This window comes from Myotis daubentonii, chromosome 12 (genome assembly GCF_963259705.1).
Source record: "Myotis daubentonii chromosome 12, mMyoDau2.1, whole genome shotgun sequence".
In the NCBI taxonomy this organism is placed as follows: domain Eukaryota; kingdom Metazoa; phylum Chordata; class Mammalia; order Chiroptera; family Vespertilionidae; genus Myotis; species Myotis daubentonii.
This window is the reverse complement of record NC_081851.1, coordinates 39,337,871-39,482,049: the sequence shown is the minus strand read 5'-3', so window position 1 is coordinate 39,482,049 and position 144,179 is coordinate 39,337,871. Positions and strand designations below refer to the sequence as shown.

General features: G+C 42.2%; 3 protein-coding genes and 1 pseudogene across 7 annotated transcripts; 2 read left to right on the top strand and 2 right to left on the bottom strand.

Annotated features, from left to right (window-relative positions):
- Positions 1–2,204: 2,204 nt before the first annotated feature.
- Positions 2,205–6,595, bottom strand: LOC132213270 (F-box only protein 48-like). Of its 3 annotated transcripts, none has more exons than XM_059659587.1 (5): positions 6,534–6,595; positions 5,690–5,794; positions 4,001–4,334; positions 3,379–3,429; positions 2,205–2,962 (listed from the first exon to the last, which is right to left on the bottom strand). In XM_059659587.1, exons 3-5 carry the CDS (start codon positions 4,220–4,222, stop codon positions 2,741–2,743), a joined length of 495 nt encoding a protein of 164 aa, XP_059515570.1. In that variant the 5' UTR covers positions 4,223–4,334; positions 5,690–5,794; positions 6,534–6,595; the 3' UTR covers positions 2,205–2,740. The 3 variants fall into 3 exon arrangements, 2 of the variants coding, with proteins under 2 accessions (XP_059515570.1, XP_059515571.1); XM_059659588.1 differs by lacking the exon at positions 6,534–6,595 and adding an exon at positions 6,187–6,499; XR_009447933.1 differs by lacking the exon at positions 3,379–3,429 and having other exon boundaries at positions 2,826–3,055.
- Positions 6,596–27,194: 20,599 nt separating this feature from the next.
- On the bottom strand, positions 27,195–35,328 carry LOC132213965 (F-box only protein 48-like; annotated as a pseudogene).
- Positions 35,329–38,110: 2,782 nt separating this feature from the next.
- On the top strand, positions 38,111–102,617 carry APLF (aprataxin and PNKP like factor). 2 transcript variants are annotated; one of them, XM_059659584.1, is made up of 10 exons: positions 38,111–38,429; positions 53,926–53,997; positions 66,861–67,033; positions 70,273–70,420; positions 70,671–70,800; positions 76,766–76,947; positions 86,387–86,739; positions 88,819–88,944; positions 97,626–97,672; positions 100,786–101,292. In XM_059659584.1, exons 1-10 carry the CDS (start codon positions 38,334–38,336, stop codon positions 101,085–101,087), a joined length of 1,629 nt encoding a protein of 542 aa, XP_059515567.1. In that variant the 5' UTR covers positions 38,111–38,333; the 3' UTR covers positions 101,088–101,292. The 2 variants fall into 2 exon arrangements, with proteins under 2 accessions (XP_059515567.1, XP_059515569.1); XM_059659586.1 differs by lacking the exon at positions 100,786–101,292 and adding an exon at positions 101,322–102,617 and having other exon boundaries at positions 38,114–38,429.
- Positions 102,618–125,282: 22,665 nt separating this feature from the next.
- PROKR1 (prokineticin receptor 1) lies at positions 125,283–140,511 on the top strand. 2 transcript variants are annotated; one of them, XM_059659583.1, is made up of 3 exons: positions 125,283–125,470; positions 128,281–128,918; positions 137,258–140,511. In XM_059659583.1, the coding sequence occupies exons 2-3, from the start codon at positions 128,434–128,436 to the stop codon at positions 137,952–137,954; spliced, it is 1,182 nt and encodes a 393-aa protein (XP_059515566.1). In that variant the 5' UTR covers positions 125,283–125,470; positions 128,281–128,433; the 3' UTR covers positions 137,955–140,511. The 2 variants fall into 2 exon arrangements, with proteins under 2 accessions (XP_059515566.1, XP_059515565.1); XM_059659582.1 differs by lacking the exon at positions 125,283–125,470 and adding an exon at positions 125,485–126,045.
- Positions 140,512–144,179: the final 3,668 nt, after the last annotated feature.

The following is a 144,179-nucleotide window of genomic DNA, read 5'->3' as shown; positions in this document are numbered from 1 at the left end:
ATCACTTTGAATATTTCTTGCCACTCCCTTCTGGCCTGCATAGTTTCTATTGAGAAATCAGCTGACAGTCATATGGGTACTGTCTTGTAGGTAACTGACTGTTTTTCTCTTGCTGCATTTAAGATTCTCTCTTTGTCTTTTGCTCTTGGCATTTTAATTATGATGTGTCTTGGTGTGGTCCTCTTTGGATTCCTTTTCTTTGGGGTTCTCTGAGGTTCCTGGATTTGTAAGTCTATTTCTTTCACCAGGTAGGGGAGATTTTCTGTCATTATTTCTTCAAATAGGTTTTCAATATCTTGCTCTCTCTCTTCTTCTGGCACCCCTATAATTCGGATGTTGGTACACTTGAAGCTGTCCCAGAGGCTCCTTACACTATCTTCATATTTTTGCATTCTTTTTTCATTTTGCTTTTCTGGTTGGGTATTTTTTGCTTCTTCGTATTTCAAATCGTTGAGTTGATTCTTGCAATCCTCTAGTCTGCAGTTGGGAGTCTGTATAATATTCTTTATTTCAGTCAGTGTATACTTAATTTCTAGCTGGTCCTTTATCACAACCTCGAGGGTCTCATTAGATTTCTTGTAGGTCTCATTAAGTTTATCAGCAGTTTCTAGAAAATTCTTGAAAAACCTTAAAAGTGTGGTTTTGAACTCCTTATCCAGTAGTTTGCTTTCCTCCATTTCTGTCATTTGTCTCCTTTTTCTTTGTCTCAGCATTTTTTATGCTTCCCTGTGTTGATAAAGTGATTTTCTGTGCTGAGTGTCCTCTAGGGCCCAGTGTCTCAGCCTCCCCAGATACCTGAGGAGGACACTCTTGGTGCATCCCCTTGTGGTCTTTGTGCACAGTCTTGTTGTATTTAAGCCTTGGTTGTTGTAGTTATCACTAGGAGGAATTGACCTCCAGGCCAATTGGCTGTGAGAATCAGCTGTGTCTGAAGTGGGAGAAATTCTGTGCTGAAGACACCCCTCTGGGGCAAGACTTTCTTCAATGGGGCTTTGGTGCTCACTGAGGCTGCCCCCTGAGTGTGTCCTTTATGGTTCCACGGAGCTTCAAACTGGATGGTCCCACTCTGACCTCTGGGTTTCCTGGCTCCTGGATCTCTAGGGAGGTGCTAATCTAGCTTTTGCCTGAGGCTATCCAGCAAAAGCCTCCCTGCAGGGCTTGGGCGGGGCAGGTCCCAGGGGATCAACAGGGTGGGGCTAGCAGTTATGGCTGCTCTCAGTCTTGCCCTCAGAGGCTCTGCTTCTCAGTATCCTGGTAATCACTGCAAGCCCCTCGGCAAGAAAGCTGCCCTAGGGTTCTGACTGATGCCAGACAGTCCTGCTTCTCCCGTATGAGTCTGGGTCCCTAGAGACTCACCTGGAACTGGAACTCAGAGCCTGAGACTCCCTCCAGATTGAAAACGACAACCACGCCCTCAGCCGCCAGCCCGCTCCGCATGCACCTCCGCACCTTAGTATTTTACTTCAGCACTGCGCCTTCTCTGAATCTCGGTATGCTTTTCTCTTTCCTTCGAGTTGTAGAATTTCCACTCAGCCAGCCTTCCTGTGGTTCTGGATGATGTCCTTTCCATCTTTTTGTTATATTTTTGAAGTGGTTGTTCGAGGCAGCAAACTCCGGTGTTTACCTATGCCACCATCTTGGTTTCTCTCTAAATATATTTTTATTGATTTCAGAGGGAAGCGAGAGATAGAAAGACCCTATACTAATAAAAGACAGTAATGCAAATTGACCGTACCTTTGCTACACCTTAAGCCATGCCCACCAGCCAATCAGAGCGACTATATGCAAATTAACCCAACCAAGATGGTGGCCAGCAGCCACGGAGCTGGAGCAAGCAGGACGTTTGCTTGCTCCAGTGATGGAGGAAGCCAAGCTTCCCCACCTGAGCTCCACTGAAAACAACACAATTTCAATTCTAGAAGGTAAATAAACTCCAGATGCCTACTTTCCGCCAGCTGTGGCCACGGAGCTGGAGCGAGCAGGAATGGGTTGCCCCTGTCGATGGGGGAATCCAAGCTTTCCGCAGGCCTCTGCTAAAGGCAAGAAAGTTTCAATTATAGAAGGTAAAGAAATCCCAGAATAAAAGAAGAAAAAGAGAAAAGGAGACGCTGGGAGCTTACGTCACCAGGATGCTTGGCCAGCCTGAAAACGGCCCTCAGCCCCTGACCCAGACTGGCTAGGCACCCCAGTGGGGACCTCCCCCTGACCCTAAAGGGGGTGTGGCCAGCCTGTAAACAGCCATCAGCCCCTCACCCAGGCTGGCCAAAACTTCATGGGGTGAGGGTCCCCACTCGGGTGGACATCCTCCGAGGGGTCCCACACTGCAAGAGGGGGTTGGCTGGGCTGAGGGACCCCCCCGAGTGCACAAAATTTTGTGCACTGGACCTCTAGTCAATGATGAGAGAGAATCACTGATCAGCTACCACCTGCACACCCCATACTGGGGATCGAGCCTGCAACCCACGCATGTGCCCTTGACTGGAATCAAACCCAAGACCCAAGGGTTGCATACCATCTTTCTGATTGGTAGTTTGGTATTCTTAGCATATATTCACAGAAGGTCCCTGTAGCCCGGGGGCGTAGCTTGGTGCAGCGGTCTTGCCTCCCTAGGCACTTGACACCTGCATATGCAAATTAACCTGCCATCTTTATCAGCTTAATTTGCATACTCACTCCTGATTGGCTGGTGAGTGTAGCGGAGGGATTGTCAATTTACATGTTTCCCTTTTCTTATATAGGATCATTCCAGTTTGTTCTTGTTAGTGTCGCATCCACTTACTCTGCTGTCATTTTTAATCTCTGATCTATTCAGTTCTGCTTCTAAAATTTCACCCCAGGTTTCTTTATCCATTGGGCACATGGTTGTTTCTGACAGGAGAGTAGACAAATCTATGTTGCTGTATCTGCCACTTAGCCAAGAATGTTTTACTTGACTCTTCTTGTAATTCCTCAGTAGTGTGTCCTGAAAGAGGTAAACCAGCATCGTCACAAAAGGTAGTATGTTGCTGCCTGGTGAGTTGAGTTTGTTTTAAACCAGAAAAGCTGATTGACAGGGCTGAATATAAGATTAAGTTTTTACATTGATCTACACATATACTACTAAATTTGTGTGTGTGTTTGTGTGTATGTATAGATATACATGTATATGTGTACATATACAGTGTGAACAATGGAGTTTGCTGGGGTATTGGATAATGTGAAGTTAAAAGAAGTAGTCATTTTCCTTCTGGTTAACAGAAGAAAATGCCCAAATTTAAGATTGAAAAAATGTTGAAGGATGGATGGGAGATAGTGTGGTTTGCAGGAAAAGAATAATAATTCAACTTTAAGTTCAAAAGTCAACACACTCTATATGTCATTCTCTATAGGAAATCTTACCTCCTCCAAGCAGAAAGTAGAGTTTGGTTCACACCTACCACCATATCCTACCTAATAAAGAGGGAATATGCTAATTGACGCTCAAACTGTTGCAAAGATGGTGGCACCCGCAGCCAATAAGGAAGAAATATGCTAATTGACTGCCCCTCCCTCAAAGATGGCGTACCCATAGCCAATAAGGAGGGAATATGCTAATTGATTTCCCACCCTCAAAGGTGGTGCTGTCCACAGCCAATAAGGAGGGAATATGCTAATTGACTGGCCCGCCCTCAAAGATGGTGGTGCCCACAGCCACAAGATGGTGGTGCCCAGTCCTCTCAGTCCCCAGCTGCCCAGGGCCGTCCCGAGTCATAGGCAAGCCTTGGATGGTGGCTGCCCAGGGCCACCTGGTGCTCAGGTAACCAGGGCGGGCCGAGGCTTGAGCTGTTGAGAATGGCAGCAGTAGAGGTGTGATGGGCGTTGCCTTATCCTGATCTCCGGGTTGCCTCCCGCCCCTGAGGGCTCCCGGATGTGAGAGGGAGTAGGCTGGGCTGAGGGCCCCCCCCCCTCTCCAGTGCATGAATTTTCATGTACCGGGCCTCTAGTTGTTAATAACACTGCAGACCACAATAATTAAACTTACCCTCCAGGAATAACCACTTTTTCGATCATCATCTACTTCTCGTTCACACACAGCTCGTAGAGCCAAGCAATGAGGTTTCCATAAGAAATCATTGTTTCTTATTGTGTCATTCCAGCTCCTGCATGTCAATGAAGCCCTGCACAAACTCTGAATGTCCAGCTGACTGAAAATCTGTAAAGTAACTTCTTCAGGCAGCGACATAAAAATGTTATTTTGATTCATTTTTCCCCCTCAGTATTCACAGAGTTCAATTCTATATCAGAAACTCTTGAATTATGGTCCTTTTAGAGTTATTCTGCTTAGCCTGATGTTTTATGTAATCTTCACAGGTAACCTAAAAGGCAGAGTTTAAAGTTAGTCTCTTCAAATCAGACTATGGGTCCCACTTTGAGCCAGATAACTTTTTAGGAATTACTTTAAAAACTTTAACTTTCTTGACTTGAGCTTTTCAATCTGTAAAATGGGGCCAATAATGCTCCTCACGTGTATGTTCTTGCTAGGATTAACAGGGATACATGTGAATCATTCTAGCCTCACTTCTGCAGTGCACGTTGGAGACACTCGACAACTGTTACTTTTCTTCTTCTTTTTAATATTGTTAATAAATGGGTTTGTTAGTAAACATCTGTCTTTCTGCTTGCTCTCAAAACACATGGTCTTAAAAAAAAGGAAGTGATTCTTCACAGATTATGATTTATTCAGTTTAGTAGAAATGCCTATTGTGAGAACACATTCCAACTATTTATTGAAAGTACCTTTAAAAATACGTGGGATTCAATTCTATTAAGCTCCTGAATACTCAACTGTCTGTGGGAACTGATGCCTTGTCATTAAGGTCTTCACCTACAATTTGCAACCTCATCATAAACCTGATGGACATTTATAGTTTATATAATAATTGTTTACCAACTTGTGCCTAATGGGCAGGTACTCACATTTGACACAAATACTATCTGAAATGAATAAGAGGGTTACAATGACACAAAGACTCAAATATTCAATTTCAAGATGAGTATTTTAGAAATGGTCTCTTGAAGTTATCCTACTTGCACAATTAATTATCAAGCAAGGATAATAGTCACTGAGGCTATCAAGCAACAGTGACCAACCACTATAAACAATGTTTATAATTCAGCTAGGTACAGTTAACTAACAGTTGGGGTGGTGAACACACAATACAATATACAGATGATATATTATAGAATTGTAGAATTGTACCCCTCAAACCTATGTAATTTTATTGACCAGTGTCACCACAATAAATTCAATAAAATGTTAAAAACAAGTAAACAGAAAACTAATCTTGTACCTTTACTTCTATCACCAGTTACTATATTGAAAGTGTTTTGTGTACAAGTAATTATAAGTTAAAATAATGAATATAGGTGTTTTTTTTCCTAACTGAAAAAAAAGTCCAGTTTCAGCTCATTTTCCTGAAGTGTATGGTATAGGCTTCCAAAATCAGTTGAAAGCATGCAGCTATTTTTTTTTTTTATTTATTTTTTTTTTTTGCATATAAAGACAGCTTATACTTAAAATTGGTTTATTTCATTTTGCACTTTCTTCTATAGTAGAGAGTGATGGTGTTAGAGAAGGGGTTTGAAATACAGCTAAATACTTCTTTTAACTTAGCTCGTGACAATTCCCCATTTCCAAATGAACTATTCACCCACAAGTTTTTGGATTTACCAAGGCCACAGTTGCTCCCGTTCAGTTGGTTGTTTATGATCCAAAGTAACTGGTGGTCAGAATTTTAGTGCCTGTATTCATGCAACAGAGGACTTTCTCTTGAGGCTTTGGGAAAGTGAAAAACCAAAGAGGTAAAAACAAGTTTTATGAGTCATCCCCAAGTTTTTGTGATGCACCTCCCCGTCTCATCATCAAAACAAACCAAAGCCAAACCACCATATTCTTGAAAAGAATCTCATATTAGGAGAACATTGCTATTTGTTTCCACTTCCAGGATCTCACTGGGGAATAAAATGCGCCTTCTCATTACTTACTCCACAGGAGGCAGAAGAAGGCTTTTGAATTTAACAGTGGTGTGTGTGTGTGGGGGGGGGGGGTACATTGGTGACGGTCCTAAAATCCCACTAGACATCTTTCTTCTAAGTCTAGTTTTGCCTGGATGCCTAGAAACCTATCCCCTTTCTGCCTATTCTTTACGAACCAAACTGCCGAATTACCTCTCGAGTTAGGGAGGGCTCGCCCCCTTTCAGGTGTCACTTAGATCGAGATGGAACCGGAGGCAGGACAGACCTGGCCGCGGGCGCCTCCCGGCGCTCGGGGAGCCCCCACCCTGTCCAGACCCCGAAAGTCCGAAGAAGTGACCCCGCGACCCATCTGAGCCCCCCTTCTTGCGTTCCCCACGCAGGCTGCAGTTGACAACTCAAAGAACACAATTGATAGTAACAACTCTGAGCACCGGCTGTCACTTCAGCTCTGCGGCGCTGAGCGGAGGCAGCGCTGGCTCAGGGATCCGCCCCCGAGACAGCCGGCTGGACGCGGGCTGGACGGGAAGGAATGACCTTACCTGCTGGAAGGTGCCGGCTTCTCTGGCAATTTGAATCCTCTGGCCACTGAATCCCAGCACCCCGCCACGAGTCCCCCTTCCCCCGCCCACTCTAGCCCCACTCTGCCATCTGATTTCGCCTTGGCGTGGAGAGGAGCGCCCATTGCCTTTTGGGATCGGCAGTTTTACTAGGGCGTCTCCGCTGGGCCAGGCAGGAGAAGGACAGCGCGACGGACTACAAGGTCCGGCGTCCTCCCAGCCAGGTGGGCGGTGGGAGGGGAATGGGGACCGGCTCTCCCGCGAGTTTTAAAGGTAGTTGGAGTACTTGCGTAGAGGGAATCCTCGATTGCGTCACTGGTCCAATTGGGGAGGCGGGACTCGGGATGCGTCACTCGGGCCCCAGCTGCGGGAGAACTTGACACACCCCGGCCAATTCCAGCTCCCACCCTGTGTTTTCCCGGGGCGCGGGGGTTGGGGGCTGGGGGCTGTCCAGGCTCCGCGCGTGTCCCTGGAAGGCGGGAACGGCTGCGGGGACCGACTCCGTTTGGAGGGGCCTGATCCTCGCTGCCATGTCCGGGGGCTTTGAGCTGCAGCCGCGGGACGGCGGCCCCCGGGTGGCCCTGGCGCCCGGGGAGACGGTGATCGGCCGCGGGCCGCTGCTGGGAGTAAGTGTGCGAGGGCTCGGCCGGACAGAGAGTCGTGCAGCGAACGATCTCGCTCGCTTCTGCGGCCCTTCCCCTCCTGAACCTGTTCCCCACCACGCCGGCCATGTCTGGATTTTAAGTTTGGGGGCAGCACGTTTTTCACTCAACTTGAATTCACTCACACACGTTTCCCTTATGTTGCCTTTAAAAAGCACCGACTTGAGTTATCATTATCATCTCATCCGGTGGTCGAAAAACTGTGGCCCTGGGTCCAAATCCAGCGTGTTTTGGAATGGGCCCGCGTCCTAAGAACTTTAAGTTTTAAAGTGGAAAATGTAATCAAAGAACCTGTTAGTCTTTCTGGGGGAAGAATTGCTTCAAATGCTGTGGATATTGCCTCTTGACTTGACAAACCACAATATTTGCACTAGTATCTGGCTCATTATAGAAAAAAAGTTTGCCAACCCCTGAATTTATCTTTTCTAGAATAATTTCTTTTACGTTTTTGGCCTCTTTTGTGTGACTGATGGCCTCACTTTTATCGGAATAGTCTTTCAGTAGCTAACCCTTATGGGGTGTGTAGTGTTGCAGGCATTCCAAGTTCTTTAATCCGTTCAAAACCATGGGAGTTAGTGCTCTTTTTATCCTTATTGTTCAGATGAGAAAATTGAGTTGTAGATCGGTTATTTAAAGGCCACAGGTAAGGTTTTGGACACAAAGTGGCACTAAGCTGTTTAATCTCCACCCTCTCTGGGATGTTTAAGAATTAGAAAAGTGGTCTGTTGCATTCTGAAATTTTGTAGCTCTCCTTCTAAATATGTACATGCATGTTTTCTTAATCGTCAACATTTCTTTTTTAGTGCCCACTTTGTGCAACACATTTTGTAGACTCTAGCACTGTGGGGCATCCAAATATGAGACATGGGTTGATGCCCTCTAGTTTTCTCTTGGACGGTGGAGACAAACCTGTGCCCGTGGGGTAATGCCAGGGAGTAATGGGTGTGGACTGTTATCCTGGTTAACCTCCAGTGTCTAAATGGAACCCTTGGTATTAGCCCTAGACCCCTTCTCCAAGCAGGAAAAGTGAGAAGGAAGTCAGTCCTAAAGGTGTGTGTGTGTGTGGGGGGGGGGGTGTGCGTATGTAGTAAGATTAAGTAAGAAAGTTGAAATTCACCTGTTGTTTATTTTTTTACCTGGCAAGTAATTACTTAAATGTTTAAATAACATTGATAGAGGAAGAGGGAGAGAGAAAAAGATAGAGGGAGAGATAGAAATAGGGAAGAAAGAAGAGAGAAAAGGGACAGTAGAGGACAAACCTCCCAGGCAGTTCCTTCAATTACCTGTACAGCTTAATACTCTTAAATGAAAACTACTGGTTTATTTATTTACTTGTTTGTTTTGGAATGGGCCCGCGTCCTAAGAACTTTAAGTTTTAAAGTGGAAAATGTAATCAAAGAACCTGACTCTGACTCTTCCCTCTGAGGTTTAATGGTCTGTTCGATGCTTCTATGTCTCTCTCTCTCTCTCTCTCTCTCTTTTTTTTTTTTTGACATGTTAATTCCTTTATTTTCTTAACCACTCAGGCTGCCTGTGTCCCTGGCAGATGGAGGCAAGTCTATGTCTCTTGATCTACTATTGGTCATCAGTTAAAGTATATTTTTACTAGTGGCCTGGTGCACAATATTTGTGCAGGGGGGGGGTGGTGTCCCTCTGCCTGGCCTGCACCCTCTCCAATTTGGCACACCCCTTGGGGGATGTCCGACTCCCGATCCCTGTGGGTTCAGGCATAAACCAGCAGTCGGACATCCCTCTCGCAATCCGGGACCGCTGGCTCCTAACCGTTCACCTGCCTGCCTGCCTGATTACCTCTAACCACTCTGCCTCCTGGCCTGATTGCCCCCAACTGCGCCCCCCCACCCCGCCAACCTGCTAGTCCCCAACTGCCCCCTCCACGCGCCAGCCTGCTTGCCTCCAACTGCCCCTGCCTGCCGGCCTGCTTGCCCCCACTGCCTCCCCTGCTCCAGTTGGCCTGACCTCCCTTAACCACCCCTGCCTCAGCCCCGCCACTATGGCTTTGTCCGAAAGGAGGTCCAGTCTCCTGGAAGGTCTCCCGGTCCAATTGGGATATTACCCTTTTATTAGTATAGATTGGTTTCAGAGAAGACACGAGAGGGAGAGAGAAATAGAAACATCAATGATGAGAGTGAATCATTGATCAGCTGTCTCCTGCATGCCCCACACTGAGGATCCAGCTCACAACCTGGGCATGTGCTCTGACCAGGAATTGAACCATGACCTCATAGTTCATAGGTTTACACCTAACCACTGAGCCATGCCAGCTGGGCAAAACTACTGTTTTTTATTTCATAATTTTCTTATTCTGTTTTGACAGCAGGAATTAGATGACATTCCTTTTTGATCTATTTTCCTCCAGGGAACTAGGACAGCACCAGATATCTATCTAGTGAGAGTCCCTACAGTAATTGAATCTACTGCTTTAATGAAAAAGAGAAGAGGTCCCCAGTTGGGGTGGGGGGTCATGGACTTTAGTGTGAACCCTTCAAGTGGCATCAGTTTACCACTTGTAAGAATGCTGTAAGTGTCCCACAAAGTTTCTGCAAAGTAACTGCTCCTCATTCTGGCAACTCTGTACTGTTCCTGCGTGTGCAGAATCTCACTGGCTCTCTCGGAATGCTAGTCCTAACCTTGTCCAACAAGGTTTATCCCAAGGGGGTGTGCCAAGCATTCCTAGCTGCTAGGTTTCGCTCCTTCCTTCCTTAATTATTGAGCCCAATACATGTCTGGCACATGATCTTGTCCTTCCTGTTCTGTGTCTCAACCCCTCACTCTTCCAGTCCTCAAAAAAGAGTCTATTTGTACTTTAGGGTAAAAAGGATATAGAGTTTGGAAGTCATTTTAATAAAGAAGCAGTGCTACCCATTGTTAAAGCTTAAGGAGCAACATTCATGTGTTAACATTCTTCCTATTTAGTTGACTAATATTTTAGTAACCTCAGAAAATAGTTCATGAATATATACTAGAGTCAGATGGGAGGGATAAAAGAGTGACAAGTCTTTACTCTCAAGAAACGTAAAGTTTAATAGGTATGAGAGACATAGAAGGAAGTAACTAAATAAGTCACAACCTCAAGTGGGACTGGAGCCAGTCAGGCAACCTGAGTGAGTGAACAGGAAGGAAGGAAGACTTCCTCAATATGTCAGTGATTATGAAGTGTTAGAATAGGTAGAATTTTGGTCGGTGGAGAGTGGGTGGTAGGGAGGGAAGGTCCCTTTCAGACTAAAAGAATGTACCATTTCAGCCTCTAAGGTTTAAAAGTGTAGGCATATTGGATAATCAGATAAGTGCTGACTAGACTTGTGGGATAATCATTACAACAATGGTCCCATTGAACTTCTTACAGACAATATTTTTATAGCACTTGTTAGTTAGCAGTTTTAGGCAGAATTGAGTTGAAAGTACAGAGTCCCATCTACCTCTGCCCCTCACCCCCATCTGCAGCCTCCCCCACTATCAACATCCTGTACGACAGTGGTATGTTCTATAAACTTATATTGACATGTCATTATCGCCCAAAGTCCATAGTTTACAGTGGAGTTCAGTCTTTGTGTACATTCTGTGGGTTTTGACAAATGTGTAATGACATGTATCCACCATTGTAGTACCACACAGAATAGTTTCACTGTCTGGAGAATCCTCTGTGTTCTGTCTATTCACCCTTCCTTTCTCTCCCAGCCCCTGGCAACTACTGAACTCTTCACTGTCTCTACAGTTGTACCTTTTGCAGAATATCATATATTGGAATCATGCAGTATGCATATGTAGACTTATCAGATTGGCTTCTTTTACTTAGTAATATGTACGTAAGGTTCCATAGCTTTTCATGGCTTTTTAATGAGGAGTAATATTCCATTGTCTGGATATCTATAGTTTATCCATTTACCTACTGAAGGACATCTTGGTTATTTCCAAATTTGACAGTTATGACGAAGGCTGTTTTAAACACCTATGCACAGGATTGTATGGTAAGAATGTATTTAGTTTTGTAAGAAACTGCCAACTGTCTTCTAAAGTGACTGTACCATTTTGCATTTCTACCAGCGATGAATGAGAGTTCCCGTCCCAAATCTTCATCAGAGTTTGGTATTGTCAGTGTTTTGGCTTTGGGCTGTCTAGTAGGTGTGTAGTGAATTACTTTTCTTATGTATGTAAAAATTATCATCTGCCTATTTTTTCATATGCCTTCATACTTCTGTACGAGATCCTTTCTCTGGTAACTTGATTCCGTAGGTGGTTTCTGGATAACTGTTTTTAAAAAGCTTTGAAGATAATTCTGTTATGAAACCAGAGTTCAACACCACTTCCAGACACACTATGAAGGATGCTAGACACAGAATAGGTCTTTAAGGAAGGTCTGCTGAACTGAACTAAATAAGTAACAATTAAGAAACTTTAATTTACTAAAGTCTCAAATGAGGATTTAAATGCAGTTTTGTCCTCCTAAGCTTTTCTTATGCATTTACTCACTATGTTGTCTCTGTCATAATATATTGATGATGAAGATGATGTTCTCACACTTGTATAGCATTCACTCTGCAAGCTGCATTGCAAGCCGAACAGGTTAGGTGAGTTGAAATTTCAACAGCAGCAAGTCAGCACAGGTCCATCATATTGGCCAACAATTCAGCAACCTTGAATTAGGAGATCAGAAAGTATTGGATTTTACTTTTAAAATCTACATAATCCACATTTCATCAGTATTGTGGATTAAGTAGGTATTTGTGAGATAACCTGATAACCTTACCATTTACCCTGCTATTCTTATGGAAAAGTATATTCACAAATTTGAAAAAACTACTTCACCTCCAGTATAATAATAACCTTTGTAAGCTTATTTGTAAATTGGAGTCTGCCTAGAGAGCTTATGGCCAAAATCAAGTATATTTTTTCAAAGTTGTCCTTTAGTTTTTTTAAAATATATATATTTCTGTTGATTTCAGAGAGGAAGGGAGAGGGAGAAAGAGATAGAAACATCCGTTATCGGCACTTCCTGCACGCCCCCTATTGGGGATTGTGCCTGCAACCTGCATGTTCCCTGACTGGGAATCGAACTAGGACCTCCTGGTTCATAGGTGGATACTCAACCACTGAGCCACACCGATCAGGCCAAAGTTGTCTTTTCTTAATATCAGAAATTGGACTTGGGTAAATTCCAAGTGAAATAATAAGCATCTTATGTCAATTAACTTTTGCTCTTATGAGGAATAAGATAAACTAATGTAAAGTTATGATTGAGTCTCAGTGTTGGTGATTGAGCTTTGGAGTGTATGCTGGACCCGATACTGGGTCGCTCTCTAGATAAGAAAACTTTATGGCTTGAAGACTGCTTTATAGTAGCCAGCCTGTTCAATTCAGGTCTTAATTTTGGATTTTATTGACTTTACACATACAAACACGCACACACACACACACACACACACAGAGGAATTTTATGCAAATCATGACTAAAATAGATCTTGTGTTTCTTTGGGTCTGTGCATTTTCCCATAACACAAACTCAGATCTCAGGTGGTTTTCTATTTTTCTCTACCATGAAAGTTTGAATTGGTCTATTTTTTATTAGTTGTCGATAGAGCAAACTAGATAATCTTGTGTGAAAGCACTGAAAACTATGAAGTACTGTACAAGGAAATTTTTATTCTCTCCAGGGGTGGGCAAACTTTTTGACTCAAGGGCCACAATGGGTTCTTAAACTGGACCGGAGGGACGGAACAAAAGCATGGATGGAGTGTTTGTGTGAACTAATATAAATTCAAAGTAAACATCATTACATAAAAGGGTACAGTCTTTTTTTTTTTTTAGTTTTATTCATTTCAAACGGGCCGGATCCGGCCCGCGGGCCGTAGTTTGCCCATGGCTGTCTTAGACCTTAGTGGGCTATGTAATTCATACTCAAAAAACAACACACAAATTTTACCTCTTTTCTGTTCTTACATATATAGGAAGCATGCTATATGGGAACATTGAATTATTGAGTTATATTTGTCTATGATATTCAGAAATTGCTCTGGGAAAATATCTTAAGAAAAATTAACTGGTGTTGTTTTTTCTGTAAATACATATAGGCAAAAATGAAATGAGTGGTACCATTCTATTCTATCTATTTCAGGGCCCAGTAGCTATTCTGCTTGAACTCTATTTGGATTTATTTTTAGGATTTTGGAAATAATAAACAAATAGGCTAGAGACCTTGATTCAAAACATCTAAGCATTTCCCCTGGTAGCATAAGAAAATCTTCATTTTGTTTGACTCCAATAAATGCCAAAAATGAATGTGTGGCAAACAAATCACAAACAGTTCCTTTATGTCTTTATGTCTCTCTCTTTTCTTCTGGCACAAACTTTTGATCATAATGCATGAAACATTTAATTCAAAACCAGAAAATAAAAGATAAGGGAACCACTTTGTATCAATACAAAAGTCATATAAAAAGATATCCGTGCCCCCAGTCAAGAAACAACGTGAAGAATTTTAGTAAGAGGTATTTTTTTAAATTAAATCTTTATTGTTCAGATTATTACAGTTGTTCCTCTCCCCCCCCCCCCCCATAACTCCCCTCCACCCGGTTCCCAACCTACCCTCTGCTCTTACCCTCCCCCCCACTGTCCTCATCCATAGGTGTATGATTTTTGTCCAATCTCTTCCTGCATCCCCCCCTTCCCCCCCCCCCCAGAATAGTCAGTCCACTCCCTTTCTATGCCCCTGATTCTATTCACCAGTTTACTTTGTTCATCAGATTATTTATTCACTTGATTTTTAGATTCACTTGTTGACAGATGTGTACTTGTTGTTCATAATTTGTATCTTTACCTTTTTCTTCTTCTTCCTCTTCTTAAAGGATACCTTTCAGCATTTCATATAGTACTGGTTTGGTGGTGATGAACTCCTTTAGCTTTTTCTTATCTGTGAAGATCTTTATTTGACCTTCAATTCTGAATGATAGCTTTGCCGGGTAAAGTAATCTTGGTTGTAGGTTCTTGCTATTCATCACTTTGAATATTTCTTGCCACTCCCTTCTGGCCTGCAAAGTTTCTGTTGAGAAATCAGCTGACAATCTTATGGGTACTCCCTTGTCGGTAACTGTCTTTTTTTCTTTTGCTGCTTTTAAGATTCTCTCCTTGTCTTTTGCTCTTGGCATTTTAATTATGATGTATCTTGGTGTGGTGCTCTTTGGATTCCTTTTGTTTGGGGTTCTCTCCCCTGCTGGACTTGTAAGTCTATTTCTTTCAGCAGGTAGGAGAAGTTTTCTGTCATTATTTCTTCAAATAGGTTTTCAATATCTTGCTCTCTCTCTTCTTCTGGCACCCCTATAATTCAGATGTTGGTACGTTTGAAGTTGTCCCAGAGGCTCCTTACACTATCTTCATATTTTTGGATTCTTTTTTCTTTTTGCTTTTCCAGTTGGGTGTTTTCTGCTTCTTCATATTTCAAATCTTTGACTTGATTCTTGCGATCCTCTAGTCTGCTGTTGGGAGTCTGTATAATACTCTTTATTTCAGTCAGTGTATGCTTAATTTCTAGTTGGTCCTTTTTCATAACCTTGAGGGTCTCACTAGATTTCTTGAGGGTCTCACTAAGTTTATCGGCAGTCTCACTAGATTTATTGAGGGTCTTACTAAATTTATCAGCAATTTCTAGAAAATTCTTGAAAAACCTTATAACCGTGGTTTTGAACTCTATATCCTATAGTTTCCTTTCCTCCATTTCTGTCATTTGTGACCTATTTCTTTGTCTCTGCATTTTTTATGCTTCCCTGTGTTGATAGAGTGGTTTTGTGTGCTAGGTGTCCTATAGGGCCTAGTGGCTCAGCCTCCCCAATTACCTGAGGTGGACACTCTTGGTGCAACCTTTGTGGGCTTTGTGCACAGTCTTGTTGTAGTTAAGCCTTGATTGTTGTAGGATCACTGGGAGGAATTGACCTCCAGGCCAGTTGGCTGTGAGAATCAGCTGTGCCTGCAGTGGGAGAACTTCTGTGCTGGAGACACCCTTCTGGGTCAAGACCTGCTTCAGTGGGGCTTTAGTGCTCACTGAGTCTGCCCCCTGAGTGTGTCCCTTATGGATCTGAGGAGTTGTAATCTGGATGGTCCCACTCTGACCACTGGGTACACTGGCTCTTGGATCTCTAAGGAGGTGCTAATTTAGCCTCTGCCTGAGGTTACCCAGCAGGAGCCCAGCTGTGAAGTAATGCAAGCTGCTGTGGGACCTTGGGCCTTCTTTTGGATGTTCTGGCTTTCTCTGACCCAGCTGCAGTTTGTTAGGTAATTTTAGATTGCAAAGGGTATGGAAAAGCCTTTCATATGCAAAAGCCTCTGCGCACAGCTTGGGTGGGGTGGGGTCTCAGGGAATCAACAGGGTGGAGCATGCAGCTATGGCTGATCCTCAGTCCTACCCTAAGAGGCCCCACGTCTCAGTGTCCCGGTAATCGCTGCAAGCACCTCTGAGAGAAAGCCGTCCTGGAGTTCCGACCGATGCCAGACAGCCCAGTTTCTCCCCGTATGAGTCTGGGTCCCCAGAGACTTGCCTGGAACTGGAGTTCAGAGCAGTCGGGAGCTTGAGAGTCTCTCCTGATTGAGAAAGATGACCGCGTATTCAGTTGCCAGCCCTTTCCACGTGCGCAGCATCCTCAGCTGTGAGCCCTTTCCGCGCGAATCTGTACCTCTGCACTTTACTTCTGCACCTACTCTGAGGCTCAGTGTGCTTTTCTCTTTCCTTCTAGTTGTAGAATTTCCACTCAGCCAGCCTTCCTGTGGTTCCCAATGCTGTTCGTTTTGTCTTTTAATTGTATTTTTGAAGTGGTTTTGCGAGGCAGCAATTTCAGGTGTTTATCTATGCCACCATTTTGGTTTCGAGGCTTCCAGTAAGAGGTATTTTTATAGTACCTGAAGAAAACTGCTGTCACTTTAGTGCTGCTCATGGAGGAGAGGAGTGACTTCAGCATTAGCCTTCAGCCTGGGTATCCATCAGGGTTTCTGTTCTGAGTTCCTGCCACATGATACCCAATTCTTTTAATAATAAAGTTCTTGTTCTGGAGTACTCAGTCTAATTAGTTTTTCTGTTTCTTAATATTCTTTCTCTAAATGGCTGAGCATAAATGAATTTGTTATTAGATGTCTAGTATCAACATAACAGTTGCTAAAGTAATGGGTATTAATCATAATTGCTCTTGGCAGTGAGTAACACAAAAGTGTAGATGGCAGCTTAATCAAATAGGTTTTTCTTCTGTAATAGAGAATCACAGGGGCAGTCCATCAGGGCTGGTGCAGCTACTCCAGGAATGGGCTCTTCTGTGCTCCTTGCTCAGCCTTTGCATATGGTTTTCATGTCTGTAGTCTTGGATGGCTGCTGTACTTTGAGGAGTCAGATTTAAGCAGGAAGAAAGAAAGGCAGAGGGCAAAAGGTGCATGCCAGTTGAGCCAGGCCCTTTTGATCAGGAAGACAATCTTTCCAGAAGCTCTACTCTGTTTTAAAATATAGATTTTATGGTTTTAATCAGGTATGGTGAGGCCAACTGATCAGGAGATGATTCATTGGGAAGACAATTTATTACTCACAGTTCCCAAGGCAAAGAAGGGCACACCATGGAGGGTCACACCAGAGAACCCTAGGTCAGTGGAAGGCAGAAGGTGGAGAGAGCTAGGGAAACTGGAGAAGAAAGCCTTTATTGTGGCTTTCTCCTGAATGAATGGGCAAGGCAAGGAAGCAGGTTTAGGATGGACTGGTTTGAATAATTTTATTGAGCTGAGGTCCCTTAGGGCTGCCCTTAGTTGTCTGATGCCTAGCCCTGTGCTGATTAGGGCAGTGTAAGAGCCAGGTAAAGCCAGGGGATTGGGGGTAAGGTTTTGGATTGGTTAGTTTGCATATGAAATGTGCACTTACAGGTGAGTCTTTCATTTATTATCTCTAAGAATCCTATAACCCTGGGAGGGGTAGTTCTTTCCTTGTCAGTAATGTCCTAGGTATCAAAGCAGAAGATTCAGAAGCTAGAAAATGTGGTTAAAACACAGTTCCTATTATATCTTTTGCTAGAACTGTGTTTCTTTGCCATCCATCACTATAAAGAATTCTAGACATTTGGACATGTTTAACTGGGCACATTGTTACCTGAATAAATTGGAGTACTATTAGTACTGAAGAAGAAATGAGTAGATATTGATTAAGCAACTAGTAGCATTTGGTACACAGTGTCACATGGGAAGAATTAGCATCTAAAAAGTATAGGTGTAGTTTAAATTGTGAGTTGCAAATTCAAATGCCACCAGAGGCCAGGTATGCCATGAAGGGTAAGTGGGCTTAGTGGAAGATTACAGGGAGTGCTGGTGAGATGGAGGGTGCGTATACTCTGCAAAGTAAAAATGAAAAAACAATGTGATTTGTGGTCTATTAGCTATCAGTTTGTGGTGCCTAGTTAAATTAGATGTAATAGAAAGATGCTTATTAATTTTACTGTAGAGACTATAAATAGAAATATACTTTATTTATCATGTTATTTAGCAATCATGTCCACTCCATTTTCTAGTTAACTTGATGGTAACTCTTAAGTACCAACATTTTTGAAATAGTAGTTATTTTTCCCTGAACTTTTCATTTTGAAAGACTTCAGACCTACAGAAAAGTTGTAAAGAATAGTACAATGAACACACATATATTCTTAGGTTAACTAATAGTTAACATATTGCCTTATTTACTTTGTCGTTGTCTTTCTTTGTCTTGAACCCGTTGAAAGTATACTACATGTATTATGGCACTTTACCCCTAAGTATGTCAACACGTTTTACCTAAGAACAAGGATGTTTCTACATAAATAGAAAATAAACACACACATTCGAGAAATTTGTAACTGTAATAAATTTTAATATTCCACAATCAGTTTTATCCAACTTTTCCAATAATGTCTTTTTTAGAATTTAAAAGAATTTAGGATCCAATCAAATATTATCTGGTCCTAGCTGGTTTGTTTTAGTGGATAGAGTGTCGGCCGGCAGACTGAAGGGTTCCGGATTTTATTCTGGTCAAGGGCAGGTACCTCAGTTACAGGCTTGATCCCTGGTCCTGGTCAGGACACATGCAGGAGGCAGCCAATTGATGTGTCTCTCTCACATAGATGTTTCTCTCTCTCTGTCTCTTCACCTCCCTAACACTCTCTAAAAATAATGAAAAAATATCCTTGGGTGAGGATTCACAACAACATATATATAATCTGTAATCTAGACCTGTTCTGTCTTTCATAGCACTAATGCTTTAGGAGTCCAGGCCAGTCTCATTTCATAGAATGCCCACAAGTTTGATTTGAATGATAGTTTCCACATGGTTAGACTCAGGCTAAGCATTCTGGGTAAGAGAATTCCATAGGTGATGTGAACTGGGCGCAGCATGTCAGGAGGCCCAGCTCTTGGTTGTTCTGTTCGCCCTGTTGTTATTAGTGTGATGAGTTGGGGAAGGTGGTGCCAGACTTCTCCCAGTGAAGAGGACATATTTCATCAGTTTTTTAAACATATTTCTATTGATTTCAGAGAGGAAGGGAGAGGGAGAGAGAGATAGAACCATCAATGATGAGAGAGAATCATTGATTGGCTGCCTCTGGCATGCCCCCTACTGGGGATTGAGCCTGTAACCCAGGCATGTGCCTTTAACCAGAATCGAACCCAGGACCCTTTAGTCCACAGGCCAGTGCTCTATCCACTGAGCCAAACCAGCTAGGGCTCATATAGATTTTATTGATGAGTATGTCCTGGTCTAAGATTGGGTTATAAACTAGAAGCAATTAAAGAAAGGTTTCTAAATTTATTTTTTAAAATTGTAGATATTGAATTGATTAAATATTTAAAAACACTGGAAATTCCAATAGCCTTGCCTCTTTTACAAACTGTGTATGCTTAACATGTTATTTTTTCTCTAAGAGCACTCCTCTCACATTACTTTACCCACTCATGTTTTCAAATGCCAATGGCTTCTTCTGATAAATGTACACTTCATTCTAAGCCCATAAAAATTATCTTTGAGGTCCAAAACTTCCCTTTCAGTGTAGACTGTGATCATAGCTCATAACTATTATACAAAGAATTACTTAAATGCAATAATACTACAAAACCCAAAAACTTAAAATCAATTGGGGTGACCCAATAATTAAAAGTAATAAGTGATACATTTGGGTGAAGTGTATTTTCAAGTGTTTATTTAAAAAATAAAGCAAAATATTTCTACTTTTTTATTTTTCTCTTACAGCTTTTGAGAAGACTAAAGCAATTATTCATATACTAGAGCAGTGGTTCTCAACCTTCCTAATGCCGCGACCCTTTAATACAGTTCCTCATGTTGTGGTGACCCCCAACCATAAAATTATTTTCGTTGCTACTTCATAACTGTAATTTTGCTACTGTTATGAATCGTAATGTAAATATCTGAAATGTAGGATGTATTTTCATTGTTACAAATTGAACATAATTAAAGCATAGTGATTAATAACAAAAACAATATGTAATTGTATATGTGTTTTCCGATGGTCTTAGGTGACCCCTGTGAAAGGGCCGTTCGACCCCCAAAGGGGTCGCGACCCACAGGTTGAGAACTGCTGTACTAGAGGCCCAGTGCATGAAATACATGCACGGGTGAGGTTCCTAGGCCTGACGGGCGATCAGGGCTGATCACGGCCACGACAATTGGGGCCCAAAGGCCCTAGTGGGGTCGGGAGAAGGAGGTGACTGTCTCTGGGCTGGGCGCAGAAGGAATAGACACCAGATGCCAATGCCGCCCTTGGCGCCCCACCACCCTGCGGTTCCCTGCCTCCTCCCACCCTCCTTCCCTTGGTGCTGCGCCACCACTGGGGACCTGGTGGCGGGGGGATGGGGCAGGGGGTGAGGGGGGAAGAGCCTGGGAGGTTTCAATCCCGTTTGGAATGTGCAGAAGGCAGCCAATCAATGATTCTCTATCATCATTGATATTTCTATCTCTATTTCCCTCTCTAAAATCAATCAAATATATATTTTTAAAATGCAAGGTTTTTAGAGGAAGAAAGGTCAGGCAAGGGAGCTATTGACAGGAACACTGAGATCTTGCTCACATTTCAAATAGGATAACATAAGGTGGTCCTCAGGGGGTGACAGGTGAGGAGTGGCAGTGGGTGGAACAGGGCACTGTGGGCTGAGGAAAGGGCTGTAATGACTGGGAATGTCTGTGACAGTGACACCGAGCATGTGTTGGGGCCATCACTGGGATCATTCATCCCCAAGAGGTTTTGATTTTGGATGGGAGGAGAAACACGGAGATCAGTGGGCCTTTCTTAGCCTAGAAGGTGTGGCGGGCGGCAGGAGTGGGCTGCCCTGCTTCCCTACAAATGTAAGCACACAGTGTCATTGCACATGGCCGTCAGCCGCCAAATCAATGCCCAGCCAGCCCTGGTGTCTATGTCCTGCCATTCTCTGGCTGTGCTGCGGCGCTATTGGCTGGGGAGGCCGAAGCCACGCCCCCAAGCCCATGTAGTATACCAAGTGGCCCGCAGGAAGTCACAAGCTGTAAGTAGGATCTGAGGCAGCCTCGCAGCGCAGCGCTGCGTCCACCATGGAGCTGGACGGGGAGCAGCTCTTGGTGCAACTGGCTTTGGAGTTGGAGGGGCTGCGCTTCCTGCATGTCACCCGTGAGTCCCCCTGAGCCCGCAGCACGCCAGCCAGGCCTGGAGCCATTCTTCTCAAGGTGGTGGCGTGGCCTCCCCTCCCCTTTTTTTTCTCAGTTTACTTTTTTTATTGGAAAGCAAGCTCTGGGCTTGCAGTTCCTGGGATCCCTGGGCCATAGTGTGCACCTCCAGGCCTCACTGCGCCCTCCTCCCCTTCCTCCTGCATTGAGCGTCTGACCCCTGGTGGTCAGTAAGCATCATAGCGACTGGTCGACCAGTGGTTCTGGTAATTCTGCCATAATGGTCGCTGGGCTTTTATTATATAGATTAGCATTAATATGAAGCATACCATATATCTTGTGAGTTTTACATTGCATTTTAATACTTGTCTACTTACCTAGTAAATTATTTTTAATTATATATTCTGGGTAGAATTAAAATAAATAATACTAAAATAATTTAATATTTTTTATGGAATACCTATGTTCCAGGTTTTGGGAACACAAAAATAAATAAATGGTCCCAGCCATCAAAAAGCTCACAATTTAAAGGGGGAGACAGACAGATAATCAGACAAATTTAATGTAGCGTGGCAGCCTTGAGAATGGCATGCACAAAGAACTATGGGGAACCTTCAGAGGGCCACTTAATCCAGAATGGTAGAAGTTAGGGATGGCTTTCAGATCAAGATGATAAGTTTTACAAAAGAGGTTGCCAAGAAAAGAATGATGGGTGATAGGATGAACATTCCTAAAGAGGGGATAGTCTTAGAGATTGGACTGCCTGATCTTTAAGGCCCCTTCAAACTCTAAGAAGGTCATAAGAGACAAGCACTCATTCCCTGCTTGATTCAACAAAGAGAATTTGTAGAGAATGAGGGATCTTTCTCATATTTGCCTATTTGTTAAACATTGGTTTTCTGGATTCTTATTTTTCATGCTATAGAGCACAGTGTAAGAAGAAAACCCCATTCTAACTAAAATCTATTGTAAACACCTTCTACTATGGTGCTGGCCACAGACGGATTCAGAATGAACAATCTGGTATAGCGCATACTATATCATGTACTTTTAAGAAAAAAAAATGAAATTAAATGTTACTGGAAAGCTGTAAACTTTAACAAAGTATGGTATTTAGGGTTCTCTGAAACAATATTTTTCTTTTAAATGTGGAGAAAACAAAAAGTTGGCCTTTGTTTTGGTTATCTGTGAGTAAAACACTACTGGTGATATAAGGCTGTCAGAAAGAGAGGTTTGCTAGGAAAAATAGTATGGCAGTTTTGGTGGTAGTTAAGTGTTCTGAAAACTTTCCATAACTTTTCAGTCCCTGAGAACAATTCCAGGTCTGCAGGCAACTAATAGGGAACTTAATCTCACAAGTTTTAGCCCCATGATAAGATTAATTTGAAACTAAGCCACAAGTTTAGCACATTTTAAAAATGGTTTCAGCCCTGGCCGGCTTGACTCAATGGATAGAGGGTTGGCCTGTGAACTAAAGGGTCCCAGGTTCAATTCCGGTCAAGGGCACATGCCCGGGTTGTGGCTTAATCCCCAGTGGGGGACTTATAGGAGGCAACCGATCCATGATTCTCTCTCATCATGGATGTTTCTATCTCTTTCTCCCTCTTCCTTCCTCTCTGAAATCAATAAAAATATATTTTAGAAAAGTGGTTTCAGTGTTTGACAATTCAATCTGATTTCACTGAAATGAAAAAAATTTAAAGTTATTAAAATATACATTTATTTTATATTTATCCCCATTGACCCCCTCCAGCTCACCCCTGCACCCCACTCCAGACCTTCACCACCCTATTGTCTGTGTCCATGGGTTATGCATATATGCATACAAGGTCTTTGGTTGATTACTTCCCACTCATCCAACCTCCCTTGCCTTCCCTCTGTGATTCCGCACTCTGTTGCATGCTGCCATGTCACTGGATCCACTCAGTTCATTAGTTTATTTTGTTACTTAGACTCCACATATGAGTGAGATCATGTGATACTTGTCTTTCTCTGACTGACTTATTTCACTTAGCATGATACTCCCCAGGTCCCTCCATGCTATCTCAAAGGGTAAGATATTCTTTTTTTTATTACAGCATAGAATTCCATGCTATAAATGTACCATAACTTTTATCCACTTATCTGCTGATGGGCATTTGGGCTGTTTCCAGATCTTAGCTATTGTAAATTGTGCTACTATGAACATAATTTTAAATATATTTTTATTGATTTCAGAGGGAAGGGGAGAAAAAGATAGAAACATCAATGATGAGAGAGAATTATTGATCAGCTGCCACCTGCACACACACCCAGCTCCCCTCCCCCCCACCCCCCGCCCTACTGAGCCTGCAACCCAGGCATGTGCCCTGACTAGAATCAAACCCAAGACTGTGGCGAGCCTGCACGGCCATGGCATACTCAGCCCCAGGGCACCTTATGTGCCATGCCAGCTCAGCCTGGTTCAGTGACCCTGAGAGGGGGTGGTGAAGGATGGGGAAAAGACAGACAAGAGAATCAGCTGGGTCTGGATGGGATGCTGCTCCACTGATGGAGAGACAGCGCCAATGCCCACAAGCCGTGTCTTTATTTTATAGCAGATGCCACGAGGCAAAGTAAGGGCCTGATCAAGATGTTTACAACATTCTTGTGGGTGTTTTTTTTTTCTTTCTGTTCATCAGATTATTTATTCACTTGATTTTTAGATTCACTTGTTGATAGATGCATATTTGTTGTTCATAATTTGTATCTTTACCTTTTTCTTCTTCCTCCTCTTCTTAAAGGATACCTTTCAGCATTTCATATAATACTGGTTTGGTGGTGATGAACTCCTTTAGCTTTTCCTTATCTGTGAAGCTCTTTATCTGACCTTCCGTTCTGAATGATAGCTTTGCTGGATAAAGTAATCTTGGTTGTAGGTTCTTGGTATTCATCACTTTGAATATTTCTTGCCATTCCCTTCTGGCCTGCAAAGTTTCTGTTGAGAAATCAGCTGACAGTCGTATGGGTACTCCCTTGTAGGTAACTGACTGTCTTTCTCTTGCTGCTTTTAAGATTCTCTCTTTGTCTTTCGCTCTTGGCATTTTAATGATGATGTGTCTTGGTGTGGTCCTCTTTGGATTCCTTTTGTTTGGGGTTCTCTGTGCTTCCTGGACTTGTAAGTCTATTTCTTTCACCAGGTAAGGGAAGTTTTCTGTCATTATTTATTCAAATAGGTTTTCAATATCTTGCTCTCTCTCATCTTCTGGCACCCCTATAATTCAGATGTTGGCACGCTTGAAGCTGTCCCAGAGGCTCCTTACACTATCTTCGTATTTTTGGATTCTTTTTTCATTTTGCTTTTCTAGTTGGGTGTTTTTTTGCTTCTTCGCATTTCAAATCTTTAACTTGATTCTTGCGCTCCTCTGGTCTGCTTTTGGGAGTCTGTATAATATTCTTTATTTCAGTCAGTGTATGCTTAATTTCTAGTTGGTCCTTTATCACAACATCTTGAGGAGCTCACTATATTATCGGCGGTCTCACCAGTCTTTTCAAGGGCCTTACTAAGTTTATTGGTGGTCTCACCAGTCTTTTTGATGGCCTTACTAAATTTATCAGCGGCTTCTAGACAGTTCTTGAGAGACCTTAAAAGTGTGGTTTTGAGCTCTATATCCAGCATTTTGCCTTCCTCCATTTCTGTCCTGTTTCTTTGTCTCCACATTTTTTATGCTTTCTTGGTGCACCCCCTAGTGGTGTTTGTGCGTTGTCTCGTAGTTAAGCCTTGATTGTTGTAGGTAACACTGGGGGGGATTTGACCTCCAGGCTAACTGGCTGTATCTCTCGTGGGTTTCAATCCTACTCAACTACATGCACCTGAACTCTATCAAGCCCATATTACTCAGGCACATGGGGACACATGTTCAGACCATAGGTTCAAGCTTACAACTATAGCTGTTGGCTATAATTGTGCTGGGAGGGCACTGCCCACCAAGCTGGACTTGCATATGACAATGAGAGGACTGTGTCCTCTCATCAGTCCAAGGCTTGAACCTATCCAAAACACTGTAGCTGCTCCCCACACAAAACCCTTCAGTCCACAGGCCAACGCTCTATCCACTGAGCCAAACCAGCTAGGGCATCAGTTTATTTTGTTACTTAGGTTCCACATATGAATGAGATCATGTGATACTTGTATTTCTCTCACTGACTTATTTCACTTAGCATGATATTCTCCAGGACCATCCTTGCTGTCTCAAGGGTAAGAGGTTCTTCTTTTTTACTGCTGTACAGTACTCCATGGTGTAAATGTACCATGGCCTTTTAGCCACTCACCTACTAATGGGCACTTGGGCTGTTTCCAGATCTTAGCTATTGTAAATTGTGCTGCTATGAACACAATTTTAAATATATTTTTATTGATTTCAGAGGGAAGGGAGAGAGAGAGAAAGATAGAAACATCAATGATGAGAGAGAATGATTGATCAGCTACCACCTGAACACCCCCCACTGGAGATCGAGCCTGCAACCCAGGCATGTGCCCTTTACTGGAATCAAACCCAAGACCCAAGGGGTGCATACTTTCTTTTTGATTGGTATTTTAGTGTTCTTAGGATATATTCATAGAAGTGGGATCACTGGGTCAAATGGCAATTCCATATTTAATTTTTTGAGGAAACTCCATAGTGTTTTCCATAATGGCTGCACCAGTCTGCATTTCCACCAATGTACTAGGCTGGGGGCAATTGCTTCTGCCTGGAGGCTAATTGTTATTCTCAGCCTCTTAATGGGTCTCAGAAACTCCACACCTTGGGGCAAGGTGTTTTCCAATATGGTGGATCTACTGTCTTTCTCCCCCCTACCCCCCAGGCAAGATCCCTGGATTTTAATTGTCTGCATGAGAAAGAAGTCCTCTGCAGCATGAGGGAATGACTCAGCACAGGAAACTGAGGTGTCTGCCTTCTGAGCTCTAACCCTAGAGCCCCCAACCCTGACTTCTGCTCACACAGCTCCAGTACACTCTGCCTTCCCTCTGCTGGAGCACAAGGTAAGTGGCTACACATGGAATTTTGTGAGTTGGCCCTTTAAGAGGGTGCAGACAGCAACCCTGCTGCTTTTCACAGCCAGATGTTATGTGAACACCTTTCTCTGCTCTGGTGCTCTCTGCTGGGGGGCCCAGCTTGGGGATTAGACCCCAGAGTTCTCAGTGGCAACCCCACAGATGAAATATCTCTTCAGCTGGTGTCTGTGGGAGCCTGTCTAGCCCTTTTGCACCTCTGCCCTTCCTATCACTCTCTATGCAGTCTTCACTTTCGTCCTTGGTTATCAGGGTTCTCTCCAGCTAGTCTGCAGTTGATTATTCAAGATGTTCTTTTATTTTAGTAACTAGTGGCCCAGAGCACGAAATTCGTGCACATTGAAAGGGAATTAATTAGAGGAACATAATTTGGACTCACTATCTAATATCAATAATATCTGAGCGTGAGGCAGTCCACATTGCTGAAATTCAATGATATGAATTTTAGCTATTACTTTGCCAAATAAGTGGAATTTACAGACATCATTTAAAAGATCATTCAGTTTAATATTAAAAACTCTGGCTACCAAGTCAGGTCTATTTTCAACTTTTTGCAAGCGTTGTAAATTGTTTGCAATATCTGCCCATTTGGGATTGCATGCCATGCTATGAATAAATCAGCCTTGCCATACTTCGTCACAATTGCCATAGCATCTTGATATCGCTACTGCATATTTCTGAGACTACCCTTTATTTTAGACTACCCTTAAAAGATGATGAAAGTATTATCATTTTACCAATCGGCACATTGTCATTTTCAGGTCTAGATTTGAGATAATCCATCAAACCACTATATTTTTCAACTCTCAACTTAGATTGGTTTGCTTTGATGAAATTTATCCGATTGGCCTCCATTTTTGAATATGAATCCACCATAAACTGTTAATTTTCCTGCATTTAAAATAGGATTGAACATGTCCCACACAGAGAGATGAAATCCAAAATACTGCATTTGTGTGACTCCTGTCCTTACATTTTGTCTAGTACTGTTGTCGATTACACTGTTGTCTCTGAGTCTTATGCAATATCTGTTCCACAGCCTTTCCACCATGTGGAAAAAGAATATGTCATTGCATTTAATATAGGAAACAGGATACTGATTTGTTTCATTTTAGTGGCATTTGGATTATTGGGATCTGGTTTACAATGAATGAGCAAGTCCCTTTCAAAAGGAGGTTCTCCATGTTCGTTTCTGAATATGACAGCAACCTTGGTTACACAGGAAGAATTATATCTACTTGGGTCACTGTTACGATCGTATTTAATTACCATTGTTACTTCTGTCTCCTGGGGCAGCGAAGGTCCCCGGAGCCCGGGGGCGTGGCTGGGCGCAGTGGCCTTGCCTCCCGGGGCCTGCAAAGGTCCCGGGAGCCCATAGGCATGGTTTGGCGCAGTCGACCTCGCTTCCCAGGGCGCTTGACACCTGCATATGCAAATTAAACCACCATCTTTATCAGCTTAATTTGCATACCCACTCCTGATTGTCTGGTGAGTGTACCAGAGGGATGGTCAATTTACATGTTTCTCTTTTCTTATATAGGATCATTCCAGTTTGTTCCTGGGTGTGTAGCATCCACTTACTCTGCCGTCATTTTTAATCTCTGATCTATTCAGTTCTGCTTCTAAAATTTCCCCCCAGGTTTCCGCATCCATTGGGCACATGGTTGTTTCTGACAGGAGAGTAGACAAATCTATGTTTCTGAATCTGCCACTTAGCCAAGAATGTTTTACTTGACTCTTCTGGTAATTCCTCAGTAGTGTGTCCTGAAAGGTAAATCAGCATCATCACAGAAGGTAGTAGGTTGCTGCCTGGTGAGTTGAGTTTGTTTTAAACCAGAAAAGCTGATTGACAGGGCTGAATATAAGATTAAGTTTTTACACTGATATACACATATACTACTAAATTTGTGTGTGTGTGTGTGTATAGATATACATGTATATGTGTATATACACAGTGTGAACAATGGAGTTTGCTGGGGTATTGGATAATGTGAAGTTAAAAGAAGTAGTCACTTTCCTTCTGGTTAACAGAGGAAAATGCCCAAATTTAAGATTGAAAAAATGTTGAAGGATGGATGGGAGAAAGTGTGGTTTGCAGGAAAAGAATAATAATTCAACTTTAAGTTCAAAAGTCAACACACTCTGTACGTCATTCTCTATAGAAATCTTACCTCCTCCAAGCAGAAAGTAGAGTTTGGTTCACACCTACTTCAATATCCTACCTAATAAAGAGGGAATATGCTAATTGACCCTCACACTGTTGCAAAGATGGCATGCCCACAGGCAATAAGGAGGGAATATGCTAACTGACTTCCTGCCCTCAAAGATGGTGGTGCCCACAGCCACAAGATGGTGGCGCCCAGTCCCCGCAGACCCCCAGCCGCCCAGGGCCATCCTGAGTCATAGGCAAGCCTCAGATGGTGGCTGCCCAGGGCCACCTGATGCTCAGGTAACCAGGGCGGGCTGAGGCTTGCGCTGTTGCCAATGGCAGTAGTAGAGGTGTGATGGGCGTTGCCTTCTCCTGATCCCCAGGTTGCTTTCCGCCCCTGAGGGCTCCCGGACTGTGAGGGGGGTAGGCTGGGCGATGCATGAATTTTCAATGCTCCAGTGCATGAATTTTCATGTATCGGGCCTCTAGTTGTTAATAACACTGCAGACCACAATAATTAAACTTACCCTCCGGGAATAACCGGTTTTTCAATCATCATCTACTTCTCGTTTGCACACAGCTTGTATAGCCAAGCAATGAGGTTTCCATAAGTGGTCATTGTTTCTTATTGTGTCATTCCAGCTCCTGCATGTCATTGAAGCCCTGCACAAACTCTGAATGTCCAGCTGACTGAAAATTTGTGAAGTAACTTCTTCAGGCAGCAACTTAAAAAAGTTATTTTGATTCATTTCCCCCCCTCAGTATTCACAGAGTTCAATTCTATATCAGAAACTCTTGAATTATGGTCCTTTTGGAGTTATTCTGCTTAGCTTGATGTTTTATGTAATCTTCACAGGTAACCTAAAAGGCAGAGTTTAAAGTTAGTCTCTTCAGATCAGACTATGGGTCCCACTTTGAGCCAGATAACTTTTTAGGAATTATTTTAAAAACTTTAACTTTCTTGACTTGAGCTTTTCAATCTGTAAAATGGGGCCAATAATGCTCCTCACGTGTATGTTCTTGCTAGGATTAACAGGGATACATGTGAATCATCTAGCCTCACTTCTGAATTGCATGTTGGAGACACTCAACAACCGTTACTTTTCTTCTTTTTAATATTGTTAGTAAATGGGTTTGTTAGTAAACAGCTGTCTTTCTGCTTGCTCCCAAAACACAGGGTCTTAAAAAAAAAGAAGCAATTATTCACAGATTATGATTTATTTATTTATTTATTTATTTTTTAATTAAATCTTTATTGTTCAGATTATTACATTTGTTCCTTTTTTTTCCCCCCCATAACTCCCCTCCTCCCAGTTCCCGCCCCACCCTCCGCCCTCACTCCCCACCCACTGTCCTCATCCATAGGTGCACGATTTTTGTCCAGTCTCTTCCCACATCTCCCACACCCCTTTCCCCCCCAGGAATAGTCAGTCCATTCCCTTTCTATGTCCCTGATTCTATTATAATCAACAGTTCATTCTGATCATCAGATTATTTATTCACTTGATTCTTAGATTCACTTGTTGATAGATGCATATTTGTTGTTCATAATTTGTATCTTTACCTTTTTCTTCCTCTTCCTCTTCTTAAAGGATACCTTTCAGCATTTCATATAATCCTGGTTTGGTGGTGATGAACTCCTTTAGCTTTTCCTTATCTGTGAAGCTCTTTATCTGACCTTCAATTCTGAATGATAGCTTTGCTGGATAAAGTAATCTTGGTTGTAGGTTCTTGGTATTCATCACTTTGAATATTTCTTGCCACTTCCTTCTGGCCTGCAAAGTTTCTGTTGAGAAATCAGCTGACAGTCGTATGGGTATTCCCTTGTAGGTAACTGAGTTTCTTTCTCTTGCTGTTTTTAAGATTCTCTCTTTATCTTTTGCTCTTGGCATTTTAATTATGATGTGTCTTGGTGTGGTCCTCTTTGGATTCCTTTTGTTTGGGGTTCTCCGCGCTTCTTGCACCTGTAAGTCCATTTCTTTCACCAGGTGGGGGAAGTTTTCTGTCATTATTTCTTCAAATAGGTTTTCAATATCTTGCTCTCTCTCATCTTCTGGCACCCCTATAATTCTGATGTTGGTACGCTTGAAGCTGTCCCAGAGGCTCCTTACACTATCCTCGCATTTTTGGATTCTTTTTTCATTTTGCTTTTCCGGTTGGATGTTTTTTGCTTCCTCGCATTTCAAATCATTGACTTGATTCTTGCGCTCCTCTGGTCTGCTGTCGGGCGTCTGTATAGTATTCGTTATTTCAGTCCGTGTGTGCTTAATTTCTAGTTGGTTCCCCAATATAAGATCGAGGGTCTTATTAGTTTTCGTGTAGATCTCATTAAGTTTATCGGCAGCTTCTAAACAGTTCTTGAGAGACCTTAAAAGTGTGGTTCTGAACTCTGTTTCTTCCATTGACAATTTTGTCCTGTTTCTTTGTCTCCGCATTTTGTTATGCTTCCTTGGTGCACCCCCTAGTGGTCTTTGTTCGCAGTCTTATAGATAAATCTTGATTGTTGTAGCTAATTCCAGGGAGGGTTTGACCTCCAGGCCAAGTGGCTATGAGAGTCAGCTATGAGTGTCAGCAGTGAGAGAACTTCTGTCCTCTAGGGAGGTGCTAATCTAGCCTTTGCCTGAGGCTATCCGGCAAATGCCTCTGTGCAGGGCTTGGGCGGGGTGGGTCGCACAGGATCAACAGGGTGGGCCGGAGAGAGCAGTTATGGCGGCTCTCAGTCCTGTCCCCAGGGGCTCTGCCTCTCTGAGTCCCAGCACCCGCTGCAAAGCTCGGAGAGAAAGCTGCACTGGCTCTGACCGAAGCCAGACAGTCCCGCTTCTCCCGTTTGAGTCTGGGTCCCTAAAGACTCGCCCGGATCTGGTGCTCAGAGTCTGCGACTCCCTCCCGATTGAAAACAACAACCGCGCCCTCCGCCGCCAGCCCGCTCCGCGCACTCCGCACCTCAGAATTTGACTTCAGCACTGCACCTCCTCTGAGTGTCCGTATGCGTTTCTCTTTCCTCCTAGTTGTAGGACTTCCACTCAGCCAGCGTTCCTGTGGTTCTGGGTGATGTCCCTTCCATTTTTTGGTTTCACTTTTGAAGTAGTTGTTCAAAGCAGCAAACTCCGGCGTTAACCTATGCCGCCATCTTGGTTCTCCCGATTATGATTTATTGAGTTTAGTAGAAATGCCTATTATGAGAACACATTCCAACTACTTATTGAAAATACCTTTTAAAATATCTGGGAATCAATTCTATTAAGCTCCTGAATACTCACTGTCTGTGAGAACTGATGCCTTGTCATTAAGGTCTTCACCTACAATTTGCAACCTCATCATAAAACTGATGGACATTTATAGTTTATACTAGAGGCCCGGTGCACAAAAATTTGTGCACTCGGGGGCGGGGGGGGGGGGGTTCCTCAGCCAGGCCTGTGCCCTCTCGCAGTCTGGGACCCCTCGGGAGATAACGACCTGCTGGCTTAGGCCTGCTCCCAGGAGGCAGAGGCAGGCCCAATCCCTAGGTGCAGCCCCTGGTCAGGCTCAGAGCAGGGCCGATTGGGGAGTTGGGGTGCCGCCCCGTCATGCACAGAGCAGGGCGGATCAGGAGGTTGTGATGCCACCCTCAGTCACGCTCAGGGTAGGGCTGATTGGGGGGTTGGGACACCGCCCCCTGTCACACTCAAGGCAGGGTCGATGGGGAGGTTGTGGCGCCACCCCCTGTCATGCACAGAGCAGGGCCAATCAGGGGGTTGAGGAGCTCCCCCCTGTCACTCAAAGAGTAGGGCCGATCAGGGGGTTGGGGCACCGCCCTCTATCACCCACAGAGCAGGGCCGATCAGGGGGTTGGGGTGCCGCCACTCTCACACTCAGGGCAGGGCTGATGGGGAGGTATGGCTCTACCCTGTCACACACAGAGCAGGGCCCGTGGGGAGGGGGGGTGGGGTTGGGGCGCTGCATCCTGTCACACAAAGACCAGGGCCGATCAGGAGGTTGGGGCGCCGCACCCTGTCACACACAGAGCCGCAGGGCGACCAGGGGGTTGGGGAGCTCCCCCCTATCAGGCACAGAGCAGGGCTGATCAGGGGGTTGGGGCGCTTTCCCCTGTCACGAACAGAGCAGGGCCGATAGGGAGGTTGTGGCCCCACCCCCTGTCACACACAGAGCCGCAGAGCGATCAGGGGGTTTGGGCGCTGCCCCCTGTCACGCTGATCCCGGTGCCGGGAGGCCTCGCAGCTCCGCTGATCCCGGTGCTGGGAGGCATATTACCCTTTTACTATATAGGATAGAGGCCTGGTGCACGTGTGGGGGCCGGCTGGTTTGCCCTGGTGTCCTGGATCAGGGTGGGGGTCCCCACTGGGGTGCCTGGCCAGCCTGGGTGAGGGGCTGATGGCTGTTTGCAGCTGGTCACACACCCTTCAGGGTGGGGGTCCCTACTGGGGTGCCTGGCCAGTCTGGGTGAGGGGCTGAGGGCTGTTTTCAGGCTGGCGGGTTACAGAAGCTCCCAACTGCTCCTTTTTTTCTTTTTCTTTTTTTTTTTTATTCTGGGCCAGCTTTAGCTCTGAGGCTCCAGCTCTGAGGCCTCAGCTGCTGAAAGCTGGTTTCTGGTTTGTTTCGGTTCTATAATAAAAACAATGTATAACTCTAGCTCTGAGATCCTGGCTTGCTGAAAGCAGGTTTCTGGGTTTTTTTTTAGCTTCTATATTTGTTACAATGTTTCTTAAACTGCAAGCTCAGAGGCCGGCAAGGCAGGCAGGGAACGTTGGAGTCCTCCGTCACTGAAGCAAGCAAGCCTCATGTTAGTTTCAAGTTGCCTGGTTGCCAGCCGCCATCTTGGCTGGCACTTAATTTGCATATCTCGCTGATTAGCCAATGGGAAGGGTAGCGGTCATATGCTAATTACCATGTTTCTCTTTTATTAGATAGGACTAGTGGCCCGGTGCACAAAAATTTGTGCACTCGGGGGGCATCCCTCAGCCCATCCTGCCCCCTCTAACAGTCTGGGAGCCCTCACAGGATGTCCTACTGATGTCCCTGTGGGGAGTGAGCCTAAGCCACAGTCTGGCCTCCCTCTGTGGAAGGCAACTGGCCGATCAGGCATATAGATACTTTCTGAAGGCAGCACAGACTCCTTCCTTATTTCTTTCCTCTGTGGTTGGAGAATAGGGTACTGAAAGGTGGAAACAGAACTGTGGCTGGGCCTGGGGCTCTTGTAGGCAGAAGAAAGAAGGAGAGGACTGGGGAAAGTCTAGACATTGTTTTCTTCAATTGTCCTCCCTTCCTCCGGGCCCCTCACTCTGTTCTTTCCTTGTCATGGTGGACGCTTGGGCCTCGGACTGACAGGAGCCCAGCGGTGGTTGAGTTCAGCCCTCTCACTTCTCAGCTGAACATATAACCGCCTCACATTCCAAGTGGAGCTGCTTTCAAGTGGCTAAAGCGCTGGCAATTCATGCCTCCTGGCCTTTCCCCTCTGGGGCTTCCTCCATGGGTCAATTGCAAACTTCACCGAGACACTCTGCCCTGGTAGTTCTGCACCGGCCCCTGCACTCTTCCTTGAGGTCTCTGGGTCCACAGTCTGAGCTCAGGGAGGTCACCCAGAGCCCATTGCCCCAGACAGGTGGGGCAGGGGGGCTAGCTTGAAGAGCTGGAGGAAGATGGCAGAGTAAGAGTTGGTATGAACCAGTGCCTGCTTAGCCAGACTTCTTAAACTCCCCACTGGGCCCAGGCCGGGCCCCTTCCCCACACCAGGAGGATCCCAGCTGAGGTCCCCTCCCTGCACCGAGCACTCTCCTCCCTGTTCTACCACTGGGGGAAGGGAGCAGCTCACCTGCTCTGGACCCTGCCAATGTGGCAGGCTGAGGCACAGGAGGTGCAGCCTAGGGTGCTGGTGGCTGCGAGCCTTCTCCCCCACCCTGAAGCGTGGGGCGGGGTTGCAGCAGCTCACAGCCATCCCTGGGCACCATGCATGGAGAAACCGCTCTCCACTGGGCCACCATCCACCTGAGACCTGTGGGGGTTAGGGTGGCCTCAACGGGCTCCCACTGGCCCCACTGAAGCCAGTCTCGGCTTGGCCGGCCACCCCCTGCACATGCCCCACGGGCCTCATCGCCCTCATGAATCGCCGTGGTGTCCCATCCCAGGAAGTGGCCATCCTGATCACCATGGCTCACTCCCCAGTGCAGTTGGGCCTGCCCAGCAAGCATGTAGGCAGGAGCTGGGCCTCTGAGGGGAAGGAGGATGCATGCCCGGCCAGGGTAGAAGTGGGGAACTTGGCGGTGTAAACACAGCTCACCCCCACGTTGTGCCAGCCCCTCGTGCTGCATTCCCTAACCCCTGGGTGCCCCTACCCAGCACTGGGCTCTCGGGCCTGGGGTGGGGGTGAGGGACGTGGAGCACCGTCCTGAAGGCAGCCCTTGCTGGCTTGGAATCACAGTGTTCAATCAGGGAGGGATGCAGGATGCAAAATTCCGCCTCTGCCTCTCTCTCTCTCTCTCTCTCTCTCTCTCTCTCTCTCTCTCTCTCTCTCTCTCTCTCAGAGTGGGCCCCGTGTCTCCGGTGGGCGGGCGAGGGCTCCGGCGAGGCAATCTGCACTGCTTGCCTTCGCCCCACCCCCGGGGCATTGGGACGTGTCTCTGGTGGGCGGGCAAGGGCTCTGGAGGCAATGGGCACCGCTTGCCTTGCCCCAGCCCCCGCCCGCCCCCAGATCTCTTTGGGACGTGTCTCGGTGGGCGGGTTTGGGCTCCAGCGATGCATCTGCACCAGTTGCATTCACCCCAGTCCCCGACCGACCCCGGATCGCATTGGGACATGTCTCCGGTGGGCAGGCGAGGGCTCTGGCGAGGCATCTGCACAGATTGCATTGCCCCGGCCCCCGCCCGCCCCCGGATCGCATTGGGACATGTCTCCAGTGGGCAGGCAGGGCTCCTGCGAGGCAATGGGCACCGCTTGCATTTGCCCCAGCCCCCGCCCGCCCCCAGATCGCATTAGGTTGGGTCTCCAGTGGGCAGCTGAGGGCTCCCGCTAGGCGATCCGCATTGCTTGCCTTCGCCCCAGCCCACACGCATTGGCACGTGTCTCTGGTGGGCGGGCGAGGGCTCTGGCGAGGCAATGGGCACTGCTTGCCTTGCCCCAGCCCCCCCCTCCCCCCCCCCCCAGATTGCATTGGGATGTGTTTCCGGTGGGCAGGCGAGGGTTCGGGCGAGGTATCTGCACCGCTTGCCTTGCCCCAGCACCTGCCTGCCCCCAGATCGCATTGGGATGGGTTTCCGGTGGGCAGGCTTGGGCCTGGGCGAGTTGATCCGCATCTCTTGCCTTCGACCCAGCCCACTGGCATTGGGACGTGTCTCCGTGTCTCCGTTGGGTGGGCTTGGGCTGGGCGAGGCAATCCGCACCGCTTGCCTTCGTCCCAGCCTAGGAGCATTGGGATGTGTCTCTGGTGGGTGGGCAAGGGCTCTGGCGAGGCAATGGGCACTGCTTGCCTTGCCCCAGCCCCCGCCCGCCCCCAGATGGCATTGGGATGGGTCTCCGGTGGGCGGGCTTGGGCTCAGGCTAGTCCAACTGCACCGCCCCGCTTGCCTTCGCCCCAGCCCCGGCCCGCAGATGGCACAAGGAGTGGGCCCCCTGTCTCTGGTAGGCAGGCCAAGCGATTGGCACCGCTTGCCTTGGCCCCAGCCCCCACCCCTCCAGTGGCCGGGGAGGGCTAGGGTGCAGTGATCAGCACCACTTGCCTTGGCCCCAGCCCCCAGCAGCCCCCATGGCAAACAGGGCCTGGATGGTGGCTTATGCTGTCCTACCCTGCCTTCAGTATGCAAATTAGCCGCCATCTTGGCTGGTAGTTAATTTGCATATCACCCTGATTAGCCAATGGGAAGGGTAGCGGTCGTATGCTAATTACCATGTTTCTCTTTTATTAGATAGGATAATAATTGTTTACCAACTTGTGCCTAATGGGCAGGTACTCACATTTGACACAAATACTATCCAAAATGAATAAGAGGGTTACAATGACACAAAGACTTTAATATTCAATTTCATGATGAGTATTTTAGAAATGGTCTCTTGAAGTTATCCTGCTTGCACAATTAATTATGAAGCAAGGATAATAGTCACTGAGGCTATCAAGCAACAGTGACTAACCACTATAAACAATGTTTATAATTCAGCTAAGTACAGCAGTTAACTAACAATTGGGGTGGTGAACACACAATACAATATACAGATGATATATTATAGAATTGTAGAATTGTACCCCCCAAACCTATATAATTTTATTGATCAATGTCACCCCAATAAATTCAATAAAATGTTAAAAACAAGCAAACAGAAAACTAATCTTGTACCTTTACTTCTATCACCAGTTACTATATTGAACGTGTTTTGTATACAAGTAATTATAAGTTGAAATAATGAATAAAGGTTTTTTTTTTTCCTAACTGAAAAAAAAGTTCAGTTTCAGCGAATTTCCCTGAGGTGTATGGTGTAGGCTTCCAAAATCAGTTGAAAGCATGCAGCTATTTTTTGCATATAAAGACAGCTTATACTTACTTAAAATTGGTTTATTTCATTTTGCACTTCCTTCTATAGTAGAGAGTGATGGTGTTAGAGGAGGGGTTTGAAATACAGCTAAATACTTCTTTTAACTTAGCTCATGACAATTTCCCTTTCTAGATGAGCTACTGACCTACAAGTTTCTGGATTTACCAAGGCCACAGCTGCTCCCGTTTATTTGGTTGTATATGATCCAAAGTAACTGGTGGTCAGAATTTTAGTGCCTGTATTCATGCAACAGAGGACTTTCTCTTGAGGCTTTGGGGAAGTAAAAAACCAAAGAGGTAAAAACAAGTTTTATGAGTCTTCCCCAAGTTTTTGTGATGCACCTTCCCGTCTCATCATCAAAACAAACCAAAGCCAAACCACCATATTCTTGAAAAGAATCTCATATTAGGAGAACATTGCTACTTGTTACTACTTCCAGGATCTCACTGGGGAATAAAATGCGCCTTCTCATTAGTTACTCCACAAAAGACAGAAGAAGGCTTTTGAATTTAACAGTGGGGGGGTACCTTGGTGAGGGTTCTAAAATCCCACTAGACATCTTTCTTACGAGTCCAGTTTTGCCTGGATGCCTAGAAAACTATCCTCTTTCTGCCTTTTCTTTACGAACCAAACTGTCGAATTACCTCTGGAGTTAGGGAAGGGCTCGCCCCCTTTCAGGTGTCACTCGGACAGAGATGGATCCGGAGGCAGGACAGACCTGGCCGCGGGCGCCTCCCGGCTCTCGGGGAGCCCCACCCTGTCCAGATCCCGCAAGTCGGAAGAAGTGACCCCGCGTCCCCTCTGAGCCCCCCTTTTTGCGTGCCCCACGCAGGCTGCAGCTGACAGCTCAAAGAACACAGATGACAATAACAACTCTGAGCACCGGCTGTCACTTCAGCTCTGCGGCGTTGAGCGGAGGCAACCCTGGCTCAGGGACCCGGCGCCGAGACAGCCGGCTGGACGGCTGGACGGCTGGACGGCTGGACGCGGGCAGGAAGGGAAGGAATGAACTTACCCGCTGGAAGGTGCCGGCTTCTCTGGCAATTTAAGTCCTCTGGCCACTGAATCCCATGCCCCCGAGCCCCCTGGCCCCGCCCACTCTAGCCCCGCCTTGCCGACTCTGATTTCGCGTTGGCGCAAAGAGGAGCGCACCGCCCACTCTGATTTCGCATTTGCTCAAAGAGGAGCGCGCCAATTTGGCCTTGGCATGGAGAGGAGCGCGCGCTGATTTTGATTTTGCATTGGCGCGAAGAGGAGCGAGCCAATGACTTTGATTTCGCGTTGGCATGGAGAGGAGCGCGCGCTGACTCTGATTTCGCGTTGCCATGGAGAGGAGCGCGCGCTGACTGATTTCGCGTTGGCGTAGAGAGGAGCGCGCATTGCCTTTTGGGATCGGTAGTTTTACTAGGGCGCCTCCGCTGGGCCAGGCAGGAGAAGGACGGCTCTACGGACTACAAGGTCCGGCGTCCTCCCAGCCAGATGGGCGGTGGGAAGGGAAGGGGACGGGCTCAGCCGGGGTTTTAAACTGTAGTTGGCGTGCTGGCAAAGGGGGAAATCCTCACTTGCGTCACTGGTCCAAGTGGAGAGGCGGGACTCGAGACGCGTCACTTGGGCCCCAGCTGCGGGAGAACTTGACACACCCCGGCCAATTCCAGCTCCCCCCCTGTGTTTTCCCGGGGGACGGAGGGGCCTGTCCAGGCTCCGCGCCTGTCCTTGGAAGGCGGAAACGGCTGCGGGGACCGTCTCCTGGCGGAGGGGCCTGATCCTCGCTGCCATGTCCGGGGGCTTTGAGCTGCAGCCGCGGGACGGCGGCCCCCGGGTGGCCCTGGCGCCCGGGGAGACGGTGATCGGCCGCGGGCCGCTGCTGGGAGTAAGTGTGCGAGGGCTCGGCCGAACCCGAGAGCCGTGCAGCGAACGATCTCGCTCGCTTCTGCGGCCCTTTCCCCTCCTGAACCTGTTCCCCACCACGCCGGCCATGTCGGGATTTTAAGTTTGGGGGCAGCACGTTTTTCACTCAACTTGAATTCACTCACACACGTTTCCCTTATGTTGCCTTTAAAAAGCACCGACTTGAATTATCATTATCATCTCATCCGGTGGTCGGAAAACTGTGGCCCTGGGTCCAAATCCAGCCTGTTTTGGAATGGGCCCGCGTCCTAAGAACTTTAAGTTTTAAAGTGGAAAATGTAAACAAAGAACCTGTTAGTTAGCCTTTCAGGGGAATAATTGCTCCAAGGGCTGTGGATATTGTCTCTTGACTTGACAAACCACAATATTTACACTAGTTTCTGGCTCTTTATAGAAAAAAAGTTTGCCAACCCCTGAATTTATCTTTTCTAGAATAATTTCTTTTACGTTTTTGGCCTCTTTTGTGTGACTGATGGCCTCACTTTTATCGGAATAGTCTTTCAGTAGCTAACCCTTATGGGGTGTGTAGTGTTGCAGGCATACCGAGTTCTTTAATACTTTCAAAACCATGGGAGTTAGTGCTCTTTTTATCCTTATTGTTCAGATGAGAAAATTGAGTTGTAGATCGGTTATTTAAAGGCCACAGGTAAGGTTTTGGACACAAAGTGGCACTAAGCTGTTTAATTTCCACCCTCTCTGGGATGTTTAAGAATTAGAAAAGTGGTCTGTTGCATTCTGAAATTTTGTAGCTCTCCTTCTAACTGCGAGTACTTGCATGTTTTCTTAATCGTCAACATTTCTTTTTTAGTGCCCACTTTGTGCAACACATTTTGTAGACTCTAGCACTGTGGGGCATCCAAATATGAGACATGGGTTGATGCCCTCTAGTTTTCTCTTGGACGGTGGAGACAAACCTGTGCCCGTGGGGTAATGCCAGGGAGTAATGGGTGTGGACTGTTATCCTGGTTAACCTCCAGTGTCTAAATGGAACCCTTGGTATTAGCCCTAGACCCCTTCTCCAAGCAGGAAAAGTGAGAAGGAAGTCAGTCCTAAAGGAGTGTGTGTGTGTGTTTAGTAAGATTAAGTAAGAAAGTTGAAATTCACCTGTTGTTTATTTTTTTTTTACCTGGCAAGTAATTACTTAAATGTTTAAATAACATTGATAGAGGAAGAGGGAGAGAGAAAAAGATAGAGGGAGAGATAGAAATAGGGAAGAAAGAAGAGAGAAAAGGGGCGGTAGAGGACAAACCTCCCAGGCAGTTCCTTCAAATGTTTGTACAGCTTAATACTCTTAAATGAAAACTACTGGCTTATTTATTAGTTTTTAATTTAAATTCTTTATTGTTGAAAGTATTACATATGTCTCCTTTTCCCACTATTTACCTTTCCCTGGAGGCTCCTACCCCCCAACACATGCCCCCCCTCGGTCCCCGTGCCTGTGTCCATTGGTTATGCTTGCATGCATACAAGTCCTTTGGTTGATCACTTACTTGCCACCCCACCCCCCTCCACCCTTCCCTCTGAGGTTTAATGGTCTGTTCCATGTTTCTAGTCTTTTGATCTACTTTTGTTCATCAGTTAAAAAATATTTTTACTGGTGGTCCAGTGCACGATATTTTTGCGGGTGGTGGGGGGTGTCCCTTCACCCGGCCTGCACCCTTTCCAATCTGGGACCCCTTGGGGGATGTCCGACTCCCGATCCCTGTGGGATCGTTTCTAAACCAGCAGTCGGACATCCCACCCGCAATCTGGGACCGCTGGCTCCTAACCGTTCACCTGCCTGCCTGCCTGATTGCCCCTACCACTCTGTCTCCTGGCCTGATCGCCCCCAACTGCCCTCCGTTCCAGTCTGATCACCCCTAATTGCCCCCCCCCCCCGCTGGCCTGATCACCCCCAACTCCCCCCTGGCCAACCTGCTCGCCCCCAACTGCCCCCCCCCCCGCCACCAGCCTGCTCACCCCCAACTGCCCCCCCCTGCCGTCCTGCTTGCCCCCACTGCCCCCTCCTTCCCCCCCAGCTGACCTGATCTCCCCTAACTGCCTCTGCCTCAGCCCCGCCACCATGGCTTTGTCCGAAAGGACGTCTGGTCTCCCGGTCTAACTGGGATATTACCCTTTTATTAGTATAGATTGGTTTCAGAGAAGACAGGAGAAGGAGCGAGAAATAGAAACGTCAGTGATGAGAGAGAATCATTGATCGGCTGCCTCCTGCATGCCTCGCACTGAGGATCGAGCTCACAACCTGGGCATGTGCCCTGACCAGGAATCGAACCATGACCTCATAGTTCATAGGTTGACGCTTAACCACTGAGCTATGCCAGCTGGGCAAAACTACTGTTGTTGTTTTTTAAAAATATATATTTTATTGATTTTTTTACAGAGAGGAAGGGAAAGGGATAGAGAGAAACATCAATGAGAGAGAAACATCCATCAGCTGCCTTCTGCACGCCCCCTACTGGGGATGTTCCCGCAACCAAGGCACATGCCTTTGACCAAATCGAACCTGGGACCCTTCAGTCCGAAGGCCGATGCTCTATCCACTGAACCAAACCGGTCAGGGCTAAAACTACTGTTTTTGATTTCAAAATTTTCTTATTCTGTTTTGACAGCAGGAATTAGATGACATTCCTTTTTGATCTATTTTCCTCCAGGGAAATAGGACAGCACCAGATATCTATCTAGTGAGATTCCCTACAGTAATTGAATCTATTGCTTTAATGAAAAAGAGAAGAGGTCCCCAGTTGGGGGTGGGGGAGTCATGGACTTTAGTGTGGACTCTTCAAGTGGCATCAGTTTACCACTTGTAAGAATGCTGTAAGTGTCCCACAAAGTTTCTGCAAAGTAACTGCTCCTCATTCTGGCAACTCTGTACTGTTCCTGCGTGTGCAGAATCTCACTGGCTCTCTCGGAATGCTAGTCCTAACCTTGTCCAACAAGGTTTATCCCAAGGGTGTGTGCCAAGCATTCCTAGCTGCTAGGTTTCGCTCCTTCCTTCCTTAATTATTGAGCCCAATACATGTCTGGCACATGATCTTGTCCTTCCTGTTCTGTGTCTCAACCCCTCACTCTTCCAGTCCTCAAAAAAGAGTCTATTTGTACTTTAGGGTAAAAAGGATATAGAGTTTGCTTTTGGAAGTGCATTTTAACAAAGAAACAGTGCTACCCATTGTTAAAGCTAAAGGAGCAACATTCGTGGTCTTAACATTCTTCCTATTTAGTTGACTAATATTTTAGTAACCTCAGAAAATAGTTGATGAATATATACTAGAGTCAGATGGGAGGGATAAAAGAGACACAAATCTTTACTCTCAAGAAACATAAAGTTTAATAGGTATGAGAGACATAGAAGGAAGTAACTAAATAAGTCACAACCTCAAGTGGGACTGGAGCCAGTCAGGCAACCTGAGTGAGTGAACAGGAAGGAAGGAAGACTTCCTCAATATGTCAGTGATTATGAAGTGTTAGAATAGGTAGAATTTTGGTCGGTGGAGAGTGGGTGGTAGGGAGGGAAGGTCCCTTTCAGACTAAAAGAATGTACCATTTCAGCCTCTAAGGTTTAAAAGTGTAGGCATATTGGATAATCAGATAAGTGCTGACTAGACTTGTGGGATAATCATTACAACAATGGTCCCATTGAACTTCTTACAGACAATATTTTTATAGCACTTGTTAGTTAGCAGTTTTAGGCAGAATTGAGTTGAAAGTACAGAGTCCCATCTACCTCTGCCCCCCACCCCCATCTGCAGCCTCCCCCACTATCAACATCCTGTACGACAGTGGTATGTTCTATAAACTTATATTGACATGTCATTATCGCCCAAAGTCCATAGTTTACAGTGGAGTTCAGTCTTTGTGTACATTCTATGGGTTTTGACAAATGTGTAATGACATGTATCCACCATTGTAGTACCACACAGAATAGTTTCACTGTCTGGAGAATTCTCTGTGCTCTGTCTATTCATCCTTCCTTTCCCTCCAGCCCCTGGCAACTACTGAACTGTTCCGTCTCTATAGTTTACCTTTTGCAGAATATCCTATCATTGGAATCATGCAGTATGCATATGTGGACTTTTCAGATTGGCTTCTTTTACTTAGTAATATGTACTTAAGGTTCCATAGCTTTTCATGGCTTTTTAATGATGAGTAATATTCCATTGTCTGGATATCTTTAGTTTATCCATTTACCTACTGAAGGACATCTTGGTTACTTCCAAGTTTGACAGTTATGACGAAGGCTGTTTTAAACATCTATGCACAGGATTGTATGGTAAGAATGTATTTAGTTTTGTAAGAAACGGCCAACTGTCTTCCCAAGTGACTGTACCATTTTGCATTTCTACCAGCGATGAATGAGAGTTCCTGTCCCAAATCTTCATCAGAGTTTGGTATTGTCAGTGCTTTGGCTTTGGGCCTTCTGGTAGGTGTGTAGTGAATTACTTTTCTTATGTATATAAAAATTACCATCTGCCTTTTTTTCATATGCCTTCATATTTCTGTATGAGCTCCTTTCTCTGGTAACTTGATTCTGTAGGTGGTTTCTGGATATCTATGTGTTTTTTAAGCTTTGAAGATGATTCTGTTATGAAACCGCAGTTCAACACCACTTCTAGACACACTCTGAAGGATGCTTGGCACAGAATAGGTCTTTAAGAAAGGTCTGCTGAACTGAACTAAATAAGTAACAATTAAGAAACTTTAATTTACTAAAGTCTCAAATGAGGATTTAAATGCAGTTTTGTCCTCCTAAGCTTTTCTTATGCATTTACTCACTATGTTGTCTCTGTCATAATATATTGCTGATGAAGATGATGTTCTCACACTTGTATAGCATTCACTCTGCAAGCTGCATTGCAAGCCGAATAGGTTAGGTGAGTTGAAATTTCAACAGCAGCAAGTCAGCACAGGTCCATCATATTGGCTAACAATTCAGCAACCTTGAATTAGGAGATCAGAAAGTATTGGATTTTATTTTTAAAATCTACATGATCCACATTTCATCAGCATTGTGGATTAAGTAGGTATTTGTGAGATAGCCTGATAACCTTACCATTTACCCTGCTATTCTTATGGAAAAGTATATTCACAAATTTCAAAAAACTACTTCACCTCCAGTATACTAATACCCTTTGTCAGCTTATTTGTAAATTGGAGTCTGCCTAGAGAACTTACGGCCAAAATCAAGTATATTTTCTCGAAGTTGTCCTTTTTTTTTTTTATAATATATATTTCCATTGATTTCAGAGAGGAAGGGAGAGGGAGAAGAAGGGAGAGGGATAAAGAGATAGGAACATCAGTTATTGGCGCCTCCTGCATGCCCCCTATTGGGGATTGTGCCTGCAACCTGCATGTTCCCTGACTGGGAATCGAACCAGGACCTCCTGGTTCATAGGTGGATACTCAACCACTGAGCCACACCGATCAGGCCAAAGTTGTCTTTTCTTAATATCAGAAATTGGACTTGGGTAAATTCCAAGTGAAATAATAAGCATCTTATGTCAATTAACTTTTGCTCTTATGAGGAATAAGATAAACTAATGTAAAGTTATGATTGAGTCTCAGTGTTGGTGATTGAGCTTTGGAGTGTATGCTGGACCCGATACTGGGTCGCTCTCTAGATAAGAAAACTTTATGGCTTGAAGACTGCTTTATAGTAGCCAGCCTGTTCAATTCAGGTCTTAATTTTGGATTTTATTGACTTTACACATGCAAACACACACACACACACACACACACACACACACAGTTTGAGGAATTTTATGCAAATCATGCCTAAAATAGATCTTGTGCTTCTTTGAGTTTGTGTATTTTCCCATAACACAAATTCAGATCTCAGGTGGTTTTCTATTTTCTCTACCATGAAAGTTTGAATTGGTGTTTTTTTTTTTATTAATTGTTGATAGAGCAAACTAGATAATCTTATGTGAAAACACTGAAAATTATAAAGTACTGTACAAGGAAATTTTTATTCTCTTAGGCCTTAGTGGGCTATGTAATTTATACTGGAAAAACAACAACACACAAACAAACAAATTTTACCTCTTTTCTGTTCTTACATTTATAGAAAGCATGCTAAATGAGAACATTGAATTATTGAGTTATATTTGTCTATGATATTCAGAAATTTCTCTGGGAAAATATCTTAAGAAAAATTAACTGGTGTTGGTTTTTCTGTAAATACATAAAGGCAAAAATGAAATGAGTGGTACCATTCTATTCTATCTATTTCAGGGCCCAGTAGCTATTCTGCTTTTACTTTATTTGGGTTTATTTTTAGGATTTTGGAAATAATAAACAAATAGGCTAGAGACCTTGATTCAAAACATCTAAGCATTTCTCCTGGTAGCATAAGAAAATTGTTTGACTCCAATAAATGCCAAAAATGAATATGTGGCAAACAAGTCACAAACAGTTCCTTTATGTCTTTATGTCTCTCTCTTTTCTTCTGGCACAAACTTTGGATCATAATGCATGAAACGTTTAATTCAAAACCAGAAAATCAAAGATAAGGGAACCACTTTGTATCAATTCAGAGGTTATATAAAAACAGAGAGCCATGCCCCCAGTCAAGAAACAGCGTGAAGAATTTTAGTAAGAGATATTTTTATAGTACCTGAAGAAAACTGCTGTCACTTTAGTGCTGCTCATGGAGGAGAGGAGTGACTTCAGCATTAGCCTTCAGCCTGGGTATCCATCAGGGTTTCTGTTCTGAGTTCCTGCCACATGATACCCAATTCTTTTAATAATAAAGTTCTTGTTCTGGAGTACTCAGTTTAGTTAGCTTTTCTGTTTCTTAATATTCTTTCTCTAAATGGCTGAGCATAAATGAATTTGTTATTAGATGCCTAGTATCAACATAACAGTTGCTAAAGTAATGGGTATTAGTCATAATTGCTCTTGGCGGTAGGTAACACAAAAGTGTAGATGACAGCTTAATCAAATAGGTTTTTCTTCTGTAATAGAGAATCACAGGGGCAGTCCATCAGGGCTGGTGCAGCTACTCCAGGAATGGGCTCTTCTGTGCTCCTTGCTCAGCCTTTGCATATGGTTTTCATGTCTGTAGTCGTAGGTGGCTGCTGTACTTTGAGGAGTCAGATTTAAGCAGGAAGAAAGAAAGGCAGAGGGCAAAAGGTGCATGCCAGTTGAGCCAGGTCCTTTTTATTGGGAAGACAATCTTTCCAGAAGCTCTACTTTGTTTTAAAATATAGATTTTATGGTTTTAATCAGGTATGGTGAGGCCAACTGAACAGGAGATGGTTGCCATTGAAAAGACAATTTATTACTCACAGTTCCCAAGGCAAAGAAGGGCACACCGTGAAGGGCCATACCAGGGAACCCTAGGTCAGTGGAAGGCAGAAGGTGGAGAGAGCTAGAGAAACTGGAGGGGAAAGCCTTTATTGTGGCTTTCTCCTGAATGAATGGGCAAGGCAAGGAAGCAGGTTTAGGATGGACTGGTTTGAATAATTTTATTGAGCTGAGGTCCCTTGGGGCTGCCCTTAGTTGTCTGATGCCTAGCCCTGTGCTGATTAGGGCAGTGTAAGAGCCAGGTAAAGCCAGGGGATTGGGGGTAAGGTTTTGGATTGGTTAGTTTGCATATGAAATGTGCACTTACGGGCGAGTCATTCCTTTATTATCTCTAAGAATCCCATAACCCTGGGAGGGGTAGTTCTTTCCTTGTCAGTAATGTCCTAGGTATCAAAGCAGAAGATTCAGAAGCTAGAAAATGTGGTTAAAGCACAATCCCTCTTATAGCCTTTGCTAGAACTATTTTTGTTGTCCATCCGTCACTACAAAGAATTCTGGGCACATTGTTACCCGAATAAATTGGAGTACTATTAGTACTGAAGAAGAAATGAGTAGATATTGATTAAGCAACTAGTAGCATTTGGTACACAGTGTCACATGGGAAGAATTAGCATCTAAAAAGTATAGGTGTAGTTTAAATTGTGAGTTGCAAATTCAAATGCCACCAGAGGCCAGGTATGCCATGAAGGGTAAGTGGGCTTAGTGGAAGATTATAGGGAGTGCTGGTGAGATGGAGGGTGCATATAGTCTTCAAAGGAAAAATGAAAAAACAATGTGATTTGTGGCCTATTAGCTATCAGTTGTGGTGCCTACTTAAAGTACATGTAATAGAAAGATGCTTATTAATTTTACTGAGGAGACTATAAATAGAAATGTACTATATTTATCATGTTATTTAGCAATCATGTACTCTACATTTTCTAGTTAACTTGATGGTAACTCTTAAGTACCAACATTTTTGAAATATTAGTTATTTTTTCCTGAACTTTTCATTTTGAAAGACTTCAGACCTACAGAAAAGTTGGAAAGAATAGTACAATGAACACACATATATCCTAACTTATGTTAACTAACAGTTAACATATTGTTGTATTTACTTTGTCTTTTTCTTTCTCTTGAACCCATTTGAAAGTATACTACATGTGTTATGGCACTTTATCCGTAAGTATGTCAACACGTTTTACCTAAGAACAAGGATGTTTCTACATAAATAGAAAATAAATACACACATTCGAGAAATTTGTAACTGTAATAACTTTTAATATTCCACATTGAGTTTTATCCTACTTTTCCAATAATGTCTTTTTTTATCATTTAAAACAATTTTGGATCCAATAAAATATTATCTGGTCCTAGCTGGTTTGGTTCAGTGGCTAGAGTGTCGGACGGCAGACTGAAGGGTTCCGGATTTTATTCTGATCAAGGGCACATACCTCAGTTGCAGGCTTGATCCCTGGCCCTGGTCGGGACACATGCAGGAGGCAGCCAATTGATGTGTCTCTCTCACATCGATGTTTCTCTCTCTCTGTCTCTTCACCTCCCTAACACTCTCTAAAAATCAATGAAAAAATATCCTTGGGTGAGGATTCACAACAACATATATATAATCTGTAATCTAGACCTGTTCTGTCTTTCATAGCACTAATGCTTTAGGAGTCCAGGCCAGTCATTTCATAGAATGCCCACAAGTTTGATTTGAATGATAGTTTCCACATGGTTAGACTCAGGCTAAGCATTCTGGGTAAGAGAATTCCATAGGTGATGTGAACTGCGAGCAGCATGTCAGGAGGCCCAGCTCTTGGTTGTTCTGTTTGCCGTGATGTTATTAGTGTGATGAGTTGGGGAAGGTGGTGCCGGACTTCTCCCAGTGAAGAGGACATTCCCTTTGTGAGTAAACTGTGGAGTCATGCCTTGATACTTCATGAATATTGTTTCCCATCAAGCTTTCACCTGAAAATTAACATGCATTGATCCTTTACTGAGTCAGCTCATACTTTGGTGGTTACAAAATAGTGATTTTTGGGGTCCTTTTTTTTCTTCTACATTAGCAGGCATTGTTTTATAAAGAAAGGCTTTTCCTGCCAGACCTAGCCCCAGCCCCTTTCTTGAGTTCAGTATGAATTCATGGATTATTTTTGTATTGTTTGTGTTATATTCCATTATAATCATTATTCATATTGATCCCCGAGTTAGTCCCAGTTTTTCTGGCCGTCTGAACTGCTGTATGTGAGATGTGTTTTCAGCATTTCCCACTCAAGGTGTGACTTCTCTTCTGGGGGTGATACTATCTGTGACTCACTGTCCTCTCTTCTGTTTTTCTTTTCCTCCCAGTTGCCACCTGTCAGTTGCAGCATAAATCTTGAAGCTTAATCTTCTGCATTTGATGTCTCTTTCCCTGCTTACATGTAAATTAAAGTTTGTGGTGATGTCTGTCTCCTAGTACTTTAGATGTGTGATATAGTTGGTTTTATTTGCTTTATTTATTGATCTTAGATTTGGTGGGAGGTATGTGGTATGATTAGGATTTTTATGTGGCTACAGTTATTCTATATGAAACTGGAATTCCGTGATTTTAACTATTTTTATGGCTAAGATACCAAAATGTCTGACTTTCAAACGAAGTTTTCATTTATTGATGACTCCTATAATCAATAAGCAAAATTGGGTAAGACTTTAGTACTTTTTGAAGGATGTTATGTCATTTGTCCCTACTCTCAATAGCTTCTAGCCAGCATATTCTTTTTGAATCCTGGGGTTTCTTTGCTTTTCTATAGTCTTTCTCTTTCCACTTGCAGACCAACATTAGTCATTTCTCCTATCCCCACCCCATTGTCAGTGCTTTGCTTACTAAACCATGTCTACTCTATTCTGTACTGTGAATAGAGAATTGGGAATTTAGATAACACATGTTGTTAGACTTGGGTATGACCGTTAGAATAAACAGGACCAAGTGAGAAATGAGGCCTCTTGGAGCTTTATTTAGAGCTTAAATTTTCTCAGAAGGTCTACTTGCTGTTTAAATAGCTATTCTGCTTTATTTCCAGTTTTGTTCGTATATTGTAGTAAATAATCTAAAAAATAATGTTTAACCTAATGATGATGAGGACAGTACAGTGTTAAGAGCAAAGGTATCTCTAGAATCAGATTCTGTGAGTTCAATCCTGGTTCCACTGCTCAATGGCTACATAACTTCACATAGTTGCTTAATCTCTCTGTACCGCCATTTCTCATCTATAAAGATGAAGATAATAGTATCTTCTTCACAGATTTTGTGAAGATTACAAAGGATAATACATGATATGTATAGTGTTCTTGATATCTGATTGCTGTTACAGTTAATATATATATATATATATTTTTTTTTTTTAAATATATTTTATTGATTTTTTACAGAGAGAAAGGGAGAGAGATAGAGAGTTAGAAACATCGATGAAAGAGAAACATCGATCAGCTGCCTCCTGCACATCTCCTACTGGGGATGTGCCCGCAACCCAGGTACATGCCCTTGACCGGAATCGAACCTGGGACCTTTCAGTCCGCAGGCCGATGCTCTATCCACTGAGCCAAACCGGTTTCGGCAATATATATTAATATCAATGTGTGGATATTCATTCTGCACAAGGAGCAGTGATCAACTGTTAAAGTAAGTAGGTCCTAAGATATTTAGGATAATTTATTTGTGACCTACCACCTACCCTTCTCACCCCATCCTGAAATTAAAATAAGCTTTAATGATAATTTATTAAACCTTTAAGCTTTCCATTGAGAAAACATAATATTTTTAAAACTTACTCATTTGTTAGAGGTATGGTTTAAAAGGGACGATTATAGCTAAATGCCTGAGGGATGTTAATTTCAAAGACTTTAAAGCACTTTTTGGTTCTTTATAGAGATGCATATCTAGCAATGAAATTACATTGTGTGGAGTCATATGACCACTAGAGGTCATATTATACTTTTATATTATTTAAAAATCTTTCTTGCTGGTGTCTGTCAGTGAAGCCTACTTCAGACAGATAGGAAGAGTCTATTATTGCTTCCTGCAAAAATATAGATTGGAAAAAAAGAAACCTAAGCTGGACAATTACAAGAACCATCATTATGTGTCATGGTTTTATGTTTGACAGTTTATTACTCTACTAGAGGCCTGGTGTATGAAATTCATGCATGGGAGGGGGGATCCCTCAGCCCAGCCTGTATCCTCTCACAATCAGGGACCTTTCGGGGGATGTCCAACTGCTGGTTTAGGCCTGATCCCGGAGGAATCCCTGTGGAACGGGCCTAAACTGACAGTTGAACATCCCTCTTACAATCCGGGACTGCTGGCTCCTAACTGCTCGCCTGCCTGCCTGATCATCCCTAACCACCTTTGCTTGCCTCTCTGATCTCCCCTAACCACTCGCCTGCCTGATCGCCCCTAACCACCTCTGCCTGCCTGCCTGATTGCCCCAACTACTCTGCCTGCCTAATCTCCCCTAACCACTCACCTGCCTGATTGTCCCTAACTGCCTTTGCCTGCCTGCCTGATTGCCCCTATCCACTCTGCCTGCCTGCCTGATCATCCCTAACCACCTCTGCTTGCCTGCCCGATCGCCCCTAACCACTCGCCTGCCTGATCATCCCTAACCACCTCTGCTTGCCTGCCTGATTGCCCCTAACCACTTGCCTGCCTGCCTGATCACACCTAACCACTCATCTGCCTGATCGCCCCTAACCACCTCTGCCTGCCTGCCTGCCTGATTGCCCCTAACTACTCTGCCTGCCTGATCTCCCCTAACCACTCCCCTGCCTGCCTGATCGCCCCTATCCACTCTGCCTGCCTGCCTGATCTCCCCTAACCACTCGGCTGCCTGTCTGATTGTCCCTAACCACTTCTGTTTGCCTACCTACCTGATCATCCCTAACCACCTCTGCTTGACTGCCTCATCACCCCTAACCACCTCTGCCTGCCTGTCTGATCTCCCCTAACCACTCGCCTGCCTGCCTGATCATCCCTAACCACCTTTGCTTGCCTCTCTGATCTCCCCTAACCACTCGCCTGCCTGATTGCCCCTAACCACCTCTGCCTGCCTGCCTGATTGCCCCAACTACTCTGCCTGCCTAATCTCCCCTAACCACTCACCTGCCTGATTGTCCCTAACTGCCTTTGCCTGCCTGCCTGATTGCCCCTATCCACTCTGCCTGCCTGCCTGATCATCCCTAACCACCTCTGCTTGCCTGCCCGATCGCCCCAACCACTCGCCTGCCTGATCATCCCTAACCACCTCTGCTTGCCTGCCTGATTGCCCCTAACCACTCGCCTGCCTGCCTGATCACACCTAACCACTCATCTGCCTGATCGCCCCTAACCACCTCTGCCTGCCTGCCTGCCTGATTGCCCCTAACTACTCTGCCTGCCTGATCTCCCCTAACCACTCCCCTGCCTGCCTGATCGCCCCTATCCACTCTGCCTGCCTGCCTGATCTCCCCTAACCACTCGGCTGCCTGTCTGATTGTCCCTAACCACTTCTGTTTGCCTACCTACCTGATCATCCCTAACCACCTCTGCTTGACTGCCTCATCACCCCTAACCACCTCTGCCTGCCTGTCTGATCTCCCCTAACCACTTGCCTGCCTGCCTGATCACCTCTAACTGCTCACTGGGGTGTGGGGCCAGCCAGGGCGAGGGGCTGTGGTCGTTCTGGTCGTCCTGCCATTTCGGTCGCTGGGCTCTTATTATATAGGATAGTATTGGTTAGCAAATTGACTTGTATTATTGAACTTAACAATGAGATCTTAATATTCGAGTTAGAAATATAAACTTCTTACTCTCAGCCACAGAATAATTTGCATTTATTGAAACTATGTCTGAATGATTACATGTAGATGTAGAATCACATGAATATTTTCCTCACATATTTTTATTAATAACAGTATGAATTTGGAGGATTACCTACTCAAAAATGACCTACAGAAGTTACTTAAATTCTCTAAGCTTTCAATTTCCAAATATGTAAAATGTGAATAATAGCTATGACAGTATTGAGTACTGTTTATAGTGAATCTCAACACTTAAGTGAAAGCTGTATGCAAATGGTAAAGTGGGTTACCAGATAACTGCTGTTGATTTTGGCCCACTAAGGTACATTATTGGGAAGATTATAGGAACTTCTCAATTTCTATCCTTTCTTTTCTGGTAGGATACGTTATAGTTTATATTTACTTTTCTGAAATAACCATGGTGGCTAATAGTGGCTAATTTTAATAGGGCTGTCTTTAAGATACTTAGTTCAATGAAGGCCTGAGACGGGGCAGGAGTGAGGAGGAGGGGAGACAGTGGGGGAAAGAGAGGGCATCTGTAATATTTTCAACAATAAAAAAGATACTTTATTTTAGAAAATATTCTAAATATTAACTTGCAGCTGTGTGGACAATTTCTGGATGTGGCATTCATTCTGTTGTGATGCTTGATGTTACTACTTTTCAGTTATTGTCTTAAGTGTGGAACTGCTCTCTGGCTTAAAAAAATGGGTATTGATTCCTGGTAGTTTCACATTTTGCCAGGTTTTGCAAATCTAATGGATTTAATTGAATTTAGGCATTGCTGTAGTCTGCTTTTACCTATAATTTTGGTTTTGATGTGGGTAAATGATAGATACCAAGGTAACCATAAGATGGACCAAATAATTATCCTAAATTGTTGCTTGAAATGTTGTCATATGAATCAGCCACAAATGACAAAGGTAAGCTGAACTGTTGTGTTTATAGCCATGCAGCCAGGGCTTGATTGGCAATTTTAGCATTTAAAGTGCAAACAGTTTTTAAACTTTTGTATGCAGAAATGATTGTGAGCATAAGTGGAGCACTATTGGTTCAAACACAGAAAGCAGATTTATATATTAGATGATAGTCTCGTCTTCACTGTAAACATTTGATTGTCACTACTCCCTCTCCTACCTTCCTGTTGTCTTAAGTAGTGTTGATGGCTCCAGAGCTCAAACGCAGGTCTGCTTGACCCCAAAGCCTATAGCCTTACCTTTTTTACACGTAGGAGACTGCTGCTTTAAAAAGCTGTTGGTCATCATAACCTACACTACATTTCCTGTATTTGAAATATTTTCTAATAAGTACTGCCGGGGTCCAACCCCAGCAGGTCCAGGGGTTCCCAAAGGCGTAGACGAAGTCGGCGAAGAAGGAAGGACACGGAGACAGTGTTCAGTTGATCAGCAGCCTAGCCAGGATCTCTAGCCAGGATCTCCAGCCAAGTTCTGGTCTGGATCTCCAGAGAGGTTCTGCTTCAGATCTCCAGAGAGGTTCTGTCCAGGTTCTCCAGTCAGGTTCAGTCACCAGGTTCTAGTCAGGCTCTCCTGCCAATCTCCGCAGTCAGGTTCAGTCCAGGATCCCCTGCCATGCTCTCTCGCCAGGCTTTGCCTCCAAGCTCCGAGGCCAGTCCCTGTCCAGGATCCTCCGGCATGCTCTCGCCAGCGAAGTTCTTCTGTCTCTAGAGAACGTTCTGTGTAGGTTCTGTGTTCTGAATTCTGTCTGTTGTTGTCTTGTTGCATCTGTATTTATACCAGTTGATTCTAATCCTGTCAATTTCTATTACAAAGGTTAGGGCGTTTCTTATCTCCATTCCAGGGAGTAAAGATTATGTAGCTTAAGCATGATTGTTTGTAGTTAAATTGATTAACTACCCGCCTGGCACTTAGTTAAGGAGTTTCATCCCCTCCCTAACTTCAGGGGAAAATCCCTACCTGGGGATTCAACCTTTCTCGGAGAGGTGACCTTGGTTAAAACACAGCGCCAAGAAGGTGAGCAAACATATTAAGAACCGTATGCCATATATGCCAGGTCCCTTGAAACAGCAAGGATTGGCCGGCTCCCGGCAAAGTACATATTATATAGATTTTTTTCTCATTTTATGAATATTATTGATAAGAATCCCTACTAAATGCCTGCCTTGAATGGAAACCATCATTTAGGTTTTGGGATCTGTTAGATTGCAAGCTTGAGTCTCTGCTTAGCCATTTATTCTTCTCTGAATTTGGGCAGGTCTCTTACTCTCTGAGTTGTTTTGTTTTTTTGTTCAATGAGAACAATCATGGTTTGTTGTGGTTGTTGTTGTTGTTTTCTGGGGAGGTGGCTGTATTTGAAATTTTTATTTTTTCCCACTTTAGATAACAGACAAGAGAGTGTCCAGAAGACATGCAATTCTTGAGGTGGTGGGTGGTCAGCTTCGAATCAAACCGGTAAATATGTTAATGATACATTTTAACGTTTTGTCTCTCAGTTTTTCCCAGCTTCGGATCAGAGGGGCTTATTTTTTAAGTTATGGAAATAGGACATTAATGTCAAAACATATCCTTCTTATTGCCAGGAGATAATTGGGAGATAAAGATCAGACTATTTACTTTCTTTCCTATAGGGCAGTGTTACATTTACACAGAATTTAATGAAAGATGACTACCAGTTCACATGTACATACATGATTATTGTGTTCATGACTGGGTATTACAAATAAGATCCTATAAAAAAAAGCTCATAACTAAGGGGGTGGGGTAGTGACCAAAGTCACTTTAAGTGTTATAGAGTTATATTTTAATAGATTTCTATACCTCTATGTGTAGAGTTGACTATTTCTAAAATTTAGACCTTATTCAACTTTAGGATTTTAAAAATAATTGTAATTTGAAAGATCCTATTAAGGGCTAGAATTTTAATTACTTGCTTTTAGTTTAAGCACTGATATGTTGTAGGGAAAGCAGGTTCTGAGAATATACTATGTGATCATTCCTTTTCATTTGCAGAATCTATTGTATAGGAGAATGAAATATGTGTATGAGGGTCCATTTATTTTAGACTTGATGTTGGTGTGTTAAAATTATTAATATGCAATGAATTTCATTAATTTTTAATATTTAAAAACCTACATGTATGTTCATCTTAATATGTATAACTTCCTGTTGTTTTATTAGTTCTTTTTTTTTTATACAGATAGTACTTTTATTATCCTATATTGAACTATCCCCAAATTTGAGAAATATCCTTTTAATTCTAGTATTGGGAAAATTTTTGAATACCAATGAATTCACACCACCTCAACCTTAAATAAATACTTTTAAAGAAAATTTGTATCTCATTCTACATTGTCTTAGTGTCTTGAAAAGTGCTAATATCTGTAGTCGGCATTCTTGGGGTGGCCCCTTTATTTACCATCAGTTATTTGTCTTTGAGTCCAACTATCTTATTCATCATAGTGAGACTTACTAGACCATAAGCTTGTTGAATATAGGAACACTGACTAAATCTTCATATCTCTAGAATCTAGCATAATAGTTAATATTTATTCAGTTCATGAGTAAATGCTGCAGTGAGAACTATATGTGGCATTTCTAGGAGTGGGGATATCATGGATTTTTATAAAAGTACTAGAGGCCTGGTATACAAGATTCATGCACTCGGGGGAGGGGGGGAGGGACCCTCAGCGCAGCCTGCGCCTTCTCTCAGTCCAGGACCCCTCAGGGGACATCCCCGGAGGGGTCCATAGAGCTGTCGCAGAGGCAGGAGAAGTTCCTGCCACTGCCGCTATGCTCGCCAGCTGTGAGCCCAGCTTCTGGCTGAGCGGTGCTCCCCCTGTGGGAGCGTACTGACCACCAAGGCAGCTCCTGCATTAAGCATCTGCCTCCTGGTGGTCAATGTGCATCATAGTGACCGGTTGTTCCACTGTTCAGTCGATTTGCATATTATCTTTTTATTATATAGGAGGACTAGAGGCCCAGGGCACAAAATTTGTGCCTGGATAGGGTCCCTAGGCCTGGCCTGCGGTCAGGACTGATCTTCCCTGGCTGCCAGCAGCGAGCCTCCCCCCTCAGCTGCCACCAGTCGCCCTCTGTGTGTGGGGTGATTGGTGGGGCAATCGGGGCCCTGGCACCGCCTGCGTTTGCCTCCACCCACCCCTGGTTTCCCATTCCCGATCGGGCGATTGGAGCCTGCTGGCCGGGGGAAGGAACCAAGAGGTTGGCTGGCAGGCTCCTAGGCCTGTGGGCTGGGGCAGCTCCTGAATTGAGCGCCTGCCCCCTGGTGGTCACTGCACGTCATAGCGACTGGTTGTTCTGCCATTCGGTCGATTTGCATATTAGCCTTTTATTATATAGAACTAGAGGCCTGGTGCACAAAAATTTGTGCACTCGGGGGGGACTGGGGGTCCCTCAGCCCAGCCTGTGCCCTCTCGCAGCCTGGGACCCCTCGGGAAATAACGACCTGCTGGCTTAGGCCTGCTCCCAGGTATCAGAGGGCAGGCCCAATCCCTAGGTGCAGCCCCTGGTTGGGCTCAGAGCAGGGCCGATTGGGGAGTTGGGGCGCCGCCCCCTGTCATGCACAGAGCCGGGCAGATCGGGAGGTTGGGATGCCACCCTCAGTCACACTCAGGGTAGGGCCGATTGGGGGGTTGGGACACTGCCCCCAGTCACACTCAAGGCAGGGTCGATGGGGAGGTTGCGGCGCCACCCCCTGTCACACACAGAGCAGGGCCAATCAGGGGGGTTGGGGCTCCGTACCCTGTCACGCACAGAGCAGGGTCGATCAGGGGGTTGGGGAGCTCCCCCCTGTCATGCACAGAGCAGGCCCATCAGAGGGTTGGGGAGCACCCCCTGTCACGCACAGACCTGGGCCCATCAGGAGGTTGGGGAGCTCCCCCCTGTCACTCACAGAGTAGGGCCGATAGGGGAGTTGGGGCACCGCCCCCTGTCACACACAGAGCAGGGCGGATCAAGGGGTTGGGGCACCACACCCTGTCACACTCAGGGCAGGGCCAATGGGGAGGTTATGGCTCTACCCCGTCACCCACAGAGCAGGGCCCATGGGGAGGGGGGGGTTGGGTCACCGCCCTCTATCACCCACACAGCAGGGCCGATCAGGGGGTTGGGGCGCCGCCACTGTCACACTCAGGGCAGGGCTGATGGGGAGGTTATGGCTCTACCCCGTCACACACAGAGCAGGGTCAGTGGTGGTGGGGGGGTTGGGGTGCCGCACCCTGTCACACACAGAGCAGGGCTGATCATGGTGTTGGGGCACCGCACCCTGTCACACACAGAGCCGCAGGGCGATCAGGGGGTTGGGGAGCTCCCCCCTATCAGGCACAGAGCAGGGCTGATCAGGGGTTGGGGCGCCTTCCCCTGTCACGAACAGAGCAGGGCAGATAGGGAGGTTGTGGCCCCGCCCCCTGTCACACACAGAGCCGCAGGGCAATCAGGGGGTTTGGGCGCTGCCCCCTGTCACGCTGATCCCGGTGCTGGGAGGCCTCGTGGCTTCGCTGATCCTGGTGCTGGGAGGCATATTACCCTTTTACTATATAGGATAGAGGCTGGTGCACGGGTGGGGGCCGGCTGGTTTGCCCCGAAGGGTGTCCTATATCAGGGTGGGGGTCCCCACTGGGGTGCCTGGCCAGCCTGGGTGAGGGGATGATGGCTGTTTTCAGGCTGGCGGGTGACTGAAGCTCCCAACTGCTCCTTTTTTTCTTTTTTCTTTTTTATTCTGGGCCAGCTTTAGCTCTGAGGCTTGGCTCCAGCTCTTAGGCCTCGGCTGCAGAAAGCAGGTATCTGGTTTGTTTGGGTTCTATAATCGAAACACTGTTTCAACTCCAGCTCTGAGATCCCGGCTGGCTGAAAGCAGGGATCTGCGTTTGTTCTATAATTGAAACAATGTTGCGGTCCTGCTGGCTGAAACCCGGCTGGCTGAAAGCAGGTTTCTGGGGTTTTGTTTAGCTTCTATATTTGTAACACTGTTTCAAACTGCAAGCTCAGAGGCCGGCAGTGGCAGGCGGGGAATGTTGGAGTTCTCCGTCACTAAAGCAAGCAAGCCTCATGTTCGCTTCAAGCTGCCTGGCTGCCGGCCGCCATCTTGGCTGGCAGTTAATTTGCATATCACCCTGATTAGCCAATGGGAAGGGTAGCAGAGTGACACCATTTGCATATTTCTCTTTTATTAGTGTAGATAGTTTCAATAAAATTCCTATTCCCTTGAAATAGATTTATTTATTTATTCATTTACTTATGGTAGCTGCACCTACAAGGTGCAATTTAGAGAAATACTAGTATAGAAAAATTCTGAAACTGACTTTTTTTGTCTTTTTAAAAATTGACTTTGTTAATAGAAGTTTTAGAGATCTTGAAAGTAATGAGAATAAGGTGAACAAGTGATTTCTAGTTCATTTATTTTAATGTACACTACATATTTTTATTTGATATGCTAAAGCAATTTAAACATACAAGTGTAATAAAGAGTTGAGAGATAAATTTTAGCTTAAAACATTATAAAATTATGTAAATGAATATAGCAAATTTTTTATTATGAAGTTCCCTTCTGTATACTGTGTGCTTCAAATTATGTTTAAGTGATTAAATATATTTTCTGCTCTTCTTCAATTTAGAAAGCTAATCTAATAAAAAGTAGCTTTGACTATGATAAATGAATGCAGTTAAGCAATTACTAATTTGTACTTTTAAATTTGTCTTTTTTCTCTCTAATATTTTCCTCTAAAAGTCTCTACTGTTAGTAGTTCTTGGAAGTAGTGCATGAGGAAATAATGTTAGCTCATGAGAAGATAATTATTCTTTTTTCAAGTTTAAGCTAATCTGATATCAGCAGGGAGAAAATACATCATAAAGGCCAAATGATAATATTCTCTATAAATGACTTTATCACCTATGGTTTGTTACGTCCTCAGGGTGAACTCATGGCTGTCAATGCTTTTATTTTAATTTTATAGAATCTTACTCTTTTTGGTTCTTGGTGATCCAGAGAGGTTACATAGATATATAAAAATTGTAAGATATATTTTTGTCTTCATTTGGTATCGATCCTCAAAATATACATATTTGGGTGATTGTGTTTTTTCTATTGCGTAATAAAATTCTTGAATTGTGATTGTTTTTCTTCCCATAAAATTTTGAGTGTACTTATAAAATAGCTATACAATACTGCAGTAGCTTTTCCACAACTTTTGCAAAAGAGAGAGAATTATTTCTAAATTAAAAATAATAACAACACGCCAAAACCGGTTTGGCTCAGTGGATAGAGCATCGGCTTGCGGACTGAAGGGTCCCAGGTTCGATTCCGGTCAAGGGCATGTACCTGGGTTGTGGGCACATCCCCAGTAGGAGATGTGCAGGAGGCAGCTGATCGATGTTTCTCTCTCATCGATGTTTCTAACTCTCTATCTCTCTCCCTTCCTCTCTGTAAAAAATCAATAAAATATATTTAAAAAAAAATAACAACACTGAAAATGAGAAGAACCTATTTTTTGGGGTACAAAGCAATCTTTCATTAATATTTGATGATAACTCCAAGAGTAAGCTATAGAAAATTGATTATATTTTAATTCCATTTATTCAAGGATAATGTATCTTTTGCACCAATTCTACAATAATAACATCTCTTTAGGTTCACCTTTTTAATCCCAGGGATATGTTAAAAGGCACACAACAATGATATGATTCTGATATGGCAGTTCATATCTTTCATTCACTGTGGGCTTGGGCTTGCCTGCCCTTGCCTGCCCGAGGAATTAAAGTTAAACTAACCCCATTGAAGGAATTTGAGAGACTTCCATCTTTTTTAGTCTTGGAAGAGTTTGAATATTCAAAAATTCTTTAAAACTTGGGTCTGGTTTTCAGAGGGATTCGAAAGATTTTTAATTGTTAATTGTATTTTTAAAATATTATAGGTCAAATTCAATCATCTTTTCTTTTTATAGTTACTTTTAAACAAGCCACCCCCCCACACACACACATAAACATCCATTTTTAAAAGTGTTGTTTATATTCTTAAAGACAATTGTCAATTTTGGTGCAAACCTAGTGGCACAAAGTATTTATATAGTATTTTATTGTTGTCCACGATTTCCTTTATATGTAGTTATGTCGTTGTTTTTCTCCAATTTTTTTGTATATACATGTGTATGTCTTCTCTCTCTGTGTTTATTAATATTGTTAGATTTTTAAAAAACTATCTGTTGAACTTCATGTGTGGCTTTTTAGTTGGAGTGTATATAGTTTAACATTGATTTTAAAAACATTCAATAAATTATATTGATTTAGGTATAAGTTATAGGATCAAACATTAAAGTTCTTGGAATATTATTTTTTGCTCTTAGTTCTGGGATTCCCCGTATGAATAGTTTTAGGAAAAGAAAAAGGATGATCATGGACCACACATACTGGTCTGCTTTTTTTGTGGCTGAATTTGCTAAATGCTTGATATTTAACCTCCTAAAATTTAAATAAGCACTTTCACATAAGGAAATAAATACTCAAACTGAATGTTTTCTTAACTTTGGGTTTGTGATGCATTTTTTTAAAAAAATTATTTTTATTGTTGAAAGTATTACAGATGTCTCCCCATTTCCCCCTTTTGACCTATCTATCCCCCCACTCAACCCCCAGCTAAATGTAATTAATTTCCTTTTAAGAGTATTTTATGTTTTCTACTCTTAGAATTTTATACCTTGTATTTAATGTCTTAGCCTTTTTAAATTTAGGACTATACCATTATTTAATGTTTAGAGATTCATCTCAGTTTCTAAAATACTCCTGAATAACAACGTAATCATATCTTGTAAGAGGCAAACCTCACTGAACGAATGTTCAGTGTTCTAGAAGAAACTAATGTACATTCCTGCTTTGACTATTGTCCCTCCTGTTACCCAATATTCCTGACTCTGATGACCGTGGCATACTCAAGGAAGGGGAGGCTTCCCTTAAAAGGAGTGATTTTCAAGGAGTAATAGGGAGTGATTCCAAGCCCAGCAGTGTGCACAAGCTCAGAATCTGGTGGCTTGTCATGCCTTGTTGCGCTCAAAATCTCTGGCCAGAGAGCCACTTTGGGAGGTAAATTAGGGGTGACTGCTAGCATAATGAAAGCCTTCTAAACATTAAGTTTAAATTAGAACTTGATTTAAAAAATGAAACATTCACTTTTTTTAGGAATATGGCACATCACTGCATCTCCATTCCTATGTAGTCTTGTGCATGGTTTGCAAAATGATCCTGATCAATAAAATAATTGCCTACCGCCCTAACTGGTTTGGCTCAGTGGATAGAGCATCAGCCTGTGGACTGAAAGGTCCCAGGTTCGATTCCGGTCAAGGGCATGTACCTTGGTTGCGGGCACATCCCCAGTAGGAGATGTGCAGGAGGCAGCTGATCGATGTTTCTCTCCCATCGATGTTTCTAACTCTCTATCCCTCTCCCTTCCTCTCTGTAAAAAAAAATCAATAAAATATATATATTAAAAAAAATAATAATAATTGCCTACCTAATTTATATAGCCTCTGTTTTAAATTTCTCCTCTATCCCTAATCTCTAAATTTAACTTTACTGCTTGCTTTTAACACAGATTTAAAGAAAACATAAATGTTTTCAATTGCAGGTTCTCCTAGGACAGTGATGGCGAACCTTTTGAGCTCGGCTTGTCAGCATTTTGAAAAACCCTGACTTAACTCTGGTGTCTTGTCACATATAGAAATTTTTTGATATTTGCAAGCATAGTAAAACAAAGATTTATATTTTTGATATTTATTTTATATACCTAAATGCCATTTAACAAAGAAAAATCAACCCAAAAAAATGAGTTCTTGTGTCATAGGTTCGCCATCACTGACCTAAGAGGTCTGATGGCCAAATCCTCATTAAAGTAAATTGCCAGGACTAGGTAGATTACATTCATTCTAAATTTCAACATTGTCTTTTTTTTTCTTAAATAAAATTTGGGCATATAGGTAACAATGCTTAGTATTTTCCAATAACAGCTTTGGTTGCATTGCTCCCTGTTCTATATTAGTATCTCCCCCGCCCCCAGCTTGGTTAAACATACTGTTTGGACAGTTCAGCTTTTTTTCTTTACAAGTTGAGCTAAATAGTTTCTAGGTTTCTTTCCCCAAATTCATGGTTCTGTGGTTAGTTTAAAAGTATAATGTCATGATATTTGATGAAGTTATGTAGAGTGAGAAAGTTACTTGGGGGGTTTTGAAAGCCAGGAAGCTTATGTGCCTAGCTGCTTGCTATTGGGGGCATTTTAGAAGATGAAAGTGATTATTGTTTAAAAATTTACCTATGGAGAATGGAATTGAAATGATTTTAGTGGTGAATCTATTTAAGTGACTCAACAGGTAGCATTTTTAGTAAATACATTAGATTTTAAGCATCACTTCTTATAGTAAACTCTTTGGAACCATTCCTGATATTATTCACTAATGAATGATAGTTGAAATATTGATTCTTCCTGCTATTAGAAACTTCTGTGGTAGGTACAGTTATATGCAGCCATGGACCTGACAGTCTAGTGGTGATTTATCAGATGATTATAGGTAACCTTTGAACTTATAGGGACTAATTCAAACAATTCATGCAGAGAGGTATGATGGGATAAGACATCTCAGGCTATAGTAAATCAAAGAGCATTTTGAGTAGATATCCATGATTGGGTCAAAGATTCTGTGTGTGAATATTTGGGCATATGAAGGTGGGAGATGAGTTTGGAAACCACTGAGGTTTATGAAGAGCCTTCACTGCTGTGCTGTGTTGATATTGGGGAGTTATCAGAGGCTTTCACAGAGAAATGTAAAAGAATAACTTGGAATGCAATGAGGTGAATGAAGACAGGAGACTTGATGTGATGTTAGCCCAAGTGAGAAATGTGAGCAGTGGTTGTGAACTTGCACTAGGGAGTGACTGTGTAAATGGCAACGAAAAATGGATTCAAGAGATAGTTCAGAGGTAAATGATCTAGGATTTGACATTTGGATGGAGTGGGAAAACATTGTAAGATGTTCAGTAAGTGTTTGTGGATATTTTGGTGTGTTTTAATATATAACAGAAATTAAAATCAGAATATATCACATTTACCTCTGAAAGACCCTATTCATATTCTGGAGAAATAGGTTTTTAAAAAAATAAAAGACACTGAAAAATAAGTTATAATGCAAGTGGCCTACCAAAATTAATGATATTATTTGCTTCATGTTTTATCACAACATTCTAGACTTGTTTATATTTTTCTTAGTTTATATTTTATACAGGCTTAACATTTTTAACAAAATGAAAGTGAGTATCTACACTAATAAAAGAAAGATGCTAATTGACCGTATCTTTGCTATCCCCCAAGCCATGCCCACCAGCCAATCAGAGCGACTATATGCAAATTAACCCAACCAAGATGGCGGCCGGCAGCCATGGAGCTGGAGCAAGCAGGAGGCTTGGTTGCCCGGGCGATGGAGGAAGCCAAGCTTCCCGCCTGCCCTGAGTCGGCTGTGGTCTCCGCACATGGCAACAAAGTTTCAATTATAGAAGATAAACAAACCCCAGATACTGCTTCCAGCCAGCCTCCACTGGGAGCTTGGGTGTGGGGACCGTGGCCAGCCTTCAAACAGCCATCAGCCCCTCACTCAGGATGGCCTCACCCTCATGGGGTGAGGGTCCCTGCTGGGGGGCTTAGCCAGCCTGAAAACAGCCCTCAGCCCCTCACCCAGGATGGCCAGGCACCCCAGTGGGGACCCCCACACTGAAGGGGCTGTGGCCAGCCTGCAAACAGCCATCAGCCCCTCACCCAGGCTGGCCAGGCACTCCTATAAAATAAAAGGGTAATATGCAAATTGACCCTAACAACAGAACGACTGGGAATGACTGGCCACTATGACACACACTGACCACCAGCGGGCAGATGCTCAATGCAGGAGCTGCCCCCTGGTGGTCAGTGAGCTCCCACATGGGGGAGCTCTGCTCAGCCACAAGCCAGGCTGACTGTTGCCAGTACAGCGGTGGTGGTGGGAGCCTCTCCCGCCTCCTCAGCAGCGCTAAGGATGTCCAACCGCAGCTTAGGCCTGCTCCCTGCTGGCAAGTGGACATCCCCCAAGGGTTGCCGGGCTGCCAGAGGGATGTCTGACTGCCAGCTGAGGCCCAATCCCCCAGGGAGCAGGCCTAAGCCAGCAGGTGGTTATCCCCTGAGGGGTTCCAGACTGCGAGAGGGCACAGGCAGAGCTGAGGGACCCTCCCAAGTGCACACATTTTTGTGCACTGGGCCTCTAGTATTTAATAAAAATTTTAACCAAGTTTACCAATGGGGGAAAAAATTTGTTGTGGAGTAAAAAGAAAAGGAAAAGATAAATTTCTAGAATTTCAAAATACATTAAAAATAGGCCTATTATAAACTTTCTTAATATTCCCATAATGAATATATTTTATAATAGGAACAGAAGTTTTTACCTACTGTATTTATACTGAATTCTAATCTGTTCAAATTCAGTATGAATAAAAGATACCTTAACACCTTCAGATGTTTTAAATGGTTGGGATCAGGAAAGGTTTTAATGTATGAAAATATAGTTTTATCTCAAGATACTTGAATAAAATATAAATAGAAAAACTGGAAATGTTCAGCCCAATCCCAGGGTGGTAATTACCTTGTTATACTGGAGAGGTTGTTGATGTCTCTAGAAAGTCTCACTTAAATCGATGAAGCAGATGGATGGATGGATGGGTGGATAGATGGTAAGGGGAGTTGCTTTATCTAAAATTCTATTAAAAAAAAATAACAGGAGAGAAACCAAGATGGCGGCATAGGTAAACACCTGAAATTGCTGTCTCACACAACCACTTCAAAAATACAACTAAAAGACAAAACAGACATCATCCAGAACCACAGGAGGGATGGCTGAGTGGAAATGATACAACTAGAAGGAAAGAGAAAAGCACATTGAGACTCAGAGGAGGTGCAGTGTGGAAGTAAAGTGCAGAGGCGTGGAGGCGCATGCGGAGAGGGCTGGCAACTAAGGACGCGGCTGTCTTTGTCAATCAGGAGGGAGACACAAGCTCCTAACTGCTCTGAACACCACTTCCTGGCGAGTCTCTGGGGACCCAGACTCATATGAGGAGAAACTGGACTGTCTGGCATCAGGCAGAACTTGAGGGCGGCTTTCTCTCAGAGGTGCTTGCAGCGATTACCAGGACACTAACAACCGGGACCTCTTAGGGTAGGGCTGACGATCAGCCATAGCTGTTTGCTCTGCCCTGTTGATTCCCTGAGACCCCACCCCACCCTAGCTGTGGGCAGAGGCTTTTGCATATGAATGCCCTGGCCCTTTGCAATCTAAAATTACCTAACTAACTGCAGGTGGGTCAGAGAGACCCAGAACATACAAAAGAAGCCCTAATATGAAGATAGTGTAAGGAGCCTCTGGGACAACTTTAAGCGTACCAACATCTGAATTATGGGGGTGCCAGAAGAAGAGAGAGAGCAAGATTTTGAAAACCTATTTGAAGAAATAATGACAGAAAATCTCCCCTACCTGGTGAAAGAAATAGACTTACAAATCCAGGAAGCGCAGAGAACCCCAAACTAAAGGAATCCAAAGAGGACCACACCAAGACACATCATAATTAATTAAAATGCCAACGGGAAAAGACAAAGAGAGAATCTTAAAAGCAGCAAGAGAAAAACAGCCAGTTACCTACAAGGGAGTACCCATATGACTGTCAACTGATTTCTCAATAGAAACTATGCAGGCCAGAAGGGAGTGGCAAGAAATATTCAAAGTGATGAATAGCAAGAACCTACAACCAAGATTACTTTACCCAGCAAAGCTATCATTCAGAATTGAAGGTCAGATAAAGAGCTTCACAGATAAGGAAAAGCTAAAGGAGTTCATCACCACCAAACCAGTATTATATGAAATGCTGAAAGGTATCCTTTAAGAAGAAGAAGAACAAGAAGAAGAGGAAGAAGAAGGAGGAGGAGGAGGAGGAGGTGGAGGAGGAGGAGGAGGAGGAGGAGGAGGAGGAGGAGGAGGAGGAGGAGGAGGGAGAAGAAGAAGAAGAAGAAGAAGAAGAAGAAGAAGAAGAAGAAGAAGAAGAAGAAGAAGAAGAAGAAGAAGAAGGAGAAGAAGAAGGTAAAGATACAAATTATGAACAACAAATACATATCTATCAACAAGTGAATCTAAAAATCAAGTGAATAAATAATTTGATGAACAGAATAAACTGGTGAATATAATAGAATCAGGGGCCTAGAAAGGGAGTGGACTGACAATTCTTAGGGGGGAAGGGTTGTGGGGGGTGCATGAAGAGACTGGACAAAAATCGTACACCTATGGATGAGGACAGTGAGGGGGTAAGGGCAGAGGGTAGGGTGGGAACTGGGTGGAGGGGAGCTATGGAGGGAAAAAAGAGGAACAACTGTAATAATCTGAACAATGAAGATTTAATTAAAAACAAAACAAAACCCAAAGATCTGCATTAATGTAGATTGCTTTGTTATACACTAAAACTTATTTATTTTAAAAGCTTCATCATATTGATGACAAAAAGGCTATTTGCCCTTTGGAAATAGCCACTTTCAGCTTGATTCTAGTTGGAATTTTTAAGGTGTCTTTCAATAGGTCTTAGTTTTGAAGGGAACTTCATTATCTTTAACATGGAAGCTTTTGGTGGCAAACATAATTCAAAGTAGTGGATATTGTAATAGTTTTGACATTGAGATATATTTACTTGTTACAATTTGAATATGGATGATAATCTCATGGTGGGATTTTATTCAAACAAATAAGATTCCTCCATGAGAAGCTTAAAAAACCCACAAAAAAAATTATGCTCTTTGCTTGAGAGATAGGATCAGAATTTCCCTTCTCATAGTTTCTAATCTTTTAATCATAGTAAGAAATTATTAAGGGAAAATAAGTGGAAAAGAAGCAAGCCATTTCCAGGGGATTGGTGAATTTTGGATCTCAAAGTAAAAGGAGTCAGTTTCCATACTGGAGAAATTTTTTTCAAGTTTCTCTTTTCAATTTCAAATTACTCAAGCAAAACAGAGTATCTTTTAACCAGTCAATTGATAACTTTGTTTTTTTAAAATTATTCTTAGAGAAATGAGAGGTATATTACAGCTTTTTTTGTATGAATGGATAAAAATTATGGTATTTATAAGTTCCAGATTTATTAGAATTTTAAGTTTCTTAAACACATAACTTATTATGATATTAAAATTTTGTATCAGTTAATATTAAGTTGTATTTTTTTCATAATTTGGAGTTACAAAATCACTGTGTTCTTTCTTTCTTTGTTAGATACACACAAGTCCATGTTTTTATCAGTCTTCTGAGAAGAGCCAGCTCTTACCATTGAAGACAAATCTATGGCACTGGTTGAACCCTGGAGATAGTTTTTCTTTGTTTGTTGACAAATACATTTTCCGTGTTTTCTCTACGTATTCTGAAACAGAATTGGACTGTACTTTAAGGTAAGATTGCTGATGAAATGACATTAGGTAATGGTATTTGTAACCTAATTCCTCAGCCATCCGCAAATGCCTCAGGAGAAACTATTCTAGTATTAAACTGTATTGGCAATATAGGAGTTACATGGTGTGTGTATGTGTTTCCAGAAAACATTTGGAAACTAATGCCTCAATAGTGATTGTTCTCATATGTGGTGTCTTTTACCATTGTGTTCAGAATGTATTTTCCATCTAACAGTAACCAGGATAGTTAATTTGAAACTCACTATATTTTCTTAATCTTTTTGTTCAGTTTTAAGTTTTTATTTTATTATGTTGGATGTTGAAAGTATTACAGATGCCCCCCTTTCTTTATTAAGATATTAATCTTTGACTTAGACTAAAGTTGCATAACTTTTATTTCTTATAAAAATAACAGAAAATATAGAATAGGGAAACTGAAGAAATGAGGTATTATAATAAACATCTGGTGTAAAATTAAATTATAGAATACATAAACAGGATCTATAAAAGTAGAATTATATACTTCAAAAATCAGAAAAATGTACATTTCTATTTTAAGCAAAGTATGGCCATTGCTTGATAACTCATATACATTATTATATGTCAATTTTAATTTTTATGTCTATTCAAATTAGCTTGTCCCCTTGGTGTGAAAGATCAGTGTTGTGCCTTCAGTCAGATTGTGAATTTTAAATTGTTTTGGTATTGATAAAACTGAAAATAGAACCCACTTTAAGAACACTCTATTTTTTCAGGCTGTTATGAAGAGTATTATCTTGTATGTTATTGCTATCAAGCCAAATGTGTTGAAAGAGGTAGTAAATATTTTTTATGTGTTTTGGTAATTATGTGCTTAATTTAGGGTAACCAAATTAATTGTGTTTTTATATTAAAAATTAAGTGTTCTGGTTTTAGTCTGCTCTTGTAAAATTTCCTTCAGGGTGTTGATTTCACTCTTAGCTTTTTTTCCATTTGTCATTTGGAGTTTTCAAATATTCCCATCTATATATATAAAAGGGTAATATGCAAAGTGTCCCCTTGGGAGTTTGACCAGGAGACCGGGAGTTCAATTGCTCGCTATGGTGTGCACTGACTATCAGGGAGCAGCACGAAATGAAGTAAGGCCCCGGCTGGCAGTGGGGAAGGAAGGCCCGGGCCAGCAGCCACAGGCCCCAATTGGCCCTGATCGCAGGCCAGACCTAGGGACCCTACCTGTGTAGGAATTTCGTGCACTGGGCCTCTAGTGATGATATAATGATTTCTGATGTGCAGTAATGATTTTCATTTTTTCACTTTGATCCCCATTATGTAGTAACAATAGTTGAAAGACCATTTGCTTAAAGTTAACTATAATTTCTATTTTTAATTAAAAGTATTTATCACATATGCATCATTCAGTATATGATTCAAAGCACATAGCCCTCCCTTTTGAGCCTTTTGGCAATATTTGATTCATTTCAGAATGTTTTTGATGTCATTGGTTAAACATTTAACATTTGAACAGGCAGAATAAAGGTGAACCCAAAATACTGAATACTTTCTCAAAAGGGGCTATGTCCAGAAGCAACCATAGACAGTATGTAAACAGACATCCATGGCTATGTTTCAGTAGCACGTTGTTTACAAAAACAGGTAGCAGGTTGGATTTGGACTAAGTGTTGCAGCTTGCTGATTCCTTTATTAGAGTAAAAGCTAAGTTGCTTAAAAAAAAATGACCTCCAAATGCAGTGCTTAAACAAGATAGAACAATTTTCTGTCACACAATGATCCAGAGTTATAGGCGTGCTCTCCTTCATAATATAATTCATGTTCTCCAGCTAAGGGAGAAACTCTGTCATCCTCAATATATATCTTTTAAATTAGTTTCGTTGTTGGTGTTGCCAGTTGGTAAGGTAAGAAGGAAATGAGGAAGAGAATCCAGGACAGGGTCTTACACATATCATTTCCATTTACACCCCTAGTTCCCAAAATTAGGCACATGGCTATACAGAATTGCAAGGAAAGTGGAAAAATGTGGTCTCCAGCTAGGTGGACAGACATTGTTACAGATGCTTACTGACCAGTGCCATTCCAACTTTGCTGTCTGTTATGCCAGTAACATCCACTTAGCCTCTGATGTTTAATGCTAACCACAGGGCCTGCGCAATTCTAAAATCCTGTCATCTCCATTGATACTATGGAGCCCTGTTTTTTCGCAGCCTCCCCTACCACCAAAACTGACCTGTAGAGGCAGCTACCATTGAGCTACTCAACACTGTCTCACTACTGTGTACCTTATTGCTTAGTGTTCTGGGTCCTTCCAGGGAACATAGCCAGCTGGTGGATTCTCTAGTCTTATGTAAGAAATCCATTTTAGCATGCTCTTTGGGATAGCATTCAACTGTCTGTATTAGTCCCACTCCTCCACCCCTAGCCCCTGGCAGCCACTGACCTGATTTCTGTCCCTATAGCTTTACCTCTTCAGAATGTCATAAATAGCTCGTTTAACCTAGCAAAATTCTTTGAGATGCATTCATGTTTTGTACATACCAGCATTTCATTCCTTTTTATTTCTGAGTAGCATTTCTATTTACATTTTCAAATTTTCAAAAAGATAAATTTGTTGGATCATCTCTATGCATACATAAGTGATAATGATGCAACAACTTTGGATGATCTTATCACATTTGCAGCAAGTAGGAAGTAATTGGTTCTACTAGTATGTTCCACAGGTGACCATGTGTCGGAACATTTAGCTTTCAGTCAGGCTGCATGTTTGGGGAGATTTCACAAGTGGCTATACTGGCCAGAACCCCAGTAACAGTTATAGGATTTTTTAAAATTTTTTCTCCAAGGGCCTAACTAACTTAGCTGATATATTTGCAATTTGCATTTTCTCTTTGGATTCTGCGTGGTGATCTTAACTTTTATGGACTATCTGGACAAATACTAAATAAGTAGCTCTTAAGCCTTGAGAGAGATGATTGATCCCCATCTGATAAATAGTTGTGGTTTTTAGGCCCAGGATTTGGAAAGTTAAATGTATTTTATGGTGATCCTGTGGTCAGAAGACAAAGAACATGTTCTAGTTTAAATATTTTATTCTATTATAGTATAATCTGCTTTTTTGTTCTTCTAAGTCTGAGAAAAGTAGCATAACTCATTATTTAGATGTACTTGAGAGACTTACATTTATAATAACAAATAACAGCAGTTTTAAATTCAAATGATAAGTAAATGATTTTGATTTTATTTTCTAGAAATAGTCAAATGCTTGATGAAGATGAAATATTGAATGAAACACCAGCATCATCCTTGGTTAATTTGCCTGATGAGACGACTGGTGCCCCACAGCTGGAAGGAAGCACAGGAATAGCGACGACCCAGAATTCTACCACAAATAGTGTGGTGAGAAATTTAAGATCTCATCCATTTATAACCTGTCCCTTAAATTATTTTGAGGAGAGAAAAGACAACTGAAATTAGGCACAACACTTCACCTAGTAGAGATCATGAATGTCTTTGAGAAATTTGACAATTCAGTCCATAATTGCAGATGGGTATTTTTATGGTAGCTTTCTACAAAGTAAAAAAATTTACAACTTCATTAAGGGAGCATGCTTATTTTTGGTAATTAATAAGATAGGTGATTTTTTAGTCTTTCACAGGTGAATGCTCAGGCATCAGTAAGCAGCAGTCCAACCCCGCCCAGAGGAAGAGAATCCTTCCAGCGTGGATGTTAACAGATCTGGGTGATCAAAACCTCCCAGCACCAGTGACCAGTGGAAGTAGGTTTTGTTTCAAGCAAACATTAGCAGAATTTGAAAGTTTTTATGAACAAATGAAGAGGTGAATAACATAGCTTAACATTTTTTTAGATGTGTACATGAACTCTAATTTAAAACACTAGCTATTATGCTATTTATCAAACATCCTGTTGATTATTTTTTGATTTAACATATGCTAGACTTACCACATTAACAGATTTTTAAACAAACCTGTGCTGTCATGTCTAAGATAAAAGGCCAGCACAGTAAGGGCTTTATAAATTAATATAATTTTTAAAAAGTGCTAGGCACACGATGTTATGTGCTGGAGGATTTAAAGAAGAGGTGACCTCTGTCCTAGTATAGCTTACTGTCCTGGCAGATATTACAATGATTTATGTCATCTGCTGGGTATTCCCATTGATTTAAGATTATTAAAAATGTTTCTGCATTGTCTTATTTAGTCAACATTTTATTTGCAACTTTTCATTCATCCCAGGTTCAGTTTCTTTTGACTGCTTGTTTTCCTTTTATTCTCAGCTAGTGACTTTCTGTTGGAAATTGGAAATTATAAATGATGTAGAGCTTTTGATTTTATGTTCCTCTGAATAGATATTTTTGTTCTAATAGACAATTAATTTGGTCTGATAGGCTATTTTCTTTGAATAGGCAGTTAATTCAAGCCCTAAATTCTGTTTTCCCCTGTGTGGACAGCAGTTACATCTCTGCTTAGTTTTCTCAGCTTCCAGCTGCTGCTTCCCCCAGGCCATGTAGTGAGCTATGGGTTGATTCTATGCATTGATTTTGGTTTTGGTTCTCTGTGAGTTTCTTTCTTTTAGGATTTTATCCCTAGATTTCTACCTGCTCCACAAGCCTCTAACTCTGTCTTATGAACAGGTAAGCCAGTAAGGCTGCAGCTTTCTGCTACTTGTGAATTGGGAGATGCTCTCAGGAAAGAGCCGAAGTTTACAAACCTCACAGGTTGTAGTGAGTTTTCCAAGCTGAGATTCTTCTCTACTTTTGCCTTTTGGTCACTCTCCAGTATCTTCAGATAGTGGCTTTTATATATTTTGTCCAAAATGTTTAATGGTTTTGTTTGAGATGATTAGTTCATGCAAGCTACTCTTACATTTTACCATGAACATCTTTTATAAAATAACTAGAGGCCCAGTGCACAAAAATTTGTGCACTCAGGGGTGGGGGGGTCCTCAGCCCGGCCTGTGCCCTCTCGCAGTCTGGCACCCCTCGAGGGATGACCACCTGCTGGCTTAGGCCTGCTCCCGGGGCATTGGGCCTAAGATGGCAATCAGATATCCCTCTGGCAGCCCGGCACCCCTCAGGGGATGTCCACTTGCCAGTGGGGAGCAGGCCTAAGCTGCAGTCAGACATCCTTAGCGCTGCTGAGGAGGCAGGAGAGGCTCCCACCACCAACGCTGTACTGGCAGCCATCAACCTGGCTTGTGGCTGAGCAGAGCTCCCCTGTGGGAGCACTCTGACCACCAGAGGGCAGCTCCTGCATTGAGCATCTGCCCCGTGGTGGTCAGTGTGTGTCAAAGTGACCAGTCATTCCCAGTCTTTCTGCTGTTAGGGTCAGTTTGCATATTACCCTTTTACTATATAGGATAGAGGCCTGGTGCATGGGTGGGGGCTGGCTGGTTTGCCCTGAGGGGTGTCCCGGATCAGGGTGGGGGTCCCGCTGGGGTGCCTGGCCAGTCTGAGTGAGGGGCTGAGGGCCGTTTTCAGGCTGGCCAGCGACTGAAGCTCCCAGCCTCTCCTTTTTTTATTTATTTTTTATTCTGAGATTTATTTACCTTCTGTAATTGAAACATTGTTGCCGTCACTGGTACTCCCAGCTCTGAGGCCATGGCAGGCTGAAAGCACGTATCTGGGGTTTGTTTAGCTTCTATAATTGGAACATTGTTGCTTCTGGAGCTCAGAGCCGGGCCGCGGCAGGTGGGGAACCTTGGCTTCCTCCATCACTGGAGCAAGCAAGCCTCATGTTTGCTTCAGCTGCGTGGCTGCCGGCTGCCATCTTTGTTGGCAGTTAATTTGCATATCACCCTGATTAGCCAATGGGAAGCATAGCGGAGGTACAGTTAATTACCCTTTTTGTCTTTTATTAGATTAGATAGCACAATTGTATATTTATTTTAGTTGATATTACTACTATTACTATTTTTAATATTTAGCATAGTGGTCACAGAAGTCTTCTAAAGTCTTTGATCAAGTATGTTGTGGACAGCATAATGCTAGTTTGGATTGTAGGAGGATCAGAAGAATGATAATGCAATAATTAATAAATAATAATCCTATATAATAAAGAGCTAATATGCTAATTAGACCGAACAGCAAAATGACTGTCTGGATGACCTCCAGATGACTGTCTGGACGATCTTCTGGACGAAGCCAGGGCTGCAAGGGCCGAGCACCTTGCACGAATTTCATCCATCAGGCCTCTAGTACAATAATAAACTCTTTGTTTTTGTACTCACAAATGTAAACCTACTTTTGCCCCATCCTGTATTTATTTTATTTTCAGCAATATTGCTAAATGATCTAATTAATTATAATAGTTTTTTTTAGCCTCTTGGATTTTCCAGCTGTGTAATCATATTTATAGAATTATGACATTTTGGCTCTTTTATTTTAAAAAAAATATGTTTATTGTTGTAAGTATTACAGATATCCCTCTTTCCCCCCCATTGACCTCCTCAATTCCACAACCACCCCAACCTAGGCCTCCATTGCAATTTTCTGTGTGCATGGGTTATACATATAAGTTTTTTGGTTAATCTCTTCCCACTCCACTCACCTTTCCTCTGAGATTCATGAGTCTGTTTCATGCTTCTATGACACTTCTGGCTCTTTTGATCTACCTACTGCTTCTTAAATTTTTCTGACCTTATTTCATATGCTAGAACCTGTACATTTTAAATAAAAATGGGTAAAATTGGTACCTGTTTCTTATTCTGATTTTAATAGGAATACTATTAGTTTTTAAGCATTTAATAGGATTGGGATTGATTCTGGTACTCTTATGTTTAGGATGTGTGTTTTTTTTCCCCCCCAGAATAATTGTTGAAATCTCTGGATATTTTTTTAGTATAGACAGTCTTGCATTTTCATATGTTAATGTAATTAATGATATTGGTAGATTTCCTAATGTTGTATCATGCTGTGTTCCTGGAATAAGTTCAGTTTATCATAATGGCTTATTATTTTTATACTCTGTTAGATTAGATTTGCTAATATTTAGTTTAGAACATTTGTATCTATACTCACAAGTATGGTTTGTATTTTTTTCCCACGTGTGCCAACTATGTTAGATTTTGGTGGTAGAGCTTTATCGGTGTTGTATAAAATGAATTGGAATCTTTTCTATATGTGCTCAAGGACAGTTTGAGTAACAGAAATATCTGTTTCTTTTTTTGAAATTTGATTTTAGAAAGAGGAAGGGAGAGGGAGAGAGAGATAGAAGCATCAATGATGAGAGAGAGGAAGGGAGAGAGAAAGAGGAAAAGAAAATTGACCTGTTGCTCCATCCATCTATGCATTCATTGGTTGACTCTTGTATGTGCCCTGACTAGGGATCGAATCTACAATATTGACATGTAGGAATGATGCTCTAACAACTGAGCACCCAGTCAGGGCTAAATATAGATATTTTTAAATTTAGAATTTTATATACATTCTAGGGCCCGTTGCATTAATTCATGCACCAGTGGGGTCCCTTGGCCTGGCCTGTGGGATTGGGCTGAAACCAGCTTTCCAACATTCCCTGAGGGGTCCCGGAATGCGAGAGAGCACAGGCCAGGCTGAGGGGCCCCATCAGTGCACGACGGGGGCCAGAGAGGGACGCGGGAAGTTGGCCAGTTGGGGAGAGACCACGGGAGGGCTCTAGGGCGTGTCCAGCCCATCTTGCTCAGTCCCGATTGGCTGGACCCCAGCAGCAAGCTAACCTACCGGTCAGAATGTCTGGTGATCATTGCACATCATAGCGAGTGGTTGAGCGGCCTTAGCATATCATTAGCATATTATGCTTTCATTGGTTGAACGGCCGACTGGCCAACCAGACACTTAGCATATTAGGCTTTTATTATATAAGATTGCCACTTACAATGTGATACACTGCCATTTAGGCAGAAGCTGTGTCTTATTTAATTTGCATTTTTTAGTTTTTAGCATAGTAAACAATATCATAGTTGGCTATTTTCCTTGGTTTGACTAATTCATAACTGTTATAGCACTTGATCATTTGTTTCACCAAGCTGTATGGTTCTATTTAGTCTTATTTCTGACAGTTTCTAAAATGATGTGGAATGTCTCCTAATTTAGATTCAAAACAATATTTAAATAATTATGTAAAGTTTAAAGTTATTAGTTTATCCATGTTTCCTTTAATAAATGCATTATTTTTATGTTGGCTCGGGTGGTTTTCCTGTTTAGTAATATGAACAATAGATATTCTATTAGTATTTTTCCTCTGAATTTAATGGAGTTGTTTTTTCAGATTACTTGACTATCCTTTAGAATAGCTCTGAGCAAATTATAGCTCCTGAGCCAAATCCAATCCACTGCCTGCTTTTGTAAATAAAGTTTTATTGGAATATAGCCAGGCCCATGTATGTATGTATTCTCTATGGTTGCTTTCACACTACAAAGGCAGAGTTAGGTAGCTGTGACAGATGCTATATGGGCCACAGAGCTTAAAATATTCAATTTCTGACTTTTTACAGAAAAAGTTTGCTAACCCTTACATTACAACTTTAGAATAGTGATTACAGATTGCCTTACATGCCTATATCCAGGCTCTCAAGGGAATCTTTGGACAAATTCTGTTTTTGTTCACAAGTCATGTAGTCAGCATATTGAGTCACAGTTCTAGGTACTGGAGACACATGGGGGAAACAGTGGACAAGGCACATATAGTCTCTGTCCTCGTGAAGCTATCATTTAAGTGTAGAGGGAATAGACAACTAACCATGAAGACTTTCCTCTTAAAATATGTAAATCTTTCTTCCTTTCTGATGAGATAATTCACGAATTTGTTAACAAAATATTATACTGACATAAATTTCCTAGTTATAGTGAATCTTGGGAAATATAACATGGGATTTAGTGTCCATTGTTATTGAGACTTATTTTCTTCTTCGTTGAAATTTGCAGAGGTCACTCTCCCTTTTGGGTTATTTGGGTTCTTAATCTGTAAGGTAACCTAAGTTGAATTCCTCACTGTGGCCATTGGGGCTCAATAAATATATATAAAATTCATGTCAGATTTTTTTGTTAGAGAAATTCAATGCTAAAATTGAAAAAAAATGATAGCTAACATAGTTCAGGTACTCTCCTAGATAGTTTACATATCTTACCTCATTTACTCCTCTTAATAATGCCATGAGCTATTTATTATAATTTCCTTTTTCCAGATGATGAAAGCTTTGTTGAGAGAGGTGAGGTGAAATAGTTAAGGATGGAGTCTGCCCTCATTAGCATCTTAACCTTGCTGACTCCAGGGCTGGAGCTCTTGGTTATTGTTTGCTTAATACTTTTTGAGATTTGCAAATAAATGTTTTCAAGGTGACATCACCATAATGGAACTTTAATTTTACTAGCCCTTCCTTCCTTCCTTCCTTCCTTCCTTCCTTCCTTCCTTCCTTCCTTCCTTCCTTCCTTCCTTCCTTCCTTCCTTCCTCTCCTCCTCCTCCTCCTCCTCCTCCTCCTCCTCCTCCTCCTCCTCCTCCTCCTCCTCCTCCTCCTCCTCCTCCTCCTCCTCCTCCTTCTTCTTCTTCTTCTTCTTCTTCTTCTCTCTCTCTCTCTCTCTCTCTCTCTCTCTCTCTCTCTCTCTCTCTCTTCTTTCTTTCTTTCTTGTTATTGTTTTGTTTTTTTTTGTGTGTTTTGGGGGGGCATTGATTATTGACATTGGTAGATATAGGAGATAATTTTCTCCTCCTTTTTCTTTGTGCATGTGTACTTATGTGTGTTTAAGATAATGTAAACCAGAAAAGTGGAAGAGAAGGAATCTGCAAAAATAAAACCCAAGAAAACATAACACAGCAAGGAAGAAAGCGATTGATTTCACCAAGAAACTCACGAAGTACATCTGCAGAGCAAGACACAGGAAAAAAGTGCAGAAATGCTGATCAGGAAGAGTCTGTCATTTCACCCAAGGTGATTTTAAAAAATAATTATTTGATTGTTTTCTTAATCAAATATTCTAGATAGCAATTAATTATATGTTGTATGCAGCAAGGAAAAAACAAAATTGCTTTTTATTAATGACTTTATGAAGTTTACAAAAAGAAAAATTAGCTCATATTTTGCTGACTTTCAGACACTAACCTTTAATATAGTATTTGCATTGTAGGAAACAAGGTTATTTAGAAATTTTCAGACTGGGGAAAAGGTAAAGACCACCTGACTGTGGTTATTGGAGCCTCCATTATTAAAAACTGGCCTCTTCTTATTATATTGGTTATTCTCAAATGGCATGTAACCACTTTTTCCTTTTCTTTTTCTTTTTTTGTTTGTTAATCCTCACCCAAGGATATTTTTCCATTGATTTTTAGAGAGAGTGGAAGGGAAAGGGAGAAACAGAGAGAGAAATGTTGGTGTGAGAGAGATGCACCAATTGGTTGCCTCCCACACATGCCCCGACCAGGGCCCAGGATCCAGCCTGCAACTGAGGTACATGCCCTTGACCGGAATCTAACCAGGACCGTTCAGTCTGAGGGCCAACACTTTATTCACTGAGCCAAACGGGCTAGGGCAAACCACCTTTTTCTTGATGAGTATTCAGAGAGCAACTAATGGGCTAATTCTTACTAGCCTGTTGCAGGATTACTTCTGGGCTAACTTTTAGAATATGTAAACCTTCTCTTTCAGTTTCTGCTAACTTACTAAAATAGTTTGGATGACCTATGCATTCTTTAGCACTGAGTACTTAAAGAAAATTAGGCCTATACTGAATGCATAAAACAGGAGAGGAAAAAAAGATATCCCTGGGGCGGAAAGGTCAGATAGTCTTCCTCTTGGTAGAGGGGTGGCTTCAGATGCAGTTTTCATGATCCTGTAGACCTATGGCTGAACTCTGTGGTCCTCATCTTTTTAGTCTCCACAAGAGCCAAAGGAGTAGGACTGGTTTTAGGATAGTGTGCACTGGAGTGATTGAAAGGCCAGTAGCCTTCCTGAGGGTCAGGTCTTTTGTAATGCTCCCCTCACTTCTGCCTCCTCTCCACCAGAGCAGATCCAGCTTCTCACTGGATCCTTCTTTCAACTAGAGAGGTGGGGTCTAATAACTATAGCCTGAATCCCTTGCTTGCTTTTGGAGTCAAGTTTAAGAAGTGAAAACAAAGTGTTTTCTAACTCATTGTATTGCCCATAAAAGCTTATAAGGTAAAACTTATTTACTTTGAGACCTAACATGCTCTACTATCTGAACATATTATTATGACTGCCTTTATTTTCCAAGAAGAGAAGTTTATTATTTTCAGAATAAAATCTATAGTACATGTGTGTACAACTTTCACAAACACCTTCTTAACTGATGGATTTTAGAGAGGTGCAGTAAACAGGGCCAAAATATTTGAGGTATTTGTGAGCTTTTGATGACATCAAGGTAGTATTCAGCCAGGTCCCAGGAATGCCTGAGCTCTACTTGGCCAATTTTGTTTCCTTATCTTAGGGTTTCTGAGGGAGAGTCAGCTCTCATAGCACAGGAGAAACAGGGCTCAAGGTTTCAGTACCTTTTCATAACCTTTTATGCAGGGCTTTCTGATAAAGCTGGGCCAGAGATGAGGACTTAGACTGAGACCCAAGAAGACCTTTCTAAGCCTCACCCTCCGTCCTTACCCAATTTCACTCTTAACTGGCTTGCAGCTGGTCCTGAATGGATATCTGCAGTGCAGGAGCAGGTGAGAGGGAAAGTTACAAGAGTGAAAACAGGAGGTTGGGGCTGCCTATTTATACTGTAATGGCATGAGGTTGCCAATTATAAGGGACTAAGAACAGTTTGGCCAGGCCTGCAGAGTAGACTTGGGTCAGTTCACTTGGAAAGAATCAGTCACATTTTCCTGGGAAAGAGAAAGAAAGGAGGTGGAGAGAAGGGGCAGAAATCACCTTCCCTCACTGGGCCCTACTTCTGAGATTCTGATTCAGTTGTTCTGTGCACATCAGTATTATTTTAAATAAACATTTTCAATTTTAATGTGTACACAGGGTTGAGAGCTACTGATGTACCATCATTCAACACCTTGGAGGTAACTGGGCCCAAGAGCACATTGCTAGAGACCTTGGGCTCCAACATAGGTCTTTTCATTTTGAATATAATGGATTTCTCTACCATACATATGAGACTGTCTGCAAGAGTTTTGTGGCTCTATAACTGCTGATAATGCAGTGAATTGCTCTGAAATAGTTCATTTTTCATCAGTTTCCTTATGTCACCCCTTACCAGTTATGTAATTATCTAATTGGGGAGTGAAAGGAGGGTGCTTGAATTTATGAACTTTAACAGAAATAATGGTATGTCCTGTACACAGTCTAATTAGGACTGGGTTGTAAATGACAGGAAGCCTGATTCAATGTAAGCAAAATGAAGTGTATCAGCTGTCTATTGCTGGGAAACAAGCTACCCCAGCACTTAGTTGCTTAGCAGAACAATGATTTATTATCTCTTATAATTCTGTGGATTGGTTCAGCTCAGCTAGGCAATGCTTTTATGACACAATTTTGGTGTCAGCTTGACTGCATTCAGCTGGGAGCTCAGCTGAGGCTAGAGTATCCATGGTGGCTTCACTCTCAGGAATGGTGCCCCAGCAAGGATTGATGGGATGACTGGGGGCTGGCTGGGCCTCCCTCCTTCCACTTAACTATTAAGTAGTCTAAACTGAGAATCTGTGCCTGACAGAGTGAAAGAAGAAGCTTTCAGGTCTCTGAAGGCCTAGAACTGGTACATGATCATTCTGCAGCATTCTTTTGGTCAGAAGAAATTACCACTTAGATTCAGGGGAAGAGGATTAGACTCCACTTGTCCAGTGGAATGATTTATATAGAAGGTATAGGTGGGATTATTGGCAGCCATCTTTGATGACTGAATCTCACACAAAGATATAGGAATAATTCAATTTCCAGAATGGAAAGAAAAACAGCAGGAACTATAGATCATAGGAACCAGCCAGAGACTTGATCAAATCAGGTTGGTCTATGGTTTTCTTATTTTTGCTTCTTGAATTATTCTTCACTGCTATTGACAGGCTTTATTCACATGGTCTACAACATGGTCATGGGTAGCTTTAGGCTCATGCCATCCAAGTTTTTAAGTTAAGAGAAAAAAAATCCACAAGAGTGTCTTGTTTCTGTGGTTGCTTTAGTGTTAAATTCTAGGAACTTGGATAATGGAATATCCATTTTGACCATTCATAGTGGTCAGAAAGATGAGGCAGTATTACCCCTTTCTCAGTTATTTGATAATGGAGGAAAGAGGTCTAGGAAGAAATGAACGATATACATTATACTTTTTAAAAACACTATAGTTAGATTTGGATAAATTCAGAGAGCAGGAAAACAACTGGTAGTTTGCTTAGGATGGTTGAGATCAACCTAACAAATGAGGAGACTGGAAATGGTTGGGAACATTGGGGTACACCCTAGGCAGGGGCAGGAAAGACTAAGTTAACCTCTTTTGAAGGAGGTATTTGAGTTAGGTGTTGAAAGATGGCTGGCCTGTTAGCAAGTTTGTTTGGTGAGGAGGAGTAATGTCAGTGAAAGGCATCGTTGCTGAGCAGAGGTGCAGATGCAGGGAAGTATGTGGTCCATTGATGTCTATCACACTGCAGTGTCTTGTGTGTGTGTGCATGGATGTGTGTGTGGATATGCATGGGCAAGAGCTGAGGAGGAAGCTACAGAACAAATCAGAGTGAAAGCCAGATTAAGTAAGAAATCAGGACTGTATTTTATGGCTTCAGATACTTTTTGAAGTGTTTTGAGTGAGAGTTATGTGGTTAGGAGTGTGTAGCAGTGATATGTAAGATGGAGGCGGGACCAGCCTAAGAATCTGCCACAGGCGGCCACAGGGAATGAAAGCCTGGACTGGAATGGTGCCATTGGGACCAGAGAGAAGTAGAGAAATGTGAGAGACATTTTGGAGATAGAATGTGAACAAACCTGATGACTAACAGAATTTCGAGGAAGAGATTGAAAATGTTCTTAACAGAGCAGTAGACATGGCAGTTGGGGAAGAGATGGGAGGACTTTCTTGGTTTGAGGCAGTGGCGATGAATCTGTGAAAGCCATCTAATAGAAATGAAAGTCTGTCTCATAGGAGAGAAAAAAAATCAGAGCTAAAGAGTTCTGTTATGCCATAATATTTGGGAGCAACTTGCAAATACACCTGTATTTCGTTCAGAGCAAATGGAGTATATGTGGAGGAGGATGCTTTGGTGATAAGAACCATTTCTAGATATACTTCCTGCTCTGTCCTCTCTATGCAGCTTCCCTCTGTGATAATAATTGCTGAAACAAATAAGCTGGCTGTTAAGTATCTCATTTCTCTATAGATAGATGTCTGCTGTGGAGTCTTAACTCATTTTTCTTTAGGGAAATGGCAGGGGAGATAAAGCCTATAATGCTTACTTACACAGCTATTTCTTAGGAAAGGCTGAATTCCCCAGAGCTCCTAAGTATTGGTTTATTAAATCAAGGAATCTTATACCCTTTGCTCCTGATTGGTCATTTGGGTTAGTACCATTTATAGCATAGTTCTGATCAGTCCCATAGAAACATCTTTTCATTTATCATTCATTCACTCATGCACTCAATAAGCATTCATTAATAGTAGTAATGTAGTGGCATTAATTATGCTATTAACAATAACAAATGAAAACAAAAAACTACAACCATTTAGTGAGCTCTTATTCTGGGCTAGACCCAGCACTAAGATATTATTTCATTTAATTTTTAGAAAATCCTGGAAAGTAGGTTGATTATATATCTGGTTTATAGATTATGAGACCTGAGGTTCTGAGAGTTTAAATCAACTTGTTTAAAGTCAAAGGTTAAGAAATGGCAAAGCTGATATTCAAAATCCAATTTTTTTACTTCAAAGATTATTCTAATAATCATTATACTAAGCAGTTATATGCAAGGCAGTACACTAGAATTTGGGATTAAAAGATGAATAATATGGAGTTAATAAGGAACCCTAGGGACATGATTCGAATCATAAAATAATGTGACCATACATTGATTTTTATGGGAGCTTTGAGGAGGACTACCCAAGCCAGCTGGAGGATTCCTAGGGAAGGGTTCCTAAAAAACCCTAGGGACATGATTCGAATCATAAAATAATGTGACCATACATTGATTTTTATGGGAGCTTTGAGGAGGACTACCCAAGCCAGCTGGAGGATTCCTAGGGAAGGGTTCCTAAAATAAATGATGGAGCTGAATCTTAACAAAAGAGCAGTAGGTACAGCCCAGGTGTAGAAGAGGTAGAGGTAGGAATCTATCCCAGGTAGATGGGGCAGCAGGTATATGAGCAGGGGAATACAAATGATATGTTGGGAGTTCTTAGTGCAAAGTAGGTGGCAGTGTGAGATGAGAGTGAAGTCAGAAGTGGGGACTAGTTCATAGAGGGAAGACCTTGAGATGTTTTCAGCCACAGAGATAATCCTGGCAGCTCTGCAGAGGAGAGATAGGAAGATAGGGGAAGAGGGAGATTAGGGAATTAACACAATCAAGAAATAAAGAGAATGGGACCCAGGGCAGTAACTTTAAGGATGAAGCAAAGGCATTGAATTAGAGTAATGTATAGGAAGCAGAACTGTAGGACTTGTTGCTTGGATCTGGGGAAAGTGGAGGAAAGGAGGGAAAGATACACTTCCAAGGTTCTGGCTGGAATGAGTGGATAAGTTATGTTGGCATAGCTATGGTACAGAATACAGAGGGAGGGTTTCAATTTTGACATTTTGAGTTTGAGGTGCTTTGGATATTGGAGAAGAAATGTCTAGCTAGTGATTGAATAAATATATGAGTTTGAAGCTCAAGAGTGAACGTGGGGCTAGAGTTTAGGATTTTTTAGTCTCTAGCATGCGGGTGTTAATGGGATGGATGTAGGACTTTTAAAGTAACTTATGAGCACAGACATTCTTTCCAAGAGCAGCTTGGAAACAACGATGAATTACCTCATTGAACTAGTATTAGGAGGAAGTTTTTATTCTGTCCCTTTTAGTACATGAAAACTTCAGATGGTTGAGGGATGGAAAGGGCAAGTTAATGGACTATTTTAATAGCCTTAATAATGCAGCCCAGCTGCCTCCAAGCACCAAGGTCACCTTCCATGAGCTCAATGCTCCTCCATCCCTGAGGTTTCTAGCATGTATTTTTATGGTATACGGGATCCGTCCTCTATAATGAATCTCTAGCCTCCCATACTTCATTCTTCATATTCTCATCCAATCTAAGAAAGAAGCAGTGTAGGTATTTATAAAATATGGAACTCTCTGCCTTTGCCCTATTTCTTCCAAGTACAGAGCACCTTCCATTTTTCCTCTTCCCTTAGTTGCCAGTTCACTTGCTCTGGCTCATGAGCTTTGTAATTGGCGCAGTGCAAATTTATGTCTCAGCAAACTTACAAATTACTGCATGTAATGGATTTTGGGGATCATTTATAAATAATTGAAACCATGATTGTTAAATTCTTGAATGCCAAGGGTCTACTGAATATTAATATTTCATGGAGTTCCATAAAGAACATTATGAATTCTAGCTTCTGTGACTCTTAAAATTGTATATTTGAGAACCCCTGACCCATAGAATTGATATCTGTGACTTTATAATTTCTTTCTCTTTTAGAATAAATTAATGTATTAAATATATTTCTTGTGAAGATATTTTTTATTTTATTTTTTTTAAAATTTATTATTATTTTTTATTTATTTTTTTGTGTGAAGATATTTTTTAAAAAAACAAATCCTTCCTTATATTTCATGGAAGCAGAGGGAGTTGAAATATGATGCTAAACATTTCATGCCTTATATTTTATTTAATTTTCTTTTATTTGTTTTTCATATTTAAATATATTTTATTGATGTTTTACAGAGAGGAAGGGAGAGGGATAGAGAGTTAGAAACATTGATGAGAGAGAAACATCGATCAGCTGCCTCCTGCACACCTCCTATTGGGGATGTGCCTGCAACCAAGGTACATGCCCTTGACCGGAATCTAACCTGGGATCTTTCAGTCCGCAGGCTGATGCTCTATCCACTGAACCAGACCGGTTAGGGCTGTTTTTCATATTTAAATGGCAAAATAATACATGCTTGTTGTGAAAAAACAATACCAACACAGAGTATTCAGAAGCATATAGAATAAAACATATATATCTTGAATTGCCTTATCCTTCAGTCCCATTGTCTTACAAGTATTTTGATTTGTATCCTAAACCATTTCATTTGGATTTATACAAGTAAGTACACACATAGCTATATAGGGATTTTTTTTTTTTTTAAAGCTAAATGGGATCATGGTACTATGTATATTGTTATTGTTTAATTAAAAAAAAATAGCCGTGGCCTGGTAGCTTAGTTGGTTAGAGTATCATCCCCATATGCCAAGATTTCAGGTTTGATCCCCAGTCAGGGCACATATAAGAATCAACCAATGAGGGCATAAATAAGTGGAACAACAAATTGATGTCTCTCTCTCTCTCTCTCTCTCTCTCTCTCTCTCTCTCTCTCTCTCTTTCTCCCTCCCTCCCTCCCTCCCTCCATCCCCCCTCTCTTTTTTTTCTCTCTCTCTCTATATAAATTAAAAAATATATATATTTCAACCTCTGCATGGTGTTTCATAGTAAGAATGCCTTCTAATTTAGTTAACTTCTTCCCGAGCTGTGCCCTTTTTTTTTCCTACTTAAGTGTAAAGGATGTTCAGTGGGACTCCCCCTCCGCCCATTGTCCTATAACTGTTGCTGAGGCCCAAAGATGGGACAACAGTACTGAGTATTTCATGTTTGAAAGGAGCCTCCAACAGTGAAAGCCAGACCTTTCCCTTGGGGATTGTTGAAAGGCGTCCAGTGACCTACCTTCCCGCTGAATACAAAGAGAACTGAGAGACAAGAAGGATTTTTAAGGTCTGGGGAGTGCTATGCTTGTGGAGAGAAGCTTTTTCTGCCTTTCTAAAATCAAGAGAAGAGGGGGCTCTGAGAGAATTACTTGTGGAGTTTAGAGATACCAACAGAAATAAGAGAATGGCATTTATGTGGACATTGACTCAGCCAGTGGATTTGCTGGCCTCCCTACCCCTTTAGTACCTGCACAGGCAGAAAAACAACCTGTGAGAGTTAACCTGGTGGGAGACTGCCCAGTGGGGAGGTGGGCCAGCGTTGTCCCAGTCCCACCCCAGAGTTCCAGTCTCTGGCATGTGTTGGTTGGTCCTGTAGCAGAGGGCAATGAGAATGGGGTGTGGTTGAGCAGCTTAGGAGAAAAGAGTTCATGTTTTAGAAGAATGGTATAAACGTCACCCGCGGAAGGTTAGCTCCAAGAGGTAGCCAATGATTGCTTTTCCAATAGTTATTTATTACAAGAAACATTATAAGACTTAGGTTCCATTTAAAAATTGTTAAGTCAGTTTGGATAATATTTTAAAATTACATACTGTGTTTTTTTTAAAAAAGGAAAGTATTTAAATACAAGTAATTAGTCCAAAAGAAGCCATGTTAATAATATCTTCTCAAGAAATTGGAACTGTTAGGCATTAAGTAATATCAAAATCAGCTCTTTCCAGATGCAGCCAGTATACATGAGTCCTCAGTTATACATGGGGGTGAACATTTATATGTATCTAGTATGTTGTCATCACTTCCTAGAAATGGTTCCCAGGAGGACTGGTGTGTATCTGAGCAGTGTTTTCACTCCAAAGGAAGTATTAGTCAGTGAGTGGTCATCTTTAATAGCATAGGACCCGGTTTACTCTTTGTGCTGGCAGTAAGTACAAATGAAAAAGGTCCTATAGTGCTAATGAGAATACTTACCTGGTTCACAGCCCCTCTAATTGGTTAAACTGAAACCTTTATTCAGATCGTGTCAGAGGAATCATGTTTATTTTCTGAGTTGGCCATAACTTAGCTTCATGTAAATTTATCTGTGAGGGAGGAGCAATTTTATCATTCAGTTATAGGGAAAAAATCATGATATTTAGATGGGAGAAATGAAGTATTGCAGTAACTTATAAGAAATTTTAAGGACTATGCATGTTAAGAGTGAAACACATTGTTATTAGAAAATTTAAGAGATTAGTAGGCTTTTTGAGAAAGATTATATTCAAATGAAAGCAAATGTTGTTTTTGCTTATGTTTCATTTCTATTTTTCTGGATATCTTTTATGGAATGTTTGACATGATTGGAATGGTTTGATCCAACCATGAATTCTTTTCTAATAACCATGTGTTTTAAAGTTATTAACTAGAGACATAGAAAATGGTAGTTTTAATAATTCTGAATGAAGTAAATATTAAAAATTTAAAAATATACCTATTGCATGAATCTTGTAGTGCCATGCTTTTATGCTTAGTTTACATATCCTTTTTTACATTTTTTTCTGATTTGTTTGATAGGAAATGCCACAAACAGTTTCTGCAGTCACATTAAGTAACACAGATGTGAGTAATAAGAAGACTAATGCACTGAGAAATGAAATCCCAACAGAGGAACTTGGTAAGGTTTCTGAAGATGAAATCATCACTAAAGGAACACGAAATAAAGAAGAGACAGTGAGCTGTTCTGAGAGTTGTTCGAGTGCAAAAGGCAAGTCTTCCCATGGGGAATCTCAAGGATCTTGTCCTGGGCCTAGCTCTGATCCCTCCAACCCCGCGACTCTGCATGCAAAAGCAGCTGATCCAGTTCTACAAGATTCTGAAGAAAACAAGGTCAAGAGAACATCCTGCATGTATGGGGCAAACTGCTACAGGTAAAATGAAAGCATAGGTAGCATATAATGCCATTATTTCATCGGCATGTAGCTACGTAAATATATGTTATCATCTATTAAAAGCCTAATAAAACACATGGGCCTAAAGATTAGGAGCTTTTTTATGTATCTACTTGGTTTGTACTGTCTCAGTGTGTATTCTTGCAAATCCTGCTAGAAGGTTTTAATAATTAGATATTTCATATGTAGACATGCTGGTTAATGCAAGGATTTGAACTGGGGATTCCAGACTTGAAAATTGAATCACTCAGACCCAGATATTTAGTGTCTTATTGAGATATTAGAAAGATAGCTTCATAAGTAGTTGTATACATTATAACTATTGAGATAATTTTAGGTTGTGTTTAGGCATCTTATTATACTTGTGCATTTTCCTCTATATTTTTTAATGGTGCTTTTGAATCACCATGATGTCTTCTGAAACAACTGAATGTATAGTTCCTGGATTAATTGGTTACTTCTATACTTACCTCATTTGATTACATTGCACTATATTTTCTAATTTCAACCACCTCTGCCTCGTCCCCTGCTACTGTGGCTTTGTCTGGAAGGACGTCCGGAAGATGTCCAGTCTAACTAGCATATTTCCCTTTTATTAGTATAGATAGAAACAGAACTTATTTTTATTTTTTATCCTGCAGCTTTGCTGAATTAGTGTATTACTTCTAAATTGTTTTTGTAGAATCTTTATTTTTCTGCATATGTAGAAAATGCATAAACATGTACACCAAAAATATAATGTTAATGGCAGTATTATTTATAAAAGCCAATAACTTGAATGAACCCAAGGGTCTATGAATAGTAGAATGGACAAATAAACTGTAGCAACTTCATACAATGGAATGTTACACAGTAATGAAAATATACTACTGCTACATGCAATAATATAGAGTAATCATGTAAACATAAAGTCATTCTCAAAAAAGTATATACTATATACTTCAATTTAAAGTCAAGAACAGAGAAAACTAACGTGTTGTTTTATAACATCACTTCCCAAAGTATGGTTAAGATTCTCCTGAGAAGTTCTGGTACCCAGGAAGCTTTTAGGAAATCTGTAAGGATAAAACCATTTTCATAATGATACCAAGATTTTGTGGGTTTGCCTTTTTCACTCTAATTCTCTCACTCACAGGTATACAGCAGTTTTCCAGAGGCTACATGATCTGCATTACTGTTAATGATTGAATGCAGAAGCAGATCTGAGAATCTAGATGCCCTCTATTAAGATTGAGCCAGACATTAAATACATTTTCAAAGTTTGACACAGTGTTTCCATGAATTTTGGGGGGAAGATATAGTTATTTACATTAAGACATGTTATTTATTATCTATAATCATAAAAGCATAATATGATAATTAGACTGGACGACCTTCCAGACGAAGCCAGAGCTGTGAGGGAAGCCCAGGTCCTAGGTGCCAGAGGGACGCCAGTGCCAGCAGCCGGGGGAAGGAAGGCCTACTCTTGCATGAATTTTGTGTATCGGGCCTCTAGTAATATATAAAAGGTTAATAATTTTTAAATATACCTTTTACATTTCTTATTTTCTTATTTCTAACAGGTTAAATAACCACATGAACAAAAGCTCTCTGGAGTTTTAGTAAATTTTTCTTGCAACCAAAAAATTTGAGATACACTATTTTCTATGATAGGATAGTGTCTACTTTTGGGTAGGAAAATAGGTTTAATGATTGGAAGGAGACCTGTGGAGACTTCTAGAATGTTGGTAATGGTCTTTTACCTTAGCAAAGAGTGCCTAAGTGTGCTCATTAAAAGTCCTCAAACACTTATACTTTTATCTGTAAAGTAATGTCCATTGACATACATGGCTTACCATATTTCACTAGAAATTAATTTTGTTACCATGGAGAGTTCTGTGTTGAATACATGATGAGTTTTGTTTTTAACAATGTAGCATATTAGTTCACATTCTGGAATAACCAGATGTGTGTTGCTTCGCTTCCTGCCATATCCTATTAATTATTTTTTAGTATATCTAGAAATTTCACATATTCTATTAGTTATTTTTTCTCACTGTATATTTGTAACCCTTATAGGAAGAATCCTGTCCATTTCCAACATTTCAGTCACCCTGGTGATAATGATTATGGAGGTGTACAAGTCATGTGTCAAGATCTAGCTGATGACCGGCCTGAATGCCCTTATGGAGAATCTTGTTATAGGTATGGAAATCTACAAGGTTTGGTTGTGCTTCCTGTTCTCCTTAATTTCTGTTATTTATTCATTTATGCCTGCAGTTTCTCATCTCAAGCCTTTAACTTTTAGTTTTTAAACTCCCATAGAAAGGTTTTCATTCTGCTAATAAGTAGGATTACAATATTTCCTTTAGATAATTCTAAAGTATTGAAGTTGTTAACCTTATAAATATCTGAATTTTTTCTCATAACTTTCTAAAATGCAAATCATATAATTTAAAAGGGATCGATGCTATCCCATCGTACACTCTTATCCAGGCTCCTTAGTGTGACACAAATCAATTCAGGATGTTATCTCTGCCTCCTTCAGCTCCACCATTCCTGCCAACACATGAAACTGGATCCGGTAAGGAAAGGAAAGCTACCTCTCTCTCCTGTAGCATCGTGTGCCCATGTGTATCATGCAGAATAGAATTTATTTCAAGAGATCATTTGTTTCTTTACCAGAATGCCTCCTCCTCCAGACAGGCGCTTTCTTGTCTCTTTTATCCTTATACCTGCAGCCTTGCTTAATGAATGAAGTGTAAATAGACCACAATACCAAAGAGAGAAGTAACGATTCCCTCATAGGAAGAAATTCCCTCAAAATTCATTCTTAGTCTTAGAGAATTCCAGAATGGGTGTTAATTCCAGACACCCATTTTTCTGATAATTTTGGAATACAGGTTACTAAACCTAGTGGACTTTTTGAAGTCGTTGCCAATTTTGTAATTGTGGTATTTAATGAGAAGGCAGAATAAGCTTCTGAAGCTAGAAAGGAAAAAGCCTTATCATTTGAAAAATAAGTGTTCCATTCCAACAGAATGTCATTAGATATTTTCATCAGCTGTGTCAATAAACTTGAAAATTTAGGAGAAGTGAACAAATTCCTAGAAAATATGTCTTTTAGAAACATATTCAAGAAAAAATGGAATAATCCCATAATATTAGAGAAATTGAATACATAATTAAAAGCCTTCCACAAAGGAAAGGCTGTTTGGTGTTAATTCTACCAAACATTTAAAGAAGAAACACTCAATGTTTATACAGAGTATTCCAAAAAAAGAAAAAAGGTTATATTCTCCAACTCATTTTATGAGGCCAATATAATCTTTAAAAAATATTTTTATTGATTTCGGAGAGGAAAGGAGAGGAACAGAGAGATAGAAACATCAGTGATGAGAGAGAATCATTAATTGGCTGCCTCCTGCATGCCCCACACTGGGGATCGAGCCCACAGCCCAGGCATGTACTCTGACTGGGAATCGAACTGTGACCTCCTAGTTCATAGGTTGATGCTCAACCACTGAGCCATGCCAGCTGGGCAAGACCAAAATAATCTTAATACTAAAACCTAGCAAGAAAAATACAAAATGAAAAATTACAGGAAAAATGACTTTAGAATTTAGATGCAAATATTCCTAAAAGAACAAAAAAAGGTTGGTTAAGTGAATCAAGTAATTAAAAAAAAAAAAAAGGGAAACTATAACATGACCAAATTGGGTTTGGTCAAGGAATGCATGTTTTAATATTAAAAAATAATGTTAATTTTCCACATATCAGAATAAGTAGAAAATTATATAATTTTAATAGATAATTATAAAAGCTGACAAAATTTACTTATGACAGTATTTCAAAGTAGGAATAGAAGGAAACATTTTTAATATTATAAAGAATATCTACAAAAAGCTTATAGCAAATATCATACATACTTATAAGTGACATATTAAATTTTTTCTTTCGGATATTAGAAATGAGATAGTAATATTTCTTCCCTTAATTCTGTTAGTTTTTCTTCATGAACTGTGGTCTGTCTTTAATAGAAAAGCCATAGAAATGGGAAACTCACTCAGATGTTCCCTTTTTCCATGTGACACCCCTCTGGTTTCTGCCTGCTTTTGGTATTATCTATTGCCTTAAGATTATTATTTTTAATAGGTTTCTTCTGTCATTACCAGAAGTAGAACTCTTACTTTGCATGATATGATAGAGCTGCTCAAGCTTATGTTAGTGTTTGTGAGATATTTTTTATCCTTTTACTTTCAACCTCTGTCCTTATATTTAAAGCATGTCTCTTACAAATAGTGTATAATTGGTTCCATGGTCTTATTTTTTATCCAGTCTGATAGTCTCTACCTTTTAATGTAATGCTGAGTCCAGTTACATTTAATACAATTGCTGATATATTTGAGTTTAATTTTGTCTTTTACTATTTGTTTTCTATTTCTTCCACAAATTCTTTGTTCCTTTAGCCTTCTTTTCCTGATTTATTTTGGATTTAGCCAAGCGCTTTTCATTTCATTTCCCCCTCCATTTACTCTTTAGTTATATATGTTTTCTCATGTAACATTCTATGTAATAGTCATCATTGACTTCTTATAGTCTACCTTAGAGTTGCTAATTTTACCATTTCCCAAACAATGCAATAATCTTACATCAGTTTAATTTCTTTTCCTCTTTCACCTTTTTTTTTATATGTCATCATACATTTTTACCACTATTCATGTTAACGTCTAAGGTATTGTTATTAATTTCTTGAATGTTAAGCATCATTACTCTTTTATATTTACTGGCATATTTATTACTTTGTGTGCCCTTCATTTTTTCCTGAAGTTTTATCTTTTTATTTGGTATCATTTTCTTTTAGTCTTAACTTCTTTTAGTATTTCAGGTTGTGAAAAATATGCTGGAAAAGAATTCTTTAAGTTTTTGTGTGTATGAAAATGGCCTTATTTAGTTTTTTGGGTTTTTTGTTTTTAAGGATGTTTTTACTCAATGTAGCATTTTAGCTTGGCAAATTTTGTTTCCTTTCATCTCTTAAAAGATGTCAATCTACTGACTCTTGCATTCATAGTTTATGTCAAAAGTATATATTGTTGCTCTTTTATAATTAACTAGAGACCCGGTGCACGAATTTGTGCACAGGTGGGATCCGTTGGCCTGGCTGGTGATAGGGAACGATTGGGGGGGGGGGGCGGTCAAGGGGAGGGACCACAGGAGGTTGGCCCCAGCAGTAAGCTAAGGCATGGCCAGTTCCGTGAGGTGCGGGGTGTAGGTGAACCAGATTCAGGGCTGCGGGTGTAGGTGAACCAGATTCAGGGCTGTCAGGGCCCTAGCAGCAAGGTCTGGCTCAGTGCACTTCATAGCTACTGGCTGGTAGTCCGGTCGTTCTGGTTGTTCTGATTGTTTGGTCGTAATGGTCACTTAGGCTTTTATATATATAGACTAGGGGCCAGGTGCACGAAATTCGTGCACTGGGTGTGTGTGTGGGGGGGGGAGTGTCCCTCAGCCCAGCCTGCCCCCTCTCACATACTGGGAGCCCTCAGGCGTTGACCCCCATCACCCTCCAATCGCAGGATCGGCCCCTTGCCCAGGCCTGACGCCTCTGGCCTAGGCGTCCGGCCCGGGCAGCGGGGACCTGCAGTGGCAGCGGGGGGTGCCGCGATCGCACGGGCTCCACCCCTGCCCCTGCAGGATGCCACTGGCTGAGGCGTCCGGCCCGGGCAGCGGGGACCCGCAGCTGCAGCGGCCCTGCGATCGTGGGCTTCAATTTAGGCCCAGGCAAGGGACCCCTAGCTCCTGGGACTGCCAGCTTTGACCGTGCCCAGCTCCCATCGCTGGCTCCACCCCTACTTCCTGCTATCACTGGCCAGGGCAGCAAAGGCGCCTGATTCTCCGATCATGGCTGGGAGGCAGGGCAAAGGCGGCCCCAGGGCCGCCTTTGCCCTGCCCCCCAGCTCTTAGCTCCCCCCGGGTTTCCAATCACTGTCAGTGGCAGGGGGCTTCATCCTGTTTTCCCTTTCGCCTTCCTGCATTGTGCCTACATATGCAAATTAACCACCATCTTGTTGGCAGTTAACTGCCAATCTTAGTTGGCAGTTAATTTGCATATAGCCCTGATTAGCCAATGAAAAGGGTACCGCCGTACGCCAATTACCATTTTTCTCTTTTATTAGTGTAGATGTGCTTTTTCTCTGGCCATATACTATAGGAAGTTAAAGTATAGAAAAGGATATTATTAAATTTATTTTTTTCTGGACTACAGGCATTGTTCCAATTTCTCTGATGTTATTATTTTTCAAATCAAATAAAAAATCAACTTGAAAAAAGATAATTAAAATGAACCAGTTGATGTTGTCACTTTAAATATCTTGCCCATTTAACTAATTTGTTATTTTGCATTGTACACTGCAGTCTGTCAGAAGACTAGCTCAGTTTAATGCATTTGATTTTCTTGAGGTATTTGTCTGAATTACAATATTAGATACTTAATGTCCAGTATATCCTACTGATCGCTGCACCTGCTTCTGAGTCATTCACTTCCTCTGGTGTGCAATAGGTTTTATGCAGTGCTTTATTACTCCTGTTCTTGCTGTTAAATTAAGCACTAAACTTAGAATGCACCTACACTAAAATAATTGGAATAAATTTTCAACCAGTTTGCCCTAACCAGTTTGGCTCAGTGGATAGAGCATCGGCCTGCGGACTCAAGGGTCCCAGGTTCGATTCCGGTCAAGGGCATGTACCTTGGTTGCGGGCACATCCCCAGTGGGGAGTGTGCAGGAGGCAGCTGATCAATGTTTCTCTCTCATTGATGTTTCTAACTCTCTGTCCCTCTCCCTTCCTCTCTGTAAAAAATCAATAATATATATATATATTTAAAAAAATTTTTTTTCAACCAGTTTAATGTAAAAATGTAAAGCCAAACTCATATACATTGCCTTTAATTTACAAAACCTTAGGCAGGTATTATACATATGAAGATGTTGGTGCCTTCATGTTTCTCAGAAGCCAGCACCCTGCTTTTTTATTTTTTATTTCATTATACCTTTTAAGAGGGATGAGGTAAGGAAGTGTATCAGTCAACAACTATAAGTGCTCTCATTGTAATGAATCTGCAACTTGATCTGTACAGTGTGAAAGAACAGTGTTTTGCCACAAGCAATAAATCATTTAAATGTATATTTGATAATAAGTAAATTTATTATATCTTGTTTTTGCTGATTCAGATTTATAACTATGACATAAAATGTTTTATTTTCCCAAAATGTTTTAAGTTATTGCAGTATTATCTTAACTGATAATGTATGGAGGTGTACATTTCAAACTATACGATGCTGACTTTTAGAAGCCACTTACTAAAAAATAGGAACCTGTATTTAGTATAAATCTATATTACATAATTTAAGGCAAAATGAATAGGTTTTATTACAGAAACACTAGTTATAGGTGCCTGGTAGTTGTGAGACTATCAATCATTTTATTTGTAGTTGAGCAGAATCAAAGTTGATAGTATCTTTTAATGAATTTTTATAGGATCTGCAGTTAGAGAAAGTAACCTATCATCATTTGCCATGCTTATAGTTCTTTAATCATGTATAAGAGTATGGTCTTAGAAGAAGGTATTTTATACTAAATGTTGCTCACTTGCTATCCAGTTTTACATAATACTTGACTATAATTTTTAAAAATTCTTTTATAGCAGTAACACCATCAATTATCTTTATATAGCCTTGACAAAATATGGCTTCTATGGTTTTTTCTTCTCTTTTTTTGACTATGTGTTCATTTTAATAATAAATTTGTTTTTCTTTTTATATTTAGTATTAATTGCAAATATATAAGAATTTGCAGATTTCTTTTGGCATAGGTAGTAAATTATAATTACTTTCAGCTACCAAATTGACTACTTTCTATTATTTTATGCTGGTTTATTCTTTCATTATTTAACAAAGACCATATTTATTAATTATTTTTTCTCCTAAATTTTGAGACTTAGATATTTGATAACATAGAATTCATGTTTTTGCATTAGGTTTTAAAATAAATGTTGAATTTCAAAAATTTAAGGTAAATTATTTTGGGATGAAAACAAAAAGATAGTATGATCATTTATTCATTGAGCAAATATTGAACACCTAATGTGCTAGTCACCATTTTAGACACTGATGTAAAACAGTACTTCAGGTTCATTTAAATTTTTGAGTGTTAAGTTTTGATATTAAATTACCAAGTGCTTGGAAGTAAGCAAAAATAAAAATTACTATTCTGTTCTCATTATTGTTGACTACTTAATCTTTAGGTAGCTTTTTATGATGGAGAGATACGAGTTTTAAAATCAGCAGACTTAAAATTCTAGTTATGGTTATGCCAATTCTATAGCATAACTTGGATCTTTCTGAGCCTCAGTTCCTCATGAAAACATGGAAAACAGAGGTTGGATCATTTATGCTTAGGGGTCTCCACTCAATGGTGTAGAAATGGAGAGCAGAGAGCAATTTATTCATATTCATACAGTCAGATCACTTATATTCCCAGCTACTTTTCGTAGCCTTCTTTGCTGTCTCCTCTTCCTTTTTCCTCCCTGTGATTATTGCAGAGCCAGAGGACTCAGTTCTCTGATCTCATCCATTCTCTATTCTATCCTTATTCCCTGGGTGAGCTAATTTAACTTAATGGCGGTGCCAGGCTCATGTTTGAATGCCCCCACTTGGTTGTAAATAGTGTTCACACTTACCACATCTGAAACACAACTCTTGATTTCCATCAGGAAAGCAGTGCGTTCTCAAGTGTTCTCCACCTTTGTCAATGACTTCACCTTCACAGAGTATTTAGGCCCCAAACCAAGAAGCACCCTTGCTTCTTTTCTGTTCTTCACACCACTCTTCCAGTCCATCTGCAGTTCTTGCCATTTCAACCTTTAAAACCCTAACCACTTCTTACTTCCTCTGTCTATCATCTTAGTCAAAACCTCTTTCCTGGAGTATATCCCTTTCCTTCCCTCGCCTTTCTGTAGCTTGTTTTCCACATAGCAACCAGAAGAATTCTCTAAAAACAAGTTGTATAATGTTGTTTTTTACTCAACACCTTCCGGTAGCTTCCTACAAAACTCTTTACCATGTCTCACAAGTTCTCTGACTTGATTTCCTACTATTTTCCTTCTCACTCATTCCCCTTGAGCTATACAGACCTTTCTGTGTTTTGCCACCTGCTCTAGCTTGTTCCTACCTTGGCCTTAAAGCAAATTTAAAGACGTTTTAAAAATTATCTTTTCCTGAAGTGTTCTTCCTTCAGATATATATTGTTATTCATATACCTATATCATTAAAATCAGAAATGTTTTAGAAAATGTATATTTTAAAATGTAACAGCTCACAAAAACCTGGTGTGGTTATGAGTGTATGGTTCTGTGTTTAGAACCTAAAGATTACTATTAATAATTAATAACAATGCAAACACACACATAAACACACACACCCCAAAAAACAAAACAAAGCAAAACAAAAAACAGAAAGGATTTTGAGGCCTGCTGAGTTATAGAAAATGCCATCTGTGAAAAAGGTTGATATAAATATTTTATGAATGAACGCTGACTATTTCCATTCATTATTAGGAAAAAGTCCTGGATGGAATTTAACATTGTCCTGGAAAGTTACTACAAATGCCTCCAAAGAACCCTACAGAATTGCCACTTAGCATTAACTCAGGATTATATGAAAAAGACATTCCGCCTTATTATGAAATAACTGGTTTTTGAGAATTGAATATACATAGGCAAATGTTAGAAGATATTCTATAAGTGTGTGAAGTGTGAGTGAAGACATATTCAACCATAATAATTGTATGTATTACTGAAGACAAAATTTAACTATGTAGTATTACTTAGCAATTACTTTTGCTGGCACAGTTTTCAGATATTGTTGCCCATCTTAAAGTAAAATTGATTTCTGTTTCTATAAAAATAGCTGATGGTTGTAAAATGCTTAATAGCCTACAAATGTTTATACACATTACTTCATTTAACCCTTGGAACAACCTTGTGTGAAGTAGGCACTATTATCCCTGCTTACAGAGGAGGAAGTGGAGACTTGGTTCATAGGAACTACCCTGAATCGCATAACCTGTAAACAGTGTCGTTTGAATTCAGACTTAGGTCTTCTGATCCCGAAACCAGAGCCCCTTGCACAACATAATGCTCAAGTTGAACAAGCCAGATGAGAATAGGTCCAAGACACAGTGGCATCTCTCTCTGAAGCATCTGGGAAGAACTCTGTGTTCCTTCTTGACCTGAGTGATGGATGGACTAGAGCTAAGTGTCTTATGATGCTCAGCAGTCAGTAGCCAGGAACCTGATTGCAGTAGAGTCTGCTTACTATGACTGTCAGATTTTTCTTTGGATTCAGAAGCACCTTAAAAGTATCTTTTAGACATTACACAACACACACACACACACACACACACACACATTTTATATTGTGTTATATATTTTATATACTATTTTACATTATATTTTTATATATGCAACATATGACATTGACATTTTAAAAATAAAGTATATTTGCTTTAGGAATATGATATATTTTGTTTGTCTCATGCTGTCTTTCTCTAGAGTATAAGTCATGAGGAAAGAACTTTGGTTCACCACTCTATCTTTTCATCTAGAAATATGCCTGGCATCAGTAAATGTTGAAATCAAAAAGCAACTGCTGTGTACAGTATGGCAAGTGTAGTTAACAAGGAAAAGCAAATGCTTTTCTAAGAGAGGCTTATTGGGGTCTAATTGTCTGTGTGAGTTAGTGAGTGTTCTAGTTTAATTAAAATAGTCATTAATTTTTAGTGACTGGAAAACTAGATCTTATTTCTGATTTCTTTTCTTTCTTTTTCTTCAGGAAGAATCCTCAGCACAAGATAGAATATAGACATAGTACACTTCCAAGTAAGTAATTTTTCTTCAGGAAACTCAAAATGAAACCTTTAAATGAATCTCTTATTAAACCTATATACAGTTTCCAGTGATTATGAATTTTTCCCAAAATCTCTCCTGTGAATTTGTCAAATTGCTAATTTTAATGATTTTTATTAAATAAAAATGTAAGTATACAGCAAATATTTCCTACAATTATTGTATAACAATATATATTTGTCCTTGCATCTGCTAGGATTTTTTTCTTTGTAAGTACCTGAAAACAAAATTTCAATTTGGTCTAAACAGTACAGAGAACTTGCTCACTTCTATAATTGAAAAGTTCAAATATAGGACTAGATAGACATAATTTATGCTTTGGCTCATTAATATTGTTAATAATGTCACCAGTGATCCAATTTCCTTCCAACATTCTGTCTTTAGAGAGGTCAGTATTATCCTAAGACTGGCTTGTCTTCCCATCCTTATTCAGCTGGTATGATAAGTACCCACTTCTACATCTAAGGGGAGAGAGAGAGAGAGAGAATATGAACAACTTTGACTCTCACCATTCTAAGAAAAAAATCATAAAATTCACTTGTTTTTTTACTAGCTTAGATCACATTCGTTCTCTTGAACCATTCACTATGCCACTGATTAGTTTGTACTAGCCCTGGAACCAGGGTAGAGTCACCTCCTTCAGAACCACAGGGATCCCCAATATAAACTAAAATTTGGGGAGAAGGAGAAGAAAGAGGAATAGACACTAGACAAACAACTATTAATGTCCGTCAGTCCTATTTACATCAGTCTGTTTGACCTTCTGTTTCCCCTCCTTCTGAACTGTAATATAACAAATTCTGGCTTATTTGTATCATTGGCAGAGGCCAGTTCAGCACACAATATTTCTGCCCACAGAGAGAGAGAATAAAATGCATACTTCCAGACTATGCCTACGTGTATCTGTATGTGTATAAACACAACCAACTTGTAACCAAGTGATAACAATGATTAATTTCACCATTGGGGGTTCCATTTGATGTTTCTGGCTGAAACATACTTTAGTGCCTTACTACTCCAGACACCAGTATACTCACTTTATCTGAGGTAATATGTGTGGAGATTATATGTTATACTGTTTTTACTGAGGCTGTATCTAACGATGTAGCATTTATGGTTGTTAACTTTCCTTCCAGCAATAATGTAATAATCTTGATTAAAATTATATTTTATTGACAAAGTTTAGCATTTTTCTATGAAAAAAGTATTTGACACATCTTCATAGAAATAGGAACCATTTTCATAAATACAATCAATATGTATCATATGGCATCATTAAAAATATTTGACTTTTCTTTGCAAAATCTCTTTGAAGTAAAAATATTTTTATTTCATTAGAAAGACTTTAAAAAAAAAGTACAGATATTATTAAGCAACATTTAGTCTTATGTTTTTAATGTACTTTCAAAGGCTCTGTGGCAACATAATTAGAATATCTCTTCCTACTCCAAAACCTACAAATTAAGGTATCTGGAGTATTTCAAATATTAAGTTAAGTATTGAGGTCTCATATTTTTAAATTTAGTGATATATGACAGAATTATAGCATACTTGTTTTCTTATTTCCCAATCTTTAAAGTTTAACATTACCCAAGATCTTAATCTCATTTATGTAATGTTCATTTACTCACACGTTCATTCATTTATTTATTATATGTCTAACAAATGGGCAAAGTTACAGAGAGACAGGAAAACCAGCTGAGTTGACTTGTTTGTGGTGAGATGCTCCAAAACCTGGGGTTATCAGGGTACAGTAGAGGGGCGAATTTTAAGTTAATGTGGTCTTTAAGGTGGGAGGATTTCAGTCATCTTTGTTCCTTGGCTTGTGGTGAGTGGGTTTAGGACACCCCAGACACAGTGAATAATAGATCAATCAAGGACATCAAGGTAGAAAATGGTAAGTTGTGTTTGAGTTAGCAAGATTTCCCTTAGGAAACCGAGGTGATTCTTACACTAATGAGAATTGTGCAGCTTACAACGTAGCTCCTTGTTACCTACCAAGAAACTTGATACTCAAGTTATAATAATTATGTTAAAATTGAGATTGACATATATTTTACTTTTTATGTTTTTAAATTCTATTTGTATTTTTTTAATCACCTCTATTATTATTATAAGCTGTCTCAAATCCTCTCTGGAATGAGTAGTGATATTAAGAAAAATATAAATATCTATTTCGTGTGAACTAAGAAGACATTAACTAAAGCATATGGAAAAACATGGACATTAATATTTCTTACCCATACATTTGCTTTTCACCACAGTGATTGTCCTCTGCTATTCAGAAGATTTCCAGATAGAATTGTCCTACTATATACATATTGATTTCAGAGAGGAAGGGTGAAGGAGAGAGACATAGAAACATCAATGATTATTGATCGGCCTCCTTCACGCTCCAAACTGGGGATTAAGCCTGCAACCCAGGCATATGCCTTGACCAGGAATTGAACCGTGAACTATCCTATATAATAAAAATCTAATATGCAAATTGCCCCGTCAACCAGGAGTTCAACTGGGAGTTTGACCAGGAGGCAGGGCTGGCTGTCCAACCACCTGCAGCCCTTCCCCTAGCCGGCCCTGCCCCCATTGGCCCTGATTAGGGTGGGCTGGCCATACCTCACCCGTGCACAAATTTGTGCACCAGGCCTCTAGTTGGTTCATAAGTTGATGCTCAACCATTGAGCCACACTGGCTGAGCCTACTTGTTTCTTAAATGCTCCATATCTTCCCAGAGTCTTTGACTGCCTTACTTTAGACCAACTCTGATGCTCACTATGGAAGGAATATAAAACAGAGTGGGATGAGGGAAGAAATTAATTTGGAGATAAGAATTCTAGTATTATAATATTAATTAAAAATCTATAAATTCTAAATGCTGTTACCATAGTAATCTTATTTGTATAATGAACTGTAGAATATCATAGATTTATAAACTAAACTTTCCAAAAGTTTAGTATGTAAACTTTGTATCTTCTCATTTGATTACAGCCCTCATGCATCAGTCAGATTGTGCTAGGTTTGCTGTGATAATCCCCACATTTCAGTGCCTTACACAAACACGAGATGTATTTCTTCTTCACTTCCAGCTGCGTGTTGGCTATGGCCTTGTCCCAGCTCGGCGTTCAGGCTGGAGGATCAGCCCCTGCCTGGGACCCGCTGTTCTCACAGCCCAGGGGACATCATAATAGCAGAACCGCAGAAAGGCTCTGCAAGCTTCTCCTTGGAAGGCCACACACCACTTCCACCCACTTGTTTTGGCCAAGACTGGTGTCATTGGGGATGGAGAAGTATAATCATATCACAGGGAGGGGCAGTGAATAACTGGGACAGAAATACACTGTACCATCCCAGAAGGCAGGGTGGCCTGGATATGATTATGATATTATGAAGGAACCATTATTATGAATCTCATAGGACATTTTAGTCTCAGGAGTCTCATGGTAGGAAAAGCTAGAAATAATAAATAGCAAGTAGTCATTTTAGTCCCCTTTCTGGAAGTGTGTAGTGATTAGCTATGTATTAGGTAAAATGAATTTTTCTTGACGGAGAAGGGCATTTAACAGTTAGCTATATCCAATCCCAGGTTGAGTGGCAATTCATGTACCAAACTTCTGTTTTTCAGTCCGAAACACTGCGGATGACGACGAAGGGCAACCCAATGAGTACGACCTGAATGACAGCTTTCTAGATGATGAAGAAGAAGAGTATGAGCCCACGGATGAAGATTCTGACTGGGAACCCGGAAAGGAGGACGAAGAGAAGGAAGATATGGAAGAGCTTTTGAAAGAAGCAAAAACATTTATGAAAAGAAAAAAGTAACTTGGTTATGCAATAATACATGGCTCATATTTCCTATTTCTTTATGGAAAAATATTCAGAAACTAAGGAGGCACTTAAGCAATAATTGTTTTCCTTTCTATAGTTATGACTTTACTATTGACTACTGACTCTGCCAATGAAACATTGAAATGTCAGCCTTCAGTGTAGTCTATGGAATTTTTTTTGTTGCTTTTCTTTTCTTATTCTATTTAAAGCATCTAGAAGTGGAAAGTAGACAGAATTAAAGACAAGTAATTGATATTTTTCACGTGCTTTGTCTGCTGGTTATAAAAAGTAAAAAACCATAGGTTGCACAAAACTTTGGTCTTTTTTCCTATTTTCCAAAGATTCTGTCTTTATAGAATACTGTGCAGGTATAACCCAGCAAATTACATCATGATTGGAAAAGCATGCCTCTTTTCATTGCTATTGAAGTAACTCTTCAAGCAGAACCAGGCCTTAAAATTTGACAGCCATCATATAATAGCTAGCATTTTTCTAGTATCCTGGATGCAAGCTTTGCATTTCATCGACTATTTTATTCTTTGAAACTTGGGGACATTAGTACCAAATGGGTACTGAACATAGATTCCATAAGACTATAGGAATGTTCACCATGCAGGGAATGTTACTTAGTGTTCCACATCTGTAATTTACTGTGTGTCTGAGTTTAAAGGTGGGAAAACTCAAAGAATTTGAGTTTCTTTTTCAAATGAAAATCCTGCCTGATTATTTTAACTTTCAATGTACTGTTTTTACATTAAGAATATAGAAATGATTTTTGACCATAATTTTCTCAAAGGACCTTAGTTCTTTCATCCTCAGATGAAGGTGGCAAGCTATCTGGCCTTTTATTTGTTCTCCAGTGTCATGAACTATGTCTCTGTATCTCTGTTCCCAAACTGCGTTAAGCCCAGTAATAATCTCATCTCTAGTGACTTAGAATTTTTGAAATACAGTGTAGAATCTTTAATAATAGTTGGGTATATGTATTGGAAATAATAAATCACTAAACCAAGTGTCCTTGTTAAACACTAATATTTTCTATTCTATAAGAACCTAAAAACATATATATTAAAAGAGCAACACAGATTTGTAATGGTTTTCTTAGTGTTTTAAATCTTTCCAAGATAACCCTGTGAGGCCTGTTGGGTGGTGAGTTTGGGAGTGGGAGGTGGAGAACATTATAAGGAAAGACAGGATGAACCAGCTGGTACCGCATCTTCACCCTTTACCAGGAAGGAATCTTCTCACCTTCTCCTGAGGCCCCTTGGCATTCTCTGATGTTCGCCCTCAGCCATAGACACTGAATGTCTGGGTTCTCCTGGATGTCTCGGTGCTTGGACCCCTGCACTGTGTCAGCATCATTAGGGCAGCAGGTGAACACCAGCACGTTGCTGTTCTGTGTATTGTAACAGGGCAAGGGGAAAAGCCAGGTTTTCATCTCATGGTCCTGCCCCCTGGATAAGGAAATGTGGGGTGAAGAATGTGAGCTCATTATGACTCTGAACAATCCCCATCCCAGTGCTCACGTGGGAAGTCCAAAATATTTCCTAATTGTGTCACGGCCAGCTTAATGCAAGCATAGCATTGGAATTCATCTCTTCTGTTAGAAAGAGAAATTTATTCCAAAACTGAGATGAAGCAAAATGTGTGCCCAGCTGCACAAACTCACCTTTCTTTGATGGTGTTGATAACTGAGTGCTAACTGACAGGAGATAAAACCCTGTTGCAGGTGTGACTAATAGCCACAAAGCAACCTGCCTGCCATCTTCTCCTAAGATGTAGCACTTGTTTCTGATTCGAGGTTGACATCTCAAGATGGCACCAATCATCCAGACCTACATAACCACATGCCGCCGGATGCAGAGAGGGCCCTTTTGTGACTTAGCAGATTTACTGATGTGTGAAATAAGCAAGTGTCTGGAATTAGTAGTCTGGACATTTATGTAAACGTCCCCTACTCAACGGTACATGTTTGTTCTCCCCAAGCTTTGTTTTTCAAACTGGCACCCTAGCTGTGGTCTCCCTAAACCAGTAAAAAAATCACACCCAAGACATTTCATTTTAACAACACAGAAATATCACTCCTATCAGAATGATAGTGTTAAGAATGAAATTCCACTCAACACACCATCATGCCCTGACAGTCACTTCCAGTTCGCTTTAAAGGACTTCTGAAGTCTCCTGGGTGGAGGCTGCCCATTCCCGACAAGTCCATGTCCAGGAGGGGACCTCTAGGCCCTGTCCCGGCTCCATGAGCCTGCCTCTCTGACCTAATCCAGGGTGAGCCCAGCCCCCAGCCAGGCCCAGCAGGTGCTCCTTCAGGGAACCTGCTCAGCCTGTGGACAGACAGGAGGAGTTGCAGCTGGGGTGCCTGGCCCTCCAGCACTCTGGAGAGCAGGTCCCCAAGACTCCATGCTGAGGCCTCAGAGGTGTCTCGTGACAGGTCAACCTTTCCTTTCTCTGAACTACCCCAGGATCTATGTTTATTTTCCTTTAGCTAGTCAGGATTGATTGTTACAGCCAGCAAAAAGAAAAGAAGAACGTTGAATTATTACACTACAGTATAAATTATGATTGAGCTATGTAATCAACACTACAGTTTTCATTTTAATTAAGGAAATGTTAGTGTTAACTTATGATCTTTCTTTTTTCTCCAAAAGTCAGTAATTAAGTAGGCAGACAGAGGTAGAAATGTTGAAAAGTCAGTGTTTACCTTTTTAAGACATCTGATATAATGTTGTAGCAAGAATTTCTGGCATTTTGCCAAGTAATGAGTCTCCACAAGTTCATTCTATTTGACAAGTGCTAATTCAATGTTCCCTAAGCTCTAATATGAATAGGGACTTCTTAAAAGGAAAAAGTTCTTGTAGATCTCCCGACCCCAGCGTGTGGAGCGCTACACCAGCATTTATTGAGCTTATTTTTAGAGATTTAAGTTTTAAGTTTAAACTGCCACAGTTGGGGGTGAAAAAAATTGTGACTAATTTATTATAAAACATTAAATGAAAATCTATAAGTTCATAGAGATACTACTCATAATGCTCTTTTAAAGCAAAAGTAAGAAAAGGCTGATTTTTACTAACTCCTTACTCTGGAAAATTTTAACAAACATATTCTGCCTTTAAGGAACTGTATTTCATCCTCAGTAGATGAGGGAATATTTTTTAAAAATATGTATTTATTGATTTCAGGGAAGAGGAGAGAGGGAGAGAGCAAGAAACATCAATGATGAGAGTCATTGATTGGCTGCCTTTTGCATACCCCTGCTGGGGATCAGGCCCGAAACCTGGCATGTGCCCTCACCAGAAATCAAACAATGACCTCCTGGTTCATAGGTCAATACTCAACCACTGAGCCACACCTACTGGGTAGAAATCTTTTTAAGGTAGAATGCCAGCTAATAAATGGAGAAGGAATGAGAGAATGAGGAAATCACCATTTTCTAACCCCACAATGTAATAATTTATTCAGGCAAGGATCATTAATAGACCTTGAAAAATATCATCCCCCAGATAAATTACAAATGAGAAAACATAGCTTTACGTTAGCGAAGTCAGGTGTCACCTGTCAATAGTGGATGGTCTGGCTTTTAGGTGCTTCTTAAAGTAATGTTCTTGCCAAAGTGTTTCACTACTAGTAAGTTTAATCAAGCCTTTGACCCTAACTCTCAGGAAAGAAGAAATATAGTAGATAGAGGAACATGGTAAGTGACACCACAGCAAAATATTAACAGATAAATACAAAATGTGAGCAGTTCTACCTGATCTCTTAAAAAAGACAATGTTCTAAAAAAATAAATGAGGAACCCTCTAGACTTAAAGAGAATAAAAATCATAACTGCTCCATGTAATGCATGAATCTGAATTTGATCCTTGTTTGGAAATAAACCAGCTCTAAAAGATATTTTTAGGACTATTGAAGAAATTTGAATATGATTTGGATATTAGATGATGTTAGGAAATTATTAATTTCCTGGGCTATGACTAAAGTATTTTGATTTTGAGGGAGAATATTCTCTTGTAGGAGACACAAGCTGAGGTGTTTATAGCTGAAATAGCATAATATTTTTATCTTATTTTCATTTGGTGCCATTTATACACACAAACACAGATAATGCAGATATGGCAAAAATACTAATTGTTTAATTTAGATCATGGGTATCCAAGTATTCATTATACTATTATTATAACTTTTCTGAGCGTTTGAAAAAAATGTTTAAATCTCAGAACAAAATAAAGGAAAACATGGGGATGATTTTTTTAAAGAAGATGCATAGCTCTGTCCAAGTTATTCTGAAAACAAAAGAACCTTATGTTAAAAATATTGATTATTTCAAGTTGACCTCATTCTTTTAAAATTTTAATTTTGTTTGTGTTTTAAAGTGCATATAATATATTAATATCGTGGTGCATGTAAAAACTTTGTGCCAAGTATTTACATAAATACTTGATATGGGGAAATACACATGCTCAAAATTTTCTTGCTCCTGCAGTGTACAATAAAAATTATTTGGAGACCACTTCCATGCCTACCATGTCTCATGTTTCCAGGTCAACTTTTGAACTGCTACCAAGGCAGGTAGAATAACCAACCAGGCTACAGGTTTGTAGAGCAGAGAGAATTCATTCATACAAGAATACAAGAACCTAGGTGGGGACAGCCCTCTCCCCCTGACTCAGGGGGCTGTCTGATCACACCTTTCCTTGTGTCTTGGGTGGTTGTGACATATAGACTCTTTCTTCTCTGACATGAACCCCAGAGCCCAAGTGCCTGGACTACTGAGAATGGAGTTCTGTTTCTGGTCCCGGAAAGAAATTAGGATATTGGAGGGGGCAGGGGCCAAGAAGAGAGCAGGGGATTGCCTGGGAGTCAGGTGTCATTCCTTTCCTAAAATACCCTCAACAGACTTCCATAGCCAACAGTAGCCTTTCCCAAATGGAATACTGATTCTGTAAGTGTTTATAGGTGAGACTCAAAAAGGAATACAATGATGAAGTTCGTGAAAAGCAAATTTGCACCATGAATCTTCAAAATGGGGTTTATAGTATTTACTGTTTCTAAAACTTACATAAACATGATTTTTTTCTAGAAATTCTGTAATGTTCATTCACTCCTTCATTCAACAAATATAGTTTAGTAGCTATAACTGTGGCAGACATTGTTCTTGTTGCGGTAGATGCAGAAATGAATAAGACGGTATTTTTTCCCAAATGGAGCTTATCCTATATAATAAAAGGCTAATATGCAAATAGACCAAATGGCGGAACAACTGGGACAACCGAACAACAGAACAACCGAACAGTTGCTATGACATGCGCTGACCACCAGGGGCATATGCAGAACATGGTGGGCATTGGCCGCAGTGGGATGGTGGAGCAGGTGAGTGGGTGCACCAGACCAAGATGGGGTGCCAGTTGCTGTCATAGGGGTGAGCCTCTGGTGGTTACTGAAAATTCTTTGCTCCTGTGTGCCATGGTCCCGTCCAGTACTCACACCTGCTGCCGGCGCCAGCCCTGCTTGCACCTGCTGCCGGCACCAGAGCCGCCACTCACACCCACTGCCAGCTTGCACCCACTGCCAGTGCCCAGCACCAGTCCCGAACACTCGGCGCCATCAGTGGGTGCGAGCAGCAGCTGCTGGCCTGATCGCCCCTGAGGGCTTCTCCACCTCCCCCTGCTACTGAGGGGCGACTGGAGCAGCAGCTGATGGTGTCAGCCCCAATCACCTATGCTGTCAGCAGGTGTGAGCGGCAGCAGCAGGAGCGGGGCTGCCAGCAAACGGGACTGGGGCCGTGGAGAGAGGGGATGGGCAGGGTTGCAGAGGATGGGCTGAGACCTGCCCCTGTGCCTATCCCAGCCTCATGGCCCACAGTTCCTTTCAAGGTTCACGAATTCGTGCACTGGGCCCCTAGTATTGAGATAATAGCAAATAAGGCAAGAAAACAGTGACTATGATAGTAGTGTAGTAAGTGCTATAAAAATAAAACAGGGGAAAGAGAGTGGGGGAGAGGGCTTGGGGAGGTGTTAATGCTGGTGTCTATTTTAGAAAATGTCCCTGAAGAGTGATATTTGAGAAGAGACCAGAGTGAAGCAAGGCAATGGCCATGTGATGATCTGGGGGAAGTGCATTCTCAACAGAGGTACAAAGGCCACAGGGCAGGAAGGAGCTTGGGGAATTCCAGAAACATCAAGCAAGCATTGCCTTAGGTAGAATGAGCAAGGTAGAGAGGAGACAGGAAGGGTGGGAGACCTCTCCCTTTGGTAGAGGTAGGCAGGAGCCAGGTCATGGGACTCTTCAGAGAAGAGTGAGCATTTGAGGGATTTTGTAGATAATAGACTGAGTTATAGTAGGTGAGCGTTTGGGGTTGGGAAGGAGTGAGAAACCGAGTCAGATTTGTATACATGCTGAACACACAGGGGTAAGTTAGTAGGTGAGAAATGAATGCCCTGGTGTCTTGAAGTTGACTGAGGCAAACAGGAGTGAGAGGCATGATGGGATAAATCTCATAGAAAATAATTATCTCACTTGCAGCTGCTGATTGGGCAGCTCAGGCTGTGGTGTCCTGGAGGAGGGGAGGAGAAAGTATTCGCAGGGGCATTCAGAGCTCTTTGGGGATCCTTTATTTCTACCTGAGGGCCTGTCCCAGCAGGGAAAAGGCGGTCTCCCTAGGTGTGCCATGTGAGTCTAGCTTCCAAGTGTAGGGACTGTGTTCTCTTTTTCTCACATGATACTTAGCCCCGTGCTGTCTGGTTGATCCTCCTCAGTAAATGTTTGCTCCAATGAAATGCATTTAGACCTTGTGACTTTGAGCAAATGAATACTGGAGAAGAATAAGTGACTTACACCATAACCAGTAAATCTAAGTTCATATCACCTGAGAGAAAGATAAATCTAGAACACAAGAATTCTTATAAATATCTCTATCATAAGCATTAATAATACCCATATTAGTAAAATTTAAAACACTTGAGATAAAAATAACAGACTTTGGGTTCATATTAATTAAATGTATTCTTACATATGTGCTGATATGAATATAAGAGATATTAAACTTAAGAATAAGATCTTCTTTGGTGTTAGGTGTGAATGCCTTTGTATTCATTTTTTAAATTATAACATTTCTATATAATTCACTCTAACTCAAAAAAGTCATTTCTTTCCTGTGGCCTTCATTATGTTAAAAATTTTAAACTTTTCAAAATGGGATTAATCATGCCCTTTAAGTAGTTTCTCGAATTGATGACAGGTTAGCTAACATTCCTGAACTTTTCTACACAGCTCATCCACTCCCTGTCAGACAGTAAACTCAGAAAGCGTTTCTTTCATCATGATGATTAGAGAATATGTATTGGATGAAAGTAACAAAAGTATCATTGTCATTTCATTTTATTGCTGGAAGAAGCTTTCAAATTTCTTGGGAAGTAATGTGGGCTGTGGAAGAAATGTTGACTATAATTTGAGTCAATAATGGGTTGCTTCCTCTGTTATGACCCCAGGTGTAAAGGTGCATAAAAAATACAGAAGAACTTCATCAGTAGCTAGGCAATAACTTAATCTTTTTAAAAAAATATATATTTTACTGATTTTTTTCCAGAGAGGAAGGGAGAGGGATAGAGAGTTAGAAACATCGATGAGAGAGAAACATCTATCAGCTGCCTCCTGCACACCCCCCACTGGGGATGTGCCCGCAACCAAGGTACATGCTCTTGACCGGAATTGAACCTGGGACTTTTCAGTCCGCAGGCCGACGCTCTATCCACTGAGCCAAACTGGTTAGGGCAATAACTTAATCTTAAAGAAGTGTTGGGGTATAAAAATAAAAAATATTGAAATTCTATAATATGCTTAAAATTTCTTTTTTTCTGAAAAATCAAAGAAAGATAGCAAAAGGCACAATATAAAATCTCTCACTGCCACCTATTCTAATTTACAATTGGTAAATTAAAGATTCAAAGAGTTTAAGTGAATTCTTCAAAGTTAGAGAGAAAAAATAGTAGTAGTGGTGGTTCTAAGAGAATGGCAGGTGATTTAGGCCCTTTCCTCATTCATTCTATGTCAATAGCTCAAAAACTCCATTCCAACCTACCAAGTCCCTCTACCTTTGAAGCTGCCCCTAATTAGTAGTGGGTTCACAGTTCATCTGATGCCTGGATCAGCTTTCTCACACCTAAACTTATAAACAAAAACAAGAAGTCCAAATTTGCCTCACGCCTTGAATTATTTTTTTAAAATATATTTTATTGATTTTTTTACAGAGAGGAAGGGAGAGAAATAGAGAGTTAGAAACATCGATGAGAGAGAAACATCAATTCAGCTGCCTCCTGCAAACCCCCTATTGGGGATGTGCCTGCAACCAAGGTACATGCCCTTGACCGGAATTGAACCTGGGACCCTTGAGTCCCCAGGCTGACATTACAGATGTCCTCTTTGATTCCTTCCCCCACCCCCATTGAACCCCTCCACTGTGCATCCACCCCTCCCAGGCCCTTCACCAGACCTGTCTCTGTCCATGGACCATGCATATATCCATATCAATTTCTCCCCCTCCAACTCTCTCCGCCTTCCCTCTTGAATTTGCTTCAGGTCACTGCTATAGAACGTGGACCATCAATGACAGATGAATACAATTAACAGCCCTAATGGAAATCCATTGCCTTAGTGAACTTTACTAAGGTCTTGTTTGCTAGATTTGCAATTTAAAAGTATGAGATAAATCAGTAAGGGAACAAAATGAATGCTAACTTGGCTCCATTCTTTCAGTGCTACAGTATTTCTGAAAGAGGAGTTCCTGATTAAAGATGCAAGGACCCTGTCATGCTAATTTCAGCTGATATCCTGACTCGGAATGCCATCCTGCCCCATCACATAGGACAGCTGGCTTAATAATTACATTTAGGCCGTGTTTGCTTTTGTTGACCTTTAATGAGAAACGAATTTCCGAGCTCTGGACATGAATCGAGTGCTTTGATTTGGGGGAAATAATAGGCTTGCATCATCCCCAGCAACACACAGATCTGATTACCTATGTTATTTCCACACTTTACTTCACGACTGACTTCTAGAGGATGCCTGGTAGTTGAAGCCACTCTGTAATCATTTCCCAGTCTTGGCTCTCTGCACACAGGTCACCCTAAAAGAGGGAATGCTTGTTTCTGTCTGCATGGAGGCTCTAGCTGGCCACTTCTCTCCAGAGGCTCCAAATCTATTTATTTTGACTCCCTAGATTTTCTTACGTTCTGTTAGGTCTTTGTTTGTGTGAGCACCTATGAACAGTTTTTTAAAGTTGCAGCTAGGTTTTCCCATCTTTCTTCACCTGCTCTTCTTCTGTCCCCTTATGTGATCTCTACTGCCCTCTATTGGGTCCACAGGGTGGTGTAGTAGCAAAGAGCCCTCAGACAAGGGTGAGACGGAAGTTTTCTCATCTGTAAAACTGTCTTGCAGACGTGTTGAAAGGATGAGAGGAGATCCTGTATGTAATGTGCTCAGCAGACGCTTGGCCCACGCTGTGGTAGGCACTGGGCATATGTAACTGCTCTGAGTTTCTTTAGGTCCCTAGTAAGTCGTCTCTATGACGCTATTTCTCCTGCTGTGTGGGCTTTCCACCACAGCCTCTTTTCCAGAGGAAAACAGTGAAGACCTGTAAAGAGATCACAGAGTGGGTGCTGAGGAGCAGGTCTTTGCTGAGATAACATTTAGAATATATAACGTGAAGTTTTTATTGATTGCTGAGTCTGCTTTCTTCTGTACAAGAAAGAGGTTTCTGGTTAAGTTTACTTTTATCTGGAGCTTAGAAAGAATTGTGTAGAAAAGAACGGTTTTACATTTATCAAAATTTTTAGTATCTAGGAGCAGTATGCACCTTTACCATTCACCTATTAATGTAACAAATTACAAAATAGATTTCTGATGTTGAACCATGCTTGTATTCCTAGAATAAATCCTGGTCATGATTATCCTGCTGTATCCGATTTTACTAATAGTTATTAAAGGTTTTAAAAAATCTTGTTCATAAGGGTGATGGGCAAGTATTTGGGGATATTGCCACCTGTTCTGCAATAGTTCAAAGTTTATTAACTTTCAGAGTAAATTTGGGTTTGGTACCTTTTTGGTAGTACATTTTCATTTGTCTATATTTACTGTGATCTCTACCTCTTCTTGAGTCAATTTTTGAAAATGTCATAAAATGATCCATTTCATTAAATTTATAAACTTTTACTTTCATATTTAAAAAATATCCTGTATATTTATATCACTTTTTGATTGCTAAAGTTAGCCTTTCCATTTTCCTGTTTATTTCCTTCAGAGAGTTCATGCCTTTGAAACTTTTCCTTGGTAACGGTAGGTGAAACTTATGGGTGATTTGAATTGTATGATTGTTAAATTGTCCCCTCCCCCAATTACTAACTGGTTAATTACTTTATTCTGTTTGCTTTAGGTGCCTCTCTGAATCACTGACCACTAAAAAGATAAGATGAAATAGGAAAAATGTTCTAATATGAAGACACTTGGATTCCCATTCTTTTCCAGAACTTACAAGCTCTGTAGACAACATAAGCTTGCCATGAACTATCTACTCCTTTCACAGTGAGAATTGTTACAATAGGGGCCAGTGGCCCCGCACAGGGAAGGTAAGCCATAATGATCTTTGGTTCTCTTCTGGTTCAGGGAGTACAAGTATAAAAAGCACTGTGATAGCCCTAGCCATTTTGGCTCAGTGGATAGAGTGTCAGCCTGCAGACTGAAGGGTCCAGGGTTCAATTCCAGTCAAGGGCACATGCCCAGGTCGCGGGCTCGATCCCCAGTACAGGGCATGCAGGAGCAAGCCAATTAATGATTCTCTCTCATCATTGATGTTTCTCTCTCTCCATCCCTCTTCCTTCCTCTCTGAAATCAATTAAAATGTATTTAAAAAATAAAATAAAAAACACTATGATGAATTGAACTGTATTCCCCCCCCCCCACCCAATTCATATGTTGAAGCCCTGGTCCCCAGTACCTCAGATGTGTCCTTATTAGGAAATAAGGTCATTGCAGATGTAACTAGTTAAGGTGAAGTCATACTGGAGTAGAGTGGACCCCTAATCCAATATGACTGGTCTCCTTATAAAAGATTTCACACCTTATTAAAAAATCAGGGCACAGACAAGAACACAGGGGAACAACATGTGAGGATGAAAGAAAAAATTGGAGTAATGCTTCTACAAAGACTGTCAGCAAACCACCCGAAGTGGGAAGGGACATGGAACAGATTCTTCTGCACCTCTCTCAGCAAGAATCAACTCTAACTACACCTCGATCGTGGGCTTCCAGCCTCCAAAACTGTAATACAATACATTTCTGTTTTTTTGTGCCGCTTACTTGGGTACTTAGTTGTAAGAAGTCCTAGCAAACTAGTATGGGCACTAAGTTAGATGATCTCTCTAAATACGCCAGGATCTCATGATTCTAGTGTCTTTGTAACCCATTTCAGGCTGTATTAGTCAGCCTTTGGTGCAATAACAGTGCATTACTAACAACCCCAAAACTCGGTAGCTTAAATCACAAACATTTATGTTTCACTCATGGGTCAATGGCTGGGGCTCTGGGCTAGGCTGGACTTGGTCCAACATGTGGGGAAGATCCTCTGCTCTATGTTCTCATTTTGGAAGCAAGACTAAGGGAGCAGCCACTTCTAAGACAGGTTGTTCTCAGGTGGAAGGCAGGAGCTCAGAAGGTCAAGCAAAACCACGAGAGTGGTCACATAGAGTCTATTCATTCACATTCCATTGGCAAAGTAAGTAAGTCATCTGACGAAGCCCAAAGGAGTAAGGACGCTAGTGCAGTTAGGAAAGTATACTCTACCTATAGCTGAGTGTAAACAAATAATTGCTAACAAATAATACAGTCTTCTGCAAAGACCGTATGGCTTAAAAAGAGCTTTTTGGGGGGCAAGATGTATATATACATTGAAGAAGTAATTGATCACATTTACAATAATAAAAATCTAGCAGAAGTTTTCTGAACAATCACATTGTTTTTGTGCAATGTTAGAGAAGCTATTTCTTTTTTGTGAAATGCCCTCCCTACCTTGAAAGAAGAGATGCCCTCTTCTTTCAAGATCTGCATTGCCTGGCATGGGGCTTTGCATACAACAAGCAGTCGATAAATGCTTGTTAAATTTATTTTTCAATTTAACCTTTTCTTCTTGATGTGACTTCTTTTAAAAAAAGTAGCCTTTTGAAGAGAAGGCATTAAAAAATGACTGAATTGAATTGAGGACAGGAAAAAGAACTGCTCTTTGAATACCACTGTTGCTAGAGCCCCAGGCAACCTAGTCCGATTCAAGGATTACAAACAAGGAAACAAATGTTACCCTACTGAGATGTTCTCATGTCTTTAAGAGCCAATAACTTAGCCCAGACTTAATTAAGTCTCCCTTTTTTATTCAATATACTTTTTTTGAGCTTAATTAATTCTACTATTTTTATTTGGTATCTTTTCTAGAAATGACAAGAAAATCTTAACACATTGTATTCTCCTGCAAGTAGAACTTCCAGGGGCGAATCCCAGGCATGTGTATAATGAAAATGTTCCTCAGGTGATGCTGATGCGCAACTCATTAAAAATCATCTTTGTAGCCCTGGCCAGTGTTCTCAGTGGTTAGAGCATAATCTCGTGCACTGAAGGGTCTCAGATTCGATACCGGTCAAGGGCACATACCTAGATTGCAGGTTCATTTCCCCACCCCTGGCCCCACTTCAGGCATGAGGGAGGCAACCAATTCATGTGTCTCTCTCACATCAGTGTTTCTCTTTCTCTCTCTTCCACCCTCCCTCTCTCTCTCCCTTCCACTCTACCTAAAAGTAATGGAAAAGGATCCTTGGGTGAGGATTTAAAAAAAATCATTTTTGTAGAGGTAACAAAATAAAACCCCAAGGAGCTTCTTAAAACTCCCTAAACATGGGTTTGGAGGACATGTTCAGTCCTGTATCTTGCCCTGTTTTCCAAATCAATGCTTTGTTTGCCTCATCAGAATGGAAAGGGAATGCATTTTAAGTTCTGGAAACATGAGTTTGAATCCCAGCTCTGCCATTTACTGCCTGTGTGACTTTAGAACATTATTACAAGACTTTTTTTCAATATAAAGTGGGATGAATCATAGGGCCTACCTCAGAAAGTGGTTGTGAGGATTGAGTGAACAATGCATATACAGAGTTGGTGCCTGGTAGGTGCTCAGTGACGACTTGTCCCTTCTTTGCCAGGACATGGCGTCTGCACCCAGAGGATGAATGGCTGGGTCGTGAGGGAAGAGCACACTGGGGAGGCAGCTGGAGTCTCCCTTTGGGAGCCAGTCTCCTCCATTTCCAGAGATAACCTGTGCACCTCAGACAAAGCCAATAGGTAAAATCTTGACTGTGAATGCTCCTGGTTTATTTAAAACAATTTAATGGTAATTTTTGTTGTTTTTACATTCTGAAAAGTCTGTGTGAAACTGAATAAATAAAAGATAATGGAGTTTTTAAAAATCCACTAACTACTTTTGCTGAAACTTTCCCTACTGATTATTCAAACTGCTGACCTTTGAACTGTTAGTTTTGGGTTTTTCATAGATGTCCTTTAGACATCTGAGGAAGTTCCCTCTATTCCTAGTTGGTTGTTTTTAAACATGAGAGTCCGATTTTGTCAAATTTTTTCTGCATCAATTGAAATGATCATATGGTTTTGCCATTTTTCGATTAATATGGCATATTAATTCCAGAGATAAATCCTACTGGGTCATGGTGTATAACCATTTTATATGCTGCTGCATTTGGCTTGTGAGTATTTTGTTGAGGATTTTGCATCTATATTCATAAGGGATACTGGTCTAGAGCTTTCTCGTGATATCTTTGTCTGGCTTTTATATCAGGGCAATATTAGCCTCATAAAATGAGTTAGGAAAGTTTTCACTCCTTTTCTATTTTTTGAAAGAGTTTGAGAAGGATTGGTATTCATTCTTCTTTAAACATTTGATAGAAGTGAAGCTGTCTGGTCCTGGGCTTTTCTTTGCTGGAAGTATTTTTTTATACTACATCAAGCTCTATATTTGTTTTCAATCTCTTCAGACTTTCTGTGTGTAGCTGAGCTCCGTGGCAGTTACTGCTTAAACTGTTTAACCCAGAGACTCTCAATAAAGTCCTCTCTTCTCTGCTCTTGCCTCCACTACCAGGATGCGCTTCTCTCCTGTATTGGGTCCAAGGGTCAGTTCTGGTTGCTTTCCTGGTCAGAGGTGTCACGGAGGCTGCTGCCTAGAACCTAGGGCTCCAACACACTGCCACGCCTTCTCTCACGACTCCTCGCCATCAGTCGAAAAGTAGAGGAGGAGTCTGGCCACACCACCGCCTTGTTTCTCTAAGACCAGGGCAGTTCACTTCCACCATAGGATCTTCCTCACAGCCTCTTCATTCCTCCCACCACACAACCCCAAATGTTCCTTCCTCCTTCAAGCCCAAGGCCCATTCACTTCCTGCCTGGGCGCGACTACGGTGCAGAATAACTGCCTCGCTGTCTTGTCCTCATGGGTCCCAAGAGACAATCTCCCCAGGGAAAGTCATCTCAGCTTGGAATTCTACCAAAGCTCAGATTGTTCAGTCTTCTACCTGGTTTCTTTAATTCATATCTACACAGAAAGTATTTTACAAACCATGTACACCATTGTAATGTTAAACTAATACTCTGGCACTGGGAGAGGAGTTATTTTGAACATTTGTGACTTTATAGTCTATTCTCTCTATCTGCTGAAATTATACATTAACATATGTTAATATCACATTGAGAGATTATTTATAAGGTTATTTTAAGACACTGTATTTAGGAAAATATCTATACCAAACTGCTAATAAAGAGATTAGGGATAAAGGTGTAAGAATTTTTGTTTTCTATACTTAATAAGGTTAAAAAAATAAAACAACACATGTTACTTTTGTGTTCACAGACATAAGTTAAAGACATTGAAAAAATATACTTCATGTACTATGCCTAATTGAACATTGTATATCTCTCTATATATACACTAGAGGCCCGATGCATAACAATTCATGCAAGGGGCTTGGCCCTCACAGACCCAGCTGCCTCAGCCGGCCCTCACAGCCCCTCACAGCCTCAGCCGGCCCTCACAGCCCCAGCTTCATCGGGAAGGTTGTCTGGATGGCCATCTGGAAGGATGTCTGGACGGTCGTTCTGCTGTTTGGTCTAATTAGCGTATTAGCTCTTTATTATATAGGATATCTATATATCTGTATATCTATCCTTGTTCTTGAGAATAGTATTTCATATGGTGGAGAGGAGAGAGAAGAGAGAGAGAGAGAGAGAGAGAGAGAGAGAGAGAGAGAGAGAGAGAGAGAGAGAACATGAGCTTGGACACACCTGAGCATGGATGAGTGACATCATCCACCGGGAAAAAGCTGGTGAGGGAGTCAAGGAGTCAAAGAGATGGTGCTGCCACACAAACTGGTCCAACAGAGAAATGCTCGGCCTCTCTGACTGCATCTTGTTCAGGCCTGCTTTGTTCCCATGGCCTTCCGGCAAATAGCACTGGCTTAGTCTCCCACATAGACACGTTCATCATTAAAAGAATCCTGCTTGAGGATGGAGTTTTACAAAAACAGCCCCTCCCAGTTCCCCTCCCCTGACTTAAAAGAAGCCTGAACTCTGTACTTTGCTAAGATGGATCTGGGCTCCTATCTTCTCAGTTGGTGCCTTCTCAATCAATAAACCTTCCCTTGATCAATAAACCTTCCCTTACTCCAAACTCTGACAGTTTGAATTTTGGCCTTTCAAAGAGTCAGGCCTTTGGATTGGTAACAGTGGCATTTCTGTGTTGGCAACTTCAACTCTTCTCGAACCCTTCTTACCGACAGATGGCTTCCACTCTACTTTACCCACTTTACCGGAAGCCCTAGTCCTTTGTCCGTCTCAATATTCTCATTTCTCTCTACCTCCTCCAGCTCTTGGGGTTAATTAACATTGAAAGTATTTTCATTAGGTCAGCAGTATCATTACAGTCTGGCTTTTGGCCAGCGATAAAAGTGCTTCTGGGGCTTTGCCATGTCTGTCACTTGTTTCCTACTACTACTACTACTACTACTACTACTACTACTACTACTCACACACACACACACACACACACACACACACACACACACATATGGCTTAAAAATGGCTTGAATACAGCTTATTCAATCAACCAGGTAAAAGATTAATTACACATTTTTAAGTGTAATTTGAGTTCAACCTTTTCCTGTGCATTTCTCTGGGAGCACAGAACTCTGAGACTTTAATTGGAGTGACATCATCTTCTTGGCCCTGCGCTCATGGCTATTCTCCTGGCTGCAGCTCCAGCAAATGTCAGGCAGACCTAAAATCAGGAGAGGGGGAAATGATTGTGGGGAATTAACTGAATCAATCTGTATTTATTATGAAGCTGCTATGGGACGAATGCAGTAAAGGTCGAGGAAGCAAAGAAGCTCAAGATCCTTCCAAAGCTAGAAGGTTTATTTGAATTCTTAAATTAAGCCACTGATCCAATTTCAATTTTTACAGTTTGTGATCTTGGCTAATTTGATAGGCAAAATGGTATCTCATTTGTTTTTATTTTATTTTTTAAAATATATTTTATTGATTTTTTACAGAGAGGAAGGTAGAGGGATAGAGAGAAACATCGATGAGAGAGAAACATCGATCAGCTGCCTCTTGCACAACCCCTCCTGGGGATGTGCCTGCAACCAAGGTACATGCCCTTGACCGGAATTGAACCCGGGACCCTTCAGTGCACAGGCCAATGCTCTATCCACTGAGCCAAACCGGTTAGGGCTCATTTGTTTTTAGATGACATTCTTTGATTATGGTGAGGGTAAGCACTTTAAAATACATTTTTATTGTTATTTACATTTTTGTGTGTGAATTGCTTATTTGTGTATTTTGCTCATTATTCTTTTGAGGTACAATTTTTTTGTTATTATAATGAAATAGTACTTCATACCCTCTTGTCCTTTTGTTTGCAATATTTGTCATAAATATTGTTCCTGGTTTGACATTTGTCTTTTAGCTTTGTTTATGATTTTTTGCTTTTCAAATGTTTAAAACTTGAATGTAGAAAAATCTATCCATCTTCTCCTTTGGGATATTTTCTACTTTTTTTTTTAACTTAATAAAGCCTTTCAATACTCTGAAATCAGATAAATTTTTATCAATGTTTTCTTTTAGTTCTTACCTTTTTGAATTTAACTCTTTAATCCTTCTATAATGTGTCTCAAAATTCACGCAAGATTTGCAGTTCAATTCAATTGCAAATCTTGTGTGAATTTTGGGACACCCTATATATTGAATTTTAGAATATAGTGTGAGATAAAGATCTAAATTAAAGATTTTCCCAAATAGTTGAATCTCCTATTTATTGTTATTATCTCATCCTTTTCTCATTTATGAAATTTAAAACATTATACAAGTAATATAGATTCATTTTGTTTAAAAAATCAGAAAATACAAATAATTGAAATGAAGGGAAAAGTATATTTTCTCTCCACTCTGAGTTGAGTGTTAGCAATTTGCTTTGTTTCACCATTTTCTGCTACTAGATGAATGCAGACATTTCTGTCCAAAGGGAATCGTATTACAATATGGTTTTGTAACCGGATGTTTTTCCATTCAGTAATACACCATGACTATCTTTCCATGTCAATCAATATACTTTTAAAGCACTGTAGCCTAATTAAATATACCTACCTCCAGAAACGTGCACATTTTGCAAGTGTACAGCTAGAGGAATTTTTATCAACTGCACACATGCATGCAACTAGCTACCAGATCAAGTAAAAGAAATTACTATTGCCCCAGAAGCCCTACAAATGGCTCTCTCCAGTCATCTCCCTTCCCATTGTTCTTCTATCCTGATTCATTTCACAGCCCCATTTCTGACATGCTTGTTATGGGTTAGATGGTGTCCTCCCAAAAGTTATGTTGAAACCTAATCCCCCAATACCTTTCAATGTTACGTTATTTAGAAATAGAGTCTTTGTGGTTGTAATCAAGTTAAGATAGAGTCGTGAGGATGGGTCCTAACCCATTATGGCCAGAGGAAAATGCCATATGAACACAGAAACACACGAGGGGAACACCTTGTGATAGGAGAGGCAGAGTGATAGAGCTGCAAGCAGAAGAACAGCCAAGATTGACGGCCTATGAGAAGCTAGGAAGAGGCAAGGAAGGATTCTACCCAGAGACTCCAAGGTAACATGGTCCTGCTTACACCTTGATTTCACTTGAGCCTCCAGAACGATGAAAGAATAATTTTCTGTTGTTTTATGACACCTGGATTGCAATACTTTGTTATAGCAGGCCTAGGAAACTTATAGATACCTAACCCAATTACCATGGATTTGGGGTTTTTTGAATGTTTTATTATTTTTTATAGTGTTATGAATATTCTTTTAATTTTTTTCTTAGAAGAAACCATAAAAGTGAACTATCTGTATCAAAGAATATTAATGGGGAATATTAGTAAGATAATGGCTATGAATCACCAAATCACTATGCCTGAGTGTTGAACTTGATGATCTAGGTGATATAAGCTGCTTTTATTTAAAGCTTTTTTCCTGTCCCTGCCAGTTTCACCAGGATTCCCTAGCCCCACATGAAGATCTAACTGACTCCTGCCATCATTTGCATAAAGCAAAAAGTTCAGCCCCTCATCTTTAGAAGTCCTTGGGGGTTCAAGTTATCATTCAAGTTCTTGAATAATCCTCTCACATTCCTCCCTCCTAACCAGCTCCTGAACACATCCCTTCATAAGGACTTTAGGGGCCCGGCTGTGTTGCTTCCCCTGAGAGTGCCCTGTGGAAAGGACCCACCTCAGGGTTTCAGAAGCTGAGCCTGCAAGGGGCCAGGGCACTGTGGCATTCCATGTGGCCCTCGCTACATCAGAGCCAAACAAGGGAGACCCTTCTTCCCATTCTGTAGTAGGAGCCCCCCAAACAGCACTATTGGTATCCTCCTGTCTCCCAGAGACTTTATGTGTGTAGCCCTGTTACTTTGGGCTTAATCAGGAAGACTATGATCTGAGATAGATATCATGTGTCAGCTCCCTTCCTGTCCTTACCTCTCCCACCCCTGACCCCCATGTGAAATATTCCAGATTAGTGAGTCCCCTGAGTTATCAGACTTCATGCCAAGAGAGTGGGCCCACTTTATTCTCAAACTCACTTTTTTCTTGAACTTTCATATTTTTATATTAATAGGTCAAATTTCCTCTTATTACTCTGTTGAAAAAAAATTCTTGTATGCTGCTACCTGTTTATTCTTTTTTTAAAAAATATATTTTTGTATTGGTTTCCGAGGAATGTTTATTTTTCCTGATAAACATAGGATTAGTTTTGCCAATTACTAAGAATTTTTTAAGGATGACATTAAACCAGTGAAATTCATGAATGATTGCCATCTTTGAAGGGTATGGGCTTCCATCGGGAAGGAGGGCATGTCCCTGGACCTATCTGAATCTTCCTTCACGTCTCTTCAAAGGGGCTGTGAGGAGGTGGAGGGGGCTGGCAGAGAGCAGTCTGAGGACCTGCTGAGTGGGCTTTGGGAAGCTGGGCAAGCATTGCTGTCTCGGATGCTGGAGAGGTAATTGGAAAAGGATGAGTACTGTGCCAGCTCTGGGTATCTTCCAGGAATCCTTGATTTTGTTCATGGCACTGGATGAGAGCATGTGCCAAGAGAACAAATCTGACGAAAGCAAAACCTAACCTGATTGAATACATTTGCCAGCCAGGAAGAATGGTGGCTGCACCCTGGGAGTCAAGGAGTATGGAAACTGAGAACAGGTAGCAGTCCGTATTGTGGGTGTGGCCAGCCAGAGATGGAGGCCTGGGCTGAAAGTCAGGAGATTTGGATTCCAATCTGGGCTCAGAAATCACCTCTCTCCATTTCCTTGGACTAGGGTCTTTCCCTCTGGAGCATTTGTTTGCTTCTTTCTCAACATGAGTGCTCACTGAATGAGGAGGCCTCCTTGAGCTGAGTTTTTATGGGGTGCACACTAGAGCATCACAGGAGTTACATGGCTGAAAGAAGCCCCAAGATGTTAAAAAACTGCCACGTCTGAACCAAAGGACATAATTAAAGAATAAAATGATAAAAGCATGAGAGTTCAAAGGGCTTTGGGGATGATTCCTACCAGTGGAATAGGAAAGAAAAATATCCACAGTAGTCCAAGGGCATTGTTTAGGGGACAACTCCAAAGAAAGTGATTTCCAAAGGAGTTCCTTGACCTCGTTTGATGAAGGCTCTCTGGGATGGCGAGTTTTCCTACACATCGTGGCTTCCTCCTGGCAGCAGACTCTAGTCACAGGAAAACATTTCTAGGCTCTTAGTGTCCGAGGGGCCACAAGTTTGAAAAAAATTTACATCATTGGAGTTACTGATTTTGTATATCCCCTTCCTTTTTTTTTTTTTTTTTTTAACTCTTTTACTTCCAGATTTTGCTCTAATCCAAGGTAGTCCTGGCTTAACTCTGATACAGAAACCACTATTCAAACGGGGCCCTGGTGGCTGTTTACCTCTCAGATGGAAGGGATCTCTTGAAGCTTTTGGCAGAAAATGACATGCAGGGACCACACCCTTCAAACTATTGCTCAATAGGACCTGCAATGCATAGAACTTGCCAAACTATATCTACGTCCATTTATTCCATTTTCCCCATGCTGATCCTTGGCCAACGCCTTATCCCAACTATTTCCTCTTGACTTTAACTCCAGAAATCATCCAAGGCCTCCCTACTCCGAAGGTAAAAACCTTCTTCATTGTGGCTAACCTTCTTTGTTAATCTCAAGTACCTTTCTTTGCCAGGTCTTTGAAGGGGGAAAGGAAAATTCTAAGGTCCGCATACATGGTAGCCAGCCTCCAAGATGGCCTCCAAACCAGTCCCTAAGGATCCCCACCTCTTGGCATTCACACATTTGTTGTTTTTTGTGGTGAACAGCTTACAATAGAAGCAATGGGGGAAGGCCTCCTATGACTGCACCCACATGGCTAAAGTATGCAGCACCAGTGAAAAGCTGGACCTAACAACAACCTTGTGAGTGACCTTGGAGGTGGATCCTCCTCCTGATTTAGCCTGTAGATTTGACTGTAGCCCTGGCTGACCGTTTGACTTCAATGTCATGACAGACTCTGATCCTGGAACCACCTGATGCTCAGACACTCCGTGAGATAATTCAGGTTTGTTGTTGTAAGGCACTAGGTTTGGGGGTAAGTTGTTACACCGAAACAGACAACTAATGCAGTCTGTGCTTTATTTCTGATTTTTGAGTGGAGATATATATATGGAAGACATTTTATATGTGGAATGACAAATCAACATTTGTCTATCTTGTACCAGGCTCTGTTCTAGGTCCCTAGATCCCTAAACTAATTTGATAACAAGAATTGCCTGGGGTGCTGGTTAAAAACACAGATTTCTAGGCCCCTTCTCTGGGTGTGGGGTGAGACCAAAGAATTAGTACATTTAATGAGAACTCCAGATAATTCTTATCATTAGGCAAGTTTGAGAAATAGTTGAGAAGAGGCTTCAAAAATGAACGAGACATAGCCCTTTCTCAGGCAACAGGGCAAGATGGAAAGCAAATCCGTCCACAAAGGTGCATTTAAAGAGAGGCATCCAGTGGGAAGGAAAGACATGAAAGCATTGGGGGAATCAAGGAATACATCCTGGAAGAAATGGTACATGAGCAAGGTCTCCAGGGTGGTTAAGATCTCATGGAGCAAGATACGAAAAGCATCACAGAGCGATTATAACAACTGGTATTTATCAGGTGCCTGCTAAGCACCAGGCATTGTGCCAAGCACTTTACCTACCTTACCTTATTTAATCCTCATTGCAAACTTATGCAGTAGGAGCTATTGTCACCTGGAATTTACAAATGGGCAAGCTAGGCTTTGGTTACCATACCACCCACAGCATGCAGGTCCTGAGTGCAGAGCTAGGTAGAGAGGAGGCAGCTGACTCCATATGTCATTCTCTTAACCACTACCATGTTCCATGACCCAGCAGACATGAGGCTCAGAGATGTATAAGGGCTGTGACATTTTTGCAAATGACAGGGCAAGGCATCCAGGGAAGGATATAGACCAGGGGAAGATACTACATGAAGTGTTAGAATCTGGCAGTGACTTAGTGCAAGCCAACTCATTCATTTTGAATGAGTCAAATTAGGAAAGGGTGCCTTAGTCACACAGTTGATAGTGGCAAGTGGATTAAAGGTCCAGATCCCAGGCAGTCCCCTTTCCAACATGGACAATTGGAGGCCGAACTAGGATTGGCCTTGGATGCCTTGGCAAGAAGGTCTGAGCTGTTCTAGCTCATTTTAACCATTTTAGTGTACAATTCAATGATATTAGTGCATTCACAATGTTGTGCCACTATTACCACTATCCATTTCCAGAACCTTTCATTATTCAAAATAGAAAGTCTTTGTCCATTAAACAATAACTCCCCATTCCTCCTCTCCTGGTACACAGCATCACAATATTTATCCTTTTGTGTCTGGCTTATTTTACTTAACATGATGCTTTCAAGATTCACCCATATTGTAGCATGTATCAATATTTTACCACAATTTTTATTGTGATAAAATACACATAATATTTACTATGTTAACCACTTTTAAGTATACAGTTCAGTGAATTAAGTGCATTTATATTGTTGCAACCATCACCACCATCCATCTCCAGAACTTTTTTCATCTTGCAAAACTAAAACTGGGTACCCATTAAACAGTAATTTCCCCTTCCCTATCCCTCCAGCCACTGCCTGCCAACCAATATTCTACTTTCTGTCCCTATGATTTTGACTACTCTAGGTACCTCATTTAAGTGAAAGTATACAGTATTGTCTTATGTGACTGGCTTATTTCACTTAGCATAATAATGTCCTCAAGGTTCATCCATAGGTCAGAATTTTATAGCATATGTCAGAATTTTCTTTTTCAAAGCCAAATAATATTCCATTGAGTGTATACACTACATTTTGTTTATCCATTTATCTGTCAATGGACATTCAAGTTGCTTCCATCTTTGGCTATTGTAAATAATGCTGCTATGAACATGAGTGTGCAAGTATCTCTTTGAGACACTGCTTACAATTATTTTGGGTATATATCCAGAAGTGAAATTTCTGGATCATATGGTAATCCTATTTTTAACTTTTTGAGGAAGTGCCATATTGCTTTTCACAGTGGCTGTATCATTTTACGTTCCCACCAACAGTGCACAGGGCTTCAATTTCTCATCAACAAAAGGAACTTCATTTCTTTTTTATTTGAGGATGAGAAGCATTGTAATGCATGTATATGCCACATTTAAAAAATTCCATTCATCCGTCGATGGACATTTGGGTTCTTTCCATCTTTTGCTATTTTGAATAATGCTGCTATGAACATTGGTGTACAAGTATCCTAGTCCCTGCGTTCAATGTTTTTGGAAGTGGACCTGCTGGAACATAGAGTCGTTCTGTATTTAACTTCTTGAGAAATCTACAGACTTCTGAGAAATCAGAGACGGTGCTCTGTGAGTTAGCTCTGGTCATCCTAAGCTTCTTCTGACCAGACATCCTCGGTGGGTGGGGAACGCCCCCCCCCCACCCCCCACCCCCCCCCCCCCCCCCGCCTTCCAGCATCCACACTGCCCACCGCCCCCACTTGGTTGCTTTGAGAAAAGCACTTCTCTCAGCCTTTCTTACACAGTATCCGAGCGGCTCGACTGATGCTGATCCCAGTGTCCAGTTGGGCTCATCCAAGCGAGGGAGGTTCGGGTGGGTCCCAGCGTGTCCTGCGCGGGCGGTGCTATGGGCAGGGGCGGAGGCTCCTCCCGGCGCTTTGAAGCCTCACCCGCGAAGCGGGCCGTGTCCACCCACTCTGGCGGACGCGCGGGGCTGACCAGGTGAGACAGCCAGAAGTCCCGGGCCCTGGGGCGGGCACAGCCCTGCCCGATGGGCACCTCCGGCGCCGAGTCCCCACTGAGCCCTGCTCCCAGCGCGGGCGCCCTGGGTCCCGCCCGAGGCGGCGGTTAGGGAGACTGAGTCCGGGAACGCGCGCTGCCCGGCCGGCCCGGCCCCCTCCGGCGCGTCCCAGCCCGGAGCTGCCCGGGGACCGCACCAGCGTCCCCAGCCGCGTGCGAGCCCGGCGACTCCTCGGCTCCCCCGCTTGGAGCCCGGACCCCGAGCACGCCCTGCGGAGCCAGCCGCGGGTGCCTGGGTGCCCCTCGGTCACCCGGGGCGGGGACAGCGAGAGCGAGGAGGCGGCGCGGGACACGGGTGGCCTCGCGGCAGAGCCGCCCGCCCTCGGACCTGCCGCGGCGGCACGAGCGCAACCCCCGCCGCAGTCGGGAAAAGAGCCGGGAGAAGAGGAGGACGAGAAAAGGGACCTGTTCTTTTCCGGGAGAAGCCGCTTTGTCCTCGGACCCGGAATAAAGAAACGCGACCTGGTCCGCGGGGCGCCAGGATGGGGATGCCGCAGGTACGGAGCGCGCCCGCCCTCCCGGGAGATGCCCGGGGAGATAGATGCTCCACGGACCCCCGCGCCGCCCCGGCCGCGGCCGGCAGAGGCTTTGCGTGGGGAGGGGGCTTCTCAGGAGGCTGGCAGTGGAGCGCAATTCTCCAGGGGAGCCGGGTACCCGCTCCTGCCCTTTGGTGTCGCCTCCGAAGCGCCGAGGACAAAGCTGAGAGCAGGCGAGGGCTGATCCGCAGGGGCTGCAAAGTGGCTTCCAGGTTTGGCAGAGGAAGGGTCTGGTCAGGGGGCGGGCGCTAACCGGAAGGGTCCCCAGAGGACACTGATGGGAATAGGGTTCTTCTGGGAGAGGTGAGAATTAAGGATTAAAGACCGCTGGACAATTTCTCCCCAGATCCTAAAATCTAACACCCTGCCCCACAAGAAGTTTTAAAAACCTGCCTTTGAGCCTTCTGGCTGACATGCTTTTGGGTACCCTACCGTCAGAGGTGGCACGCCTCCAAGTCACAGGGTCTGCAAGGGGCATGGAGCATGCCACCTGGATTGCAGCTGTACTTGTCTGGGGTACTTGTCTGGGCTACGAGCCTGGTCCCTGGGACCGTTCAGCTCCTCACACCTGACAGGGGCAGAGGGCAAGGCCTGAGGGACAGAACTGAAGGCTCAGAGGAAGGAAAAAAAACCCTGAGAAACCGAACAGGGCGGGAGTGGAGAGGAACTGGGGAGAGAGGCAAGAATGGGGCTAAACTTAATTGGGGATACAGAGGAACTTTAACCCTGGTCCCCCAAAGACAAGCTCAGATGTCTCATCTTTGAGGAATTGGGCAGCAGGCTTTCCTGGGGTCCAAGGGGTCTCCCTTTGCCAGGAACCTCAGTTTTCCATATCTCCTCTCTCTGGCTTTCCTGACATTTCCAGGGCTCCCCAGGCTACAGCCCTTCCTTTACACCCCAGCAATCTGGTCTGATGTTTTCAAGCCTGTGAAGGACTGGGACTAGGGGAGAGGGCAGGGGACAGGGGACTTCCTGTTGTTCTCTGTCCCCAGCAGCGCAGAGGACAGCCCCTCCCCTCTCCCTCTCCCTCTCCCATCTCAGCCCTGTTAGGAGGTGTGATGGAGTCATCCAGTTAGGATTCCCCTCCCCTTCTTTGCAGCTGACTGGGAGGCCTGAGCATTCGATAGTCATTCCTTGCAGTTCTAGGGTGTACAGTTCTAGGGTGTAACACCCTCTGTCTCCAAGGACCTCCAGGCTTTACAGACATTATTGATCTGCCTGGAGGATGCTGAAACTCTGAGTGTTTAAGCTATTTGCCTCAGGACACACACCAGCCACGGAAAGCATTTTGCTCCAGAGCCCCCTTCCTAAGCCATTGAGCGCTTCCAGGGGTGGGCAAACTTTTTGACTCGAGGGCCACAATGGGTTCTTAAACTGCACCGGAGGGCCGGAACAAAAGCATGGATGGAGTGTTTGTGTGAACTAATACATGTTAACACTGCTGCTGGTGAAGGAGAGGAGGGGAGAGCAAGAGAACCCTCTGCTCTTTTGGCTCCAAGAGCTGGATAGAACAGCCTAACGGGCCGGATTCGGCCCGCGGGCCGTAGTTTGCCCACGGCTGGCTTAGGCTGTGACTTTTACCCTATGGCCTCTGCCTGGGGTCGAGCCTTGGTAAAGACTGTGGGTGGCTTGTAGGGTCACCGCAGACTTGTATGTTGGGACAGCAAGCCCAGTGAGGAGCGGGGAGGGTAGCTGCGAGGAGGCTCTGTGATTTTAGAGCAGTGTTTTGCCAGAAGGAAAGAGACCAACTCCTGGAGAGCAGACAGGGTTGTCTCAGAGCCCTCCCTCTTCAATTGTATTCAGAATCACTTCTTTTAAGCAACGGAATGGGACAATTCCACAAGGACAAAGTCCAGGCTGTCAGGACAGGAAATGGAGTTTGGAGCTTGTCATTTTCCTTCTCTTCAGCCTCCCAACTTTGGTCCCTGAGAAAAAGTGTAACATTTCAGAGTCTTCAGTGGAAGGGAAATAAACAGAGGCAGTGCTGATTGTCTCTACAGCAATCCAATCTTCCCTGAATGAATGGGTATGTGGTTGATAAATTTCTTTTCTCTCACTGTTTTATTTATTTCCACTCCATCACCCAATGTTCACTCTGAGCAGGTGGCTAATGGATCTGCTTAGGTTACAGGATGGTTTTAAATTTGGCTGGATTCACTCAGCTGTATAGCCAACTATTTTTTATGTCTTTTAAAGGCTTAGGATGGAGCTGAACCCCAAAGATGCTGGCAGGGACACTCTGACTCATTAAGACAGAACTGAGTGTCAGCAGAGAGAGAAGACATCGGCTTCCCAGGCCTCATCCCAGAGGAATTCCCAGCTGTGTTGCTCAAGGCATCACCTGGCCAAATGGAGATCACCCTGGGAGTCATGGATGAGAATGCCACCAACGTCTCCACTGGCTTCCTTTCCGTGCTTGACCCCCACGGAGCCCAGGCTGCTTCCTTCCCATTTAACTTCAGCTATGGTGACTATGATATGCCCTTGGATGAAGATGAGGATGTAACCAATTCTCTGACTTTTTTTGCTGCCAAGATTGTCATTGGCATGGCCCTGGTGGGCATCATGCTGGTCTGTGGCATTGGCAACTTCATCTTCATTGCTGCCCTGGCCCGCTACAAAAAGCTTCGCAACCTCACCAACCTACTCATTGCCAACCTGGCCATCTCTGATTTCCTGGTGGCCATTGTCTGCTGCCCCTTTGAGATGGACTACTACGTGGTGCGCCAGCTCTCCTGGGAGCATGGCCACATCCTGTGCGCCTCCGTCAACTACCTGCGTACTGTCTCTCTCTACGTCTCCACCAATGCTTTGCTGGCTATCGCCATCGACAGGTGAGTAAGGGACGGTGGGGACAACGAAGGAAGGGGCATTGGAATTGTTAGTCGCAATTATAATCAATGAGAGATATCTGTATTCACCGTAGATGTGGATATGTAAGGGCTCAAAAGTTGGCCCCATGGCTTCTTGGCCTTTTTGCTAAGATCAAGTGTAGCTCATTGACTGACAGCGAGAAGGGTTCTAGATTTCCAGCTTTGGGCAGGCAGGAGGTAGCAGAGCCCCGATGAGTTGGGCAGTGGGAAGGCTTTGGATCCCACTGCTATGGTTATGCTCCCAGATATTGTATCTGTTCAAGGTCTAGGGAGAGACAGGCAGTAGGTATGGAGGGACAAGATTAAACGCTAGGCAGGTAACTCTTGAGTCAACTTGGAAATCTTGACGGCGGTTTCTGTCTTATTAAGACTTACTCTACTGAAATATGAACTATACAGCTCCACCAGCACCAGTTGATTTTAAAATAAGATTGAGGGATTTGTTTTGAAAAACAAACTAACTAAAAAAAAAAAAACCCAAAAGAAAACATAGGCTTATTTATTCTTAGTTGTTGCATTAGTCTGTTTGCCCCTCTTCATACATTTGCATGCAGCAGCATAGAAGACCTATTTCTAGTGAAGGTAAATAAAATCAGTGAGATCAGTGCAAATCTTTCTGAGGTTATGCTTAGTCTTTTCATTTAGGATAATCACCTATGCTAATGACCAGGGTGGTTTCTGGTTCCCTCAGGACAACCTTTGCAAGCTCCTCTGCCGAAAGTTGGACTCTAATTACAAAACACCTTGTTACAGTGTAGAGACAGTTACCTTGAGGGTCAAATCAGGCCTCGGTGTACTTGAATCTGAACAGCCAGTCTCTCTCCCTTAACCCAGAAAGCCTGAAGCACACATGTTCTCCCTGTTCCATGGCCTCGGGGCTCTGGTGGAGTTCAGCCTGTCTCTCATAGTCAGAACAATGTTCCGGGAGGCAGCACAGCAAATAGAGCCTGTTTTCTGGAGCCATAGGCAGGACAAGCAGGGATACAGTGACCTGGAAAGAGACCACTCCTGAGAAAAGGGTGTTAAAAGGGAAGCAGGCTTTAAAGCCACTGAGGGGTGGAGCCTTGGGAAGGATGATGTCAGGGATTTAGAAGTTTAAATAGCCCGTGGTCTGCACCCATAGAAGGTGCTTAGAGGGTCATCCCTGCAGAGGGCTACTTCTTCTTGGCTAAGGTCTTCCACATGAGTCACAGAGCCCCACAGTATATTGTCCATCCAGAGATGGACCCTGAGTGGACCTACAGAAGGTGCAGGAGGGAGAAATCAAGCTGGGTATCTGCCCCTTAAATCTTCCTCATAGCTGTCGAAGAAAGCTCCAGGGACCTTATCTCTGACCTTTTCTACAAGTAGAAGCTACCACCACCTCTCTTAGTACACCAACAGGACAAAGCATACAGGGTCATTTCCTGAAGTTTCATTCTAGCTAGACATCTTTTCACAAGGGGTGTTGTCAGCCACTAACAGCAGTGTGTGTGTGGGGGGGGGAGGGGAGGCGGGGTTTGACCTGCTCTCTGGGTGAAGTCCATTTCACCATGTGGGGGTCCACTTGTCGAAAGGTGTAACACTGTAGTGGTGAGTGGCTTCAAGGACAAATTCATGGGAATTGGGTTATTTTGAACATATAAGAGGAGAGATCTATGTTGATCTACTGAACTCCTACAAGTCCTTATCCTACTTTCATAGTAAACTCTGCCTGTCTGAAATACTGCAGGCATTTCTCTGGCCGTGTGAGTTTATATAATGCAATTTAAATTCAATAAGAAAGATTAATTGGGGAACCTGCACAGCATCATAGAGACTGCTGTTGTTCAGAATGGAGTCGTGAGTGAAAACTTGCACCCAGACATTGGAGGAAAGCATTGCTGCCTGCACAGGGCCATCCAACGGCCTTGGCCAACTAACTAGCTGTGCCAGTACATTAAGTTCTTTTATTGATGTTTGTAATCTTTGCTTCAAATCATTTTTATTTTCATGTGTCTTTACTATCTAATTTCAATTTAGTCGAGGACTTCATTGATTATTGTCTGGTCTCATGTGTTGTTCAGGATTTGATCAGATTTTCAGGTTTCATTTGTTTAGTTTTGGACAACTAATTTTTATCTTGATATAACAATATACCTACGGTTATAAAAGTACATTTTAAAAACGAAATTTCTATAGGAAAATAATGTTAGCAGTTATTCTGCCTGGGTTTAAATTCCTGTGGTACCACCTATTAGCCTTATATTAATTATTTGACCTTACTCTTCCTCAGTTTTCTCATGTACAAAATGGGAATAATAAGAAAACCTAATGTATTGGGTTGCCTTGAGGATTAAATTATATAATATATGTAATTGAACAATGTTTAAAACAGAATAAACACTAAATTATCAGTGGATATTATAGTTCTTGAATTAACCCTTAAAGGAATAACAACAAAAACACACACACAGATAAATGAATGAATATTTCTGATTGGTTAACCTCTTTGTTTTCATTGAAGTGATTGTTTTAATGATGTGATTTAAAAGATAATAATACAAGGTTTCTAAGAAACACTGCTATCAAGATATAGCAGAACAGAACGGTTACTCTTCTACCTGCCTGGACTTCTTTGTTTCTGTTATTGGTTCCTTGGTTTTCCAGGCATCTTAACTAGCAAGTCTCCTCTGTCCTGGCCACTCTCTTCCTTTCTCCAGCATTCGTTTCATTTCCAGATCCCGCCAATACTTACCCCTCCCTCCCACCTATTCACTCAGGGCTGGACTATCATAGTCTCCTCTTGGCCTTCCATGTTTCTTGGCTCTGCTCTCTGCTAACCTACTCCCCTCATAATCCTCCCTAAACATTCATTCATTCATTCATTCATTCATTCATTCAAACAATGCATTTTTGTAGAACGACTGCATGTGACAGATACTATTCTAAGCATTGGGGATATGGTGAATAAGAAGAAAAATTCTTTGCTCTCATGGAACTTACATCCATGGGGTGGACAGAGTTAGCAGTTAGGCACACAAACAAGAAAGGCATTTTTAGAGCATGAGAAATACTCTGAACAAAAACAAACAAACACTAAAACATTGAGAGTGACTGAGGGTGGGAGACACCAGGTGTAGAGTCAGGAAAAGTGTATCTGAGGAGAAGACTTTTGAACCTACCTCTAAAATATGGCGGAGGAAAAAAAAAAGCCAGCCTTGTGAAGACTGATAAAAAAGCATCCCAGATAAAGGAAATAATAAGTGCAAAGGCCCTGAACAGGAACAAACCTGATGGGTTCTAAGAACAAAGAGAAGGCCCCTGTGGCCTGAGGGAATAAAGCAAGACTGCATCCAAATTAATCTCCTGTCTTGTATGTCTCCCCTCTCTGGCTCTAAAGACCTCAAAGAACTCATTGTCTACAACCTATGCCTCAAACTCTTTCGCCTGCTCTTGAAACCTTCCATTATTGAGCCCAAGGCTGTCTCCCAGTCTCATGCTGGGTAAACACACTTATGTCCTTTTTTCCAAATAAGGTTACAATATTTTTGAGGGTTACCACCATGGTTGACTACATTTCTATTTGCTTGGTGCCAGGAACTATTGAGAGTGAAGTTTCACTAAAATCCTAGGTGCCCATAATTTACAGACAGCAAAAGCTTATAAAAGAAGTAAGACATGGTCCCTGCTCTCTGGAGCTCACCACCTAAAGTGGGAGAGGTGGGTGGGGAGTGAGGTGACACTTCTGAAACAGTTAAAGGATAAAGAATAAATTTTAAAAGAAATTTACAGAGATCATCGTGTATCTGAGGAGTTAAAGGAGGTTTCATGGAAGAGGGGGACTTTTTAACTGGCTTTTAACAAATGGTGATCCGCAAAGTAGAGGAGAGGTTTTCCAAGAGGAACAGTGTTTACAACAGCCTAGAAGTGGGAAGGCTTGAGGCATGAGCTCCCTTGCAGAGGATGTAGGGCAGAGGCAAGGAACGTTTGGAAAGTCAAGGATAAGGTCCTATTCCAGAAGATCTCAAAATCTAGACACAGGGAGTCAGATCTGATGGCAGCAGGAAACTGAAAAAGGTCATCAGAGGACCCTGGCCCTCCAATCTTGGTTTCTTTGATGTGGAGACACCTGTACTGTCCTTGAGGTGTATCCTTCAGATCCCAGAGCATGTGGGGCATTGTGGGACCCTTCCTTCTTTTACCCCAAATCCAGGGGAAACTGACCAGTCTGCCTGCCATTGTCAGCTCTCCTCTTCTGTCTGAATGAGGCCAGCTAAGGCATGAGTAGTCATTCTCAGTCGCAGGTCCTACAAATGCTACCCGGTGAGATTATTGGTCAGAGTTGGCTGGCCCAAGGCGTAAGTCATGCAATCCCTGCCCATCCTATGACTGGCCTAGTAACTACCGCAACCTCCACTTCCATGGTTTGATCTGGGGCTGGGTTCTGGGGACAGAGTGGGAACCCAAATGCTCTTTGTTTAATCACCCAGCCCACTATCACCAGACAACTACTACCTGGACATTTCTTTGTCTATCAGCCTTCATTCTTTGTTGGTGCAAAATGGATCTGGACCTGAGCCAATGTAGTGGTAGACACACAGCGCAAGCCAAGGGCATACTCATAAGCTGCCAATGGCCTGACTCCTTGGAACATCAATAAGTAGAAACCAATTGTGATGGAGAGAAAAAAGAAGGACTATTTTATGTCAGGAGAAGGGTAGGACGAAGGGATATTGCTTGCTTTGGTTGAAAAGGGTGGGGACAAATGGCGTATTTGAGAACTCACTGCATTTGGAGCAAGAGATGGATGGGTCTGCATCATGGTCCCATCAATTTCTAGCTGTGTGGCTTTTGGCAGGTTATTTAGCCTCTCCAAATCTTAGTCTGCTTATCTGTAAAGTGGGTATTTTTGCTCTCTTACCTACTCTAATGAGAAAGTGGATTTGAAAATGTTCAGTAAATTGTAAACTGCTTTACAAACATAAGCAAGTAGAGTTCTGAGTTTTGATCCTAGTATACCCAAGACTGGTGGCAATCCTTAAAGCAGTTTCTGCAATTTGCTTATTGGTAAATGTATTTGGACAGCCTCTTGCTCAATTCCTGGAACTCAGACTGTGGATAGAGTTAGGGTGATGTCAGAGAAAGCCAGGATGAAAAAAACTATCAGATGGGTTGTCACAGATTACCTGAAGGTTAGTTTTGATATGAAAATTAGTAGAATCAGTAAAATATCCTATCTAGTAAAAGACAAAAAGGGTAATTGACCATACCTCTGCTATGTTTCCCATTGGCTAATCAGCGAGACATGCAAATTAACTGCCGACAAAGATGGCGGCCAGCAGCCACGCAGCTGAAGCGAGCAGGAGGTTTGCTTGCTCCAGTGATGGAGGAAGCCAATGTTCCCTGCCTGCTGCGGCCCGGCTCTAAGCTCCAAAAGCAACAAAGTTTCAATTATAGAATCTAAACAAACCCCAGATACCTGCTTTCAGCCAGCCATGGCCTCAGAGCTGGGAGCACCAGTGATGGCAACAGAGTTTCAATTATCGAAGGTAAATAAATCCCAGAATAAAAAAAAGAAAAAGAAAAAAAGGAGAGGCTGGGAGCTTCAGTCGCAAGTCAGCCTGAAAACGGTCTTCAGCCCCTCACCCAGACTGGCCAGGCACCCCAGTGGGGACCCCCACCCTGAAGGGAGTGTGGCCAGCCTGAAAATGGCCCTCAGCCCCTCACCCAGGCTGGCCAGGCACCCAAGCGGGACCCCCACCCTGATCCAGGACACCCTTCAGGGCAAACCAGCCGGCCCCCACCCATTCACCAGGCCTCTATCCTATACAGTAAAAAGGTAATATGCAAACTGACCCTAACAGCAGAAAGACTGGGAATGACTGGTCACTATGACACACATTGACCACCAGGGGGCAGACACTCAATGCAGGAGCTGCCCTCTGGTGGTCAGTGAGCTCCCACATGGGGGAGCTCTGCTCAGCCACAAGCCAGGCTGATGGCTGCCAGTACAGCGTTGGTGGTGGGAGCCTCTCCTGCCTCCTCAGCAGCTCTAAGGATGTCTGACTGCAGCTTAGGTCTGCTCCCGCTGGCAAGTGGACATCCCCTGAGGGCTGCCAGGCTGCTAGAAGGATGTCTGATTGCCAGCTTAGGCCCAATTCCCTGGGAGCAGACCTAAGCAAGCAGGTGGTCATTCCCCGAGGGGTCCCAGACTGGGAGAGGGCACAGGCTGGGCTGAGGGACCTCCCTCCCCCTCGAGTGGACAAATTTTTGTGCACTGGGCCTCTAGTATCCAATAAAATAGAAAGTAGTAGAGAACTTTCAAATGCAGTATTTGGCAAAAGCAGGTGAAAGAAAATTGCTATGAATACAGAATAGCTCTGAAAAAATACATTCTAGGACGCTAATAGTTTCTTGTGTATTAATAGCTTATTGTTGTTTATACGCAGTGCTTGTTTGGATCTTACAGTATCTCTGTGAGGTTGTTGAGGCAGGTAATATCCCTATGCTACAGATGAGGAAATTGAGCCCACAGGGCTAAGAAAAATGGCTCAAATTCACATAACAAGTTTGTGGCAAAGCTGGGACTAGATTCTCAGTCTTCTGACTCCTAGATCAGCATTCTCTCCTACTTATTGAAAAAACATTTTGGCTTTGAAACATTATAAAGATGTAGGAAGTTACTATTGGGAAAAGAAGGAATAGAATTATATAGTGAAAATTCATATACTACACATGTATAAATATAGAAATATTCTTTGACAAAGTAATCAATGAAACATGGTGGTGTAGACAGAGAGGGAGAGAGCTAGTGAGAGCAAAAACCCTAAGTTCCTTGTTTTTGCTATGAGTCAGAGCAAGTTCGGTGCACTCATTGTAGGAGCGCCATGGCTTCTGTGAAGGACCCATACATGTTTACTGACAAAAGCACTGCCAGCACCCTGCAGACACTGCATTTCACCCTTCAGCACTAGGCAGTTGGCGAGAGTGCCAACGATTGTTGCTGGTGGTGGAGCATGTCAAGCAGACAGCTGGGTGTTCAGAGGGTGGACTCAACCTTTCCAACTTCATCTAATATCTGGAAGCCATAAGACAGAAGGAGTCTCACTCCAGTTAACTCTCCAAATGACACACTCCACGGAGCTGGGTACTTGGGTTGGGGGGCGGAGGGTAGGACAGAAACAGCAGTATTACAATCAGAAGAAAAAAATAAGAATGAACCTCCTCTTCCGATCAAAATTCCAAGAAAGATGAACTCAAAAAGATTGGTTTCAAAAAACAGAATTGGTTTGGCTTTCTTCCCTGCCCCTGTCACATTTGTTCTTGGCTCTACCTGGAATAAGCTGTAGGCAAGTGAGGATGTGTTTATTTCCAATGTTGATTCCCTCCCACTTCACTTCCTATCTTTCTCTCCTCCAATGTCCATCCCCTGCGAGATCGGAAAGCCTTCCAGGAAATCAAAGCTCCTGCATAAGTATGTGCACTCACCCTGGGAAGGAGGCTTTCATGCTGCACAAATGACTCACAACCCCCAGAAAGTGCTCTGTCTTTGCTCCTGGACCTCTGTGGTAACAGCAGTGTGGTTTTCTTGCGGGGAGAGAGCAAAAGCAATATCTTTTCCTAGCTGGTGCTTTGTGGTTAAAAAGATACATGCATGTATATTCTGAATTGATTTTCTCATCCATCATGTCAGATAGGGTTAAATGTTTTCTACCAAGGGTCCTACGGTATATGACTTTGAGAAAGCCACTCATCTCTCTCTGGCCTCTATTTTTCCACCTGGAAAGTAAAATAAATGATCACATGTATTCCTCCCCCTTTGCATGAAGAGCCAATGTTTTAAAAAATGTGGAATGAAGACACAACTTTGCCCACTGCTTCCACTGGAAGGAGCAAGTTCTCCCAATAAGTCTTTGGAACTATCAGGCCCTTTTAGCTCTAAACTCTGGGTTAATTAGAATGAATGATCCTGAAGACAGGAAGGACCTGGGAATCATGCCAGGCTAGAAACGGATGGGACGCGTTATTACTACATTTAATAGTAACAGTTACCATGTATTGAGTATATGCCAGGAATTGTGTATACATTAGCATATTTCATCCTTAAAAACAAAAACATTTGCAGATAAGGAAACTGCAATTCAGAGAGACGAAACAAAACTTGCTTGCGGTTGCAACAGCTGGTAAGGGGTGGAACGGGGGTCCGAATTCACGCCTGCCTTTCTGGAAAGCCCCTATACCGTTGCGTTTTCCCTCCACACACCCCATTCAGTGCCAAAGATCTCGTCATCGGGCACTTTCTTGGCAGAGCGGCTGACCCGTTTGCGTTCTTGTCCTAGATACCTGGTCATCGTCCACCCGCTGCGGCCCCGGATGAAGTATCAGACAGCCACGGGCTGGATCGCCCTGGTGTGGGCGGTGTCCGTCCTCATCGCCATCCCCTCCGCCTACTTCACAACGGAAACGGTTCTCATCATCGTCAGGAACCAGAAGAAGATCTTCTGCGGCCAGATCTGGCCGGTGGACCAGCAGCTCTACTACAAGTCCTACTTCCTCTTCATCCTCGGCCTGGAGTTCGTGGGCCCCGTGGCCGTCATGACGCTGTGCTACGCCCGCATCTCGCGGGAACTCTGGTTCAAGGCCGTCCCCGGTTTCCAGACGGAGCAGATCCGGAAGCGGCTGCGCTGCCGCCGGAAGACGGTGCTGGTGCTCATGGGCATCCTCACCGCCTACGTGCTGTGCTGGGCCCCCTTCTACGGCTTCACCGTGGTGCGCGACTTCTTCCCCGCCGTGTTCGTGAAGGAGAAGCACTACCTCACGGCCTTCTACATCGTCGAGTGCATCGCCATGAGCAACAGCATGATCAACACCCTGTGCTTCGTGACGGTCAAGAACAACACCGTCAAGTACCTCAAGAGGATCGTGCAGCTGCACTGGAAGTCGTCCTCCAACGGCAGCAAGTCCAGCGCGGACCTCGATCTCAAAACCGCGGGGGTGCCTGCCACCGAAGAGGTGGACTGCATCAGGCTGAAGTAACCCGAGGGGCCTTTAAACGTGTGAACGGGCCTTGGGGACACTGACCCGTGTACTTCGATGCACACCGCCAACCCCAAGAACTCTTGGTTTGCCGCAGAGGGCCGAGTACATGGACGACTATGTGAGCATGGTGTCCCAGGGGCTCAGACTTTCTAACACTTGTGTGATTAGACACCCTCACCAGTGGCTGACGTTCACTGAGCGTCTCCTTTGTGCAAAGAGGAGGCACTGGTAAAACCCGTATGTGTTGATGACACTGAAAGGCCCCAAAGAAGTAGGGATTAAACCAAGAAAAAATCTGAGCATGGACAGCCTGGAGTAAGGCGGCTGCAGAGGGGACCTGAGTAGGCATCCGGACTGTGGTACATGCGTTTGTGGGGCGAGGGTCTCTCTGGACAGTCTCGGGGACTCATCAGACACTGATGTAACCCATTTCTACAACTATCTTTAGGCTTGACTTCACTCCTGACGTTTGTGCGGTTGGAGTAAGAATACAGACAGCCTCCCAGTTCTTTCCTCAGCCCTTCTCTTCTCACTCCTGGTCCCCACGCTCACTGTGAGGAGCCTTACACGCATGCACACGGACACCGCAGTATACATGGCAAGTTCTATCCAGACCCTCTTGCCCCATGTTGCACCATGGCGGCGCCTCAGGCTCAGGACCCATATGTAGTGAAGCTCATGATTTTAAGGATGGATCCTGGGAAGAGGCTGCAGAGACCCTGGAGACTATGGGGACAGGGAATTATGAGGTCTGGGTACCTGGAGCAAGTCAAGAGGGGAGCAGCTAGGCTCAGGATGGGTATGTCCCCTTGGATCCATGGCCTTCTCTCCCTCCATGGGAGGGGTCCAGGCAGAGGACCCCTGAAAGTGTGGGGGGCTCAGGGTCTCTTGGTCTTAGGGTGATACTGCTTCCACCTCTCAGTTATTCTGATTTGGACCAGTTAGACTTCTCCTTACGTCCTTCTCATGTCTCCATGCTTGTGACGCATAGGCTGTTTGAAAGGAGACACACCCCTCATGAATGTGGCTGTCAGCCATTTTTTTCATTCACACCAGCTTTCACCCTTCCTGGTACGATTTAAGGGCAAGATGTCTTTGTCCCTGGTGCCTGAATCCCACCATAGGCATTATTCTTTTGGATTAAAACGTGATGCTCTTTTTAAAATGGAGGCACTTTCTGGAGGCATAGCCCATCACATTTCCATTCCTCAGTGCACATGAAGTCATGCAATCCAGTGGCAGGTGATGAAGCTCAGTGGTAGGGCCCTGGGTACCTAGGAAAGAAAGGGACATACAAATGGTAGCAGGGGGAGGGTCAGCTAACAATGAGCTTCAGTGATTCTACGGGCTCCCTGAGCGCTTGTCCCACTTTCCAATCACCTCCTTAGTTCGGTGTTTTGAATATTGGAATGTGGAGTTTTTGAACCAAAAGATCTGATCCAGCCTTGGCTTTGTCGCCTCTGTGACCCTGGGTAAAGCCTCTTGCAGGGGATGAAGGTAGCTACTGAGGAGGTGGTTGTGAATAGCCAATGAGATAATATGTGGAAAAACTCTTTCAACCACACAACTAATCAAAAGCAAGACTAACAACTGTTTGTAACATGCCTGGACGTGGAAAAACTTGTAAGCTCGACTTATGTATCTAGAAACCTCACTACCTCCCCCTTTTGCTCTCCTTTGTATAAATTGTTCCCTTACACCTCTCAGCAGTGCTGTATGCATTATGTTCTTAATAAGTTGGTACAAGAAGGCAGTGAAAGCTGGTGGCCGAAGTATAAAAGGACATGGTAGGTCGGTTTCCAGTCAGAAGACAAGCTCAGGGTTTTAGAATAAAAGCATCTTTATGATCATGGAAGTGCTGACCATCTTCCTATGCCTGTTCCCCAGCCAGCATGAATCTGGGCAATGTGGTATCTGTGTCTCAGTCTGTTTTTTATTTTCATGAGGGTGTATAGCCATAGAATGGACTTGTCCTTTTCTTCGAAAATAATTCTAGAACAACACATTTATAATGCTATTTAAGTGAAACCCGTGTTGTGCATCTCCCCCTCCAAAATAGTCAACTCTTAATTTTTCGTAGCAAAGTTTATTACTTATAGTCATTTTATTTCTCTGGAAGATACATTCTAAAAAGCTATTATTTTCCCATTCATCATCCAGCATATTTACCCTACCGTTTAATCAGAATACTCTTGGAGAAAAAAGAAACTAATTAAAATGCTAGCCTAAATCCAATATGCCTTGGAAGGCAATCCTTACTTTTTCTGAAATCACATATTGCATTATTAAATCAGGAAAGTTAGTTTTTACACTAAAAGTAATAAAATGATATCATTTGTTGTCAATATGTTCACCTTTCCATTAAGAATGCTAAACAGCAGTTGGCTGTATTAAACAGGAAATTTTTAGATGTGACAACCAAACCTCTTTTGGCTTTTCAGCCTAAAATGTACCTTTAAAAAAAAATCATTTACCTGTAATAATTGTAGATATTGTATCTGATTTTGATTTTACAGTGAATGAAATTGTTGTGTAGTTATCAAGTAAATAAAAAATCCCAAGCATATAATCATTCAACATAGTTTGTCTGTAATTTCCACCCCCCGTGCTTTTCCTAGTGATGGTGTGATGGTTCTTTGAGCGAACACCAAATAAGTGCTGATTCCATGATCAGATGAATTGTGACAACAGTGTTAGCTCATGTTCATATTGCCTACGAACTTCTCTTCATCCTAAAGAAATTTAATTGATTTATATGTCTTCCTAGAAGTCTTCAGTTGGTAAAACCATTAACACTTTTTAGCATCTGAGTGCCAGGACTGGAAATCTGAGGACCTGTTTATGCCTGTTATATAAGCTAAGGTTAAACCTTTGAACAAGCTTAAGGTTTGCAAAGTGAACCAGGAGATGAACCTACAACACCAAGCCTTGTTCAGGTTAGTGGTTGATTCACTGAACTGAGCAGTTGCCTGCCCAGATGATGGCTTCTCCAAAAACTGGTGGCAAGCCCAACAAGTTGACATTTTTGCTTTTGTGTTTCTTTTCTGTTCCCTACATACTTTCATTACGCAGAGAGATATGCACATTGCCATATGTAGAAGGATAAAGATGTGATTTTGTGAAGTCAAACCATTTCCTTAAGTAAAAGAGAAAGGCAGATTTACAACAAGGCTTTTAGAAATTTTGCCTAATGAGTACACAGTTAAAAATAATTTCTTAAGTCAAGGCACTAAAGCACGGCAATGTGATGGTCCCCACAGCAAGCCCTCAGCATGAAACAAGTTCCATGCTCATTTTGGGAAAGAATACTAAAAACCTTGTGAGATGGCCAGGAAATTATAAATATGAGCTCTGTTCCTTGAAAACTATAATAAATTTTGGAATGTGTCCACAAAGAATGATCCAACTCTCTTTCCTCAAGTGTAAGTGAGAATATAAAATTTAAGTTATTCATTTTATGGTTGATGAAACTGAAGCCCAGAATGGGAAAGAGATGTTCAGGGTCGCACATGTGGGGATTAGGACCCCCCCACCCCCACCCCCTCCAGCCTGTCGAAGCTCACTCCAGGGTTCTTCTGCCACAGCATTTGTGGGTGCAAAGAGTATCAATCTTGGGAAAGGAAGGATCCGTTCCAAGAATCCTTGAGATGACTATTCAACTGCAGTCTAGCCCTCTCTTGAGACCCTTAAGGAGTTTAGCAGAAACATTCCAGGTTCCTTTGCAAGCCAAGTTTAGCTCATCTTACTCCTGGGAACTCACAGCACAGACTTAGAGACCAGGAGGTTTCAGGGAAGAACTAAAAAATGTTTGTCACTGCTCTTTACCTTGCCTAGTTGGGGATCTTTATGACTATAAAAGGAAGATACCACACCTTGTTCATGAGAACACTTGCCCTGCCCTAGGAAAGCAGAAGAGAGAGAGAAAGAAGCCATTTTTGGCTGAATGTCCAGAATGGATGGCAGGCTTCTGAGTTTAGAGGCATCAGAGTTTAGAGGCATCAGAAGGCTACCTCCTGCTGTTGTCAGGGAAGACATGAAAGGTTGAGGAGGCTTTTGGATGAGATGAGACTTGAACTGGACAAGTGGGGTGTAGAAAAGTAAGAGGGCAAATACTCTCATGGGAAGAGAAACATTCTTTTTAAAGATTTTAAATTGATTTTTTAGACAGAAAGTGAGAGGGAGAGAAACATTGATATGAGATGGAAACATCAATTGGCTGCCTCCTGCATGCCCCCTACTGAGGATTGAGCTCACAAACTGGGCATGTTCCCTGCAGGGAATTGAACCTGGGAGCTTCAGTCTGCAGACCAATGCTCCATCCACGGAGCCAAACCAGCTAAGGCTGTGTTTTCTCTTTAAATTTATCTTAATTGTTGAAGTATTACAGATGTCACCCTTCCCCCCCCCCCATTGATCCCCTCTACCCCTCACTTGCCCTGGCCCCCAGGCCTTCATCACACTATTGTCTATGTCCATGGGCTATGCATACCTATAATAATAAAAGGGTAATATGCTAATTAGATCAGATGTCCTTCTGGATGTCATTCTGGACATCCTTCTGGATAAAGCTGGGGCCAGAGGGAAGACCGGGTCCTGGGTGCCTGCAGGTGGCCAGAGGGAAGCCAGCCCAGGTCCCCGGTGCCTGCGGTGGCTGGAGGAAGGAAGCCCTGGTCCCAGGTGCCTGCCGGCAGTTGGAGGGAGGAAGCCCTGGTCCTGGGTGCTAGCAGCTGGGGGAAGGAAGGCCTACTCTTGTACGAATTTCGTGCATTGGGCCTCTAGTATGCATATAAGTTCCTTAGCCACTTGTGTTTTTTTACACAGATCATCACAGGGATTTTGTGACATTTTTTAGAGGTCATGAGTCATAAATCCACAGATTCTAGTTTTATTTAACATCAGTAATCCTGAAAGAGGGATATTCTGCTAAGAGGATTTCACCAATAAGAACTCTTCATATAATTTCATTAGTCTATTCCAGATCAGTGATCAACAGGTTTCCAAGGGGATTAGATTGGGCCACCTGCCTTCTTCTCCTCACATAAACTCAGCAATTGAAGTCTTTGGAGTGGATGAAAAATTGGAAGGACAGACTCTATAGAAAAAAGTAGAATGGCCATTGAGAAACAAGAGAAAGAGGAACCAGGAAGGGAAAGAGATTAAAGAATATTTTAGAGAAGAAGAATGGATGTAGTATAGCTAGGAAATTTAGATTCCTTCCTCTCTCCAGTACCCTCTTTTTTCTTAGTAGGAGAACCAAATTATTATCTCAGAGTAAAAACTATATTTCACAGGCTCCCTTGCAGCTAAGAGGACCATGCCAATAAAACCTAGGAGGAAACTTATGAAATAAGAAACTTCCCTAAAAAGGAGGGAAGTGCCTTTCTCTTTTCCTTTTACAATCCTATTGTTTAGAATGCAGCCATTTTGGACAATGGATACAAGGTTTGCACCATGGGGATGGTGGGTCAGAGAGCTGGAAGGACAATGGGCCCATGATAACTCTGGAGTGTCCATACCAACATAGGACAAGCTGTCTCCACACTTCTCCTAAGTGAAATAAAAATAAACTTCCATCTAATTTCAGTCACTAATGAAAGAGTTCTATTCCTACCTACCTGGGCACCTAGAATGGCAGTAACAGCTCACTTCGACAACATTTTGTCTTCCACATAATCCTCATCTTTTCAACAAAGGTTATATTGTCAAACTACATGAACAGGATATCAATGTTCTCCAGCATATTAGTACTTTAATAAAAATTTAATCTGAACAATTCCAGTTTACTCTCTAACACATCTATGAGGAAATATTTTTAAACCTGAACTTAAGGTGAATCCTCTTTATAATAGGCAAGTTTTTCTTTTTATGAATATGAATTGCTTAAATGTTTTTTCTTAATTTTATGACATGAATTATAGTAATATACTACATCCTTAATTCTAGTTAATCAAGTGTCTGTGTACTATATTGAGTAGTTTAAAAGCATGATTTTATTTAATCTTCATAACCCAATGAGTTGGGTAGTAATATTGTTTCTGAGGGTCACCATTTAAAACCAAGCTTTTTTTTGGTTTCAGAGTATGAGGTCAGTAGGCTGTGCTATTCTGTAAGCATCGTGGGTCTCTTCCACCTTTGTATTTAAAGAGACAAGGTTAAGGATTGGAAGGGAAACCTCTGAATGATATAAAGATGAAACTACCTAATCTGGTCTTTACTTTATCC

Coding starts and splice junctions, on each gene's coding strand:
- LOC132213270 (XM_059659587.1), bottom strand. CDS start 4,222: ATGAATCAAAATAACATTTTTATGTCGCTGCCTGAAGAAGTTACTTTA. Junction 3,430..4,000: donor AAAGTGGTTATTCCTGGAGG/GTAAGTTTAATT, acceptor CCTCTTTATTAG/GTAGGATATGGTGGTAGGTG. Junction 2,963..3,378: donor CTACTTTCTGCTTGGAGGAG/GTAAGATTTCCT, acceptor TACCTCTTTCAG/GACACACTACTGAGGAATTA.
- PROKR1 (XM_059659583.1), top strand. CDS start 128,434: ATGGAGATCACCCTGGGAGTCATGGATGAGAATGCCACCAACGTCTCC. Junction 128,919..137,257: donor CTGGCTATCGCCATCGACAG/GTGAGTAAGGGA, acceptor TTCTTGTCCTAG/ATACCTGGTCATCGTCCACC.
- APLF (XM_059659584.1), top strand. CDS start 38,334: ATGTCCGGGGGCTTTGAGCTGCAGCCGCGGGACGGCGGCCCCCGGGTG. Junction 67,034..70,272: donor GAATTGGACTGTACTTTAAG/GTAAGATTGCTG, acceptor TTTATTTTCTAG/AAATAGTCAAATGCTTGATG. Junction 86,740..88,818: donor TATGGGGCAAACTGCTACAG/GTAAAATGAAAG, acceptor TAACCCTTATAG/GAAGAATCCTGTCCATTTCC.